We start from the raw sequence: 144,179 nt of genomic DNA, 5'->3' as shown, positions 1-144,179 counted from the left end.
TCTGCCAGAGCAGCTAATGCTAGCCATTCAGCCAGCACAGCACAGAGCCTAATCCAGGAGCTATTCATTTACACCCAGCATGGAATACAACTACTACTGTGTTACTACAGTGTTTAGACAGCTCCCAACACGGCTAATGGACTCATCAGGATGATATGATGGTTATGATGGTTTTCATCTGACCAAGTTTCAGATCCAACATGTGTTTCTAACTTCAAGCTTTTGGTGGAACTGCAGAGAAAGTGTCTGCTTGGCCAGAGCAGATCTGGTCTCTGTAAAAGGAGTAACTGTAACTACACACCGTGTCAGTCTAGCAGCAGTGTTTCATGGGGAATCTCTCCCAGGAGTCGTTAAGTAGCTGGTTGCTGCTAGTCTCCTCATGTCTTCAGCTGTTCTCTGGACTTTGACAGGTTTATTTCTGTGTTGGACTCCTCAGAAGGAGTGGAGAGAGACAGAGACCAAGTGGTGGAGGGTTTTGTGTGAGATGGAGGAGCCATTTGTTTAGGGCTGAAGGAGGGATGGAGGGAGGGAGGGATGGACGAAGGGATGGAGGGAGGGATGTCTTGGGGACGAGGAGTAGGGGATAAGAAGCTCCCTCTGGAGACAGTCTCAGTCAGGGTCTGAGAGGGGGTCCTCCCTGGAGGTTACAGCGGATGAGGGTTTATCACTGAATGCAATCCCTCTTTCTCTTTTTCTCACCCTCCCTTCATCTCCCTCTCCCCATTTCTGTCTTTCATTCAATCCCTCCCCCTCCCTCCCTCCCTCCCTCCCTCCCTCCCTCCCTCCCTCCCTCCCTCCCTCCCTCCCTCCCTCCCTCCCTCCCTCCCTCCCCTCTCTCTCCCCTCTCTCCCTCACTCACTCCCTCCCTTCCTCTCCCCTCCCCTCTCCCTCCCTCCCTCCCTCCCTCCCTCCCTCCCTCCCTCCCTCCCTCCCTCCCTCCCTCCCTCCCTCCCTCCCTCCCTCTCTCTCTCGCCCTCCCTCTCCCCTCTCCCCTCCCTCCCAATCTCCCCTTTCATACTTCTCTCTCTCCAGACCAAGGCTATAAACAGGAAGCAGCCCCTGCTCTACCAGATGGACAGCTATGAGCAGCCAGCACGCAGACCACTGCGACCCAACGAGACTGAGGACGTGGCTGTCAAGGTCAGGGGTCAAAGTTCAACACCTCAACAAGCTCATTGGCCCTTCTTCTCAGGACCTGTGACACACACAGCACCGCACACACTCGCTGACTGCATGCACGGACACAGGAACAGACACGTAGTCTATCAACTCACAGACAAGCTGTAGCTCACGTACATGTGCAGCCACGTGCACGCACGTAGACACATACACACGCAGAGGCTTCTGAGCTAGAGTCTGACAGTTGTCATCAAACCTTTAAACTGGCCTTTTTGTCACATCCACCCAGGTCATTCACTCTAGGAACACGTGACACCACAGATCTTACCACTGTCTATCTCTCACAGCAGATGTTTCATCTCTTGGCCTGTCCATTGTGTGAAACACACCCTGAGGAGAAGTCAACATTTACCGACAGTTTAAACTCTCAGGACCCACATCATGAGTCAGAGGCAGGGGATTCTCATGAGAACGGAGAACCCTGTGCCCTGTGTCATTAACTGACATGTTCTCAGCCCCTGTTCTGGTCTCTTTGGGGTCCACATCCTGTTGCTATCCCTGTGGACCCACAGCATTATTGTAGGCAGTCTGTTAATGAGCTTGGGGGCAGCAGGAGGGTCCGAGGGTCGAATGAATGGGCTGCTGCTGTGTGTGAACCAGACAAATCTTCTTTCTCTGTTTCCTCTCTCATCTCACCCGCTTTATCTCTGCCTCTCTCTACCTTCCTCTCTGTTTCCAATCACCTCTTCTCTCTTCCTCTCTGTTTCCCATCACCCCTTCTCTCTGCCTCTCTCTACCTTCCTCTCTGTTTCCCATCACCCCTTCTCTCTGCCTCTCTCTACCTTCCTCTCTGTTTCCAATCACCTCTTCTCTCTTCCTCTCTGTTTCCCATCACCCCTTCTCTCTGCCTCTCTCTACCTTCCTCTCTGTTTCCCATCACCCCTTCTCTCTTCCTCTCTGTTTCCCATCACCCCTTCTCTCTGCCTCTCTCTACCTTCCTCTCTGTTTCCCATCACCCCTTCTCTCTGCCTCTCTCTACATTCCTCTCTGTTTCCCATCACCCCTTCTCTCTGCCTCTCTCTACCTTCCTCTCTGTCTCCCATCACCCCTTCTCTCTCCCTCTTTATTCCTCCCTCTCGCTTCTCTTCCATCTTATCCCCCCATCTCTGCCTCCCAGCTCACCCCTATCTTCCTCCACTCCCCCTCTACCTCTCTCTACCCCTATCCCTGCCTCCCTTTCAAGACTCCCCATCCCCTCTGGTCCCCACCCCCGTAACAGCTGCTCTGTCTATTTACAAACTTAATTTACCAAGTCTCTTTTCTCAGCGGTAATAAGACGTCTGTCTTTCATTTTTAACTTGTATTTATTAGTTCTGTGTCACTGAATCTCAGATCTTGTGTGGTTTTGCTGTAGGGGATGGAAGGGGGGGGGATTACTGGCTATAATAAACAGTAGAATCGGACAAGACATAAAACACAACATAACTATGTAAACATGCTATTATATTTGCCTTAAAGATCTAAATGGTTCATTATTTCTATGTACACATACATATCTAAACCACCAGCTGGAGACCATAACATGTCCATGTCTAATGCTTTTCTGTCAGCCTGCTAATCCCACTGTTTCCTGTTCAGGTGAACAGTGGATTCTTCACATGGGGAAGCAACTTGTCAACGTTGTCCGACATCAACATCTGCATTCCAACAGGTAACCCGATCCTGCTGGGAACACTATGGCAACACCAGGCTGCGTCCTGTTTAGGAGGTTGTTGACAGTCAGTGTAGAATATCTAACACCAGCTGTGTGTGCGTTTGTGCGTGTGTGTGTGACAGTGTAGTATATCTTTCTGCTATGACCTCATGGCCAGTGGCCCGTCAGATATGACAGCTAGTCTGCTAAGACAAACAGGATAGGCTGGTCCTGGTAGACCACTATTTGCTGCAGCTGAGGGAGTAGAAGCGTTATGTAGGATATGTGGAACAGAGGAGGCTGGTGGGGGGAGCTATAGGAGGACAGGGACATTGTATTGGCTGGAATGTAATAAATGGAACAGTATCAAGCACGTCAAACATATGGAAACCACATGATTGACTCCATTCCATTGATTCCATTCTATCCATTATAATGAGCTCATCCTCCTATAACTCCTCCCACCAGCCTCCACTGATGTGGAAACGTGACTGCTCTAAATTGAGTGTGTAAAGATATCCCAATATCCTATCCTACGTTTAAGCTTTACCCAGGGCTGTAACAGACATTATCAATGTCAGATTGACATAGAACAATCTGTTGTCTCTAATGCTTTATATAGTGTCTTCTTACCTTTATATAGTGTCTTCTTACCTTTTATATAGTGTCTTCTTACCTTTATATAGTGTCTTCTTACCTTTATATAGTGTCTTCTTACCTTTATATAGTGTCTTCTTACCTTTATATAGTGTCTTCTTACCTTTTATATAGTGTCTTCTTACCTTTATATAGTGTCTTCTTACCTTTATATAGTGTCTTCTTACCTTTATATAGTGTCTTCTTACCTTTATATAGTGTCTTCTTATCCTGTGTCTGATCTCCAGGTCAGCTGACCATGATCGTTGGCCAGGTGGGTTGTGGGAAGTCGTCCCTGTTGCTGGCCATGCTGGGAGAGATGCAGACCCTCAGTGGAAAGGTCTACTGGAGCAAGTGAGTGGTACCAACCAGCATAAGCTACATGTTAGAAGGTCTATAATAGGGTGTAAATCTCTGGGGTCCTCATCTTTATTAGGTACTGAACATGCTGAGGTCCACTCAAATACCAAGATGGACAAACATTTCATTTCCTCTTTATCCATCTCAGTCTCGTTTTGGGATAGTTGTGTCTTTCTGGAGTTGACTAGCTGTCAGACTCGTCCATTAAGTCCATTTGAAATGGGTGTTTCACTGTGCTTCTCCACCAATGCTAATCAAAGCCTTCATCTGTGGAATAAGAAGCCATTCCACCCTCCATCTTGTTGGTCCTGTATATTGTCCTTCCTGTGTCCTGGTTGTGTCTGTGTCTGTCTCTGTGGCTGTGGTTGTTATGGAAGGAGAGCTGGCTGCTCCTCTGTCTCTCTGTACATCGCTCACTGTCTGCTTGCTGGTGTCAGCTTTGCCTGAACTTTGACTGTCTAACATCATCTATCTATCTACTTATCTCTATAACACAACCTCACAGTCACCATCACTTTTAAAACTGGACTTTTCCATTTTCAACTCTCTGTCTTCACATATCTCTGTTATTCATATTTTTACAACAAAACAGAAAATCTATGTCCATCTCCTAGGGCCAAATCTTAATTTGAGATCTGCACTCATATTAATGTACGCTAATGTCAAATTAAGATTGGGTCGTCTGTGATGTTGTGGAGATGGATCTCTGATTAGCATTCATAGCATTAGCATTTAGATTGAAACCTGAGCAGAAGAACAGACACATGCTAATTGCTAACGAACTGGGCGTTGCAGTATTTTCTTGCCAACAACATATTGGCTGGGAGTTAGCCTGATTACTTGTCCAGGAAGTGTTCAATTGTATAATTGAATTAGATTTGATTGGGTTAAGTCTTTGTTTGGGTTATTGAATGAATAATACACTTCTGACTGGAAGGTTTTCATTTTGAGCTAGATGATGAATGAAAACAGTGGTATTAGTTTGTAGGTTTAGTAACTGTTGATTTCATTGTTCTCCATTAAGTCGCAGCCTGTTAATAAGCTGTAATATACCCTATCAATCTATTAAACACTTCTCTCCCTTCATACACTGCTATGAAACATGGTCCATATAGTTCTTTAAAGTTCTCTATGATACTGATGGTGTACCACAGTTACCATTAGAACCACTATGTCTCCTCAGTCTGTTTAGAACCATAACAGCTCTTCTTCACAGTAATCCAAAAATGAAATTGACCTGCCAAATAAAGTCCACTCTTATGTGAGCGAACGAAGGTGCCAGTCAGTACCATAGCAGAACAGGTAGTCATCACGGGCCGTAGACACTAACCTCAGCCTTGTCTGTGTTCTGTCTTCTTCTGTCGTGGTTGTTTTCTATCTAAATCAGACTGCCTGTGAGTGAGATGCTGCACGAGGCCAACAGGTATTTTCTCCCCCTGGGGTTCACTCTTCCCATCTCACCCCTGTACACTACATTCTACATTTACAAGTCATTTGGCTATTAGTTGACTTGTTGAATCATTTAGGCGGGCTAGATTTGAATAAACACCAAATATGTGAAAGGACTAGTGGCCCCAAGGACTGGGTTGAGAATGGTTGATTTAGCAGACGCTGTTATCCCCACTGAATCCCACCCACGCTCATGTAGACCTACATCATTCTAGGAGAAGCCATAACACTATTAGAGCAGACAGTGCCCTGGACCTGAGACAATGACAGTATCATGACAGTATCATGACAGTATCATGACAGTATCATGACAGTATGCCTGCACTGTTGAAGGAGGTCATTCTGTAGATAACGCTGGATTAAATTGACTCTTGGCTCTCTGTCAAAATGTCTTCGCCCCGATACACAGTTTTAGGGCTGCCCTACAAAGCAGGGCTTTACTGTAAGGACACTTCTGCTAGGTTTACATTTGAACACACATATGCAACTCTGTACACACACACACACACACACACACACGTGCGCGGTTCAGCTCTTCATGTGTAAAGGAAGGTGAAGTCGAGGTGGTTGTGTCTATCTGGCTGTACGGACTCTAACACATTGAACGTGACTTGCAGTTGTTTTGAGACGGACGGGTCTTTTGAAGAAACCAGGAGGTACCCCTTTTTAAACTTCCTCTGAAGGGACCCTGCCGTCACCCCCTTCCTCCCTTCCCCTGCCATCATTCCCTATATCCCTCCCTCAATCCCTCCCTTCCCCTGCCATCATTCCCTATATCCCTCCCTCAATCCCTCCCTTCCCCTGCCATCATTCCCTATATCCCTCCCTCAATCCCTCCCTTCCCCTGCCATCATTCCCTATATCCCTCCCTCAATCCCTCCCTTCCCCTGCCATCATTCCCTATATCCCTCCCTCAATCCCTCCCTTCCCCTGCCATCATTCCCTATATCCCTCCCTCAATCCCTCCCTTCCCCTGCCATCATTCCCTATATCCCTCCCTCAAGCCCTCCCTTCCCCTGCCATCATTCCCTATATCCCTCCCTCAAGCCCTCCCTTCCCCTGCCATCATTCCCTATATCCCTCCCTCAATCCCTCCATTCCCCTGTCATCATTTCCTATATCCCTCCCTCAATCCCTCCATTCCCCTGCCATCATTCCCTATATCCCTCCCTCAAGCCCTCCATTCCCCTGCCATCATTCCCTATATCCCTCCCTCAAGCCCTCCCTTCCCCTGCCATCATTCCCTATATCCCTCCCTCAATCCCTCCATTCCCCTGCCATCATTCCCTATATCCCTCCCTCAATCCCTCCCTTCCCCTGCCATCATTCCCTATATCCCTCCCTCAAGCCCTCCATTCCCCTGCCATCATTCCCTATATCCCTCCCTCAAGCCCTCCATTCCCCTGTCATCATTCCCTATATCCCTCCCTCAAGCCCTCCATTCCTTAGTCATGGTGATCATTGAGTTGTTACTAGCTGGTCGTGGAGTGAGTCGTGGAGTGAGTCGTGGAGTGTTTGTGTGCTTCCATGCTGGGAGTCTGGGTCTGAAGTAACTGACTGAAAAGGCAGTTATAGGGATAGAGATATATTTTGACACTGTGGATTCGCCTCCACAGTATGTTTTCAACAGGAGACAATAGGAATACTGTACACAAAGAGACCAACATCCTGGTCAGTGTGCATGACCCATAGCTAACGTCTTCATTCTCTCTTTCTCTTATATCGTGCAATTACTCAGCCATTAATAACCAGCTAAGGCTAACATATGGAGGTGGGAACACTGGTACACAATGGTACACAAAGCACTGTGCCTTCAGACACATAATGCTCTTATCCTCAAGCATATCCTTTGGGTCTTTGGGTAGTTCTGCTGCACATCCAACAAGATCAACAAACTGGACTCCCAGCACATTGTTGTTATTTTGGTTCAACTCTTCCAGCTCATCATTAACCTGTGTTAGAAACCTAAACCCACTTCCCCCACTCACCGCTTGATGTGCCTCAGTGTTGACGTCCCAAAGATTACCCGCTCCCCTACCTCCATGTTTGTAGTTTGAGCTCTCTCTCTTCTGCCTCCATTTCCCATAATGCCTCAGTAAGAACAGGTACTCTGTGGGCTACGCTACCCAGAAGTCTTGGCTGCTGAATGCCACCGTGGAGGATAACATCACGTTTGGCAGTCCCTTCAACAAACAGAGGTAAAACACCACTCTCTACTCTAACCTACTCTACTTTATTCTACCCTACTCTACTTTACTCTACTCTACTTTACTCTACTCTCCTTTTACTTTACTCTACTCTAGCCTACTCTACTTAACCCTTCTTTAACCTACTCTACTCTACCCTACTCTACCCTACTCTACTCTACTCTACTCTACTTTACTCCACCCTACTCTACTCTACTCTACTCTACCCTACTTAACCCTACTTTAACCTACTCTACTCTACCCTACCCTACTCTACCCTACTCTACACTACACTACACTACTCTACTCTACTCTACTTAACTCTACTTTAACCTACTCTACTCTACTCTACTTAACTCTACTTTAACCTACTCTACTCTACCCTACTCTACCCTACTCTACTCTACTCTACTTAACTCTACTTTAACCTACTCTACTCTACTCTACCCTACCCTACTCTACTCTACTCTACCGTACTCTACTCTACCCCACCCTACTCTACACTACTCTACTCTACTCTACTTTACTCTACTCTACTTAACTCTACTTTAACCTACTCTACCCTACCCTACTCTACCCTACACTACACTACACTACACTACTCTACTCTACTCTACTCTACTCTACTCTACTCTACTTACCTCTACTTAACTCTACTTTAACCTACTCTACTCTACCCTACCCTACTCTACACTACACTACACAACTCTACTCTACTCTACTCTACTTAACTCTACTTTAACCTACTCTACTCTACTCTACCCTACCCTACTCTACTCTACCCTACCCTACTCTACTCTACACTACTCTACTCTACTCTACCTTACCCTACTCCACTCCACCCTACTTAACTCTACTTTAACCTACTCTACCCTACTCTAACCTACACTAACCTACTCTACTGTACTCTACTCTACTTTACTCTTACCCTACTCTACTTTACTCTACTCTACCCTACTCTACTGTACTCTACTCTACTTTACTCTTACCCTACTCTACTTTACTCTACTCTACTCTACCCTACTCTACTCTACCATACCCTACCCTACTCCACTCAACCCTACTTAACCCTACTTTAACCTACTCCACCCTACTCTACTGTACTGTACGCTACTCTACTGTTCTCTACTCGAACCTACTCTACTATACTCTATTCTACTCTACCCTACTCTACCCTACTCTACTCTACCCTACTCTACTCTACCCTACTCTAACCTACTCTACTCTACCCTACTCTACTCTACTCTACTCTACTCTACTCTACTCTAACCTACTCTACTCTACTCTACTCTACCCTACTCTAACCTACTCTACTCTACTCTACTCTTCCTTACTGTATTCTCTACTGCTCCTCAACACCATTCATCAATGTAATTAAGACTAGATCAATGTTTGTGTTTGGTTAATTCACTTGGTCATGCATCAGCTGAGATGTACTTTTAATGACACTAATTAGATGGTCCATCAGATTGCTATCACTCTTGATGCTTCTTGAGGCTGATGCTGGCTTATATCTCTTCTCTAATGAGGACTGTTTGGCTGTGCTGTTGAATCCCTTAGTATCCAAGGCAGCCATGTTTCTAACTGTGTCTTGATAGAGGGTGTTGTCTGTCTGTCAGTCTGATGCCCTGCTGTGTGTCTCAGATACAAGACTGTGATTGATGCCTGCTCCCTGCAGCCTGATGTAGACCTCCTGCCCTTCGGAGACCAGACGGAGATCGGAGAGAGGGTACTGAAACACTGGCTAAATTATTACGTTATTATAATCACCTCATTATTACTGTGGTTTTTTATCACTGTCTATTCTTATCTTTTTGGGCACAAGCCCCATCTCTTACCTCAGACACATTAACATATTTTACCAAGAACTAGCAGTGAATAGTGATTTGTGTCAGATTCCTTGTGTACCTGGCTACTCTTCTTAACGGTGTGTTTTTCTCCCAGGGGATCAACCTGAGTGGAGGCCAGAGACAGAGGATATGTGTGGCTCGGGCTCTCTACCAGAACACCAACATAGTCTTCCTGGTGAGTCAATGAATGATAAAGTGCTTTATCTATTGACTTCAATAGAAGATCAATTTCCTATTGAGTTCACTGGAAGAGGCTAGAAGCTCTCCCTCAAAGATGCCTTCTCAGAATAGTCAGACAGAGCCAGGGTTCTCTTTGTGTTCTAGGGTGTTCTCTAGGTGTTCTAGGGTGTTCTCTAGGTGTTCTAGGGTGTTCTCTAGGTGTTCTAGGGTGTTATCTATGTGTTCTAGGGTGTTCTCTAGGTGATCTAGGGTGTTCTCTAGGTGTTCTAGGGTGTTCTAGAGTGTTCTCTAGGTGTTCTAGGGTGTTCGCTCTGTGTTCTAGACTGTTATCTAGGTGTTCTAGGGTATTCTCTAGGTGTTCTAGGGTGTTCTCTAGGTGTTCTAGGGTGTTCTAGAGTGTTCTCTAGGTGTTCTAGGGTGTTCGCTCTGTGTTCTAGACTGTGTTATCTAGGTGATCTAGGGTGTTCTCTAGGTATTCCACAGTGTTTTCTGTGTTCTATGGTGTTCTCTGGGTTTTTTAGGGTGTTTTCTCTAGGTGTTTTAGGGTGTTCTCTAGGTATTCTAGGGTGTTCTAGGGTGTTCTCTAGGTGTTATAGGGTGTTCTCTAGGTGTTCTAGGGTGTTCTCTAGGTATTCTAGGGTGTTCTAGGGTGTTCTCTAGGTGTTATAGGGTGTTCTCTAGGTGTTCTAGGGTGTTCTCTATGTGTTCTAGGGTATTCTCTAGGTGTTCTAGGGTGTTCTCTATGTGTTCTAGGGTGTTCTCTATGTGTTTTAGGGTATACTCTAGATGTTCTAGGGTGTTCTCTAGGTGTTCTAGGATGTTCTCTATGTGTTTTAGGGTGTTCTCTAGGTGTTCTAGGGTGTTCTCTTGGTGTTTTAGGGTGTTCTCTATGTGTTCTAGGGTGTTCTCTAGGTGTTCTAGGGTGTTCTCTAGGTGTTCTAGGGTGTTCTCTATGTGTTTAGGGTGTTCTCTAGGTGTTCTAGGGTGTTCTCTATGTGTTCTAGGGTGTTCTCTAGGTGTTCTAGGGTGTTCTCTTGGTGTTCTAGGGTGTTCTCTAGGTGTTCTAGGGTGTTCTCTAGGTGTTCTAGGGTGTTCTCTTGGTGTTCTAGGCTGTTCTCTAGGTGTTCTAGGGTGTTCTCTTGGTGTTCTAGGGTGTTCTCTAGGTGTTCCAGGGAGAGCCAATTAGAGCCAAAGACAGGGACACCATTTTCTATTCCCTAAACAGTACACTGCTTTTGGGACAGTGTGTGCATAAGGATTGAACTATATCAGGAATAGGGTGTGATTTCAGAGGCAGCCAGGGAGATCCAGGGAGGGCCAGCCAGCCTCCCTCTGTATGGGAGCGGGAGGAGCAGCAGGTGGGATGGATCTCTGTCTGCAGGCCTCTCTTGTAACCATACCATACTGCTGACAAGAGTTGTCATGCCGTTTACAGGAATCCCTCTGCTCTGCCATCTGGCCTGGCTAGCCATACACACACACACACACACACACACACACACACACACACACACACACACACACACACACACACACACACACACACACACTTTCCCGTCTCTCGCTGCTACGGACAACTCTATGTCCATCTACATCCCATTTCTTCCTACTCCTGTGTGATGTCATCATGTGTTTGTGTTCCCACATCCTTTCCTGTGGCAGCTGTTAATTAGATGTCGAACCCCGCCCCTGATACAGCATCTCTGTCTGTCATGGGATAGGAACGGGCACGTTTCTCCATACGTAGCTCAGCTCACACTGACAAATGTGCCAAATAAGGAAATACCACTCTAAAGTGCTGTATTAATACACAGTGGGACGGCAGAGTGAACACCCAGCTAGAAGCAACATCTATTAGCTAAGGACGTCTTTATGACGTCTTGCCTCCTAATGAGGTGTCTATCATGCTGTGTCTGATGATCTCAGACCCTCTGCCCTCAGGACTGTTCACGTGTCTCAGTGCTGTACAGTATAAAGACTAGTTCATCCTAGGGTATTGGTGTTTATTCAGGTTCCGGGGTCCTCTGGGAGCTAGGTTTGATTGACTGTATGTTCTGAAGTCATCTGAGACCTGTGAATTAAACGTGCTGTAACTTAATATGAATAAAGGATGATCTGTTAAAAAAACATAATTTAATCCACGTCTTTCACTCCGATACGCTCTGATCTGATTGGATCGTCCATGTTGTCTCTGACCCCTGATCTCTGACCTTTACCCTCAGGATGACCCGTTCTCAGCGCTGGACATCCACCTGAGTGACCACCTGATGCAGGAGGGCATCCTGAAGTTCCTACAGGATGATAAACGCACCGTGGTCCTGGTCACACACAAACTGCAGTACCTCATCCATGCTGACTGGGTGAGCATCTCAACAGTCTTCTGTGGATTCCTCTCTCAATGCACCGGGTCTGTATTCATAAAGCATCTTAGAGTAGGAATGCTGCTGATATAGGATCAGTTTTTCCTTTTAGATCATAATAAAGAGTATTACACGGACGGGGCAGGGGGACCTGATCCTAGATCAGCATTCCTACCCTGAGACGGTTTCTTTATAAGGGTCCTGATTTTACACTGTTCTCTCTGTGTCCCAGATCATAGCCATGAAGGATGGCTCAGTGCTGAGGGAAGGCACACTGAAGGACATTCAGACTCATGATGTAGAGCTGTATGAACACTGGAAGACCCTGATGAACAGACAGGACCAGGAACTAGAGAAGGTCATATTCACTTCTTTCTCTCCTACTGACAGACTGTCTGTAACAGAGGAGGCTGGTGGGTGGAGTTATAGGAGGACGTGTAGGAGCTCATTGTAAAGGCTGGAATGGAATAAATGGAACGGAGCCAACACATGGAAACAACGTGCTTGACCATTCCATTTATTCCAGCCATTACAATGAGCCTGTCCTCCTGTAACTCCTCCCACCAGCCTCCTCTGGTCTGTAATGTGTAGTGTAGCTAATTTACCTGCCAACCAATCAAACAACAGTTGTATCTGTACTGCAGGACACTGAGATTGATAACTGTCAGACTGCTCTGGAGAGGAAGACCCTGAGAAGAGCTTTCTACTCCAGAGAGGCCAAGAACCAGGTCGACGATGACGAAGAAGGTGAAATGCATTGTCAACACTGTCTCTCATGCAAGTTAAGTTCTATTACGACATGTGACAATAATCCCTCATTCTCTCATCCCTGACAGAGGAGGAAGAGGAGGAGGAAGATGACGACAACATGTCGACGACCACCAGTCGGCGCTCTAAGATCCCGTGGAGGGTGTGCTGGCAGTACCTGTCCTCTGGTGGCTTCCTCATGGTCTTCCTCATGGTCTTCTCCAAGCTGCTGAAACACTCCGTCATGGTCGCCATCGACTACTGGCTGGCCGAATGGACTGCTAAAGGCAATGTCCCAGTCAATGGGACTGCTAATGGCAATGTCCTAGTCAATAGGACTGCTTATGGTGATGTCCTAGTCAATAGGACTGCATATGGTGATGTCCTAGTCAATAGGACTGCATATGGCGATGGCCCAGTCAATGGGACTGCTTATGGTTATGCCCCAGACTTTGGAAATGTTACAAGAGACTTTGTAAATGCCTCTGCAGCAGCTGTCTTCTCCAATTGGACAAACTCAGCGGTGAGATATGAACACCTTTCACTACCAGTACTCAGTGTTAGTGGCAGTGAGTAAGGCCTGTTGAAATCCTGTTGTCTGACAGAATGTGTCTTTGTGGTGTATAATGTGGTTACTAGGCTGGTCAGCCTGACTCCTACTATGTGTCTTTGTGGTGTATAATGTGGTTACTAGGCTGGTCAGCCTGACTCCTACTATGTGTCTTTGTGGTGTATAATGTGGTTACTAGGCTGGTCAGCCTGACTCCTACTATGTGTCTTTGTGGTGTATAATGTGGTTACTAGGCTGGTCAGCCTGACTCCTACTATGTGTCTTTGTGGTGTATAATGTGGTTACTAGGCTGGTCTGCCTAACTCCTGCTATGTGTCTTTGTGGTGTATTATGTGGTTACTAGGCTGGTCAGCCTGACTCCTACTATGTGTCTTTGTGGTGTATTATGTGGTTACTAGGCTGGTCTGCCTGACTCCTACTATGTGCCAGTGTTTATCATCCTGTGTGGAGCGGGGATAGCCCTGTGTCTGATCACCTCTCTGACCGTGGAGTTCCTGGGTCTGTCTGCTGCTACCAACCTGCACCACAACCTGCTCAACAAGATCATCCACGCACCCATCAGGTACCCACGACACACCTCACCTATCAGGTACCCACAACACACCTCACCTATCAGGTACCCACGACACACCTCGCCTATCAGGTACCCACGACACATCTCACCTATCAGGTACCAACGACACACCTCACCTATCAGGTACCCACAACACACCTCACCCATCAGGTACCCACGACACACCTCACCTATCAGGTACCCACAACACACCTCTCCTATCAGGTACCCACGACACACCTCACCTATCAGGTACCCACGACACATCTCACCTATCAGGTACCAACGACACACCTCACCTATCAGGTACCCACAACACACCTCACCCATCAGGTACCCACGACACACCTCACCCATCAGGTACCCACGACACACCTCTCCTATCAGGTACCCATGACACACCTCACCTATCAGGTACCCATGACACACCCCACCTATCAGGTACCCACGACACACCCCACCTATCAGGTACCCACCACACACCCCACCTATCAGGTACCCACGACACACCCCACCTATCAGGTACCCACCACACACCCCACCTATCAGGTACCCACGACACACCCCACCTATCAGGTACCCACGACACACCTCATCCACAGATTCTTATACTCTTTATGACATCATCCGTGTTTAAATAGAAGGGAACTGAATATAGTTGAACCAGAAAGAATGTGTTGAATAATTTATTGATTATAAAACAAATCACATTTTATATATTTTTCAGACTAATATTTGAAATAATATATATTTTGAATCTCTTTTCAGATTCTTTGACGTGACCCCCTTGGGCCAGATCCTGAACCGTTTCTCAGCTGACACCAACATCATAGATCAGGTGATTCTGAAAAGGATGTTCACCCTCAGTAGATTGATCTGTTGACTTATTTCAGTCAGGAGTATTAGGGTAAAGTACCCTAGTGGTTAAGAGTGTTGGGACAGTAACCAACTGGTCGCTGGTTCAAATCCACAGCTGACTAGGTGAAAAAACTGTCGATGTGCCCATGATCGAGGCACTAAAACCTAATTTCTCCTGTAAGTCGCTCTGGATAAGAATGACTGCAAAATGCCAAACATTTAAATGTTAAATGAGTACTGTGGGAATCCTCTACTCAGGAAGCTGTCATCTGTCTGATGAAGGATCTGTCTTTGGCCATGGTGTGATTGGACAGACTCCAGTGCTGCTCTCCAGCTGGGCTTGCCCTGAGTGGCCTTAAGATTACAGCTCACACAAATATTAAGAGTTTGTCAGTCATTTGCAGGCGTCAGAATTAGTCTATTGTTGAGATGAGTCCACGTCCCACGTCATTATATTACGTCCCTCAGGTGACCTCAGATCGTTAAAGAGGACGACGTTGAGGTCCAGAGCGTAGGTCAGAAATGTAGCACTGACATGATACTATCTCCTCCCTCTTTCTCTTTCTCTTCCTCTCTCTCTCTATCCGCCCTTTCTCCAGCACATCCCTCCTACCCTGGAGTCTTTGACCCGCTCCACTCTGCTCTGCCTGTCAGCCATCGGGGTCATAGCGTTTGTCACCCCAAGCTTCCTCATCGCTCTGATTCCTCTGGCTGTGTCCTTCTACTTTATACAGAAGTACTTCCGGGTCGCCTCAAAGTGAGTTCACTGGGCAGACCTGGTCCATTTCAGCTCAATGTAGTTTCCTTTACAGTATCAGAAAAAGTATATATTTCAAGTGCTTTTCGTCTCTGTTTCCACATTGTCCAGACTTTTCTTCATTATCTCTCTCAGGGACCTTCAGGACTTAGATGACTCCACCCAGCTTCCTCTGCTCTGCCACTTCTCTGAGACTGCAGAGGGACTAACCACCATCCGAGCATTCAGGTCAGTGTACCATACACACACACACACAGGCACACACACACACACACACACACACACACACACACACACACACACACACACACACACACACACACACACACACACACACACGTGTGACAGAGTGGAAATTTCGCCCAGAGCATCGTTACACAACAGAGCATCGTTACACAACATACTCAAGAAGCACTTATAGGTTTTAGGAAGGCAGTAACTCTGTACTTAGCCATCCGAAACTCGAAACAAAGTGGTGGATTTGTTGACACTGAAGGTTAGTTCCTTTGCTTATATGTAATATTAGTGTGAATTAAACAACTTGAATCCCATCTAGAACTCTACCAACCCATCCAGAACCATTCATTCATGGAGGAAGGAGGATATCACAAACCCAAATCTTTCTCTTGACCCAGAATTACATGAATCCCACTCTAAACAGTTCACGAACGTTCCTCCTTTTCCCCAGAATCGTGGTAATCCAACATTAAACAGCTCTCACGGTTACTACCCCTCAGACAGCCTCTTCCTCCCTGAAGACTTCCTCATCTTGGCAGCACCGTGGCTTCTCTCTCTTTCTCTCGTGGTCCAATGTTAGATGTTAGATGTCACTTAGCTGTGTAGCAGCCATGGTCCAACTCACATCATCAGGTACGATGGTCCAGTCCTGAAACAATCCCAGTTCAGTGTTTGTCTAACGGAGGTGCTTCTATGAACCCTAACCAGGACTGGGACCTGGAGACGTGCGGGCTAACACAGTCTAGACGCCGGGTTCAAACCTGGTCACATTTTCAGATGGGAAAGAGTCTGGTAGGTATAAGCTATATTTATTTTCCATTTGTTCTTCAGACATGAATCTCGATTCAAGCAGAAGATGCTGGAGCTGACAGATACCAACAACACAGCCTACCTGTTCCTCTCTGCTGCCAACCGCTGGTTGGAGGTCAGAACGGTGAGAGAATATTCATGTCCACCATTCAACCATGACATTATTAATACCACATGGGACTATTGTAATACTAATGGTATCCTACTGAATATTCAACACAATACTCCCTGGTTTCTTATCACACTGAGCTGCAGAATTAGAAGAAATTACTTTTTGAGATTAGAGCTACATGCTGTGTTGAATTCACAACTTCAAATTCTCTCTCTCTCTCCCTCTAACTATCTTATCTGTCTCTCTTTCTCTCCCAGGACTACCTGGGTGCTGTCATTGTGCTAACAGCAGCAGTAGCCTCAATATGGAGCTCTGGCAAGAACCTTCCCTCTAGCATGGTGGGGTTAGGCCTGACCTACGCCCTTACAGTGAGTCAACGTCTCCCCAATGTCACCTAAACATGAACATACCCACAGCACAGAAACAACGTACAGGATCAACTTCCTCAGATGAGAATCTTTTTAATAACAGGCCCTTATTCACCTGGATCTGAGTGTAGTTGTAGTGCCCATTCAGACGTTTACAAGATGTCAAGGCAGCAAGTATTTAGACAAGGTATTCAGTAGACCATTTATGGAACTGTACAGAGAAGGACTGCATCAGTCACATTAATGAGAGGAGTATTGTTGCCAGTCCTTTGTAGAGAAGGGATATTTTTAATAGATGGATTGTATTCCTCTCCCACTGCCAGAAGATGTGAAACAATAGAAGCTGTATTGTCCTCAGCATTCATCTTTGTTTTTACTGTAACAAAAACCCACAGTATTTTTTTCTGTAGGCTTATCACTCCTCAGAGAGCATAGCCCATCCACGACTCTTCTCTATAGCACTCTCTTCTGACTGATCAGCCTTTTATGTATTCTTCTCAACCATTAAATACCTTTGGCTAACCTCATATTGTCCAAGGCAATGAAGTAAAAAAGACTCCCACTCAGACATATTAGAATAATAATAATAACAATTATTATAATTAATAGTATTATTAATAGTAGTATTATGTCTATACCTAGTAATGACACTTCATAGAACATGTATGAAATATATATTGTGTTTACCTCTCGTTACCCAGGTGACCAACTACCTGAACTGGGTGGTGAGGAACCTGGCTGACTTAGAGGTCCAGATGGCTGCTGTCAAGAAGGTCAACAGCTTCCTGAGTACAGAGTCTGAGAACTACGAAGGCTCCATGGGTAAACTAAACACACTCCCACACCAAATGCTGCTTCCCAATACCCTGGAGTCTCTTGTGACAGAAGCTGGACAGTGCCCACGCAAGATTTGGTTTAAAATAGTCAGCAGTCAATAGAACAGGGTAATGGAATCCTGCTGAAACACACAGTCAATAGAACAGGGTAATGGAATCCTGCTGAAACACACAGTCAATAGAACAGGGTAATGGAATCCTGCTGAAACACACAGTCAATAGAACAGGCTAATGGAATCCTGCTGAAACACAGTCAATAGAACAGGGTAATGGAATCCTGCTGAAACACACAGTCAATAGAACAGGGTAATGGAATCCTGCTGAAACACACAGTCAATAGAACAGGGTAATGGAATCCTGCTGAAACACACAGTCAATAGAACAGGGTAATGGAATCCTGCTGAAACACACAGTCAATAGAACAGGGTAATGGAATCCTGCTGAAACACACAGTCAATAGAACAGGGTAATGGAATCCTGCTGAAACACAGTCAATAGAACAGGGTAATGGAATCCTGCTGAAACACACAGTCAATAGAACAGGGTAATGGAATCCTGCTGAAACACACAGTCAATATAACAGGGTAATGGAATCCTGCTGAAACACAGTCAATAGAACAGGGTAATGGAATCCTGCTGAAACCCACAGTCAATAGAACAGGGTAATGGAATCCTGCTGAAACACACAGTCAATAGAACAGGGTAATGGAATCCTGCTGAAACACACAGTCAATAGAACAGGGTAATGGAATCCTGCTGAAACACACAGTCAATAGAACAGGGTAATGGAATCCTGCTGAAACACACAGTCAATAGAACAGGGTAATGGAATCCTGCTGAAACACACAGTCAATAGACCAGGGTAATGGAATCCTGCTGAAACACACAGTCAATAGAACAGGGTAATGGAATCCTGCTGAAACACACAGTCAATAGAACAGGGTAATGGAATCCTGCTGAAACACAGTCAATAGAACAGGTATAGGAATCCTGCTGAAACACAGTCAATAGAACAGGGTAATGGAATCCTGCTGAAACACACAGTCAATAGAAAAGGGTAATGGAATCCTGCTGAAACACACAGTCAATAGAACAGGGTAATGGAATCCTGCTGAAACACAGTCAATAGAACAGGGTAATGGAATCCTGCTGAAACACAGTCAATAGAACAGGGTAATGGAATCCTGCTGAAACACAGTCAATAGAACAGGGTAATGGAATCCTGCTGAAACACACAGTCAATAGAACAGGGTAATGGAATCCTGCTGAAACACACAGTCAATAGAACAGGGTAATGGAATCCTGCTGAAACACACAGTCAATAGAACAGGGTAATGGAATCCTGCTGAAACACACAGTCAATAGAACAGGGTAATGGAATCCTGCTGAAACACACAGTCAATAGAACAGGGTAATGGAATCCTGCTGAAACACACAGTCAATAGAACAGGGTAATGGAATCCTGCTGAAACACACAGTCAATAGAACAGGGTAATGGAATCCTGCTGAAACACACAGTCAATAGAACAGGGTAATGGAATCCTGCTGAAACACAGTCAATAGAACAGGGTAATGGAATCCTGCTGAAACACACAGTCAATAGAACAGGGTAATGGAATCCTGCTGAAACACGCAGTCAATAGAACAGGGTAATGGAATCCTGCTGAAACACACAGTCAATAGAACAGGGTAATGGAATCCTGCTGAAACACGCAGTCAATAGAACAGGGTAATGGAATCCTGCTGAAACACACAGTCAATAGAACAGGGTAATGGAATCCTGCTGAAACACACAGTCAATAGAACAGGGTAATGGAATCCTGCTGAAACACACAGTCAATAGAACAGGGTAATGGGATCCTGCTGAAACACAGTCAATAGAACAGGGTAATGGAATCCTGCTGAAACACAGTCAATAGAACAGGGTAATGGAATCCTGCTGAAACACACAGTCAATAGAACAGGGTAATGGAATCCTGCTGAAACACACAGTCAATAGAACAGGGTAATGGAATCCTGCTGAAACACACAGTCAATAGAACAGGGTAATGGAATCCTGCTGAAACACACAGTCAATAGAACAGGGTAATGGGATCCTGCTGAAACACAGTCAATAGAACAGGGTAATGGAATCCTGCTGAAACACAGTCAATAGAACAGGGTAATGGAATCCTGCTGAAACACAGTCAATAGAACAGGGTAATGGAATCCTGCTGAAACACACAGTCAATAGAACAGGGTAATGGAATCCTGCTGAAACACACAGTCAATAGAACAGGCTAATGGAATCCTGCTGAAACACAGTCAATAGAACAGGGTAATGGAATCCTGCTGAAACACACAGTCAATAGAACAGGGTAATGGAATCCTGCTGAAACCCACAGTCAATAGAACAGGGTAATGGAATCCTGCTGAAACACACAGTCAATAGAACAGGGTAATGGAATCCTGCTGAAACACACAGTCAATAGAACAGGGTAATGGAATCCTGCTGAAACACACAGTCAATAGAACAGGGTAATGGAATCCTGCTGAAACACACAGTCAATAGACCAGGGTAATGGAATCCTGCTGAAACACACAGTCAATAGACCAGGGTAATGGAATCCTGCTGAAACACACAGTCAATAGAACAGGGTAATGGAATCCTGCTGAAACACACAGTCAATAGAACAGGGTAATGGAATCCTGCTGAAACACAGTCAATAGAACAGGTATAGGAATCCTGCTGAAACACAGTCAATAGAACAGGGTAATGGAATCCTGCTGAAACACACAGTCAATAGAAAAGGGTAATGGAATCCTGCTGAAACACACAGTCAATAGAACAGGGTAATGGAATCCTGCTGAAACACACAGTCAATAGAACAGGGTAATGGAATCCTGCTGAAACACAGTCAATAGAACAGGTATAGGAATCCTGCTGAAACACAGTCAATAGAACAGGGTAATGGGATCCTGCTGAAACACACAGTCAATAGAACAGGGTAATGGAATCCTGCTGAAACACACAGTCAATAGAACAGGGTAATGGAATCCTGCTGAAACACAGTCAATAGAACAGGGTAATGGAATCCTGCTGAAACACACAGTCAATAGAACAGGGTAATGGAATCCTGCTGAAACACAGTCAATAGAACAGGGTAATGGAATCCTGCTGAAACACAGTCAATAGAACAGGGTACTGGAATCCTGCTGAAACACACAGTCAATAGAACAGGGTAATGGAATCCTGCTGAAACACACAGTCAATAGAACAGGGTAATGGAATCCTGCTGAAACACACAGTCAATAGAACAGGGTAATGGAATCCTGCTGAAACACACAGTCAATAGAACAGGGTAATGGAATCCTGCTGAAACACACAGTCAATAGAACAGGGTAATGGAATCCTGCTGAAACACACAGTCAATAGAACAGGGTAATGGAATCCTGCTGAAACACACAGTCAATAGAACAGGGTAATGGAATCCTGCTGAAACACAGTCAATAGAACAGGGTAATGGAATCCTGCTGAAACACACAGTCAATAGAACAGGGTAATGGAATCCTGCTGAAACACACAGTCAATAGAACAGGGTAATGGAATCCTGCTGAAACACGCAGTCAATAGAACAGGGTAATGGAATCCTGCTGAAACACACAGTCAATAGAACAGGGTAATGGGATCCTGCTGAAACACACAGTCAATAGAACAGGGTAATGGGATCCTGCTGAAACACAGTCAATAGAACAGGGTAATGGAATCCTGCTGAAACACAGTCAATAGAACAGGGTAATGGAATCCTGCTGAAACACAGTCAATAGAACAGGGTAATGGAATCCTGCTGAAACACACAGTCAATAGAACAGGGTAATGGAATCCTGCTGAAACACACAGTCAATAGAACAGGCTAATGGAATCCTGCTGAAACACACAGTCAATAGAACAGGGTAATGGAATCCTGCTGAAACACACAGTCAATAGAACAGGGTAATGGAATCCTGCTGAAACACACAGTCAATAGAACAGGGTAATGGAATCCTGCTGAAACACACAGTCAATAGAACAGGGTAATGGAATCCTGCTGAAACACACAGTCAATAGAACAGGGTAATGGAATCCTGCTGAAACACACAGTTCCAAATATGATCATCATCTCTGCTCACGCTATTTGAAAAGTTCCTCACCAAATGAAATCCATAGATGTTCAACTAAGCACTCTCCCATGACAGACTGTAGCTGGCCAGTGTGCTGCACAATTTGGTTCTGTGTTCCGAGATCAAATAAAATAAAATACAATTGTATTTGTCACATGCGCTGAATACAACAGGTGTAGACTTTACAGTGAAATGTTTACTTACAAGCCCTTAACCAACAATGCAGTTAAGAAAAATACCTACAAAAATAAGAAATAAAAGTAAAAAATTATTAAAGAGCAGCAGTAAAATAACAATAGCGAGGCTATATACAGATTAAGTATATAGTAAAGGGGCAGCAGGTAGCCTTGTGGTTAGAGCGTTGGACTAGTAACCGAAAGGTTGCAAGATCGAATCCCCGAGCTGACAAGGTAAAAATCTGTTGGTCTCCCCCTGAACAAGGCAGTTAACCCACTGTTCCTAGACCGTCATTATAAATAAGAATTTGTTCTTAACTGACTTGCCTAGTTAAATAAAAATACATTTAAAAAAGTAAGCACTGATTGAAGCTTCCATTTATCAAGTGTCTTCTCCAACATGTAACAGTGAGGATGGCTCAACATAGTCTACACATCTATAAGGACTATATTTAAAAATCCATGGCAATAGAACAGTCAACCACACATGGCAACAATCTGACAGCATGGTAATGTCTTCAGATTTGCAGTGTGGGGCAGAACGACTTGACACAGACAGTGTTTCTCCTCCTGAATTCCAACATCATTTCTCTAGTGAGTCTCTGTGGAGTTTACAATAGTCCCGTTACGGGTCTCCTTCCAAAGCAGCATCGAAGTTTAAGTAATGTGCTGTTGCCATGGCGATGTTAAAAAAGAAGAGAAGGGGTCATGTCTCTTGGGGGAGGAAGATAAGAGGGCTAGAACTAAGGGAGGAGGAGGGGGGAGAGAGTTGTTGAGGAACAACTAGGAGGTGAGATTGAAGAGGGAGGAGAGGAGAAGGAGGAGCAGGGGGGGAGAGAGTTCTTGTGGAACAACGAGGAGGTGGGATTGAAGAGAGGGAGGAGAGGAGGAGGAGAGGGAGGAGAGCTTCTAGAGGAGGAAGAGATGGATGAGAGGGAGGAGAGAGTCCCCCATCTCTAGAGCCGTGGCCCTGCTAGAGTCCTGTGGTCAAAGAACCCCTGCCAGAGTGGGCTGTCCTCCTACACTGTGACGTAATGGAAAGTTTTGCTCTGATAGCAATACAACGATAATGAGTGGAGCTTGTCCAAGCAACGAGCTGTCATCTTGCCCTGTTTTATCATCCTTCCCTTTGATTCATTTAGTCCTTTTGTTTCCTCTGTGTCCGTTCGAAGCCCTTAAGTCATGAGGAGAAAACCACCAACCCTTATTTTAAGGACTGCATGCATGGTTTTAGCAGTAAAACACAGACTACTTTTGAAGTAACCAAATGCTGCAGTCTAAACAGACCAGAGCCTGGTCACAGTAGGAAGAGTGGTCCTGAGTAGCACTTAGAGCACCACCTTTGACAAAGAGACCTCTGTTTACTGCATCGTCAGTTGTGTGACTGTCCCCAAATTCACTACTGTATGACTGTCCTGGATGTCCTACTGTATGACTGTCCTGGATGTCCTACTGTATGACTGTCCTGGATGTCCTACTGAATGACTGTCCTGGATGTCCTACTGTATGACTGTCCTGGATGTTCTACTGTATGACTGTCCTGGATGTCCTACTGTATGACTGTCCTGGATGTCCTACTGTATGACTGTCCTGGAAGTCCTACTGTATGACTGTCCTGGATGTCCTACTGTATGACCGTCCTGGATGTCCTACTGTATGACCGTCCTGGATGTCCTACTGTATGACTGTCCTGGATGTACTACTGTATGACTGTCCTGGATGTACTACTGTATGACTGTCCTGGATGTTCTACTGTATGACTGTCCTGGATGTCCTACTGTATGACTGTCCTGGATGTCCTACTGTATGACCGTCCTGGATGTCCTACTGTATGACTGTCCTGGATGTCCTACTGTATGACCGTCCTGGATGTCCTACTGTATGACTGTCCTGGATGTACTACTGTATGACTGTCCTGGATGTCCTACTGTATGACTGTCCTGGATGTCCTACTGTATGACTGTCCTGGATGTCCTACTGTATGACTGTCCTGGATGTACTACTGTATGACTGTCCTGGATGTTCTACTGTATGACTGTCCTGGATGTCCTACTGTATGACTGTCCTGGATGTACTACTGTATGACTGTCCTGGATGTTCTACTGTATGACTGTCCTGGATGTTCTACTGTATGACTGTCCTGGAAGTCCAACTGTATGACTGTCCTGGATGTACTACTGTATGACCGTCCTGGATGTCCTACTGTATGACAATCCTGGAAGTCCTACTGTATGACTGTCCTGGATGTTCTACTGTATGACTGTCCTGGATGTTCTACTGTATGACTGTCCTGGAAGTCCAACTGTATGACTGTCCTGGATGTACTACTGTATGACCGTCCTGGATGTCCTACTGTATGACAATCCTGGAAGTCCTACTGTATGACTGTCCTGGATGTACGACTGTATGACTGTCCTGGATGTACGACTGTATGACTGTCCTGGATGTCCTACTGTATGTATTATTGTGCCGTAGGCTATAACTAGGGCCCAGAGTTTTTCTGTTCCTGCCAAGGAAAAACTGCTAGCCCTAGTTATTGTGTGTGATCACAGTATATAATTACACATCACATTCATGTTTTGTTAATGGTGGACTATATGTGTTCTTTCCAGATACCTCCCAGGTCCCCGAGGACTGGCCCCAGCATGGAGAGATAAAGATCCAGGATCTGTGTGTCCGTTACGACCCCCTTCTGAAGCCTGTCCTCAAACACGTTAATGCCTACATCAACCCTGGACAGAAGGTAAGTAACAGCCCTGTGTCTTAACGCAACTGTGAGACGGCACATTGTTGCTGTAGCTTCAATAAAGATCACATTTAGGGAGCTAAGCAACCCTGGACAGAAGTCACACCCGCTCACAGAGCCCTCCGTTAACGCAACTGTGACTTCACACGTTGTTCCTGACTATATCGCTGAATAATGATCACATTTGAACGCAATGAAAGCAGTGAAAAGCAAGTGGACGTTTACTTTCTGTTTGAATCACAGCCCTGTGCCTAAACTCAACTGTGAGTTGACACATAGTGAAGAAACGTACTAGTTGGTCGCGGCGACTCCGTATGGCATGCGTCTTCCAGCTTTCGGCACACACATGTCCGTTCTCTCAGGGCAGTGTTACTGTACCTCAGCAGACTCCTGCTATCTGACCTGACTGATGAGGCTGCTTCACTTCTGCTGTGAGGAGCCTGAATGCAGATACACAGGTAGAGAGAGATACCCAGTCCAGAGCAGAGAATCAGAGATATAGAGCTACTAGAACTCCTTCTCAGACCGTGTTCTTCAGTCCTGGTCCTAGAGAGACACGGGTTGTGCAGGCTTTTGATCCAGCCCAGTACCAACACACCACAGGAGGTTGGTGGCACCTTAATTGAGGAGAACGGGCTGTTGGTAATGGCTGGAGTGGAACAGGTAGAATGGTATCAAATACATCAAACACATGGTTTGATGCTATTCCATTGACTCCATTCCAGACATTATTATGAGCCGTCCTCCCCTCAGCAGCCTCCACTGCAACACACATTATTCAACTGATTGAGTAGTTGAATCAGGTGTGTTAGTTGATGCTGGGCTGGAACAATAGCCAGGACTGAAGTAGGTGTTCTAGTATCTCTCTTTGACTCCGTGCTCTGTAAGCAGGGCTGGATATTAGGTATCTCTCTATATGTGTATGTGTGAGTGCTCTGTAAGCAGGGCTGGATATTAGGTATCTCTCTATCTGTGTATCTGTGAGTGCTCTGTAAGCAGGGCTGGATATTAGGTATCTCTCTATCTGTGTGAGTGCTCTGTAAGCAGGGCTGGATATTAGGTATCTCTCTATCTGTGTATGTGTGAGTGCTCTGTAAGCAGGGCTGGATATTAGGTATCTCTCTATCTGTGTATCTGTGAGTGCTCTGTAAGTAGGGCTGGATATTAGGTATCTCTCTATCTGTGTATCTGTGAGTGCTCTGTAAGCAGGGCTGGATATTAGGTATGTCTCTATTTGTGTATCTGTGAGTGCTCTGTAAGCAGGGCTGGGTATTAGGTATGTCTCTATCTGTGTATGCGTGAGTGCTCTGTAAGCAGGGCTGGATATTAGGTATGTCTCTATCTGTGTATCTGTGAGTGCTCTGTAAGCAGGGCTGGATATTAGGTATCTCTCTATCTGTGTATCTGTGAGTGCTCTGTAAGCAGGGCTGGATATTAGGTATCTCTCTATCTGTGTATCTGTGAGTGCTCTGTAAGCAGGGCTGGATATTAGGTATCTCTCTATCTGTGTATCTGTGAGTGCTCTGTAAGCAGGGCTGGATATTAGGTATCTATCTGTGTATCTGTGAGTGCTCTGTAAGCAGGGCTGGATATTATGTATCTCTCTATCTGTGTATCTGTGAGTGCTCTGTAAGCAGGGCTGGATATTAGGTATCTCTCTATCTGTGTATCTGTGAGTACTCTGTAAGCAGGGCTGGATATTAGGTATCTCTCTATCTGTGTATCTGTGAGTGCTCTGTAAGCAGGGCTGGATATTAGGTATCTCTCTATCTGTGTATCTGTGAGTGCTCTGTAAGCAGGGCTGGATATTAGGTATCTCTCTATCTGTGTATCTGTGAGTGCTCTGTAAGCAGGGCTGGATATTATGTATCTCTCTATCTGTGTATCTGTGAGTGCTCTGTAAGCAGGGCTGGATATTAGGTATCTCTCTATCTGTGTATCTGTGAGTGCTCTGTAAGCAGGGCTGGATATTAGGTATCTCTCTATCTGTGTATCTGTGAGTGCTCTGTAAGCAGAGCTGGATATTAGGTATCACTCTATATGTGTATCTGTGAGTGCTCTGTAAGCAGGGCTGGATATTAGGTATCTCTCTATCTGTGTATCTGTGAGTGCTCTGTAAGCAGGGCTGGATATTAGGTATCTCTCTATCTGTGTATCTGTGAGTGCTCTGTAAGCAGGGCTGGATATTAGGTATCTCTCTAGATGTATCTTTGAGTGTTTTATAAGCAGGGCTGGATATTAGGTATCTCTCTATCTGTATCGGTGAGTGTTTTATAAGCAGGGCTGGATATTAGGTATCTCTCTATCTGTGTATCTGTGAGTGTTTTGTAAGCAGGGCTGGATATTAGGTATCTCTCTATCTGTATCTGTGAGTGCTCTGTAAGCAGGGCTGGATATTAGGTATCTCTCTATCTGTGTATCTGTGAGTGTTTTATAAGCAAGGCTGTTTATTAGGTATCTCTCTATCTGTGTATCTGTGAGTGTTTTATAAGCAGGGCTGGTTAATATGTATCTCTATATCTGTGTATCAGTAACTGTGTCTTATAACCATTCCAGGGCTGGATATTATGTCTGGAAGAGCATGATGAGTTTAGTGTCTCCTGCTGAGCCTCAATTTCTACAACCACCCTGTATTCCCCTTTTAATCTGACTCAGTTTAGGTATCCCATTAATCCTCATATACTCAAACATGTTAAATCTGGGGATATAACCCTTAGTAGAGAGGCCTGGCTGTGTGTGTGGCTGTGTGTGTGTGGTGTCTTTGACCCAATGAGAGAAAACGTGAGTGTGGAACTGTGTAATTCGGTCCAGATCTAAGAATAGTAATGTACTGTGGTTGAGTGTGAGGCTGACCGCGTGTTTATGGGTAGCTCCATTTTATACAGTAAGTACACTGTAAAAAATACAGTCCTGTTGTTTTTAAGGTCATTTACGTGTTAGTTACTGAAAAAAAGGGACACTATGTTACTGTAAACTTTACAGTAATGTACTGTTAAACTAAAGTTTCTGTAGGACTCTGAGTTTTACCTTGTGAGGAAAAACTCCTAGTCCTGTTCATGAGAGTAGAGGGCCAAGCTGACAGATTGTGTCTCCCACTGGCGTGTAATGACTGTTTAATAACTAATCAATCCCCTCTTTCTCCCTCTCCTCTCTCTAGGTGGGCATCTGTGGACGCACAGGAAGTGGAAAGTCCTCCCTCTCTCTGGCCTTCTTCAATATGGTGGACGTGTTTGAAGGTTAGTCTGTCTCTCCTGTGATTCAGGTGTAGAAGGCCTCTGAAGCTGTGGACAGGAGCCTTGATGCTCAGACCTGGCACTCGTTACACAGCTCCCTCAAAGTGACTGTCTGGTTTTACTTTACAGTAGATTGAAAGAAGTGGTTGTACAAAACCCTCTCACAGTCCTCCTCACAGCCCTCCTTACAGTCCTCCTCACATGCCCTCCTCACAGTCCTCCTCATAGTCCTCCTCATAGTCCTCCTCACAGTCCTCCTCACAGTCCTCCTCACAGGCCCTCCTCACAGTCCTCCTCACAGTCCTCCTCACAGCCCTCCTTACAGTCCTCCTCACAGGCCCTCCTCACAGTCCTCCTCACAGTCCTCCTCACAGGCCCTCCTCACAGTCCTCCTCACAGGCCCTCCTCACAGTCCTCCTCACAGTCCTCCTCATAGTCCTCCTCACAGTCCTCCTCACAGGCCCTCCTCACAGTCCTCCTCATAGTCCTCCTCACAGTCCTCCTCACAGTCCTCCTCACAGCCCTCCTCACAGTCCTCCTCACAGTCCTCCTCACAGCCCTCCTTACAGTCCTCCTCACAGGCCCTCCTCACAGTCCTCCTCACAGTCCTCCTCATAGTCCTCCTCACAGTCCTCCTCACAGTCCTCCTCACAGGCCCTCCTCACAGTCCTCCTCACAGTCCTCCTCACAGTCCTCCTCACAGTCCTCCTCATAGTCCTCCTCATAGTCCTCATCACAGGCCCTCCGACTCTTTTTCAGTAGGGAAGTGCTAGTGGACATAACATAACTATGGTGACTGCAACCAAACGCTGACACCAAAGGTCAAACTATTTCCTTGACCTTCCTGTCCCAAAGTGCCCTTTCAAAAGTCAGAGGGAGGCTGATGTTATAATATGGTCGTTAGTTTGAGTGGAGCTGTGTTTATTCTCATCTGATAAAGGGAAATAGGTCCTCTGCTGAAATCCATAGCCTCCTTTTAGTTTCCTCTGTTTACACATTACGGCCCTGTGGTCACTGTCATCCTGACATCCTATGATGATGTCATATTTAGTTGTCCTTTGTACACAACTTTCTGCAGGGGGCCTGTTATTGTTAGTATGCATATCTCCAGCCTCTGGTCAAATGTCATAAATAGAATAATCAAAACATAATGTTCTGGATTCATTTTCCTACGTTGAAGATCAGTTTGTCAGAATCCACTGATAAACAATCATAGGATAATATTCAGGTTTTACTCTGTCTGAATAATCTTTGTATTTACACCGCTCCTACTCAGCCAAGTCAGACAAACCTATCTTTCACCAAACCCAACAATACATGCTCTCTTTCCACACGAGCACTGCTGCCGCAGACAAATGTATTTTACTTAACAATGAATTAAGACACATATTTGTTCCCAGTGTCCCCTTATAAAGGCAGAGGGAGCGAGCTTGAACACTACGATGTTGACTGTAGTCGTACTAATAGACTCACCAGTGGACATTCTTGGGAAGATAATGTCCCCAGAAATAGACTAAATAAATAGAGTAGAAACATGAAATATGTTCAGTGAGTAATGATAATAAATGTGATGTTCAGTTTACTTGTGTATTCTCCTACAATATACAGAACAGAATGGCATCAACAACCAGACCATATATGCTTTGATGCTCTCTCTCTCTTTCTGTATCTCTCGCTCTCTCTCTGTCTGTATCGCTCTCTTTCGCTTGCTCTTTATCTCTCTGTCTGTATCTCTCTGTCTGTATCTCTCTGTCTGTATCTCTCTGTCTGTATCTCTCTGTCTGTATCTCTCTGTCTGTATCTCTCTCTCTCTCTCTCTCTGTCTGTCTGTCTGTCTGTCTGTCTGTCTGTCTGTCTGTCTGTCTGTCTGTCTGTCTGTCTGTCTGTCTGTCTGTCTGTCTGTCTGTCTGTCTGTCTGTCTGTCTGTCTGTCTGTCTGTCTGTCTGTCTGTCTGTCTGTCTGTCTGTCTGTCTGTCTCCTCTCAGGGCAGATCATCATTGATGGTATAGACATCTGTAAGTTGCCCCTTCAGACCCTGAGGTCTCGTCTGTCCATCATCCTCCAGGACCCGGTGCTGTTCAGCGGATCCATCCGGTACGTCGGCTACGTGTAGAACCTTAGAATGTTAGAACACTTACCAGGACACTGTACGTGCAGTGAAGAACCAGGTGTGTGTGTGTCTGTGTGAGAGCCAGCCAGTGTGTGTGTGAGCCAGTGTGTACGTGCAGTGAAGAACCAGGTGTGTGTGTGTGTCTGTGTGAAAGCCAGTCAGTGTGTGTGTGAGCCAGTGTGTACATGCAGTGAAGAACCAGGTGTGTGTGTGTCTGTGTGAGAACCAGTCAGTGTGTGTGTGAGCCAGTGTGTACGTGCAGAACGTTAGAACCAAGATACTGGGTCAGCACCACGTGCTCTGGCCGCTGACAATCACAGACATGCACACAAGAACTCGCCCGGAAGCTGACATAGGAGACATATTATTGCGAGCACACACACACACACACACACACACACACACACACACACACACACACACAGAGGCAGTGAAGGATCCAGTGTAACACAAGCAGACAAGGCCAATAAACAGTAACTTCCTCATGTCTCTCAGTGGAGAAATAGATGAGTAGATTATAATCAATGGATAATCAATGGATAATCAATGTATAATCAATGTATAATCAATGTATAATCAATGCCACCTTTGTTTACACACAGCGACTGCCATGAGGACTACAGTGTTGTGGTTTAGGAAGTTGAACAGATAACCGTCTGCCTACACACGGGTAGAAAACAACTTTAGTGTTCTATGATATATTGTTCAGAAGACAATAACAGAACAGTAACAGTGGGCCTAATTCAGTTTAATTTATGAAGTAAAAATGAAGCTATACAAATGTTTGTTTGGTTAAAATATGAAACTCCTCAGCAGATGTCATGAAAGTTCATCCCGCTCCCAGGACATTGGATAGTCTCTCTCTGCTCTCTCTCTCTCTGCTCTCTCTCTGCTCTCTCTCTCTCTCTGCTCTCTCTCTGCTCTCTCTCTCTCTCTCTCTCTCTCTGCTCTCCTCTCTCTCTCTCTCTCTCTCGCTCTCTCTCTCTCTCTCTCTCTCTCTCTCTCTCTCTCTCTCTCTCTCTAGTGCCACAGCTTGAAGATGTTTGGAGTATTAGCAGATAACTGAGCTGCTGTGTTTGTTATAAAACACAAAGAGCCTGTGGTGTTTATTTAGAAAGACGTTCTCGTCCCGATAAGAAATAACAACCCATCCAATGTGGCAGTAAGTGAGAGGACCGTGCGCTGAGCCAGCCCGTTGCCATGGCGATGTTTCCATGAACAGAGGCCTTGGGTGATTGGTCCTACAATAACACAGTGTCGATGGCAGTTAGAGAGAGACAGCCAGAGCTACTATAGATGCCTCACCATGGTTAACGATTGCCACATCATTAGACCCAGTGGAACAGTTGTAGTACGAGATAGTGTGGCAGTGAGTGAGGATTCCCTCTGGCTGTGTGCTGCGGGAGTTTTAGCTAAGAGGATGGGCCCCAGTCCAAACACTGGGCCATTGCCTGTTATGGTCATCCACAGACAGCAGTGGGTTCTCTCTCTCCTGCCTGGTCTCTCCCTGTCTGTTTGTCTCTCTCTTCCTCTCTTTCTCTCTGTCCCTCTCTGACTCTCTCTCTGTCCCTCTCTCTGTCCCTCTCTCTGTCTCTCTCCGTCTCTCTCTCCGTCTCTCTCTCCGTCTCTCTCTCCCTCTCTCTCTGTCTCTCTCTCTGTCTCTCTCTCTGTCTCTGTCTCTCTCTCTGTCTCTCTCTCTGTCTCTCTCTCTGTCTCTCTCTCTGTCTCTCTCTCTGTCTCTCTCTCTCTCCGTCTCTCTCTCCGTCTCTCTCTGTCTCTCTCTGTCTCTCTCTGTCTCTCTCTGTATTTCAGAGAGTAGCTGTACTGATGTAATGTCTCCCTGGCAGGTTTAACCTGGACCCAGATAGTACCTGTACTGATGTAATGTCTCCCTGGCAGGTTTAACCTGGACCCAGATAGTACCTGTACTGATGTAATGTCTCCCTGGCAGGTTTAACCTGGACCCAGATAGTACCTGTACTGATGTAATGTCTCCCTGGCAGGTTTAACCTGGACCCAGATAGTACCTGTACTGATGTAATGTCTCCCTGGCAGGTTTAACCTGGACCCAGATAGTACCTGTACTGATGTAATGTCTCCCTGGCAGGTTTAACCTGGACCCAGATAGTACCTGTACTGATGTAATGTCTCCCTGGCAGGTTGAACCTGGACCCAGAGCGTACCTGTACTGATGTAATGTCTCCCTGGCAGGTTTAACCTGGACCCAGATAGTACCTGTACTGATGTAATGTCTCCCTGGCAGGTTTAACCTGGACCCAGAGCGTACCTGTACTGATGTAATGTCTCCCTGGCAGGTTTAACCTGGACCCAGAGCGTACCTGTACTGATGTAATGTCTCCCTGGCAGGTTTAACCTGGACCCAGAGCGTACCTGTACTGATGACAGACTGTGGGAGGCGCTAGAAATCGCCCAGCTGAAGAACATGGTCAAAGCCCTTTCTGGGGGACTGGGTATGTATGTGTCTGCCTACCTGCCTGCCTGCCTGCCTGCCTGCCTGCCTGCCTGCCTGCCTGCCTGCCTGCCTGCCTGCCTGCCTGTCTGTCTGTCTGTCTGTCTGTCTGTCTGTCTGTCTGTCTGTCTGTCTGTCATATCTAGGGCTGTAATACTGGGAATCCAACAACTGGGATTTGGGGAAAGTGTTTGGAATTTGGCAACCTGCAACCACACAATCTGGCAACCTGCAACGACACAATCTGGCCACCTACAACCACACAATCTGGAAACCTGCAACAACACAATCTGGCCACCTGCAACCTCACAATCTGGCAACCTACAACCTCACAATCTGGCCTCCTGCAACCTCACAATCTGGCAGCCTGCAACCACACAATCAGGCAGCCTGCAACCACACAATCACGCAACCTCAAACCACACAATCTGGCCACCACAATCTGGCAACCTGCAACTACACAATCTGGCAGCCTGCAACCGCACAATCTGGCAGCCTCCAACCACACAATCTGGCCACCTCCAACCACACAATCTGGCCACCTCCAACCACACAATCTGGCCACCTGCAACCACACAATCTGGCCACCTCCAACCACACAATCTGGCCACCTCCAACCACACAATCTGGCCACCTCCAACCACACAATCTGGCCACTTCCAACCACACAATCTGGCCACTTCCAACCACACAATCTGGCCACCTCCAACCACACAATCTTTGGGAAAGCATATTGGAGGGAAAAACTAATCAGAGAGTATGCTGCTAAAATGTGAGATTTCAGGAAGACGATTGCCTTAATAACAAGTGTGTGTGTGTGTGTGTGTTCCAGACGCGGTGGTGACAGAGGGAGGGGAGAACTTCAGTGTGGGTCAGAGGCAGTTGTTCTGTCTGGCCAGAGCCTTCGTCAGGAAGAGCTCCATCCTCATTATGGACGAAGCCACTGCATCCATCGACATGGCAACGGTGAGCTCACACACCCTAACAGCCATGTACCCTTCATCACTAGCTCTTTAGTGACATTATGATCAGATGTTTCATTTTCTGCTCTTTTTTTACAGACAGATCTATGACATTACTTTCACCTCATATGGGTACAAACATAAAGCACAAGTATAATGTCAGATACATTATAAAAACACAAACCAGACATCTTTATATTTGTCCTCCTATTACGTGTTTATTATTTGAGTTGCCAGGGTTACATATGACATTCATTATTGAGCCCTGTACATAGAGGTTTGGTCAATAGCAGAACACATGTCCATGTATTTCAACCAGCCACATACTCTTCATTAGGCCACCAGTTTGGAAATGAAGCACTGATTTCCATTAAAGCCTGAATCCTTAGTTGCTACATCCATTTTTGGACTTATAAATGATATGTAGCCATTGATTCTTAAAGAACATAACTGATAAATGCCTCATGAGCTCAGTTCAACTGTCGTCCCCCATCAGAACCCAAAATATAACCTTGTTTTACTCCAATGTTTGTAAACGATGTAAATGTAAACAAACACTGTATAGCCTCAAAACATGTTTACAACTATAATGTTGATATCATGGATGGTCAGTCCTTGCGTCCACAGCTCTGTCTATGTATTTGAGAGGGATTCCATTCTCCAGCCCCATCCTGAGGCTGGGAGAACACGTTGTTATTGTTTCAATTAAGGATTCTATCTTTAGGGGCAGTTTTGTTGCGATTGTTGTGCAACAGTGAGGGCCGTCACTCTCCTCCAGCCTCTCAGGTTTCAGTCCGGAGGCATGCATAGTTCATAGCTCCAATCCCTGGCAGTTTATATATAAATTACTGGCAGTTTAAATATAGAGTGTGCGACTCTCTTTATTAGTTTTTGTTATAGGGACAAGCAGGCCAACATCAATCTGAGGTCATTACGGTCACAGCCGTAGCATTAACCTTTGACCCTGACAGGTACACTCTATCAAACTACCATCACACTGATGCAGACAGCGAAGAGGGGACAGCACTCACAGTGTAGTGACATTGCTGTGGAGTGTATATGGCTGTATCTAAGACTGTGCTCCAGATGACACACTATTCCCTATAAAGTGCACTAAGAGCCATAGGGCTCTTGTCAAAAGTAGTGCACTATGCAAGGAATAGGGTGCCATTTGGTCCACGACCAAAAGAGCTGACCTACATGTCATTTCTCACCCCTATAGGAGAATGTCTTACAGAAGGTGGTGATGACAGCCTTCGCCGACCGAACAGTCGTCACTATTGCAGTAAGTCTGTAACAGCCTGTAGGTCATTAGGTAGAAAGGTCAGATCTAGAAGTTATTCTCTGTATAGATGTGGAGACTCCTCTCGCTCTGCTCTCTCTCTCTATGGATCAATCATTGGAGAAAGCATAGAGACTAGGACTAGCTGATTTCTCCTAGCTTTTAGATTTCCTCCTCTCCTTCATCCTATCTTTCCAATGTCTCCTGTTTCATCATACTGTACCTCTGCTTCTCATATCTCCAAATGCTCCTCATATCTCCAAATGCTTCTCACGCCTCCAAATGCATTTACGGACCGATTCAGAGTTGAGATAAGGCGCAACTCGAACATTCCTGTAAATAATTGATCGATGACAGTGGGAGACTGATGAAAATTCAAGTTAAGAGTGCTGCAGATCTCAACTCTGAATCGACACGTTAGCCTCTCGAGACTCAAACAGCTTGTCTGTTGTCCTTCCTTCACCTGTCTTCTTTTCCTTGTTTTCCCTGTCTGTCTGTCCTTGCTCCTCTCCTTCTGTCTTCCCATCTATCCTTTGTTCCTTCTCTCCGTTCTGGCACCCAGCACCTGGTGTCCTCCATCTTGGAGGCTGAACAGGTGCTGGTGTTCTCCGCGGGGCAGCTAGTGGAGTGTGACTCTGCAGTCAACCTGCTAGCACAGCAGGACAGCCTCTTCAGTGTCTTAGTGAGGACTCACAAGTAGGCCCTGTCCCAGCCTGCCTTCCAGGCCTCTACAGCCTCCCGGGTTGGTACTGCATGCTGTCTGAGACCACTGTCAGGGGGTTAAAGAGAGATACTACATCTAATCTGTCTGGGGGTTAAAGAGGGGTACTACATCTAATCTGTCTGGGGGTTAAAGAGGGGTACTACATCTAATCTGTCTGGGGGTAAAGAGATACTACATCTAATCTGTCTGGGGGTTAAAGAGAGGGATACTACATCTAATCTGTCTGGGGGTTAAAGACGGTTACTACATCTAATCTGTCTGGGGGTTAAAGAGGGGTACTACATCTAATCTGTCTGGGGGTAAAGAGATACTACATCTAATCTGTCTGGCGGTTAAAGAGAGGGATACTACATCTAATCTGTTTGAGGGTTAAAGACGGTTACTACATCTAATCTGTCTGGGGGTTAAAGAGATACTACATCTAATCTGTCTGGGGTTTAAAGAGGGGTACTACATCTAATCTGTCTGGGGTTTAAGAGATACTACATCTAATCTGTCTGGGGGTTTAAGAGATACTACATCTAATCTGTCTGCTGGTTAAAGAGAGATACTACACCTAATCTGTCTGGGGGTTAAAGAGAGATACTACATCTAATCTGTCTGGGGGTTAAGGAGGGGTACTACATCTAATCTGTCTGGGGGTTAAAGAGAGATACTACATCTAATCTGTCTGGGGGTTAAGGAGGGGTACTACATCTAATCTGTCTGGGGTTTAAGAGATACTACATCTAATCTGTCTGCTGGTTAAAGAGAGATACTACATCTAATCTGTCTGGGGGTTTAAGAGATACTACATCTAATCTGTCTGCTGGTTAAAGAGAGATACTACATCTAATCTGTCTGGGGGTTAAAGAGAGATACTACATCTAATCTGTCTGGGGGTTAAGGAGGGGTACTACATCTAATCTGTCAGGGGGTTAAAGAGAGATACTACATCTAATCTGTCAGGGGGTTAAAGAGAGATACTACATCTAATCTGTCAGGGGGTTAAAGAGGGATACTACATCTAATATGTCTGAGGGTTAAAGAGGGATACTACATCTAATCTGTCTGGGGGTAAAGAGAGATACTACATCTAATCTGTCTGGGGGTAAAGAGAGATACTACATCTAATCTGTCTGGGGGTTAAAGAGATACTACATCTAATCTGTCTGGGGTTAAGGAGAGATACTACATCTAATCTGTCAGGGGGTTAAAGAGGGGTACTACATCTAATATGTCTGAGGGTTAAAGAGGGATGCTGCATCTAATCTGTCTGGGGGTAAAGAGAGATACTACATCTAATCTGTCTGGGGGTAAAGAGAGATACTACATCTAATCTGTCTGGGGGTTGAAGAGAGATACTACATCTAATCTGTCTGGGGGTTTAAGAGATACTACATCTAATCTGTCTGGGGGTAAAGAGAGGGGTACTACATCTAATCTGTCTGCGGGTTAAAGAGAGATACTACATCTAATCTGTCTGGGGGTTTAAGAGAGATACTACATCTAATCTGTCTGGGGGTTTAAGAGATACTACATCTAATCTGTCTGCTGGTTAAAGAGAGATACTACACCTAATCTGTCTGGGGGTTAAAGAGATACTACATCTAATCTGTTTGAGGGTTAAAGACGGTTACTACATCTAATCTGTCTGGGGGTTAAAGAGATACTACATCTAATCTGTCTGGGGTTTAAAGAGGGGTACTACATCTAATCTGTCTGGGGTTTAAGAGATACTACATCTAATCTGTCTGGGGGTTTAAGAGATACTACATCTAATCTGTCTGCTGGTTAAAGAGAGATACTACACCTAATCTGTCTGGGGGTTAAAGAGAGATACTACATCTAATCTGTCTGGGGGTTAAGGAGGGGTACTACATCTAATCTGTCTGGGGGTTAAAGAGAGATACTACATCTAATCTGTCTGGGGGTTAAGGAGGGGTACTACATCTAATCTGTCTGGGGTTTAAGAGATACTACATCTAATCTGTCTGCTGGTTAAAGAGAGATACTACATCTAATCTGTCTGGGGGTTTAAGAGATACTACATCTAATCTGTCTGCTGGTTAAAGAGAGATACTACATCTAATCTGTCTGGGGGTTAAAGAGAGATACTACATCTAATCTGTCTGGGGGTTAAGGAGGGGTACTACATCTAATCTGTCAGGGGGTTAAAGAGAGATACTACATCTAATCTGTCAGGGGGTTAAAGAGAGATACTACATCTAATCTGTCAGGGGGTTAAAGAGGGATACTACATCTAATATGTCTGAGGGTTAAAGAGGGATACTACATCTAATCTGTCTGGGGGTAAAGAGAGATACTACATCTAATCTGTCTGGGGGTAAAGAGAGATACTACATCTAATCTGTCTGGGGGTTAAAGAGATACTACATCTAATCTGTCTGGGGTTAAGGAGAGATACTACATCTAATCTGTCAGGGGGTTAAAGAGGGGTACTACATCTAATATGTCTGAGGGTTAAAGAGGGATGCTGCATCTAATCTGTCTGGGGGTAAAGAGAGATACTACATCTAATCTGTCTGGGGGTAAAGAGAGATACTACATCTAATCTGTCTGGGGGTTGAAGAGAGATACTACATCTAATCTGTCTGGGGGTTTAAGAGATACTACATCTAATCTGTCTGGGGGTAAAGAGAGGGGTACTACATCTAATCTGTCTGCGGGTTAAAGAGAGATACTACATCTAATCTGTCTGGGGGTTTAAGAGAGATACTACATCTAATCTGTCTGGGGGTTTAAGAGATACTACATCTAATCTGTCTGCTGGTTAAAGAGAGATACTACACCTAATCTGTCTGGGGGTTAAAGAGATACTACATCTAATCTGTCTGCGGGTTTAAGAGAGATACTACATCTAATCTGTCAGGGGGTTAAAGAGAGATACTACATCTAATCTGTCTGCTGGTTAAAGAGAGATACTACATCTAATCTGTCTGGGGGTTAAGGAGGGGTACTACATCTAATCTGTCAGGGGGTTAAAGAGAGATACTACATCTAATCTGTCAGGGGGTTAAAGAGAGATACTACATCTAATCTGTCAGGGGGTTAAAGAGGGATACTACATCTAATATGTCTGAGGGTTAAAGAGGGATACTACATCTAATCTGTCTGGGGGTAAAGAGAGATACTACATCTAATCTGTCTGGGGGTTAAGGAGGGGTACTACAGCTAATCTGTCAGGGGGTTAAAGAGGAGTACTACATCTAATCTGTCTGAGGGTTAAAGAGGGATACTACATCTAATCTGTCTGGGGGTAAAGAGAGATACTACATCTAATCTGTCTGGGGGTAAAGAGAGATACTACATCTAATCTGTCTGGGGTTAAAGAGGGGTACTACATCTAATATGTCTGAGGGTTAAAGAGGGATAGTACATCTAATCTGTCTGGGGTTGAAGAGAGATACAACATCTAATCTGTCTGCGGGTTTAAGAGAGATACTACATCTAATCTGTCAGGGGGTTAAAGAGAGATACTACATCTAATCTGTCTGGGGGTTAAAGAGAGATACTACATCTAATCTGTCTGGGGGTTAAAGAGAGATACTACATCTAATCTGTCTGGGGGTTAAAGAGAGATACTACATCTAATCTGTCTGGGGGTTTAAGAGATACTACATCTAATCTGTCTGGGGGTTTAAGATATACTACATCTAATCTGTCTGGGGGTAAAGAGAGGGGTACTACATCTAATCTGTCTGGGGTTAAAGAGATACTACATCTAATCTGTCTGGGGGTAAAGAGAGGGGTACTACATCTAATCTGTCAGGGGGTTAAAGAGATACTACATGCAATCTGTCTGGGGGTAAAGAGAGGGGTACTACATCTAATCTGTCTGGGGGTTTAAGAGATACTACATGTAATCTGTCTGGGGGTAAAGAGAGATACTACATCTAATCTGTCTGGGGGTTAAGGAGGGGTACTACATCTAATCTGTCAGGGGGTTAAAGAGAGATACTACATCTAATCTGTCAGGGGGTTAAAGAGAGATACTACATCTAATCTGTCAGGGGGTTAAAGAGGGATACTACATCTAATATGTCTGAGGGTTAAAGAGGGATACTACATCTAATCTGTCTGGGGGTAAAGAGAGATACTACATCTAATCTGTCTGGGGGTTAAGGAGGGGTACTACAGCTAATCTGTCAGGGGGTTAAAGAGGAGTACTACATCTAATATGTCTGAGGGTTAAAGAGGGATACTACATCTAATCTGTCTGGGGGTAAAGAGAGATACTACATCTAATCTGTCTGGGGGTAAAGAGAGATACTACATCTAATCTGTCTGGGGTTAAAGAGGGGTACTACATCTAATATGTCTGAGGGTTAAAGAGGGATAGTACATCTAATCTGTCTGGGGTTGAAGAGAGATACAACATCTAATCTGTCTGCGGGTTTAAGAGAGATACTACATCTAATCTGTCAGGGGGTTAAAGAGAGATACTACATCTAATCTGTCTGGGGGTTAAAGAGAGATACTACATCTAATCTGTCTGGGGGTTAAAGAGAGATACTACATCTAATCTGTCTGGGGGTTAAAGAGAGATACTACATCTAATCTGTCTGGGGGTTTAAGAGATACTACATCTAATCTGTCTGGGGGTTTAAGATATACTACATCTAATCTGTCTGGGGTAAAGAGAGGGGTACTACATCTAATCTGTCTGGGGTTAAAGAGATACTACATCTAATCTGTCTGGGGGTAAAGAGAGGGGTACTACATCTAATCTGTCAGGGGGTTAAAGAGATACTACATGCAATCTGTCTGGGGGTAAAGAGAGGGGTACTACATCTAATCTGTCTGGGGGTTTAAGAGATACTACATCTAATCTGTCTGGGGGTTAAAGAGATACTACATCTAATCTGTCTGGGGGTTAAAGAGAGATACTATATCGAATCTCTGGGCGTTAAAGAGAGATACTACATCTAATCTGTCAGGGGGTTAAAGAGGGTTACTACATCTAATATGTCTGGGGGTAAAGAGAGGGGTACTACATCTAATCTGTCTGAGGTTAATGAGGGATACTACATCTAGTCTGTCTGGGGGTAAAGAGAGGGGTACTACATCTAATCTGTCAGGGGGTTAAGGAGGGGTACTACATCTAATCTGGCTGGGGTTAAGGAGGGGTACTACATCTAATTTGTCTGGGGGTTAAGGAGGGGTACTACATCTAATCTGTCTGGGGGTTAAGGAGGGGTGCTACATCTAATCTGGCTGGGGTTAAGGAGGGGTACTACATCTAATCTGTCTGGGGGTTCAAGAGGGATACTACATCTCGTCTGTCTGGGGGTTAAAGAGATACTACATCTAATCTGTCTGGGGGTTTAAGAGATACTACATCTAATCTGTCTGGGGGTTAAAGAGGGGTACTACATCTAGTCTGTCTGGGGGTTAAGGAGGGGTACTACATCTAGTCTGTCTGAGGGTTAAAGAGGGGTACTACATCTAATCTGTCTGGGGGTTAAAGAGGGGTACTACATCTAATCTGTCTGCTGGTTAAAGAGGGGTACTACATCTAATCTGTCTGGGGGTTAAAGAGGGGTACTACATGTAATCTGTCTGGGGTTAAGGAGGGGTACTACATCTAATCTGTCTGGGGGTTAAGGAGGGGTACTACATCTAATCTGTCTGGGGTTAAGGAGGGGTACTACATCTAATCTGTCTGGGGTTAAGGAGGGGTACTACATCTAATCTGTCTGGGGGTTAAGGAGGGGTACTACATCTAATCTGTCTGGGGGTTAAGGAGGGGTACTACATCTAATCTGTCTGGGGTTAAAGAGGGGTACTACATCTAATCTGTCTGGGGTTAAAGAGGGGTACTACATCTAATCTGTCTGGGGGTTAAGGAGGGGTACTACATCTAATCTGTCTGGGGGTTAAGGAGGGGTGCTACATCTAATCTGGCTGGGGTTAAGGAGGGGTACTACATCTAATCTGTCTGGGGGTTCAAGAGGGATACTACATCTCGTCTGTCTGGGGGTTAAAGAGATACTACATCTAATCTGTCTGGGGGTTAAAGAGGGGTACTACATCTAGTCTGTCTGGGGGTTAAGGAGGGGTACTACATCTAATCTGTCTGAGGGTTAAAGAGGGGTACTACATCTAATCTGTCTGGGGGTTAAAGAGGGGTACTACATCTAATCTGTCTGCTGGTTAAAGAGGGGTACTACATCTAATCTGTCTGGGGGTTAAAGAGGGGTACTACATGTAATCTGTCTGGGGTTAAGGAGGGGTACTACATCTAATCTGTCTGGGGGTTAAGGAGGGGTACTACATCTAATCTGTCTGGGGTTAAGGAGGGGTACTACATCTAATCTGTCTGAGGGTTAAAGAGGGGTACTACATCTAATCTGTCTGGGGGTTAAAGAGGGGTACTACATCTAATCTGTCTGCTGGTTAAAGAGGGGTACTACATCTAATCTGTCTGGGGGTTAAAGAGGGGTACTACATGTAATCTGTCTGGGGTTAAGGAGGGGTACTACATCTAATCTGTCTGGGGGTTAAGGAGGGGTACTACATCTAATCTGTCTGGGGTTAAGGAGGGGTACTACATCTAATCTGTCTGGGGTTAAGGAGGGGTACTACATCTAATCTGTCTGGGGTTAAGGAGGGGTACTACATCTAATCTGTCTGGGGGTTAAGGAGGGGTACTACATCTAATCTGTCTGGGGTTAAAGAGGGGTACTACATCTAATCTGTCTGGGGTTAAAGAGGGGTACTACATCTAATCTGTCTGGGGGTTAAAGAGGGGTACTACATCTAATCTGTCTGGGGGTTAAAGAGGGGTACTACATCTAATCTGCCTGAGGGTTAAAGAGGGGTACTACATCTAATCTTTCTGGGGGTTAAAGAGGGGTACTACATCTAATCTGTCTGGGGGTTAAGGAGGGGTACTACATCTAATCTGTCTGGGGGTTAAAGAAAGATACTACATCTAATCTGTCTGGGGGTTAAGGAGGCCTACTACAGCTAATCTTAGCAGTTGACTCTTGTGGCTGTGAGATAAGACTAAATGAAAATACATTCAGGTATCTGTTATTTGTTCTCAGCACAGTTTCTCTCTCTCTGTCTGGCTACATTACAAATCAAAGCTGCATTGCATCCCTTCCTCTTTTTTTGTGTAATTAAACAATCAATCGAATGTAATGTAATGTAATGTGTGTGTGTGTGTGCGCGCGCGCGCGTGTGCGCGCGTGTGTACATGCGTCTGTGTGTGCGTGCGTCTGTGTGTGCGTGCGTCTGTGTGTGCGTGCGTCTGTGTGTGCGTGCGTCTGTGTGTGCGTGCATCTGTGTGTGCGTGCGTCTGTGTGTGTGTGTGCGTCTGTGTGTGTGTTCTTCATGCAGCATCGTGTCCACACCATCCTGGAAGCTGACCTGGTGATCGTGATGAAGCGAGGGAACATCTTAGAGATCGACAAACCAGAGACCCTTCTGGAGAACGAGGACGGCATGTTTGCTTCCTTCGTCAGGGCTGACATGTAGGCTCACACACTGTCAGCCAGCACACCATCAGTCAGTCTATCTATCAATTAATCAGCCTCCTCAGTGTTTCCCACAATGCTTAGGTGGGGCGCAGAGTTCCAGATATTATTACCATTATTGACTGAAGCTCATACTGTAGGTTTTAGACGGGGGAAATGGAGCCAGGCCGGTTGACCACCTCCACTTGGTAATGGTAGGGGAAACACTGCTTCCCAAAGCACCACTGATGGCCTTCTTCTGTTGATTATTGGTAATGTATTAGTTATTGAGTGATTGATTGATTGATTGAATGAGTGACCTATTAACTTGGTTGTGTAAGGATCACAATCGGTCGTATAATATGATTACAATTTTACAAAGCTTTACTTAAATGTTTTACGTTTAAATGATATCTTTTGTTACACTTATTACTAGATGATGTATGTGTATATATATATATATATATATATATGTATATATTTTACACCATTATTCATAGGTAAGCAATAAGCAGGTATAATGTAGTATTACTACATTGGTACGAACACTGTAGGGTATATCGCTGGAGCATTTTTAGCCCGGTGACCCTTTGTCTGTCTGATTAGATGCGATGCTGACTGAACCATGGGACTGTGGACATTTAGTGGTCACTGACTCCTCTTTGAAAAAGGACAGCTTTCACCGAATGGGTGTTCTCTAAAGGACTGAATCTTAATGTGCACGCCTAACTTCAACTTATACAGAACTGGTGTACTGTAAACCATACATTCATGTCAAGATGTATGTGAAAACTTGGAGTTATGCATGTTGGTGTTAAGTTAAGATCCAGACCTAAATGATAAGGGAAGATTCCGCTTTCTTCTGCCTACCATAAGCCAGGCCAGCGTTAGTTTCTACCATACATGGTGCTGGCTGGTGTAATTGGTAAGGAAAGTGGTTTATATTTTCAGTATTAAACCTGGTTTCTGGGGAGCTGTGCCACTGTCCCACTGTAGTACCTGAATATTTATAGTTATTTTGCATATCGAACAATGAGAATTTTATATTGACTTCTTTGTATTGTATTATAGCCTGAATGCCAAACTGATTGTTGTAAGGTACACTTTGAAGAATTTCAGTATCTGTTTTTACCACCATACTGCTGTGTTGTTTTGTTTGTCAGTGTAAAGCGGTTTCTCATCTCAAGAAATTCATTTTTAATTAATTCTTCATTCTTATTCAATCCCAAACTCATGACCCAGAATTCCTGCACTACTTTCCTTACACACGTGTGGGATGTTTTCCCACTCATGTTTTCAACTCAAGACGCCCTCTCTATAATCTATGAATGGGTAGGCGTCTTCTAGCCTGGTTGAACAAGCCTGAACCATTGTTTCGTTTAGCTTGGATTCCAGGCTAGGTGTCTCCCCTCAACCTCCCTACTCTCCATTGTATACATTATAAGTGAGTAGCAGCTAAGTATATTTAATGTAGCTTCTGCTGTGGCGGGGGTCCATGTAAAGGCCAAAGGTCAACAACATGGCCCCTATAGTGTGGCTGCTATCCTTCACCAGAGTTGTCTTTTTATGGGCAAGCAGCACTTTGGAGTCAGTCAGTCTGTCAGAAAGTGTGGAGACACAACACTCACCCCTCTCTAGAACGATGACATCATAAGAGCAGAATACCTATAGATATAGAGCACTGTTAAACAGTTGAAGTCGGAAATTTACATACACCTTAGCCAAATACATTTAAACTCAGTTTTCACAATTCCTGACATTTAATCCAGGTAAAAATTCCCTGTTTTAGGTCAGTTAGGATCACCACTTTATTTTAAGAATGTGAAATGTCAGAATAATAGTAGAGAGAATTATTTATTTCAGCTTTTATTTCTTTCATCACATTCCTAGTGGGTCAGAAGTTTACATACACTCAATTAGTATTTGGTAGCATTGCCTTTAAATTGTTTAACTTGGGTCAAACGTTTCAGATAGCCTTCCACAAGCTTCCCACAATAAGTTGGGTGAATTTTGGCCCATTCCTCCTGACAGAGCTGGTGTAACTGAGTCAGGTTTGTACGCCTCCTTGCTCGCACACGCTTTTTCAGTTCTGCCCACAAATGTTCTATGGGATTGAGGTCAGGGCTTTGTGATGGCCACTCCAATACCTTGACTTTGTTGTCCTTAAGCCATTTTGACAGAACTTTGGAAGTATGCTTGGGGTCATTGTCCATTTGGAAGACCCATTTGCGACCAAGCTTTAACTTCCTGACTGATGTCTTGAGATGTTGCTTCAATATATCCACATCATTTTCCATCCTCATGATGCCATCTATTTTGTGACGTGCACCAGTCCCTTCTGCAGCAAAGCACCCCACAACATGATGTTGCCACCCCCGTGCTTCACAGTTGGGATGGTGTTCTTCGGGTTGCAAGCCTCCCCCTTTTTCCTCCAAACATAACGATGGTCATTATGGCCAAACAGTTCTATTTTTGTTTCATCAGACCAGAGGACATTTCTCCAAAAAGTACAATCTTTGTCCCCATGTACAGTTGCAAACCGTTGTCTGGCTTTTTTATGGCTGTTTGGAGCAGTGGCCTTTTCTTTTCTGAGCGGCCTTTCAGGTTATGTCGATACAGGACTCGTTTTACTGTGGATATAGATACTTTTGTACCTGTTTCCTCCAGCATCTTCACAAGGTCCTTTGCTGTTGTTCTGGGATTGATTTGCACTTTTCGCACCAAATTACGTTCATCTCTAGGAGACCGAATACGTCTCCTTCCTGAGCGGTATGACGGCAGCGTGGTCCCATGGTGTTTATACTTGCATACTATTGTTTGTACAGATGAACGTGGTACCTTCAGGCATTTGGAAATTGCTCCCAAGGATGAACCAGACTTGTGTAGGTCTACAATTATTTTTCTGAGGTCTTGGCTGATTTCTTTTGATTTTCCCATGATGTCAAGCAAAGAGGCACTGAGTTTGAAGGTAGGCCTTGAAATACTTCCACAGGTACACCTCCAATTGATTCAAATGATGTCAATTAGCCTTTCAGAAGCTTCTAAAGCCATGACATAATTTTCTGGAATTTTCCAAGTTGTTTAAAGGCACAGTCAACTTAGTGTATGTAAACTTCTGACCCACTGGAAATGTGATACAGTGAATTGTAAGTGAAATAATCTGTCTGTAAACAATTGTTGAAAAAATTACTTTTATCATGCATGAAGTAGATGTCCTAACCGACTTACCAAAACTATAGTTTGTTAACAAGAAATGTGTGGAGTGGTTGAAAAACGAGTTTTAATGACTCCAACCTAAGTGTATGTAAACTTCTGACTTCAACTGTATAGTCTAGGAGAATGACATTGGAGATGAGTGGTAAGCTATTGTCCCTGTGATGAATTTGAAGGCAAGGCTGTGGTGTGTAAGGCTATCTGACTGTCTGTTAATCCTACACTTCTAAAAAAACGGTTCCAGAAGGGTTCTTTGGCTGTTCCCATAGGAGAACCCTTTTGGTTCCAGGTAGAACCCTTTTGGATTTCATGTAGAAGCCTCTGTGGAAAGGGTTCTACATGGAACCCAAAACTGTTCTACCTGGAACCAAATAGGTTCTACCTGGAACCAAAAATGGTTCTTGAAAGGGTTCTTCGGGGGCCGATTTTGTCTTGAGCGGATGGTCGGGGGGCCGGAACATAATTACTAATAATTTGTAGACTGCAAATTGACCGCTAGAAGCCCAAACATATAATGTTTAACTAAAACATAATAATTTTCAACCTTGCTTACATTTGTATACGATCACATTATGTCTCTATTACGGTATGTGTAATAGAGGGGAGTAGATGGGAATAGATTTCTTAAATTAAAATCACTTGGAGCTGATTTCCTGTTGGAGCTGATTTCCTGGGGGGGGGGGAATCCTGTTCTATGGGGACAGCCGAAAAAAACTTTTTAGGTTCTAGATATAAACACACAGCAGCGTTGCAGTTCTTGATACACTCAAACTGGTGCGCCTGGCACCTACTATCATACCCCGTTCAAAGGCACTTAAATATTCTGTCTTGTCCATTCACCCTCTGAATGGCACACACACACACACACAATCCATGTCAATTGTCTCAAGGCTTACAAATCCTTATTTTACCGGGTCTCCTCCCCTTCATCTACACTGATTGACGTGGATTTAACAAGTGACATAAATAAGCAATTATAGCTTTCACCTGGATTCACCTGGTCAGTCTATGTCATGGAAAGAGCAGGTGTTCTTAATGTTTTGTACACTCTACTTATAGATCTATAGTAATTCAGACTGCAGATATCCTTGATCCATATCACAGAGATTATATCATCTTCTCTGCTTTTACTATTTATATTTTCAATGTGCACAGATATATATGTTCAAATATTATCAATAATAATCAATATAATTCCGAGACTGCAGGTTGTCTTTTTCCATTTTATTGTGGGCTTGTGTCTGTCTTATATGTACATTGTGTATAATTAACAGATGTTTTAAATATAGACACATTTGATCGTTACACTGTGTGCCTACCTTTTTTACACTTCAACTGATAATAAAAATGTGCTTTGAGTTGAAAGTGCTTTTTGAGTTTAAAACGCTCACACACACACACACACACACACACACACTACACCTCCTCGCTTACTAAATGGCGCCATCTCTTGGTCATCAATGGGAAGCGGACCTATCCTAATAATTAATCCCTATAATAATGTAATAACACAGCAATAATTAGCTAACTGTTGGAAAACAAGTCATTTTTCTATCACACTTGCCTGGTTTAAAAATAAAACATCAATGATATTTTAATTTGGACCCAGTAATGGGATGGTTTTAACCATTACCTCAAATACCGGTGTTGATGAATTAACTAAACATAATTTCCAACGGGTACACATATATTGTTTTGCTTTTAAATCAATAAAACAAAAACACAATACAGAAGTAATTACTGGGGTTTCCTCTTTGTTGAACAAAGCCAGCAGTGCATTGCATCCCGCCCATAGAGTGGAGCAGCTACGTCAAGAGAATTTGGGATGCGCCCTGGGTCTGTGACTGCCTGGAAACTCACCCGTCAGTACAACTTTTTGGAAGTGGCGCTGGAGCTCCTCGAACAGCTACCAACCTTTATGTGATAGAAGTTAATTGAAATCAAGTCGATGAAAAACTTAGTAAAATAATCCGAATTTATACAACTTTAAATCATGTTTTACGCAAGCTGACAGGAGAATTACGCACGACTAAAAAAACACTTCGGTTTACTGAAACCATCCGACTCTTTTCCTCTATTGCAAATGCAGTAAGGATGTTGGCGAGAAAAAGCATCATCCCGGAGGAGTTCTCCCTACCTGGGCTTGCTTCGAGGATCCACCGCAAACCAGTGTTCAGGGACCGGGTGAACAAAGCCCGCTTCATCGCCAAGAGCGGATCCTGCAACTTGGCGCACAAGAACATCCGAGAACAGGGAAGATTCTTGCAAGACGTCTTCACCACTCTGGTGGACCTGAAATGGCGCTTCACCCTGGTCATCTTCACCATGACTTTTCTGTGCAGTTGGCTCCTCTTCGCCATGTGCTGGTGGCTCGTGGCCTTTGCCCATGGAGACCTTGTACCCAACCGCACGTCTGGCATTGAGCAGTGCGTCACCAACGTCAAGTGAGTAGTATAGTATAGGCTCTATACATATTTTGAACTGTTGATGTTTGGAGATTTAACTTGTATATATTTCTGTATTTCTGCATTTTGTGTGTAAACTTGTGTATTTTAAGGGCGGTTATAAATGATATGGATTTATTGGGGACTTTTAGTGAAATGATTACATATACTCAGTTCTATAATAACTTTGCTATTTTTTGTGATTACACTGTTACAGTTATATGATAGAGCTCCTTGCCATAGAAAAAAGGATTTCCCTTCAAATTATAAGGAACTTAAAGGGATACTTTGGGATTTTGGCAATGAAGCCCTTTATCTACTTCCCCAGAGTCAGATGAACTCATGGAAACCATGTTTATGTCTCTGCATCCAGTATGAAAGAAGTTGGAGGTACTGTAGTTTCGTGAGCAAATGCTAACTATCATTAGTGCAATGACTGGAAGTCTGTGGTATTATTGTTTTATTCCTATGTTTGTAAACAAAGTCAATGTAAACAAACACTATAAAGCCTCAAAACGTGGAAGTAAAGTATGTAGCCTTACATGAGCGTTGGCATGTGTGAGCAGGAAGTGTGAGGCAGCTTGATGTACAAGTACAGGATGCTAGTCTATCACAAGGCCTTACCCCCAATCTCCCTAATGCTGAGTTCTAAGCAGAGACACATCAGGTCCCATTTTTACAGTATTTGGTATCGAGCTCCCAACCTTCCAATCTCAGGGTGGACACTCTAACCACAAGGTCACTGAGACACGGTTTAAACTACAATTTTGATATCATGGATGGCCAGTCCTTGCCTCCATAGCTCTGTCTATGAATTTGAGAGTGGTTATATTTCTGAGGCCCCATACCTCAGCTTTTTACCCAAACAGGGGAGTGTAGCATGCTTTGTTATTGTTTCAACTGCTGATTGGCCATTTACATACATATTGCTCTCATTATTTAGTCCTCTGAGATCAGTCGTTGTAGGGGGACGCAGATGAGGACAGGAAGCCATAGGAAACCACACTGCCTGTCCAGTAGCTTCCTGCTCCTCTGACCCCTGTGACCTCTCTACCCTCACCACAGATGTAAGATCAGGTCTCTATCCTCACCGCAGATGTAGGATCAGGTCTCTAAACTGCTATTACAGATGTAGGATCAGGTCTCTACACCGCTATTACAGATGTAGGATCAGGTCTCTAAACTGCTATTACAGATGTAGGATCAGGTCTCTACACCGCTATTACAGATGTAAGATCAGGTCTCTAAACCGCTATTACAGATGTAGGATCAGGTCTCTACACCGCTATTACAGATGTAGGATCAGGTCTCTACACCGCTATTACAGATGTAGGATCAGGTCTCTACCCTCACCACAGATGTAGGATCAGGTCTCTACACCGCTATTACAGATGTAGGATCAGGTCTCTACACCGCTATTACAGATGTAGGATCAGGTCTCTACACCGCTATTACAGATGTAGGATCAGGTCTCTACCCTCACCACAGATGTAGGATCAGGTCTCTACATTGCTATTACAGATGTGGGATCAGGTCTCTACACCGCTATTACAGATGTAGGATCAGGTCTCTACACCGCTATTACAGATGTAGGATCAGGTCTCTACACCGCTATTACAGATGTAGGATCAGGTCTCTACATCGCTATTACAGATGTAGGATCAGGTCTCTACATCGCTATTACAGATGTAGGATCAGATGTCTACAACAAACATCTGACCCTTGACCAATATTTACGTCCAACGTCTCCCTCCTCTTTAACTCTCATGTCCTCTGACCCCTGACCTTTGACCCTCTCTCTCTCTGCCCTGCAGGTCATTCACCTCAGCCTTCCTGTTCTCCATCGAGGTCCAGGTGACCATCGGCTTTGGCCACCGTATGATCACAGAGCAGTGCCCCACGGCCATCGCCGTCCTCATCTTCCAGAACATCGCTGGCCTCATCATCAACGCCATTATGCTGGGGTGCATCTTCATGAAGACAGCCCAGTCGCACCGCCGCGCCGAGACGCTCATCTTCAGGTAGGATGGTAGCCTACAGGTCAGATTAGGTTGGAGAGGTGGGCCAGCAACAGTGTAGGCTGAAGGTGCCCCTAGATGCTGATCTTGGGTCAGTTTAGCATTTACCCCACTAATGGTAAAGGTTAGGATTGGGGGAGCAGAAGCTGATCCTAGATCTGTACCTAGGGAAAACTTCACCCTGGAGAGGTAGAGGATAAAGAGAGGCGGGCCAGCATCTGAAGGGTTGCCGCTTCGAATCCGAAGGCCCAACTGGAAATACTGGTGCATGGTAGGGCTGCACAATTAATCGAATTCACATCGAAATCGCAATATCCATATCGCAAGAGAGCCGTATTTCATGCAATATATGAGATGCCACTAAACCGTGTGTAAAGTCCGTTTTTATAGTTTACTTTGTTTGTAGTCTCTCCCTCTCCTCTTGTGGCTGTTTCCCACACACACTTAGCCCCACCCCTTGTCAATCACGCAGAGCAGTTCCTCCTCCACGCTGTTTGATTCTCTATAAGGTTGCATGCTAGATTAGATTGTTAGATTATTTGCTCATATCATGCAGCCCTAGTATATCCATATCATACAGCCCTAGTATATCCATATCATGCAGCCCTAGTATATCCATATCATGCAGCCCTAGTATATCCATATCATACAGCCCTAGTATATCCATATCATACAGCCCTAGTATATCCATATCATACAGCCCTAGTATATCCATATCATACAGCCCTAGTATATCCATATCATGCAGCCATAGTATATCCATAGCATGCAGCCCTAGTATATCCATATCATACAGCCCTAGTATATCCATATCAAACAGCCATAGTATATCCATATCATGCAGCCATAGTATATCCATATCATGCAGCCCTAGTATATCCATATCATACAGCCCTAGTATATCCATATCATGCAGCCCTAGTATATCCATATCATGCAGCCCTAGTATATCCATATCATGCAGCCCTAGTATATCCATATCATGCAGCCATAGAATAGCCATATCATACATATCATACAACCCTAGTATATCCATATCATACAGCCCTAGTATATCCATATCATGCAGCCCTAGTATATCCATATCATGCAGCCCTAGTATATCCATATCATGCAGCCCTAGTATATCCATATCATACAGCCCTAGTATATCCATATCATACAGCCCTAGTATATCCATATCATGCAGCCCTAGTATATCCATATCATGCAGCCATAGTATATCCATATCATGCAGCCATAGTATATCCATATCAAACAGCCCTAGTATAGCCATATCATGCAGCCATAGTATAGCCATATCAAACAGCCCTAGTATATCCATATCATGCAGCCATAGTATAGCCATATCATACAGCCAGTGTATATCCATATCATGCAGCCCTAGTATATCCATATCATGCAGCCCTAGTATATCCATATCATACAGCCCTAGTATATCCATATCATACAGCCCTAGTATATCCATATCATACAGCCCTAGTATATCCATATCATGCAGCCATAGTAAATCCATATCAAACAGACCTAGTATATCCATATCATACAGCCCTAGTATATCCATATCATACAGCCCTAGTATAGCCATATCATGCAGCCCTAGTATATCCATATCATGCAGCCCTAGTATATCCATATCATGCAGCCATGGTATATCCATATCATACAGCCCTAGTATATCCATATCATTCCACCCTAGTATATCCATATCATGCAGCCCTAGTATATCCATATCATTATCCTAGATACTGAAAAAGAGTTGTAAAGTTTGTGTCTCTATGCCCCAGATCCAGAGAGCGGATTTTGAATGGTCAAAGTTTGAGGGTTTTGTACACATGCCATCTCCTGCTGTTGTGCCCTTGAGCAAGCCCTCAAATCTGATCCAGGGGGTACACTCTGGCTGATAAATCTGTAAAGAAAATGTGATCGGTAAAGAAAATGGAAAATAAAGTTATATTTTCTTGTCATATCTTATTTTCAGCCGCAACGCTGTCATCGCCGTGCGCAACAATCGCCTCTGCTTCATGACCCGTGTGGGCGACCTCCGCAAGTCCATGATCATTGGCGCTGCTGTCCGCCTCCAAGTGGTACGCAAGACCACCACCCCCGAAGGAGAGGTCATCCCTATCCACCAGATCGACGTGCAGACGGAGAGCGCCGCGGCGAGTAACTCCATCTTCCTCTTGGCGCCACTCATTATCTGCCATACCATCAATAAGGAGAGTCCGCTGTACGACCTGTCGGCCATGGAGCTGCAGTGCAGCGACCTGGAGGTGATTGTGATCTTGGAGGGCGTGGTGGAGACCACGGGCATCACCACCCAGGCCCGGACCTCCTACGTCACCGAGGAGATCCAGTGGGGTCACCGCTTCGTGCCCATCGTGACCGAGGAGGATGGGGTGTACTCGGTGGACTACTCCAAGTTCGGGAACACGGTCAAGGTGGCGACGCCGAGGTGTTCGGCCCGCGAGCTGGACGAGAAGCCCTCCATACTCATCCAGACGCTGCAGAAGAGCGAGCTGAGCCACCAGAACTCACTGAGGAAGAGGAACTCAATGAGGCGGAACAACTCCATGAGGAACGGCGGCGGGAGCTCCGGCACCATGCGGAGGAATAACTCGGCCCTCACCGTGCCCAAAGTGCAGTTCCTCACCCCTGAGGCGGTGGGCCAGAACCTGGCCGTCACATGACACGAGGCCTGGCTCCCATTGGCTGTCCTGCTCTTCCTGGGTGGGACCTCCCATGTTTATCCTCTGGCTCAGTTAGAGCTGACTCTGGTCCTGTTCCCCACACTCTGCCACATATACAGTAGTCAATGCTATACCTGACACACACAATGCCCTGTTATAATTACTATTGTGAGGATGGATTTAACCTGTTTTAGTTACTGATTAGTGTCTCATTTTCAGTCTGGTTCTTTCCAAGTGCCTTTGCCTTTGTCTGGTTCTAAGCTGTAATAGGCATCCACAAGTTGTACTTTATGATGTAAATGCCTTTACACATGTAATAACTCTTTATATTGCTTTGTACTGAATTCTGTACTCATCACTAAATCCATGTGATTATTTAATTTGCTCTTTAATCTTACCGTGACCAAAGAACATATTATTACAGATGATAATGACCAACTCTTGCCTAATAGTAGAAGAAAAGTATGTTTTGATATCAGCTGCAACATGTATTACACACCAACCTTGTGCCTCATTCTTATCAAAACCTTTAATAAAGCATTTGCGTCAGTACTGTATGAACATTGTACTGTTTCTGGAAACTGTCACAGTAAATAGAGCCCCTATAAAACTGATTGTTTTGGCTTCGATTGGAACATTTTCCCCTCAAATTGCATCTAAATTATTCGACAAATGTGTATTTTCACTGTGATGATTCAATAGCACTTAGAAATCAAAGTGTGGGAAATCTGTATACATGTATTCTGTTCACAAGCAATTGGCCTCTTGATGAAATATAAAAAAAGTGACAATCAAGTTATCAAAGAATAATTTGTTTCACAGGTTAAATATTTTAAAAAAGATACGTGTAGCTGTTTTTTTGGTTGCGTCATCGCATTATCAATCGAGCGGTCGTCAATTGTTACCACAGCCATAAAGTCATAAACCCTGCCTTTCTACAATTTCGCTTCTTAAATGCTGATTTTATAACTAACCTTATGCCTTGCCTTAAATTAGGTTCATTAAATTAAGCTCATTTTTGCTTTAAGGAATTTTTACGATATAGCCAATTTTGACTTTGTGACTGTGGTAACTAGTGGAAACACAATCGGTCGAGCACGTACAACAAAGTTGTGACTTGTTGCAGACAGGTTTAGAAACTGATGTACAGAACTCCATGCTTGTTGTGGGTGGAGACAAAGATGCTGGAGCAGAAATAATTAGGGAGTAGGATATCTCGCTTTCTTTACTGTCTATGGGGGACATTCTACAACAACACTTGACTTTGCAGTGATTGGAGTGATGCATGCTAAATATGCAATGTTTGGTATACATATAAAACCTGCAATATATCATAATTTAAAACGTGAATTGAGAAGCCCCATCCGATTCCAGGTGAGTATTGCGCAAATATATATAAAAAATGCTTTATTCAGTTTCGTAACATCAGCTAGCTAGTGTTAGCTAGCCAGACAGCGACTAGAAGAGTGCGCGCCAAAATGAAGTAGGCCGAAGCCTAGAGAAAAATCTGGAAACCCGACATTGAATTCTGGGTCTGGCAGAAATGTAAGACGTAGAGGTAACTTTTCTGATTCAAACACTAATTTCTGGTTTCCAGGCAAGCCCTAAGGCAATAAAGGCTACACCTGAGGGCTGCAAGAATAATGTGTAACGTGTTCAACGGAATTACTTTATTTTAAAGATGCACTATGTAAGCTGAACAAAAATATAAATGCAACATGCAACAATATCAAAGATTTTACTGAGTTACAGTTCATCTAAGGAAATCAGTCAATGAAAATAAATTCATTCGGCCCTATTCTATGGATTTCATATGACTGGGAATACAGATATGCATCTGTTGGGATGTAGGGATGTGGATCAGTCAGTATCTGGTGTGACCACTATTTGCTCATGCAGCGCAACACATCTCCTTCGCATAGAGTTGATCAGGCTGTTGATTGTGGTCTGTGGAATGTTGTCCCGCCGTGTGAAGTTGCTTGATATTGACGGGAACTGTAATCGATGTGTGCGCTGTCGTACACATCGACCCAGAGCATTCCAAACATGCTCAATGGGTGACATGTCTGGTGAGTATGCAGGCCATGGAAGAACTGGGACATTTTCAGCTTCCAGGAATTGTGTACAGATCCTTGCGACATGGGGCCGTGCATTATCAGGCTGAAACTTGAGGTGATGGCGGCGGATAAATGGTACGGCAATGGGCCGCAGGATCTCATCACGGTGTCTGTGTATTTAAATTGCCATCAATAAAATGCAGTTTCTCGACCGTGTAAATTGGGGCCATGTCTTTGCAGATGTAAGTTGTAACGGCACCTGTTATCTCCTTCCATCTTCGTGATTCTTTGCCATATGGTGTGGCGCGGACAAAAGCCACTTGCAACGTCTGAGTCGGGGGTTTGTTTTGAGCACTCGACTGTACTTTTTGGGGTCTGATCCGTAGACTCTCTCCGTACTGTTTCACATGACTGTTGCGTAGGTGGTAAAATAGGTTAGTGGTGTTTGAGCCTGTTGTTGGGACCGGCCTGCGGCATATTTTGCAGAGGACGGTTTTCTGGTCCGTGTCAGACTTTTCATACCCAAACCACATCCATGTGACAGAAGTAGCCCCTCTTTTAGGTACGAGCTCCTTGTCTCCGTGCTCTGGGTCACGTTCACTCTCCTCCATGTTTGTTTGTGTTGCAAATTTCGCAAAGCGTTGTCCAATTGACAAAATATTGGCGTAAAGAGTGATTTGCGACACAACGAAATAAACGATAGAGCATAACATGAAACGATAGACGTTTTTCTATCGTCACACAATATATATATCGTCATATCGCCCAGCCCTATTTGCAACTACAGTTGAAGTGTTTTCTATTTACCTTTTTAGATTTTATACATTAATATTTTATATTTTGTTACATGCTTAATTGAACATTTGCACAAAGGTTCTAAACAAAAGGAGAAATAATCAAATATGAGTCAGTACATTTTATTTGTTGAGTATAATTTAAAATGTAATAAGAAATAGGCCTTTACATGTGGTCATTTTATATAAACTATTTATTAACTGAATTTACAGAAAATGTGCTATATCGGGATATGTATCGTTATCTGGATATGAAATTACCTATATCGGGATATGAGATTTTGGCCAACTTTACATGTTGCGTTCATATTTTTGTTCAGTATAGAAATTGCTCTGCCATTTCCTGGTTGCCAAAATTCTACTAGTTTGCCTAATTTCAGTTTATGTGACAAAACAAGCAAGTATAGTGTAGAAAATCATTTTACCATCTAAACCGCTGTGAAATATATTTTCCATAACCCAAAATATTGTATTTTCAGCTGTTTGAAGCTGCTGTACAAAACAAAGTAAAAGACGGCAAACGAAACGTAGGCACGCGTAGCATAGAAATAGTGCACATAGAACAGATCTACCCCTTCTTAGACTTGCTTTCAATGATATATCTATAACTCACATTTCTATCTGAATTTGGTTGGGTCACCCAAAAAGTTACATATTGCAGCTTTAATGCATTTATCTTTATTAACTAACATGTTTTCTTACCTATGCTGCTAAATAGCTAGCTAGCTAGGTTTGTATGCCAATTTGAGGTTTAAGTTAGCCTAGCTAGCTAACTAGTAAAGATGGGACCCTGAAGACTATTCCCAAGTTATCTCAACAAAATAATAGGCAGAGAAAACCCTTGGTAGCTATTAGTACTACACTTTACATGGTTCTTAATGAATTATCTTCATATACAACAGTGTCCTTGTGTCTTTACCACCAAATGCCAACTGTATTAGACTGTAGTTATTTCTCTCAACCAGCTCACAGTCTCACTGTCAGAATTAGACGTCCATGTTTCTACAACGTCACATTTCTAAGTTGTTCCAAACGTCACATTTCAAAGTGTTTAAGGTTAAGTTTAGGCATTAACTCCAAATTCTTAAGCTTAGACATGAACTCTGAATGGTTAAAGTTTGGAATAGGCTTAAAACAAAAATATAAAAAAAACAATTTACAACCTTTGGAATCAGAGAAAGATGCTTAAGCCCCTCTGCCATCCCCGCCCACAACGCCCTAGCAACGCCCTAGCAAAACTAAAACCCACGTGAAGGTAACAGTGCTCACTGTTGCCCCTAGTGGCCAGGTACCACGTCATCTCCCGACAACAGACATGGATGGACGGTTGAACTGGCAGATTTTACAACAGTGGGCCTACTGCCTAATGAACATTCAAGGCAAATGCCTCCATCTGGTGGTGCAAAGTGAAACATCTCCCTGGTCCATACAGTTCCCCGGTCCAGATATTGGTAAGTGTAGTAAGACTGTGTAGAAATGTAAAATATTCCAATGGAATAATAGCACCAATCTCTGACTGCAAATATTCAAAAGTTGGAATATTGCCATCGTACTGTTGCCATCGTACTGATATCTGATATTGCCATCGTACAATTCTCTACGACTGTTCTAAACATGTCCACACCTTGTTAGGATCCGTCCGGACGGGAAACTGCCTGCAGATCAGATCAGTGCAATCCAACATTTACATAACAATTGGTTAGTTCTATCCGCAATCCTTGGGACGTCCCTACCTTAAACGTCTAACCCTAACATTAACCCCATTCGCTTACCGTAACCCGTTTAAATTTCAACTTTAATGGGGCAGGGACGTTCTAAGGATCTGAAAAGCACGACCCCATGAGAATGGTTTGTTTCACATCCCATCATGCCTTGCGGTGTGATATAGCTACATTTTTATTTTTAAAATACAAACTATGCACACCTCGGTTTATCGAAACGTTTTGAACACATTTCAATCATAATATATTACTATAGCACACAAATTAGCACCACAATGTACCGTGACGTTATTATGAACCGTCTCCGTGAATTGTATCTTCTGTGGTAGCTACCTTGCCTTTTTCAAGTTTTGAATCAGCTTTGCGCAGTGGCAGTATCGTAGCCTATGAGGTCTATCCGAGGCGCGATTATTGCTAGTTGAAAACTTTACCCAATACCCCGCCGTGACGACTTGAAATATAGTCGGCATTGGCAATTTTTGACGGTCTCTAAGGAGACTGATTTGCCTGTTCAAATTAAGGAAGTTATGCAGTAGCGGTCATCTCTCGAGTTTATTGAATGTGCCGTCATTTGCAGATGTACTAATAAGTGTGTATTTGTAATATGAGATTTGTGTTATCTTTGCACCATGAAAATACGAATTGAACGTTTGAATTACATGCAGCGTCTAGGTCTAGCTTCCCAGTTATGCTACATACATCAGAGTGATTTGTATCTAGTGGGCGTGCGAGTTTGTAGACAGTTTGTCCATTATCGAACTCTGTCTCCGACTTTGGAACTAGTTCAAACTGGTCTGGTTTCCCATTGATCATATTGTCTGTTTTTATTCCCGCTGTTTACCGGCAGTTGGTTTTATGTTTATACTACTGAGTGAAAGCAGGAAAAAGAAAAGTACCCAATTGTCATACTTGAGTATAAGTAAAGATACCCCAATAGAAAAAGACTCAAGTAAAATGAAAGTCGCCCACTAAAATACAACTTCAGTAAAAGTATTTGGTTTTAAAAAAAATAATGTAATTTGCTAAAATATACTTTATCAAAAGTACAACTACAAATCATTTCAAATTACTTACATTAAGCAAACCAGATAGCGCCATTTTTTTTATTTACGGAAAGCCAGGTGCACACTCCCAACGCTCAGACATATTTTACAAATGAAGCATGTGTGTTTAGGGAGTCCGCAGGGATTTTCTCTTGATAAGCACGTGAATTTGACCATTTTCCTGTCCTGCTAATGTAGCGTGGTTCGTTCTGCGTTGTGTACTTTTATTTAGGACACTGCCACAACTGGAATTCTGATGGTTGAATCATTTTTATTCGACCTGCACACGAAGAGACAACACACAATATGTTAGCCCTCGGTGCAGTCACAGCTCTCGGGCACCTTGCTAGTTGAAGGTCCGGCAAAAGAGAACAATAGAAGGGTACGTAAGTACGGATAACCCGCGATGGACCAAACCAAAATATACAAACTTTTACAATTAGGTGTATTTACAATATAGATATCAAAAAATTTTGTACACCGAAAAATAACATTAACTATGCTGCTGTAATTAAATAAAGAAACACATTGAATTATTATTATTGTTATTAACTTATTAACATCCCCTCTTGACCTGGTCTACTTGAACTGTCCTTGTGTGTAACTTGGTGCATAATCTAGGGGAACAACATCACTCTACTACATTAAGCGTTCAAAATGTAAGTACTTTTGGGTGTCAAGGAATATATATGGAGTAAAAGTAAAATATTTTCTTATGGAATGTAGTAAAGTAAAAGTAGCCAAAAATATAAATAGTAAAGTACAGACCCCCCAAAACTACTTAAGTAGTACTTGAAAGTTTTTTGAATGTATTCTACAGTGGTAGATTAAAACACTGTAGAATAATGAACCAGATATTTCACCGGATGTATAAAATGTAATGTGAAGCGTTTGGCGTTTCCACTCACCATCAAATATGGTGATGTGAGGAAGCCCAGTGCCCTGCAGTGGGTGTAGATGGATTTTTGCCGAAATTCTGCACATTTACTAATCAATGAAGCTAGTGATGGGGAAACGAAGCTTCCTGAAGCATTGAGCATTTCCATACAATTGTGTCGAAAATAGGTTAATTACACGAGGTCAACAGTGTACACTAGTGGCACCTGCTGGTCAAAATAAGCCTTTTCCTATTCTACCGAAACGAATACCAAACCAATCAGGTGGTTACTAGACAAAACACATATTTGGAGGTCATTGATAACGTGTTTCCGATAAAGCGATACAATATCGGCACACTGCTTAACGATTTCGATGCATGACTCCGAGCTCCCGGTATCAGAAGTATCATCTTATCGCCATACATTTTTATGTGTCCAAAACTATAAATCAGTAAAGTAGTAGACTTTTACCCTTTGCAAACGTTTCTAAAAATGGTGTTGTTTATGAGGGCAAGGGGGAACTGAGTTATTGCACACGCGCACTGCACAGTTGTCGTTCCATCTAGAAGTAGTAAATGTTTTACCGTAAGTACTACTGTTTGGTTGGCTAGCGCAATTAAATTGTCTATGATGAGTACATTTACATTATTTTGTGCAATATTGAAACCTGGGGTTCTATGATTGAGAAGATAGACATTGGACATGCTTCTACCATTTTGCACCTTAGGTATTGTCGTGTCGATAATATTGATAGCCATCATAGTTTTTTACGCATTGACCTCGATCATTACGGTACAATTCTATTTTGGCGTTCTTTCTGATTTCGTAGCTACAATGAAATATCATAATACGCCACTTTTTCTGTGTATAAATGTAATATTTGTAGGATTAATAGGCCGTCCTTCACACAGTGTAATCAGTAGTATATATTGTAACCTAAATACCTAGCTAGCTACAGTGAGTTGGAATACAAGAAGTAGCTAGCTAGATTCATCAGCCGACTGCTACACATAGCTACCGTTAACGCTACTAGTTAGTTAGCTAGCTAAGTTACAGTGATACCGCCACGTCTTCTTATCCTCCCACTCGGCTACTGAGTGACCCTTTACAATGGCTGCTGCTAAAAAACGTACGCGATCGAGCATCGAAGATGTGAGAGACAGAAAAGCAAAGGTTATCAAACACAGCGGTGAGAAGAGACACATCGCAGCCCTGATCCTCGCGAGGGGAGGCAGTAAGGGGATCCCCCTGAAGAATATCAAAATGTTAGCCGGTGTCCCCCTCATTGGATGGGTTCTGAGAGCTGCAGTGGACTCCAAACAGTTTGACAGGTAATTCAGTTCAATCTAATAGTCAAATGTCTTTTAATCGAACTACTGTTATACGGAGTTGCTTTGATAGAAGCTTGGTAGGCTAGCTACATACAACCCACATAAAAAAATACTAGTATACTATGATATTAATACCATAGTATTCACTGTAGTGTATTATTTACAGTTAACTATAGTATATATTGTAGTAAAATAACTAGTATATACTATAGTAATTCATGTAGTGTTTTTGCAGTCTGTAGTATTTACTATAGTGTTTCTGTTTTAAAATCTTTGACATAGAAGTGGTGGCTTTCTCTCCTTACTAGAGAAATACTAAAATACTTAATTTTCCATAACCTGTAGGTAGATAGGACTGGGGTGTGAACGGATAGGTCAGCACTTCTGCCCTTTTCTAACTGTAGGGAACACAGAACATGGGCTATACTTAGCATGTAGGTTTCTCACTTATGGGTGACACAAATTGGGATATGGAAGAGGTGAATGGGCAGGGTAAATGCAAATTGCTGTAGTATTTACTATAGTTAAAAAGGGTAGTGTTTTGCAGACATTACCGTTGCATTTACTAGTGTTTTTTTCTCTCCAGGTACTACTGTAGTATTTACTATAGTATTAAACGGTATACTACAGCATTCTCTACTAAGTACTACACATGATCAAGGGATACTACAATGTATAGTATACTACAGTTTATTACAGAATTCTATAGTAAGTACTGTAGTATTCTATAGTAAACTGTAATATTTTTAATTGTGGGAAAGCATGTTGACATTCTTGTTTTGGGTGCATGGATAATATTGTTATTTGAAAGTTAGTGTACTGTCTCTGAATGAACCCCCTGTTTTGGGCTTGGCCACACAAGACTGGATTGCACTGATGTAGCCTACTTGTTACAAAGCCTGAGGAATCAACTTCTTCCGTTCTTTCTCCCAGTGTGTGGGTATCAACTGACCATGATGACATTGAGAAGGTAGCGAAGGCATGGGGAGCTCAGGTTCACCGCAGGAGCCCAGAGGTGTCCAAAGACTCCTCCAGCTCTCTCGACACCATCCAGGAATTCGTCCGATTAAACCCAGGTAGGGGGTGAACGTCAAGTGTATTTCCTTGATTCCTCATGTCCTCTCTCCTTGCCTCCTCAAAATACATTAGAGGAGGAGATCTGAGTGGAGGAAGCTCAGATCTTCTGCTCCAATGTGCTGTTAGGAGACAAGGAGGGAGGCGTGAGGAAGATTCTCTGTGGCAACAGTGTCAATGTTGGTTATAATTTATTGTGACGGAACCCTGTCTTTGTAATGACTGTTTGGCAGCGCTTTGTTATAGATGTCAGCCATTAATGTATATGTACAGACCTCGTTTAGCCACTAGCTTGACTAAGGCTCTGGGACAGTATGTATCAAGCATCTCAGAGTAGGAATGCTGATCTGGGATCAGGTCCCCCCCTGTCCATGTAGTCTTATTCATTGTGATCTATGAGGCAACATTTGGGATTATCCCAATAAAGTGGGACCACTCCATAGCTTCAATTGACAACAGTGGCAGCATATACAAGACTATTCAAATCTCCTACTGTTTCTCATACTCTTCTGGTATCTCATAGTCTGCTGTGTGTTGTCCTCCTCCAGAGGTGGATGTGATCTGTCACATCCAGGCCACGTCTCCCTGCCTGCACCCCTTCCACCTGAAGGAGGCCCTGGAGACGATCACCAAGCAGGGCTTCACGTCCGTCTTCTCTGTGGTCCGACGACACCACTTCCGCTGGCAGGAGGTGAAGAAAGGAGGTACAGGATAGCCATGTGTTATGTTTAGGACCTTACACTTAGGCACGGTTTCCCGGATACAGATTAACCCTAATGCTGGATTAAAAAGCAAGGTCAATGGAGAATCTCCATAGAAAATGATTTGTAGTTCAGGATTAGGCTTAATCTCTGTGGGGGAAAAACACCCCTAGGCTACTTTATAATTCCATCCCTTTAGAGTTGTGTGTATTAGGTAGTTTTTGTGGAATTGTTAGATTACTTGTTAGATATTACTGCACTGTCGGAACTAGAGGCACAAGCATTTCACTACACTAACATTAACATCTGCTCACCGTGTGTATGTGACCAATAACATTTGATTTGAAGTAGGGTCAGGAGTTTTTCCTGACCACGTGACTGTATCACAATAGAGAGGTGGGGGTGTGATTAAACAAGTGAGTTTTTCTCCTGACCAGGTTATATTAGAAACCAGACTATTTCCTATCAACTCATAATGATTATGTTCTCTCTCCTCTCCAGGTAGTGTAGCCACCCAGCCTCTCAACCTGGATCCATCCAACAGGCCCCGGAGACAGGACTGGGATGGAGAGCTGTGTGAGAACGGGTCATTCTATTTCTCCACCAGAGCCCTTATAGAGGAAGGTGTTCTGCAGGTAACTGTCACCATGCCCATAAAGGGAACCATATTCACAAAGCGTCTCAGGAAGGACTGCTGGTCTAGGATCAGTTTTCCCTTTTCGATTGAAAGAATAGTGAGGAGACCATCTGAACTTCACTTCAACTTCTTTAGTACCATGATGTACGCAGGACAATACACACGGGGATGATAATGAGAGAATTATAAACCTGTTAATTGAATATAATAACATATGTTGTTTAGCAGATATGCCATTTTTATCCAAAGCGACTTAAGTCATGTGTGCATACATTATACGTATGGGTGGTCCCAGGAGTAGAACCCACTACCCTGCCGTACAGCGCCATGCTCTACCAGCTGAGCTACAGAGGACCACAGGAGTAGAACCTACTACCCTGCCGTACAGCACCATGCTCTACCAACTGAGCTACAGAGGACCACAGGAGTAGAACCCACTACCCTGCCGTACAGCGCCATGCTCTACCAACTGCGCTACAGAGGACCACAGGAGTAGAACCCACTACCCTGCCGTACAGCACCATGCTCTACCAACTGAGCTACAGAGGACCACAGGAGTAGAACCCACTACCCTGCCGTACAGCACCATGCTCTACCAACTGAGCTACAGAGGACCACAGGAGTAGAACCCACTACCCTGCCGTACAGCGCCATGCTCTACCAACTGAGCTACAGAGGACCACAGGAGTAGAACCCACTACCCTGCCGTACAGCGCCATGCTCTACCAACTGAGCTACAGAGGACCACAGGAGTAGAACCCACTACCCTGCCGTACAGCGCCATGCTCTACCAACTGAGCTACAGAGGACCACAGGAGTAGAACCCACTACCCTGCCGTACAGCACCGTGCTCTACCAACTGAGCTACAGAGGACCACAGGAGTAGAACCCACTACCCTGCCGTACAGCACCGTGCTCTACCAACTGAGCTACAGAGGACCACAGGAGTAGAACCCACTAGTCCCTGCCGTACAGCACCGTGCTCTACCAACTGAGCTACAGAGGACCACAGGAGTAGAACCCACTACCCTGCTGTACAGCACCATGCTCTACCAACTGAGCTACAGAGGACCACAGGAGTAGAACCCACTACCCTGCCGTACAGCGCCATGCTCTACCAACTGAGCTACAGAGGACCACAGGAGTAGAACCCACTACCCTGCCGTACAGCGCCATGCTCTACCAACTGAGCTACAGAGGACCACAGGAGTAGAACCCACTACCCTGCCGTACAGCGCCATGCTCTACCAACTGAGCTACAGAGGACCACAGGAGTAGAACCCACTACCCTGCCGTACAGCGCCATGCTCTACCAGCTGAGCTACAGAGGACCACAGGAGTAGAACCCACTACCCTGCCGTACAGCGCCATGCTCTACCAACTGAGCTACAGAGGACCACAGGAGTAGAACCCACTACCCTGCCGTACAGCGCCGTGCTCTACCAACTGAGCTACAGAGGACCACAGGAGTAGAACCCACTACCCTGCCGTACAGCACCGTGCTCTACCAACTGAGCTACAGAGGACCACAGGAGTAGAACCCACTACCCTGCCGTACAGCGCCATGCTCTACCAACTGAGCTACAGAGGACCACAGGAGTAGAACCCACTACCCTGCCGTACAGCACCATGTTCTACCAGCTGAGCTACAGAGGACCACAGGAGTAGAACCCACTACCCTGCCGTACAGCACCATGCTCTACCAGCTGAGCTACAGAGGACCACAGGGGTAGAACCCACTACCCTGCCGTACAGCGCCATGCTCTACCAGCTGAGCTACAGAGGACCACAGGAGTAGAACCCACTACCCTGCCGTACAGCGCCATGCTCTACCAGCTGAGCTACAGAGGACCACAGGAGTAGAACCCACTACCCTGCCGTACAGCGCCATGCTCTACCAACTGAGCTACAGAGGACCACAGGAGTAGAACCCACTACCCTGCCGTACAGCACCATGCTCTACCAACTGAGCTACAGAGGACCACAGGAGTAGAACCCACTACCCTGCCGTACAGCACCATGCTCTACCAACTGAGCTACAGAGGACCACAGGAGTAGAACCCACTACCCTGCCGTACAGCGCCATGCTCTACCAGCTGAGCTACAGAGGACCACAGGAGTAGAACCCACTACCCTGCCGTACAGCGCCATGCTCTACCAACTGAGCTACAGAGGACCACAGGAGTAGAACCCACTACCCTGCCGTACAGCGCCATGCTCTACCAGCTGAGCTACAGAGGACCACAGGAGTAGAACCCACTACCCTGCCGTACAGCGCCATGCTCTACCAACTGAGCTACAGAGGACCACAGGAGCCTTCCTCCTTTAACCTCTTGGGGCTAGGTGGGACGCTAGCGTGCCACCCGTGGTGCACTCCATCAACAGCAGGTGCATTTCAAGAGCGGCAAATTTGAATCCAAATAAATGTCAAAATTCAAATTTTTCAAAAATACAACTATTTTACACCATTTGAAAGATAAACATCTCCTTAATCTAACCACGTTTTACGATTTCAAAAAGGTTTTACGGCGAAAGCATACATTTAGAGTATGTTAGGACAGTACATTTACAAGAGTTGTGTGTAATGTTTTGTCAAGTCAAAGACAGGGTCACCAAAACCATAAAACCAGCTAAAATGATGCACTAACCTTTTACAATCTCCATCAGATGACACTCCTAGGACATTATGTTAGACAATGCATGCATTTTTAGTTCTATCAAGTTCATATTTATATCCAAAAACAGCGTTTTACTATGGCATTGATGTTGAGGAAATCGTTTCCCTCCAATAACCGGCAGTCAAGTCAGCGTCACAAATTAAATAATTAAAATTAGAAAACATTGGTAAAATATTATATTGTCATTTAAAGAATTATAGATTTACATCTCTTGAACTCAATCAACTTGCCAGATTTAAAAATACCCTTACTGGGAAATCACACTTTGCAATAATCTGAGCACTGCGCCCAGAAAAATACGCGTTGCGATACAGACTAGACGTCATGTTGGGGAGATCTAAAATACTATGTAAATAATCCATTACCTTTGATTCTCTTCATCAGATGTCACTTCCAGGTATCACAGGTCCATAACGAATGTAGTTTTGTTCAAAAAAGCTCATCATTTATGTCCAAAAATCTCCGTCTCGTTAGCACATGATGTAAGCCAGCCGGACTTCTCGTCATGAACGAGGGGAAAAAATATATTTCCGTTCGTTCAAACATGTCAAACGTTGTATAGCATAAATCATTAGGGCCTTTTTTAACCAGAACATGAATAATATTCAAGGTGGACGAATGCATACTCTTTTATAACGTATTGGAACGAGGGTACCCAACATGAACTCGCGCGCCAGGTGTCTAATGGGACATCATCGTTCCATGGCTCTTGTTCGGTCAGATCTCCCTCCAGAAGACTCAAAACACTTTGTAAAGGCTGGTGACATCTAGTGGAAGCAATAGGAAGTGCCAAAATATTCCTAAACCCCTGTGTTTTTCAATGGGATAGGTTTAAAGTCAATACAACACATCAGGTATCCACTTCCTGTCAGAAAATGTCTCAGGGTTTTGCCTGCCAAATGAGTTCTGTTATACTCACAGACACCATTCAAACAGTTTTAGAAACTTTAGAGTGTTTTCTATCCATATATAATAAGTATATGCATATTCTAGTTACTGGGTAGGATTAGTAACCAGATTAAATCGGGTACATTTTTTTTATCCAGACGTGCAAATGCTGCCCCCTAGACCCAACAGGTTAATTGTCTCACAAGACTGCCACTTGATTGGTTAATATACACTGTGGGTAGGCTGCATGCAAAATATAAGTGACGTTTGTACATACAGGAGAAGATGAATCATATCTAGAAAATTATACAATTGTATTATTATAGAAACGGGTCTGATAGTAGGCAGGGTAAACCATGGGGTTTGTGGAATAAGACCCAAACTACTTTGCAGCTGCTTGATGAGGAACAATAGAGCATTCTGAATGATCTTCAACACCAGTCTGTAGGCTCTGGAAGTATATGTGAAGGGATACATTCTCTGTAAGCGAATTGCATTTCAGTCATTGGTCATCACGTTTATATTGCAGTCTGCCCATTTCAGCCAATTAGCTGTTCTGTCTCGGTGAACATGTTGCTTTTGCCACTGTGTTTTCAGTATTCTGCTGTTATTAAAGTTTAAACAAGGATCGGTTCTTAAGGCCTCATCAGCCTGGTTTTTAGTTGGTCACAGGTCACAGTCAATAGTTACTCCATTTATTTTTGCATGTTCAGCATAGGAGAGCCTGTAGTGTGTGTGTGTGTGTGTGTCTAGTCCATCCAAACTTCATCCTCTTGGATATGTGTGTGTGAGAAAGAGAAATTCCTCTTCATTAGTTTATTAGTAACATTCCCCAACAATATCACTCTGTATGCAGTAGTGACTATGATATGAACAAATATCCACTTCTAACACGATCACAATGACTAAGATGATATGGACAGGGAGGACCTGATCCTAGATACAGGCCCAGATGTTTACTCTGCTTCTGGTGGTGACGAAGCTTATTGCCCTCAGGGGATCAATAACGTTTATTCATTCAGTGGATCTGAGCCTGACTAGAAACAACATACACACTGAGAGATGGACTGATCTGTGATACTACTAGATATTCTATTGTCAACTGGTGTTGTTTTAAATGCTAATAGAAATGCCCTTTGTGTTGTTGTCTTTCTCAGGGGGGGAAGTGGGCTTATTATGAGATGCTGCCAGAGTACAGTGTGGATATTGATGTGGATATCGACTGGCCCGTGGCAGAACAGAGAGTACTGAGGTAGTCTGAAATTACTGACCTGGAGTTTCAATCTCTCTCTCTGTCTGTCTGTCTCTGTCTGTCTCTGTCTGTCTGTCTGTCTCTGTCTGTCTGTTTATTTGCATGCACTTGAAATATAATTAGATTTTGTGGTAAAGCAACACAATGAACAATGCTGTAACACAGAGGAGTGGATGTCCAAATGTATTTCCCTGTGTGTTGTTTCTCTCCAGGTTTGGTTACTTTGGTCTGGACAAGCCTGAGGTGTATTTCCCTGTGTGTGTTGTTTCTCTCCAGGTTTGGTTACTTTGGTCTGGACAAGCCTGAGGTGTATTTCCCTGTGTGTGTTGTACCTCTCCAGGTTTGGTTACTTTGGTCTGGACAAGCCTGAGATGTATTTCCCTGTGTGTGTTGTTTCTCTCCAGGTTTGGTTACTTTGGTCTGGACAAGCCTGAGATGTATTTCCCTGTGTGTGTTGTTTCTCTCCAGGTTTGGTTACTTTGGTCTGGACAAGCCTGAGATGTATTTCCCTGTGTGTGTTGTACCTCTCCAGGTTTGGTTACTTTGGTCTGGACAAGCCTGAGATGTATTTCCCTGTGTGTGTTGTTTCTCTCCAGGTTTGGTTACTTTGGTCTGGACAAGCCTGAGATGTATTTCCCTGTGTGTGTTGTACCTCTCCAGGTTTGGTTACTTTGGTCTGGACAAGCCTGAGGTGTATTTCCCTGTGTGTGTTGTTTCTCTCCAGGTTTGGTTACTTTGGTCTGGACAAGCCTGAGGTGGTGCGTCTGCTGCTGTGTAAAGTCTCAGGCTGTCTGACTGACGGCCGCGTCCTCATCTCTGTCTCTGGAGAGGAGATGGTCTCAGTCAACACCAGAGATACTATGGGTATCCGCATGCTGCAGAGAGAGGGAGTGGAGGTACAGATACTGTACATACAGAACAAACACACTGCAGAGAGAGGGAGTGGAGGTACAGATACTGTACATACAGAACAAACACACTGCAGAGAGAGGGAGTGGAGGTACAGATACTGTACATACAGAACAAACACACTGCAGAGAGAGGGAGTAGAGATACAAAGATAATGTGATGAATACTGGTGATTCATTCATTGTATTTTTTAAAAGATCACATATGATCACACAACATTTGAATGGTTTATTTCATAAATTCGACATTACAAAATATCAATGGCAACCGATGCTGAATTGTTTGACACATTTCACATAAATGCACTATGCACAATGAAAAAACAACAACTTTAAAATGCATATATTTTGTAAAACTGTCAGTTCTAAGGGTAAGAGAGGTGGTAGTCCCTAGCTCACTGGTTGAGCAGCCTAGTCATGTATGATACTGGTTGAGCAGCCTAGTCATGTATGATACCGGTTGAGCAGCCTAGTCATGTATGATACCGGTTGAGCAGCCTAGTCATGTATGATACCGGTTGAGCAGCCTAGTCATGTATGATACCGGTTGAGCAGCCTAGTCATGTATGATTCTGGTTGAGCAGCCTAGTCATGTATGATGCTGGTTGAGCAGCCTAGTCATGTATGATGCTGGTTGAGCAGCCTAGTCATGTATGATGCTGGTTGAGCAGCCTAGTCATGTATGATGCTGGTTGAGCAGCCTAGTCATGTATGATGCTGGTTGAGCAGCCTAGTCATGTATGATGCTGGTTGAGCAGCCTAGTCTTGTATGATGCTGGTTGAGCAGCCTAGTCATGTACAGTGCCTTGCGAAAGTATTCGGCCCCCTTGAACTTTGACCTTTTGCCACATTTCAGGCTTCAAACAAAGATATAAAACTGTAATTTTTTGTGAAGAATCAACAACAAGTGGGACACAATCATGAAGTGGAACGAAATGTATTGGATATTTCAAACTTTTTTTAACAAATAAAAAACTGAAAAATTGGGTGTGCAAAATTATTCAGCCCCTTTACTTTCAGTGCAGCAAACTCTCTCCAGAAGTTCAGTGAGGATCTCTGAATGATCCAATGTTGACCTAAATGACTAATGATGATAAATAGAATCCACCTGTGTGTAATCAAGTCTCCGTATAAATGCACCTGCTCTGTGATAGTCTCAGAGGTCCGTTTAAAGCGCAGAGAGCATCATGAAGAACAAGGAACACACCAGGCAGGTCCGAGATACTGTTGTGGAGAAGTTTAAAGCCGGATTTGGATACAAAAAGATTTCCCAAGCTTTAAACATCCCAACGAGCACTGTGCAAGCGATAATATTGAAATGGAAGGAGTATCAGACCACTGCAAATCTACGAAGACCCGGCCGTCCCTCTAAACTTTCAGCTCATACAAGGAGAAGACTGATCAGAGATGCAACCAAGAGGCCCATGATCACTCTGGATGAACTGCAGAGATCTACAGCTGAGGTGGGAGACTCTGTCCATAGGACAACAATCAGTCGTATACTGCACAAATCTGGCCTTTATGGAAGAGTGGCAAGAAGAAAACCATTTCTTAAAGATATCCATAAAAAGTGTCGTTTAAAGTTTGCCACTGGCCACCTGGGAGACACACCAAACATGTGGAAGAAGGTGCTCTGGTCAGATGAAACCAAAATCTAACTTTTTGGCAACAATGCAACAATGCAACAATGCAAAGCAACACAACACCCTGTCGTTCTCCACCAACATCAAGGCGGTGACCCGATCCTGTAGGTTCATGCTCTACAACATTCGCAGAGTACGACCCTGCCTCACACAGGAAGCGGCGCAGGTCCTAATCCAGGCACTTGTCATCTCCCGTCTGGATTACTGCAACTCGCTGTTGGCTGGGCTCCCTGCCTGTGCCATTAAACCCCTACAACTCATCCAGAACGCCGCAGCCCGTCTGGTGTTCAACCTTCCCAAGTTCTCTCACGTCACCCCGCTCCTCCGCTCTCTCCACTGGCTTCCAGTCGAAGCTCGCATCCGCTACAAGACCATGGTGCTTGCCTACGGAGCTGTGAGGGGAACGGCACCTCCGTACCTTCAGGCTCTGATCAGGCCCTACACCCAAACAAGGGCACTCCGTTCATCCACCTCTGGCCTGCTCGCCTCCCTACCTCTGAGGAAGCACAGTTCCCGCTCAGCCCAGTCAAAACTGTTCGCTGCTCTGGCACCCCAATGGTGGAACAAGCTCCCTCACGACGCCAGGACAGCGGAGTCAATCACCACCTTCCGGAGACACCTGAAACCCCACCTCTTCAAGGAATACCTGGGATAGGATAAAGTAATCCTTCTAACCCCCCCTTAAAAGATTTAGATGCACTATTGTAAAGTGGCTGTTCCACTGGATATCATAAGGTGAATGCACCAATTTGTAAGTCGCTCTGGATAAGAGCGTCTGCTAAATGACTAAAATGTAAATGTAATCACCCTGAACACACCATCCCCACTGTCAAACATGGTGGTGGCAGCATCATGGTTTGGGCCTGCTTTTCTTCAGCAGGGGCAGGGTAGATGGTTAAAATTGATGGGAAGATGGAGCCAAATACAAGACCATTCTGGAAGAAAACCTGATGGAGTCTGCAAAAGACCTGAGACTGGGACGGAGATTTGTCTTCCAACAAGACAATGATCCAAAACATAAAGCAAAATCTACAATGGAATGGTTCACAAATAAACATATCCAGGTGTTACAATGGCCAAGTCAAAGTCCAGACCTGAATCCAATCGAGAATCTGTGGAAAGAACTGAAAACTGCTGTTCACAAACGCTCTCCATCTGAGCTCGAGCTGTTTTGCAAGGAGGAATGGGCAAAAATTTCAGTCTCTCGATGTGCAAAACTGATAGACATACCCCAAGCGACTTACAGCTGTAATCGCAGCAAAAGGTGGCGCTACAAAGTGTTAACGTAAGGGGGCTGAATAATTTTGCACGGCCAATTTTTCAGTTTTTTATTTGTTAAAAAAGTTTGAAATATCCAATAAATTTCGTTCCACTTCATAATTGTGTCCCACTTGCTGTTGATTCTTCACAAAAAATTACAGTTTTAAATCTTTATGTTTGAAGCCTGAAATGTGGCAAAAGGTCAAAGTTCAAGGGGGCCGAATACTTTCGCAAGGCACTGTATGATGCTGGTTGAGCAGCCTAGTCATGTATGATGCTGGTTGAGCAGCCTAGTCATGTATGATACTGGTTGAGCAGCCTAGTCATGCACAGACTTATTCTAAAATTTACTCAGTACTTTGTTGAAGCACATTTGGCTGCGATTACAGCCTCAAGTCTTCTTGGGTATGACGCTAAAGCGCTCCCATTCTTCTCTGCAGATCCTCTCAAGCTCTGTCAGGTTAGATGGGGAGCGTTGCTGCACAGCTATTTTCAGGTCTCTCCAGAGATGTTAGATCGGGTTCAAATCCGGGCTCTGGCTGGGCCACTCAAGGACATTCAGAGACTTGTCCCGAAGCCACTCCTGCATTGTCTTGGCTGTGTGCTTAGGGCTGTTGTCCTGTTGGAAAGTGAACCTTTGCCCCAGTCTGAGTTCCTGAGCGCTCCGGAGCAGGTTTTCATCAAGGATCTCTGTACGTTTCTCCGTTCATCTTTCTCTCGATCCTGACTAGTCTTCCTGTCGCTGAGAAACATCCCCCATGGCATGATACTGCTACCACCATGCTTCACCGTAGGGATGCTAGGCTACCCGGTGTCCCAGGTCTGGCTTTGTGGCAGTATTAAAGATGCATGAAGTTAGGTAAAACCTTGTCTGGCTTTGTGGCAGTATTAAAGATACATGAAGTTAGGTAAAACCAGTTAGGCTTGCTTTGCTAAGCTCTTAACAGAACAGGATGTTTCTCACCGTCTGCTCCTAGATTTAGGCCATAGTTTATCACTGAAACCACCACCCATTAAACACACACAGGATACTATTTACTCCGTCATGTGACTTTATTAGTTTGAGTTTCATCAGACCCTCTAAGAACACATCTCAAATGACATCCTTATACACATTATTCACCTGAACCGTGCTGTGCTGGCTCGGCTGTTTTCTTCTCTCACTGTCCTTTCCAACACGGTTCCAGAAACTATGGTGGATGTGTAACCAGGCCATCCCAAACTATGGTGGATGTGTAACCAGGCCATCCCAGAACAGCTTGTCTCAGTATGAAAAATGTATTTATTGTCTTTCCTCCAGGTGATCCTGATCTCATCCAGTGAGGACCCTGTGACCAAGGCCCTGGCTGACAAGCTGTCCCAGAGGACAGGCTGCGAGGTCAGGCAGCTGGGCAAGGACATCCAGGGTGAGGTCAAAGCCATGATGGACGACAAGGATCTGGACTGGAAGGAGGTCGCCTATATGGGTAAACTCACTGTTCTTTTCAATTAACAATTTACTACTGCTACTACTACTACGACTACTATTACTGCTGCTACTACTACTACTACTACTACTTCTACTACTACTACTACTAGTTAGTTGTATAGCACAGTTTGAAATATAGTGGAATCTCAAGGTTCTTAACATTCTATTTTGAGTAATACTTGTGCATTCATGTCAATCAAAACGTATGAAGATTTTTATTTGGAGCCCTTCTGAGATGGAAAGGTAGAATAGGCTCGATATCTCCCAGGAATGTGACCGTAGCAGCGGTGTTTGATAACCACGTATCAATGAAACTATCAGAGAGTAAATGTCAACAGTGAAGTTTGAACCTGCACGTTGAACCTGATTGTGATTGGCATGGTGACCATACTATATATACCCTGTTATGGAACAGTACCTCCTCATTCTGTGTTTCACTCCTCCTTATCTCTCTCTCCATCTTCTCAACCCTTCATCTTTCTCCTCTCATCCCTCTGTTCTCTCTTGCCAGGAAGTGATTGTAAGTTCTTCACTCATAAATAACTTGTCTGATTAAATAGCTCCTCTATTAGTAAGGAGAGACAGGGAGAAACTGTCTGATTAAATAGAGTATCTATTAGTAAGGGGAGACAGGGAGAAACTGTCTGATTATATAGAGTATCTATTAGTAAGGAGAGACAGGGGGAAACTGTCTGATTAAATAGAGTATCTATTAGTAAGGAGAGACAGAGAGAAACTGTCTGATTATATAGAGTATCTATTAGTAAGGAGAGACAGGGAGAAACTGTCTGATTAAATAGAGTATCTATTAGTAAGGAGAGACAGGGGGAAACTGTCTGATTAAATAGCTCCTCTATTAGTAAGGGGAGACAGGGGGAAACTGTCTGATTAAATAGAGTGTCTATTAGTAAGGAGAGACAGGGGGAAACTGTCTGATTAAATAGCTCCTCTATTAGTAAGGAGAGACAGGGGGAAACTGTCTGATTAAATAGCTCCTCTATTAGTAAGGAGAGACAGGGGGAAAATGTCTGATTAAATAGAGTATCTATTAGTAAGGAGAGACAGGGGGAAACTGTCTGATTAAATAGAGTATCTATTAGTAAGGAGAGACAGGGAGAAACTGTCTGATTAAATAGAGTATCTATTAGTAAGGAGAGACAGGGAGAAACTGTCTGATTAAATAGCTCCTCTAATAGTAAGGAGAGACAGGGAGAAACTGTCTGATTTAAATAGCTCCTCTATTAGTAAGGAGAGACAGGGGGAAACTGTGATTAAATAGCTCCTCTATTAGTTTCCCCCTGTCTCTCCTTACTAATAGAGGAGCTATTTAATCAGACAGTTTCCCCCTGTCTCTCCTTACTGTCTGATTAAATAGAGTATCTATTAGTAAGGAGAGACAGGGGGAAACTGTCTGATTAAATAGAGTATCTATTAGTAAGGAGAGACAGGGGGAAACTGTCTGATTAAATAGCTCCTCTATTAGTAAGGAGAGACAGGGAGAAACTGTCTGATTAAATAGAGTATCTATTAGTAAGGAGAGACAGGGGGAAACTGTCTGATTAAATAGAGTATCTATTAGTAAGGAGAGACAGGGGGAAACTGTCTGATTAAATAGAGTATCTATTAGTAAGGAGCGACGGGGGGAAACTGTCTGATTAAATAGCTCCTCTATTAGTAAGGAGAGACAGGGAGAAACTGTCTGATTAAATAGAGTATCTATTAGTAAGGAGAGACAGGGGGAAACTGTCTGATTAAATAGAGTATCTATTAGTAAGGAGCGACGGGGGGAAACTGTCTGATTAAATAGCTCCTCTATTACTATTACTAAGGGGGAACGGGGGGGAAACTATTTTGTATATTTTATTCAGAGTCCAGTTTTGGTTAAGTGATCATTTGTATTTCCCCTCTGCGTCTATACTAGACTACCACTGCAGAAAACTACTGACATTGTTCGGAGTTAATATGCATGCCACTGCCAGTTACTGAATATTTATGGTTAAGGTGAGAAAGTAGGTGCCAGCAGTCAAACCTGGAGAACTTGGGATTCAATTTCAATTGAATAAAATGTTGTTGATTTCTGTAATTCAAATTCTATGATTTCCCTAAGCCCAAAATCAGAAAGTATATAAAAATAAATATTATTATTATTTTTGCATGTTGCATATTTTTGCATGTTTTTGTTATGTTTTTGCAACATACTAATTAATCATCCTAAGAATACTTCAAGAACCACCTTATGGACACTTTAATAGAAAAATGTCATCCTTCCATCTCTCCCTCCTACAGGTAATGATGCACCAGATGTTGACTGTCTGAACCTGGCTGGGCTGAGTGCAGTACCCCGGGACGCCCCAGTGGTGGCGATCAACGCTGCTAAATACTCCTGCCACAGTGCTGCAGGCCTGGGGGCTGTGAGGGAGTTTTCTGAACACATCCTGCTGCTCAAGAAGAAGGCCAAGTCTCAGATGGAACAGGACCGCATCCACAGAAATACATTCTAAATGCTAGAATGTGTTCTAAAGTCACAGAGATCCATTCTAAACTCTAGAATGTGTTCTAAAGTCACAGAGATCCATTCTAAACTCTAGAATGTGTTCTAAAGTAGGGATGGGCATTAGAAATAATATCATGACATTTTTTCGGATATCCAGATAGTTTTAAACGTGGACACTTGTTTGCTACGCAGCCTGCATGACTCGGGAGATACTGTGGGGACAAGGACCAGGGGTGTGTGACAAAGGAGGGAGAGAAAAAGTAGCCACTGACTCACGCTAGTTAGACACTTGTAAATGCTATAGGTTATCTATCATCCAATATGGCAGTGCATGTCTTTACTGCATCAAATCAATGCCAAGATGCTAGCTAAGACAGCCAAATGTTAGCTAGCTAGTTGAGGCTATTTTGCTGCGCTGCCTGTCCTGATCTACAACAACCCTGTTCAGATTAAACAGCCTATACTGAAGGTTGTCATTGTAGCCTATTCCTCATTTAGTTTACTTAATTCTGTCATTTTAATTCAACTTTTAATTCATTGATTAGAGATCTCCCACTTCATGTTGCTACACATGGAGCCTCTGACTGTAGTGTCAACAACAGCAAGTTAAGTGAAACCTGTGTAGGCTAATACTGTTGTGTTTTTTAAACTATATTCACATTTATGTGACGTTTTATTAAATTAAAAATTCCAAATATCATGAGTGTAGAAATGTCACATAGATAATTTTATTCAATAAGATGAAGCCTTGTCATTGTTAAAATAGGCCTGTGATTTATTTGAATTAATACTCTAACAAGTATTTGAATACTAATGTCTGTTTGAATAACTGCCCATTGCTAGTTTTTCAGGTTGTCAGATCAAGGTAGTTTGGGTTTTATCGCTACAGGTTGTGTTGACAAAAATCTATGTCTTTACTTTAAATGAAGTAGAATACAGGAGGCCTTTAATTTACTTGAGATTGATTGTTTTTCTCTCCACTTTTTAATGTTCTGTCTGCATTTTGGGGGGAAAGTATTAGGACATTGACTTGGAGTTGCACTGAGATTCTTGTTGGTTTGGGTGTTTACTTTTGTATTTTGCCTGCAATTTGTTTGTCAAATTATATATGATCATAAACGTAAGAAACACTTTCTTATTCCCCTGCTTTAATCTGAACTATTCTAGAAATGACTTTAGCCTTACACCTTCAAGATTGTGGTATGGAGTTATAGCTGATGGGGGGTTCACATACATCTTGCCACCAGATGACAGTCTAGCGCCTCATCAAACCTCAGTTGGAGGAAAGAACGAGATGACAACATTAACCTCGTACAACCATCAAGAAGTCTCACATGCATTCCTGTTCAGGCGTTCACTCAGTTGTAGCAAGATCCAACCAAATACTGGTAAAACAACACACGTGATCATACAGTATAAGATATCTTCATTTATAGCATTGTGTGGCGATTTCCATCTATCCATGTTGCAGAGATCAGGACAGCCAGCAAATGTGTGGCGAGCTGGCATTTGTCCCAGAACTATTGATTTGGTTACATACATTAGTGAGAAAAGTGACAAGGCTACTCAGTGCTTGGAGAGGAAACATCCAAGTGGATGAGAGGGCATATGAAACATGGCTTCAGTTCATCAGAAGAGTTGACACTGGTGGTGGAGTGGTCATCCCCTCTTAATCAGGGAACAGGAGGGGACTTGGCTGTAAATACAAATAGCAGATACATTCCATTACAGCAGCTCCATCATAGGTTTGGGAAACAAGTTTCTCCATGAAGTTAAACTCGGACATCTCAGAATTCACAACGTGAAACACGGGCTGCGCGTCTCGCCCACTTGACGCATCAAAGTAGGCCAAGAAACATTCCTGAATAAAGTCCTGATCATCGACATACCTGACGATATCTAACAACTGCGAGTGACAGTTTGTGGTTTCAGCCATTTTCCATGCAAAACAATGTGGAGTATTAACCTATTTTAATGGTTGATGCGATGGAAGCGTATCAAATTATTCTGAAATGATATTGACATCCCAGAGGAGACAGAAACGTCCATATGGCTCAGCAAGTAAAGCATCGTACAGTGCAATTACCTCTGCTAGCTCAATGAAGCTCACTGGATGTATAAATATAAAGCTTGGCGTTTAAACTCACTACCAAATATGGTAGTGAGAGGAAACCCACTGGTGGGCAGTGGGAGAAGATGGAACGAGGTGGATTTTGGCCTACATTCTGAAAAATGTCTCATCGATTAAACATTTTCTTAATACAGTTTTATGTTCCCAAAACTAGAATCTGTTACGAACAGAATGGACTAGGTTTTGTAGACTTTAGCCTTTGCCAAAGTTTTTAAAAATCGCTTTGTTTAGAAGAAGAGCAAAGTCGAATTGTGTTATTGCACACGCGCATTTCACAGAGTAGGCGGTCCCTAACGGAAATATGCAGATGTGGTTAGGACGGGCCAATAGGAACTCGCTAGCTCATGCTTGGCTCTGCCCACCTCCTTGCCTGTTCTGCCCACTATGACTAATCTGTTCCCATTGGAAACGACAGGCTGTGGTTTATCTTAGTTTAGTTATGAAGAATATTTGCTGGTATTATAGGTAGCTAGCTAGCTACTTGCTTCTAAAGTAAACAGGGCAAATTTCAATAAATGGCACTAACTCAACGGAAAAATAATTTTATAAAACCAAGTAAACAATATATAATCGACCTCTGTGTCCTGTAGTTTGAAAAAACACATTTGAATTGAATAATATGCGCTATCACTATTCACAATCTATCCAACAATGTCACCAACGCACCAGGCTTCTACGTTTTTATTTTATTTTTATTTCACTTTTATTTAACCAGGTAGGCAAGTTGAGAACAAGTTCTCATTTACAACTGCGACCTGGCCAAGATAAAGCAAAGCAGTTCGACACATACAACAACACAGAGTTACACATGGAATAAACAAACATGCAGTCAATAATACAGTAGAAAAAGTCTATATACAGTGTGTGCAAATGAGGTAGGATAAGGGAGGTAAGGCAAAGGCCATGGTGGCAAAATAATTACAATATAGCAATTAAACACGAATGGTAGATGTGCAGAAGATGAATGTGCAGGTAGAGATACTGGGGTGCAAAGGAGCAGGATAAATAAATAAATACAGTATGGGGATGAGGTAGTTGGATGGGCTATTTACAGGAGCAGTGATCTGTGAGCTGCTCTGACAGCTGGTGCTTAAAGCTAGTGAGGGAGATATGAGTCTCCAGCTTCAGTGATTTTGCAGTTCGTTCCAGTCATTGGCAGCAGAGAACTGCAAGAAAAGGCGGCCAAAGGAAGAATTGGTTTTGGGGGTGACCAGTGAGATATACCTGCTGGAGCGCGTGCTACGGGTGGGTGCTGCTATGGTGACCAGTGAGCTGAGATAAGGCGGGGCTTTATTTAGCAGAGACTTGTAGATGACAAGTGAATCATGCATAGTAGTAGGTTCATTCTCTAATCTTTTGATTGGATGGACAACATGTCAGTATGCTGCAAAAGCTTTGATTGGTTGGAGGACATCCTCTGGAAGTTGTCATAATTACCATGTAGATCTATGGAAGGGGTGAGGAGCACGAGCCTACTAGATTTTGTATTGAAGTCAATGTAGCCAGAGGAGGACGCAAAATAACTGTCTCCTGGCTACACCGTGGTGCTATCCTAGTGGGTTCTGTTGAGACTAATGTAGACCTTAATTGCAAAACACTGCGTTTTAATCAGGTATTTGGTGACATTTGAATACATTTAAGTACAGTTTTATCTAAAAATGCTAACTTTTTTGTTTGATTTTTATTATTTATCTGAAATTCACTGAGTAGGATGGTCCTCCCCTTCCTCATCTGAAAATCATCCACTTCTTATGAAGGGGAATATCAACTCAGAGTTTTTAGTTGTGATGGTTGTTTAGCAACAAAACCAATGTGTGTGCAATTATGGAGCAAAACAGACAGGTACATTTAGATTGTTGACAACATGTAAACTATATTTAGTCTCGAATGTTTATTGAAAACATAAATACATTTGCAAAACGAGGACTTGTCTCTCAAATTACAGTTGTTGGTTGGTTAGCTAGCTAGTGAATTTGAGCCATATTAGCATGTTTTTTTTTTTTGGAAAAGTTTTTATTATTGGATTTCCTTTAAAAACAGCTCATATATATTTTTGTACATCATGTTGTAACGGTTGTCGTCAGGAATAGAGGACCAAAACGCAGCAGGAATGTGGATGCTCATCTTGTATTTATTTTAAATTAAGAGAACGCACAAACAACAAAACAGTCTTGTCACACTCACACAGGCAAAACAAGAAACAGGCTCCCACAAACCCTTAACCAAACACATACCCATATATAGGACTCTCAATCAGAGGCAACTAGAAAACACCTGCCTCCAATTGAGAGTCCAACCCCAATAAACTAGACAAAGAAATACAAAAGACTAGAGACCACATAGAAATACAAACCTAGAACATAACCCCAAAACCCCGGAAATAATAAATCAAACACCCTACTACATAAAACACCACCCCGAACCACGTAAACAAAATACCCTCTGCCACGTCCTGACCAAACTACAATAACAAATAACCCTTATACTGGTCAGGACGTGACACATGTTATAAACACAAGAACGGTATAAAAGCATAAAACACAGCATTTGAATATTACATTTAAATTAGTTAAAAACGACATATTGTTAAAAACAATAGAAAGAACCATGAATAAAAGTACTTTTTCATGTAAAACATCCAATCTGTAAAAGCCATTTAAAATGTGTACAAATGATTTAACAAAAGTAAAACATTTCTAAGACATGAAAACATGTTCAAAAAGTCACTTTGTTAAAAAGCTGTCTTCGGTCCTTTGTACAGGAACGGGGTGAGTCCTTATCAAACTCGCCTCCTCCTGCTCTTCCGAATCAATAACCATCCTGTCTTTCGGGGCCCAGAGGAGATCCCTCCCCTAGGTACATCGCCCAAGGCGCCGCAGCGCTGTCAAGCCGTGGCCGCCGGGACCTTGGGTGTTGTGGGGGACCCTTCGCCTGGGGTCGAGGCCCCCTTTCTTCTGTACCACCCCAGGGCTTCCGTGGCTACCTTGGCCACTGCCTGAGGGGTTGCCTCTACTCGTTTTGCTACCAGCAGGTTGCGGGAGGACCACAGTGCATCCTTCAGACATGTGAGGGTGGGCCAGAACTTGGTGAAGGCCTTTGGTGGAATAGGCCTCCGGCCCACCCCATACAGCACGAGTTGGGGCGTTAAGTCCTCCCCTGCTGGCAGACATGGGGGGGGATCAGGAGGCCTGCTTCCTTCCACAGGTCCCTGGCGGCTCTGCACTCCCAGAGCAAGTGCCTCACTGACTCATCTTGGCCGCAGCCTGGTCGGGGGCACGCGGGTGTCTTTGCCATGCCCTGGGAGTGCATAACGGCCCTGACTGGGAGGATCTCGCGGGCAACCATCCAGGACCACCACCGCCATATTAGCATAATGTGACATCAGTCAAAACACCTCAAAAGAAGACATGGTATCAAGAACAAGATAAAACGAGCCACCTACGATTCCCCACATGACAGTTTCTTGTCATGGTTGTGAACTATCTGGTCATCCTGAATCACAACAACACCTGGCCTTCTGCCCCATTGAGGGAGTTCTATTAACTTGAGCCGCGGTGCACCGTTCTATGGCCCGTGGCCGTGAAGGGCAAAAGCGGTGTGGGAGGAGCGTGCTTCTCAAACCCAACAGTAATAGATCTGCTCCAGTCGGTCATGTTTCCTGAATCACAAATCACACCCTTCACCTCGGCCCTCCATTTGCGCTTTCACTATATGCATAAGTGTCCCAAAGCTGAGGGAGTGAAATTATGGAGGGTGTAGGGGCTAATTAGACCACATTCAGAACAATGAGCCAGATATTTCACTGGATGTATAAACGTTTGATCCCAATATAGTTTCCTGTTCCCAAAACAAACATATGTTATGAACAGAGTGGACTAAGTTTTGTAGATTTTACCCTTTGCCAAAGTTTTACAACATTGGGTTGTTTAGAAATAGTGCATGGGTGAATTGAGTTATTGCACACCTCACAGAGTATTTGTTCTCTAAAGGAAATATGCAAATGTTTGCTAGAATGCGCCAATAGGCTCTCGCTAGCTCGTGCTTGACTCAGCCCCCCTCCTTACCTGTTTTGCCCACTATGACTCATGTGTTCCCATTAAGAAAGGACAGGCTGTGGTCTATCTTGGGTTAGTTATACAAATCTTTGATTAGACCCTCCGATCACCACTTCCACCGATCCAGCAATGCTGCCAGCTTCAAAGCGAAGTGGAATCCAATGTGTTATTTTTTTTAGTGTGCACAATTTCACACAAAAGAATGGAGAGGTGTGCCTAATAAAATGTCCCGTGGATTTGTTTGTCGGATTCCGAGACTTGACACATGTAAAAGATGAGGATTATATCTTGTAAAACGACAGGGGGGATTTGTTCATTTGAATTTCATGCTTGTTTTATTATTTCAAATTGGAACATGAATTGACTCATTCAAGTAAGGATTGTGTCCCAAAGTTGATGGGTTTATAGAGCCCCACAGTGGGGCGGCAGGTAGCCTAGTGGTTAGAGCGTTGGGCCAGTAACCGAAAGGTTGCTAGATTGAATCCCTGAGCTGACAAGGTAAAAATCTGTAGTTCTGCCCAACAAGGCAGTTAACCCACTGTTCCTAGGCCATCATTGAAAATAAGAATTTGTTCTTAGCTGACTTGCCTAGTTAAATAAAATTCATACACCCATAAAACCTAGTGGTCAAACAGGGACATTTTTCTCATAGAGCATTTTTGAAACACTTAAAATAAGGGCTGTTTCGTGTAGGCTTACCCTGGCGTGAAGTTTTGATAACCATGCAAATCTCTCTCGGTCAAGGAGACTTTTATCAATATATTTGTATCGTTTTACTCTCAGATTCAAAAATGCCAATTAGCATCAAAGTAGACATCATGCAAGACTACAAATCCCTGCAGGCTCCTGCACGTCGTCTCTAGCTGACACCTTTGCTAACATGTATTGTGTCACTTTAAAACTTGCACAAGACAGTTCACTGCAGGACCGTCACCAGAGTTTCATAAAATTCGGGGCTGAGGGGTTTGTGGGTCCGAGAAAAAACTAGCCTTTTCTAAAAATCCTTTCCTGCAATTCTACATGACTGGAGACATTACAATAATATTTCTTTATACCACACAAATGATCGAAATGACAAACTACTCTGACATTTACAGACTGAGATCAACAAAACGAACGACCCATGTCTTAAATGCAACCAATAGCATAGGCCATTGAAAAGAGTAGATAGACAGATTTTACACATACAATGAGTAGAAAATTATTGTCCACCAACTTTCCAGTGGCACTCACCTATTCAAACAGATTTTTCCCGCAATTGTAATTTGAAATATTGTGAAATACCTTCTAGCTGCTGCATGTTGTTCATTGACAGCCACAACTCAACAATCATCTGTTTTATATTTGCTGTGCGAGATGCCCAATTGCAGGATTCCTGACTGTAGACTCGGCCTATGTGCTCATAATGTGACAAACAAAACACAATCTAAAGCAAAAAGCTTTTGATCCTCTGTGGCTAAATTATGCTGGTGTAGTATTTGCAATTATTTAATTTATTTATAGAGGAGTAATTATTTAATTTGGCAAATGTATTTAAATGTATCTCCAGCACTTCCAGCATCCCTTCCTGCAGCGATATGTTTTCTTCCAAGGCCAAATAAATAAAACACTTATTATTATTCATTCAACCGATTGTGGTCAGTAACCCCATATGAGGTTATTGTGTAGTTAGACCTACTGTTAAAATAATATTTAAAATAATAATCTATCAACAAGTAGCCTACAATTACGAGAATAAATTCAGTAAATCAATGAAGCCAATAGTGGTTTCAGCTATATTGTTATTGAAACGATGTAGGCCGTATGAGCTTTTAAAACAATAAAAACATATGTCAAATGACTTGAATAGCCTATGGTAAAAGTGTACAAATGTGTATTCGCATCAGTAGCCTAAGTGACTGAAATGCATCAGAAAAGTATTGGAAAGTTCAGGAAAACATCAGGGAAGCTTATCAGGTAGGCTATAGGCCTAATGTGTGTGTAGAGAAGATCTGCATTGCTTTAAATTGCGAGACTAATGATCATGAGCACTCACATCAACTTAGCTAACATTTCCAAGCCTAATTATAACCACATATCCAAAAGGAGATTCAGTGAAAACTAAAATCTGACATTGATTGATTTATCAAGATGAGTTTCCATGCTTGTCTCAAAGCAGCGAAATGACTGACCCAATCAAAATGGTGCTGGAGTTACCAGTTGACCACAGGCTTGACGTGTATTATAACCAGTGGTGTAGTGGTATTCTGTTAGGAGCCCTATTAAGCCATCCTTTCTGAATGAAAGTTTGTACCGGCATGAAGCCTATTGGTTAATTAGAATATACATACAATGCATCATCCAAATTGCATGATTGCCTATGCCTACACATACTGTAAGTGGCGAAAGGAACATTTTATATATTTTTTAATCCTAAAACACCAAATTAGGCCATTAGGCCTTATCATAAATTAGGCCATCATCAGTGTCAATCGTGAATGATAATTATTCACGTTTTACAGGTTAAATGTCCATGCTGCATGCAGCCAACCATTTAATCCCAATCAGTTTCATGGGGATATGCATTTTGATCTTCTTGAATGATGTAAGGGTGGCTAACTGGGCTAACTAATTGAATTTTAGAGCAGATGGAGTTAAACACAACCACAGCATGAGAAAAAAAACCATTTCAGCACAATCATCCTAGATTGTCATAAGGAATGACATGGTATTTTTTTATAACAGTAGCCTGACATTATCATGCTATTATATTCGGTTTGTTATGTAAAATACTAATTAATCTTTAAGTGATCTTGTGAGACATAGCACTGCACCAGCACCCCTGATTATAACGATTGGATGATATTGGAAGCTTCACCTAATCAAAGCTCGATGAACTAAGTGGTACAATTTCTTTTACACAATTGCAGCAGCAGAGCAAAAGATTTGGGACTGACCCAAAATCATTCTGGGCGTCCTGGTGATGTCCATGGTTCACAGAATTGTCGATTCGGCAGTCTCGTCCAGATCATCATGGCATTTGTAGTTCTTTATGATAGCCACATTACCAGCTAGCGTTAGCATTTCATTTTTGGGAGGTAAATACAGGCGACAATATTGATCAAAGTCACATTGTCCTAGAGAGATTTACACGGTTATTAAAATGTCATGCCAGGGTAAGCCTACATGAAACACAGCCCTTATTTTAAGTGTTTCTAAAATCCACTATGGGAAAGATGAACGGGGAAAATGATTGGAACCGTTTCCTTGTTTAACCGCTAGGTTTTATGACATCTTTACAGTTTAGTAATTTAGCAGACGCTCTTATCCAGAGCGACTTACAGTAGTGAATACATACATTTCATATTTTTTTTCTCGAACCCACAACCCTGGCGTTCCAAACACCATGCTCTACCAACTGAGCCACACGGGACATGACTCATACTGTGGTACTCTATTGATACCCTAGTTTCTCTCTGGGAGTTTAGTCAGCAACACGTGACAGTGGAGTGCCCTCAGAGTTTGTAGGGGTGAGGGCATGGTTTGGGATTTAACAGTATGTCAACAAGGCAGCATGGTGTATCGTGCAGAAACATACATCTCTTTTCCATAAAATATATGTTCGAATTCCCGAACCAATTTTCATTGGGAAGGCGGATTAAGCGTTTTTTTTTTTTTTTTAATCAAAAAGCAATGACTTTTGCATGTGAAAACATAATCCTTCTCATTCCCCCACGTGCTTTATCTAGTCTAGGCTACGTCACTCGTTTTGAGCGGATTTTGCCGCGTTCATATACTAATCGGAACTAGTTAACTCTGACAATTCCGATTTGCTACCTGGTTGTAGTTATACACCTGTCACGTTCAACCGTTTAACAAATCGGACATTTCAGAGTTTCCTTGTTCCGACTGGCACATGAACATGGCATTTGAACCTGGCTCACGCCCGGGAGGCAGCCCGGTTCCAAAATGAATGCAATCACGTTTTACTCAAGTAAACTCCTCCGACCTGGGAAACCCGGGTCAGATTATCGAATCCCCTCATTGAAGCGCGATCATCGTTTTCTTGACATTGTCACTTAAGCCGTTGCCAGAGTAAATTCAGTAAATAGTTCAATTGAAATGGTTACTATGGCAACAAAAGGAAGCGTTATTGAAATTACCTCAGAGTAAATATAGCAGGTCTACGCCTCTTTTTTTAACTATGTACATGTAACATTTGTAGGATTTCCTTCACACAGTGTAAGCCGTAGTAGGTCATGTAAACTAAGTACGTAGCTAGCTAGTTAAAGTGAGTTAGAACGCAAGAAGTTGCTAGATACTTCAAACGACTGCTATCCATCGCTACCGCTATTAGCTACATTGAGACTACCGCCACGTCTTGACAAGACTCTTGTCTGCCTACTGATCCTTTCAATGGCTGCTGCTAAAAAACGTACTATATCGGGCATCGAAGATGTGAGAGACAGAAAAGCAAAGGTTATCAAAGACAGCGGTGAGAAGAGACACATCGCAGCCCTGATCCTCGCGAGGGGAGGCAGTAAGGGGATCCCCCTGAAGAATATCAAAGTTCTCGCCGGTGTCCCCCTCATTGGATGGGTTCTGAGAGCTGCAGTGGACTCCAAACAGTTTGACAGGTAATTCAGTTCAATCTTTGGTCAAATGTATTTCTAATCTAGCTACGGTATATGGACTTGCTCTGACGCTTTTGTTAATAGTAACGTTAGTTAGCTGCACCAAATGCATGTTACAATCTTGTTTTGGGTACACTGATATTTTTGTGATAGTGATAGTCAACGTTGCATATGATGATGCATCTGTCATAACCAGGGGAGAAAGTACAGTAAGACTTGCCAAACGTCAATACACTTGTTGGTGTTTTGTGTAACAGATGTCTCTCTTTCCATTCACCACTGTTTGGAGGTTGGAAATATGTTGCGTGTGGATGGGATTGTAAAGGACCCCTTTGCATATGATTGTTTGACAATCAGATGCAAACATCATGGCTGGTTGTGTTTATGCCACAATAAAAGGTGATACATTTTAAAAGTCAAATGACAAATCTTTATGACTAGGCCCACAGAGATGCTATTGAATGAATAGAGATTCTAAATATAATTATATGATTAGGACCCACGGCCGGCACATCTAGAGCGGAAGTTTGACTAGGGCGGCATTTCCCGAGCTAAACTGACCAAGACGCACCCACAACAACACATAACACCTCACATTATTCTGCCCCAAAACAATGGTACTTTGCTATTCTATCACATTTAATTGAGCTTTTCACTTTCTGAAAAGAGAATATGATTAAACTCAGCCAGCTTTTAGGGAAGCAATTATGTTGTTGAGTTAAGCAACGGATGAGTTGCCGGCTGTTAAAGCTAACATTTTTCTTCTTCGTCGAGCCTCTGTCTGGATGGAAAGGTAACTTTTGAAACTGCCATGCTTAGATTCACAAGGCGTCTAATATTTAATGATTTGCAAACATTAACCGTTTCGTTGCAAACAAGACACTCTGGTTTGATATTGAAGAAATTTGGTAAGAATACCTATTCCTCTGTCCATTCTTCCTGGAAACTTCTATTTGCATTTCCACCTTTCTTTTGAAACTTTTTCAGTGACATTTTGTCTTGATTGCAAGGTGTTTTACCCCAATCAACGCACAAAGAAAAATAACAAAATAATTTAATAGAGACATTAGTGATTTTATCAGTGTAATCAGATTGAAAATATTAGGATATGTTATTGACATTATATAGCCTAGTAACCAGATGTGTTAAAATGAGTTTAATTTGTAGTGTAATAATGAATGGGGCCACTATTATGTTCTGTTCTACCGACTATTAGCTGAGAAAAAAACTGGCCTAAGGCCAAACCTATTGCCAACCCCTCCATTACACTATTCTAGTTTAGGGGGAAAGGAGGGGGACGGCAATTTTTTGTCTTGCCTAGGGCAGCAGAACGTCCAGAGCCGGTCCTGTTAGGCCCATACATTGTTTTAGTACACGCATGTTCACACATAGGAGGTTCCAAACGGGGAAGAAATGACATCTACTTTAACTCCTGGTCATAACTATACATTATTAACTGTTTGTTGTGTAAATATGTATACCCATGTCAGATTCTCATTGAGAGAGTTTGTCTGAAAGTTAGTGTACTGTCTCTGAATGAACCCCTGGTTTGGGCTTGGCCACACAAGACTGGATTGCACTGATGTAGCCTACTTGTTACAAAGCCTGAGGAATCAACTTCTTCCGTTCTTTCTCCCAGTGTGTGGGTATCAACTGACCATGATGACATTGAGAAGGTAGCGAAGGCATGGGGAGCTCAGGTTCACCGCAGGAGCCCAGAGGTGTCCAAAGACTCCTCCAGCTCTCTCGACACCATCCAGGAATTCGTCCGATTAAACCCAGGTAGGGGGTGAACGTCAAGTGTATTTCCTTGATTCCTCATGTCCTCTCTCCTTGCCTCCTTCTCAAAATGCATTAGAGGAGGAGATCTGAGTGGAGGAACCTTTGAGAAGGAGCCGAGGAGGGAGGCGTGAGGAATCAAGCTAGCTTGGCTAAGGCTCTGGGACAGTATGTATCAAGCATCTCAGAGTAGGAATACTGATCTGGGATCAGGTCCCCCCTGTCCATGTAGTCTTATTTGTTGTGATCTATGAGCTAAATCAGCACTCCAACTCCGAGACACGTGAACCATACGACCTCCAGGGCCGCAGAGCATGCTGCTGTTTTTCCTTCCTCCTTTTTAATCAGAACCTGAGGACACCAGTCTGGGAAACCAGGTGTGTGGTCTGACTCACCACTCTCCAGCCAATCAGTGACAGTTATTGTGCCCCCTGCACAGTTGTGCACCACTGATCTTGCTCACATGATAATTCTCACATGCTATTTTCTTTTAACCTCTATGGGCTAGCGTCCCACCTACTCAACAGCCAGTGTAATCCCGTGGCGCGATATTCAAATACCTCAAAAATGCAAAAAATTCAATTTTTCAAACATATGACTATTTTACACCATTTTAAAGACAAGACTCTCGTTAATCTAACCACACTGTCCGATTTCAAAAAGGCTTTACAACGAAAGCAAAACATTAGATTATGTCAGCAGAGTACCCAGCCAGAAATAATCAGACACCCATTTTTCAAGCTAGCATATAATGTCACATAAACCCAAACCACAGCTAAATGCAGCACTAACCTTTGATGATATTCATCAGATGACAACCCTAGGACATTATGTTATACAATACATGCATGTTTTGTTCAATCAAGTTCATATTTATATCAAAAACCAGCTTTTTACATTAGCATGTGACTAGCATGTGACTAGCATTCCCACCGAACACTGCCGGTGTATTGACTAAATTACTCACGATAAACGTTCACAAAAAACATAACAATTATTTTAAGAATTATAGATACAGAACTCCTTTATGCACTCGATATGTCCGATTTTAAAATAGCTTTTCGGTGAAAGCACATTTTGCAATATTCTAAGTAGATAGCCCGGCATCACAGGGCTAGCTATTTAGACACCCATCAAGTTTAGCACTCACCAAAGTCAGATTTACTATAAGAAAAATGTTATTACCTTTGCTGTTCTTCGTCAGAATGCACTCCCAGGACTTCTACTTCAATAACAAATGTTGGTTTGGTCCAAAATAATCCATTGTTATATCCAAATAGCGGCGTTTTGTTCGTGCGTTCAAGACACTATCCGAAAGGGTAAATAAGGGTGACGAGCATGGCGCATTTCGTGACAAAAAAATTCGAAGGATCTCAACCGCTGTTTAAAATCAATTTTTATGCCATTTTTCTCGTAAAAAAGCGATAATATTCCGACCGGGAAAGCGTGTATACGTACAAAGAGAGAGAAAATAAAAACATCTCGTGCCCTCGTGCACGAGCCTGAGTCTCAGAGTACTCTGACCGGCCACTATCCAAACGCGATAATGTGTTTCAGCCTGGGGCTGCCTCGATATCATTCAGCTTTTTCCCGGGCTCTGAGAGCCTATGGGAGCCGTAGGAAGTGTCACGTTACAGCAAAGATCCTCAGTCTTCAATAAAAAGAGCCAAGATGAACAACAACAGGCCACTTCCTGTTCAGAATCTTCTCAGGTTTTTGCCTGCCATATGAGTTCTATTATACTCACAGACACCATTCAAACAGTTTTAGAAACTTTAGGGTGTTTTCTATCCAAAGCCAATAATTATATGCATATTCTAGTTACTGGGCAGGAGTAGTAACCAGATTAAATCGGGTACGTTTTTTATCCGGCCGTGTCAATACTGCCCCCTAGCCCTAACAGGTTAATTCAATTTCTAATACCATAACCCTAATCCCAACCCTAGGAAAGTGTTGCATATCAATCAGTCAATCACATTTCTTTATAAAGCCCCTTTTTACGTCAGCAGAAGACACAAAGTGCTTATCCAGAAACCCAGGCTAAAACCCAAAAGAGTAAGCAATGCAGATGTAGAAGCACGTCTGGTATTAACAGAGTTTCAGGTGGTAGATTGATAGAGTGAGAGCGGCTATAGACAATCCATGAATAGGGGGCTATCCAAATGAAGTGGGACCTACTCCATAAATACAGATGTCAACAGTAACCATGTAGATTTATTCATGTCATATTATATGTGGCTACCTGATTAAATAATGGATAAATCAAATATATTTTGTGTTGTCCTCCTCCAGAGGTGGATGTGATCTGTCACATCCAGGCCACGTCTCCCTGCCTGCACCCCTTCCACCTGAAGGAGGCCCTGGAGATGATCACCAAGCAGGGCTTCACGTCCGTCTTCTCTGTGGTCCGACAACACCACTTCCGCTGGCAGGAGGTGAAGAAAGGAGGTACGGTATAGCCATGTGTTATGTTTAGGACCGTACACTTATTATCAGTTAGTTAACTGGAGAGGTTCCAACAAACTTAATGTACAGGTCTGTCAGGAGATCTGAAGGGTCAGTCCCTTCACTTGTCCTTTAAACTGCTGCACAAGTTTCCTAAGCATGACTAAGCAGACACAGATACAAGGAATTAGTATCAGGGTGGGAGAGTGTATCTAGTTCCTCTTCTGCTTGACCCGCACCCTGTGAACAAACCATAAGCACATCGCAACTTAATAACACAAAACAACAATTCTCATTGTCAGACAGTTTACAGAACATGCCAACCTTGAGAAAGAACACAATGTGTACAGCATATAACATTTTCCACTACACTGCCTGAGGAAAAACTGTCCCTCACTTTATAAGTAGGGTCAGGAGTTTGGCCTGACCATGTGACCAGAGGCAGGAAAACTCTAGTGCCCTAGATGTTTTGTGTTTGAAATCACCTACCCATCATATCTTGATGTAAGATGCTAATGTTCAATGATAAAGGATTGTGTTTATAAGAGCGTCTGCTAAATGACTAACATGTACAGTTGAAGTAGGAAGTTTACATACACTTACGTTGGAGTCATTAAAACAAATTTTTCAACCACTCCACAAATTTCTTGTTAACAAACTATAGTTTTGGCAAGTCGGTTAGGACATCTACTTTGTGCATGACACAAGTAATTTTTCCAACAATTGTTTACAGACAGATTATTTCACTTATAATTCACAATTCCAGTGAGTCAGAAGTTTACATACACTAAGTTGACTGCCTTTAAACAGCTTGGAAAATTCCAGAAAATTATGTCATGGCTTTAGAAACTTCTGATAGGCTAATGGACATAATTTGAGTCAATTGGAGGTGTACCTGTGGATGTATTTCAAGGCCTACCTTCAAACTCAGTGCCTCTTTGCTTGACGTCATGGGAAAATCAAAAGAAATCAGCCAAGACCTCAGAAAAAAAATGGTAGACCTCCACAAGTCTGGTTCATCCTTGGGAGGAATTTCCAAATGCCTGAAGGTACCACGTTCATCTGTACAAACTATAGTACGCAAGTATAAACACCATCGGACCATGCAGCCGTCATACCGCTCAGGAAGGAGACGCGTTCTGTCTCCTAGAGATGAACGTACTTTGGTGCGAAAAGTGCAAATAAATCCCAGAACAACAGCAAAGGACCTTGTGAAGATGCTGGAGGAAACAGGTACAAAAGTATCTATATTCACAGTAAAACGAGTCCTATATCGACATAACCTGAAAGGCCGCTCAGCAAGGAAGAAGTCACTGCTCCAAAACTGCCATAAAAAAGACAAACTATGGTTTGCAACTGCACATGGGGACAAAGATTGTACTTTTTGGAGAAATGTCTTCTGGTCTGATGAAACAAAAATAGAACTGTTTGGCCATAATGACCATCGTTATGTTTGGAGGAAAAAGGGGGAGGCTTGCAAGCCGAAGAATACCATCCCAACCGTGAAGCACAGGGGTGGCAGTATCAAGTTGTGGGGGTGCTTTGCTGCAGAAGGGACTGGTGCACTTCACAAAATAGATGGTATCACGAGGCAGGAAAATTATGTGGATATATTGAAGCAACACCTCAAGACATCAGTCAGGAAGTTAAAGCTTGGTCGTAAAGGGGTCTTCCAAATGGACAATGACCCCAAGCATACTTCCAAAGTTGTGTCAAAATGGCTTAAGGACAACAAAGTCAAGGTATTGGAGTGGCCATCACAAAGCCCTGATCTCAATCCCATAGAAAATTTGTAGGCAGAACTGAAAAGGCGTGTGCAAGCAAGGAGGCCTATAAACCTGACTCAGTTACACCAGTTCTGTCAGGAGGAATAGGCCGAAATTCACCCAACTTGTGGAAGGCTACCTGAAACGTTTGACCCAAGTTAAACAATTTAAAGGCAATGCTACCAGATACTAATTGAGTGTATGTAAACTTCTGACCCACTGGGAATGTGATGAAAGAAATAAAAGCTGAAATAAATCATTCTCTCTACTATTATTCTGACATTTCACATTCTTAAAATAAAGTGGTGATCCTAACTGAGCTAAAACATGGAATTTTTACCTGGATTAAATGTCAGGAATTGTGAAAAACTGAGTTTAAATGTATTTGGCTAAGGTGTATGTAAACTTCTGACTTCAACTGTAAATATAGTACCTTTCACAAGCACATTACATGGAAGTAACTCCATCCACCTCTAATCACTGTGTATCACAATAGAGAGATGAGGGGTGAGTTTTTCTCCTGACCAGGAAGTAGTCTGGTTTCTAGTTATGACCTATAACATTGATTATGTGTTCTCTCTCCTGTTCAGGTAGTGTAGCCACCCAGCCTCTGAACTTAGACCCGTCTAACAGGCCCCGGAGACAGGACTGGGATGGAGAGCTGTGTGAGAACGGATCTTTCTACATTTATACCAGAGCGACGACAGAGAGAGGCCTGCAGGTAACTGGCACAATACCCCATCAGGGCCCATAGTCACAAAGCGTTTCAGGATAGGAGTACTGGTCTAGGATCAGTTTTCCCTTTTCAATGAGCACTCAACACGCTGCGCCTTGGTCCCCTTTATACGACGCTGTTACAGAACTACTCATCAAGACTGGACTAAACAGTGTGGATCAGAGGACTGGACCTGGGAAGAGATCCTTGATGGGGCAGGACCTTGGACAAGGCCGGGGGAGTATCGCCGCCCGCAGGAGGAGATAGAGGCAGCGAGGGCGGAACGGCGATACTGGGAGGAACGGGCAAGAAAGCAACAGGAGCCCGAGAGGCAGCGGCAAAACATTCTTTGGGGGGGCACACGGGTAGATTGGCTAAGGCGGGTTTAAGACCTGAGCCAACTCCCAGTGCTTGCCGTGGGGAGCGAGTGACTGAACAAGCACCGTGTTATGCGGTGATGCGCACTCACAGCCCGGTGCGCTCGGTGCAAGCTCCTCACCGTTGTCGTGCTAAGGTTGGCACTCAGCCAGCAAGGAATATGCCTGCTCAGCATTCCTGCCCTCCAGTGCGCCTCCATAGCCTGTGCTTGCTCCACGTCCTGTGCTTGCTCCTCGCACTCTCCCTCCAGTGCGCCTCCATAGCCCAGTACGTCCTGTGCCTTCTCGCACTCTCCCTCCAGTGCGCCTCCATAGCCCAGTACGGCCGGTGCCTGCTCTGAGCACCCGGTCCTCAGTGCGTCTCTCCAGTCCGGTGAGACCTGTTCCAGCTCCATGAGTAAAGCCTCCAGTGATAATCTATGGTCCGAAGCCTGTAGAGATGATCCATGGCACGAAGCCTCCAGTGATAATCTATGGTCCGAAGCCTGTAGAGATGATCCATGGCACGAAGCCTCCAGAGGTAATCCATGGCCCGGAGCCTGTAGGGATAATCCATGGCAGGAAGCCTGTAGGGATTATCCATGGTCCGGAGCCTGTAGGGATAATCCATGGTAAGAAGCCTGTAGGGATAATCCATGGCCCGGAGCCTGTAGAGATGATCCATGGTACGAAGCCTCCAGTGATGATCCATGGCACGGAACCTGTATTGATGATCCATGGCATGGAGCCTGCAGCAACGGTCCCTAGTCCGGAACCTACAACGACGCTCTCCAGTCCGGAGCCTCCTGCGACGCTTCTCAGTCCGGAGCCTCCAGCGACGCTCCTCAGTCCGGAGCCTCCAGCGACTCTCCCCAGTCCGGAGCCTTCAGCGACGCTCCCCAGGTCCGGAGCCTCCAGCGACGCTCCCCAGGTCCGGAGCCTCCAGCGACGCTCCCCAGGTCCGGAGCCTCCAGCGACGCTCCCCAGGTCCGGAGCCTCCAGCGACGATCCCCAGGTCCGGAGCCTGGAGTCTTCAGCGGCGGTCCGCAGCCCGGAGTCTTCAGCGGCGGTCCGCAGCCCGGAGTCTTCAGCGACGATTCAGTTGGCGTTCCAAAGCCTCCGGCGATGATCCACGGTCTGGTTCCTCCGGACACACAGAAGCGGGGGGATAAGCGGGCGGTGGGGGTGCTACGCCCTGAACCGGAGCCGCCGCTAATTATAGATGCCCACCCGGGCCCTCCCCTATAGGTTCAGGTTTGCGGCCGGGAGTCCGCACCTTTGAGGAGGGGGTACTGTCACGCTCTGACCTAGGAGAGCTGTGTTTTCTCTGTTTAGTTAGGTCAGGGTGTGATAGGTGGGTGGGCATTCTATGTTTTGTTTTTCTATGTTTTGGCCAGGTATGGTTTCTAATCAGAGGCAGCTGTCTATCGTTTTCTCTGATTGGAAGTCATACTTAGGCAGCCTGTTTTTCCCTTTGTTTTCGTGGGTAGTTGTTTTCTGTTTTGTTTAAGGACCTGACAGAACTGTTGGCTGTTGTTTTGTTTTCTTTGTTTAAGTGTTTTCATTAAAAGTAAAGATGAGCACTCAACCCGCTGCGCCTTGGTCCCCTTTATACGACGCCCGTTACATGTGTATGTCTGTTGCTGGTGGTGAACCCTATTCCCCTCGGGATCAATAAAGTGTATTCATTCAGTGGATCTGAGCCTGACTAGAAACAACATACACACTGAGAGATGGAGTGATCTGTGATACTACTAGATATTCTATTGTCAACTGGTGTTGTTTTAAATGCTAATAGAAATGCCCTTTGTGTTGTTGTCTTTCTCAGGGGGGGAAGTGGGCTTACTATGAGATGCTGCCAGAGTACAGTGTGGATATTGATGTGGATATCGACTGGCCCGTGGCAGAACAGAGAGTACTGAGGTAGTCTGAAATCACTGACCTGGAGTTTCAATCTCTCTCTGTCTGTCTCTCTCTCTCTCTCTCTCTCGCTCTCTCTCTCTCTCTCTCTCTCTCTCTCTCTCTCTCTCTCGTAAAGTGTTTATTTGCATGCACTTGAAATATAATTAGATTTTGTGGTAAAGCAACACAATGAACAATGCTGTAACACAGAGGAGTGGTTGTCCAAATGTATTTCCCTGTGTGTTGTTTCTCTCCAGGTTTGGTTACTTTGGTCTGGACAAGCCTGAGGTGTATTTCCCTGTGTGTGTTGTTTCTCTCCAGGTTTGGTTACTTTGGTCTGGACAAGCCTGAGATGTATTTCCCTGTGTGTGTTGTTTCTCTCCAGGTTTGGTTACTTTGGTCTGGACAAGCCTGAGATGTATTTCCCTGTGTGTGTTGTTTCTCTCCAGGTTTGGTTACTTTGGTCTGGACAAGCCTGAGATGTATTTCCCTGTGTGTGTTGTTTCTCTCCAGGTTTGGTTACTTTGGTCTGGACAAGCCTGAGATGTATTTCCCTGTGTGTGTTGTACCTCTCCAGGTTTGGTTACTTTGGTCTGGACAAGCCTGAGGTGGTGCGTCTGCTGCTGTGTAAAGTCTCAGGCTGTCTGACTGACGGCCGCGTCCTCATCTCTGTCTCTGGAGAGGAGATGGTCTCAGTCAACACCAGAGATACTATGGGTATCCGCATGCTGCAGAGAGAGGGAGTGGAGGTACAGATACTGTACATACAGAACAAACACACTGCAGAGAGAGGGGGTGGAGGTACAGATACTGTACATACAGAACAAACACACTGCAGAGAGAGGGAGTGGAGGTACAGATACTGTACATACAGAACAAACACACTGCAGAGAGAGGGAGTGGAGGTACAGATACTGTACATACAGAACAAACACACTGCAGAGAGAGGGAGTGGAGGTACAGATACTGTACATACAGAACAAACACACTGCAGAGAGAGGGAGTGGAGGTACAGATACTGTACATACAGAACAAACACACTGCAGAGAGAGGGAGTGGAGGTACAGATACTGTACATACAGAATGTATAGAACAAACACACTGCAGAGAGAGGGAGTAGAGATACAAAGATAATGTGATGAATACTGGTGATTCATTCATTGTATTTTAAAAGATCACATTGGGAGCGGAAAACAGTGACAGACAGGTGTTACTTAATTTTTTTACGACTGCTACCACAAATTAATGTATTGTCTGTGTTGTAATGTCTATGTTGTATCGTTTATGTTGTATGGTCTATGTTGTAATGTCTATGTTGTAATAGGAATTTCCAGGTGAACAAAAAGGAGAGCAGTCATTGGTAAAGTCAATCAAAAATCATTCTGGTTTATTAAAGTTGCAACAGGGAGACAGACACCTCAAGCCCATAAGCAGAGAAAATGTATCTTGGGAGACAGACCCTTTCTATCCTAATCAGACAGCACCACATGTTCTGTAAACACCAGCCCAGAGGCTTGTGGGAAGACAAAACAAAAGGCAGTGACTTGTCCAGCTGCTACAGAATCAACCGAGTTCACACAATGTCAATACAATACAACAGTGAATAATCAGTGTCCTCAGACCTGGTACCTCCAGTCTGGTGTTAATCACTATCAACAGATAAGACAATAATCCATAACATTCACTATCAAGTCTAGTGACCATCAACCTGCACCTTGAATGTTACAAACAGAACACTGGGAATGATTTGTATTACAGAACTCTAAATACTGTATGTTAAACATTGTGTTAATCCCTCTGAACTGAATATGAACTTATATTTCCCCATTACACTCAGTCTGTACAATACATAGAAAATACACTACAAAACAGAGCTCACATAGAAAACAGAGCTCCCATACAAAACAGAGCTCCCATACAAAACACAGAGCATAAACATTTGTTTTATTCTGTCTCCTCCAGGTGATCTTGATCTCATCCAGTGAGGACCCTGTGACCAAGGCCCTGGCTGACAAGCTGTCCCAGAGGACAGGCTGCGAGGTCAGGCAGCTGGGCAAGGACATCCAGTGTGAGTTCAAAGCCATGATGGACGACAAGGATCTGGACTGGAAGGAGGTCGCCTATATGGGTAAACTCACTGTTCTTTTCAATAAACAATTTACTACTACTACTACTATTACTGCTACGACTACTACTGCTACTACTACTGCTACTACTGCTACTACTACTGCTACTACGACTACTACTACTACTATTACTGCTACGACTACTACTGCTACTACTACAACTACTACTGCTACTACTACTGCTACTACTACTACTACTACTGCTACTACTGCGACTACTGCTACTACTTCTACTACTACTACTAGTTAGTTATATAGCACAGTTTGAAATATAGTGGAATCTCAAGGTTCTTAACCTTCTATTCTGAGTAATACTTGTGCATTCATGTCAATCAAAACGTTTGAAGATCGTTTTATTTGGAGCCCTTCTGAGATGGAAATCAAATAAAATGTTATTTGTCACATGCGCCGAATACAACAGGTGTAACCTCACAGTGTTTACTCACAATGATTACTTACAAGCCCTAACCAACAATGCAGGTTAAAAAAAATTAAAATACCTAATGAATAAGACTACCTTATACACACAAATGTAAAGGGATGAATATGTACATATAAATATATGGATGAGTGGGCGTAACTGGAAAGACTGGTGGTAATCTTTGATGCCCGGATTCTGAACTCGCCACACAGAGATTGAGATGTTCCCGCCATTCCATTCAACACTAATGATGCGGATTGTTGGGCATGTGAAAACATTTGTGTTGATCTATCAAGGTTGAGATCGAAAGCTGCATTCATATCTGCCCCTATGACCAATTCGTACTCTGAAAGTGATATCAATTCTTTGGTAAGCCCAGCGAAAAAGCTGTCCTCAAAAACAGCGGGTGCATAGATAGACACAAATGCTAATTTCTTTCCATATATAGACGTGTAAATGTAAGCTAAGTAGCCTGAAGTATCCTTGCTAGTCTTTTCGATAACTAAAGTTATATTCTTTTTAATCAAAATAACCACGTCTTTGGACTTAGAGGCTCCACTAGTCGAAGCAACAACTTTATACACCTTATCCTGTAAGCGGTGGATGTCCCCTACTCAACAATGCAGTTCAAGAAAGAGTTAAGAAAATATTTACCAAATAAACTAAAGTTTAAAATTAACAAAATAACAATAACGAGGCTATATACAGGGGGTACAGGAGTCAATGTGCAGGGGTACAGGTTAGTCGAAGTAATTTGTACATGTAGGTAGGGGTGAAGTGACTATGCATAGATGATAAACAGCGAGTAACAGCAGTGTACAAAACAAATGGAGGGGGGTGTCAACGTAAATAATCTGGTTGCCATTTTATTAATTGTTCAGCAGTCTTATGGCTTGGAGGTGGAAGCTGTTAAGGATCCTTTTGGTCCTAGATTTGGTGCTCCGGTACCGCTTGCCGTGTGGTAGCAGAGAGAACAGTCTATAACTTGGGTGACTGGAGTCATTGACAATTTTTTGGCCTTTCCTCTTTCCTCTATTATATAGGTCCTGGATGGCAGGAAGCTTGGCTCCAGTGATGTACTGGGCCGTTCGCACTACCCTCTGTAGCACTTTAAGTTCAGATGCCGAGCAGTTGCCATACCAGGCGGTGATGCAACCGGTCATGGTGCTCTCGATGGTGCAGCTGTAGAACTTTTTGAGGATCTGGGGACCCATGCCAAATCTTTTCAGTCTGCTGAGGGGGTAAAGGTGTTGTCGTGCCCTCTTCACGACTGTCTTGGTGTGTTTGGACCATGATAGTTAGTTGGTGATGTGGACACCAAGGAACTTGATACTCTCGACCCGCTCTATTACAGCCCCGTCGATGTTAATGGGGGCCTGTTTGGCCGCCTTTTCCTGTAGTCCACGAGCAGCTCATTCTTAGAATACTTCCATAACCACCTTATGGACACTTAAATAGATTTAAAATAAAATTAAAACATATCTCACACCTCCATTTCATCCCTCCATCTCTCCTTCCTACAGGTAATGATGCACCAGATGTTGACTGTCTGAACCTGGCTGGGCTGAGTGCAGTACCCCGGGACGCCCCAGTGGTGGCGATCAACGCTGCTAAATACTCCTGCCACAGTGCTGCAGGCCTGGGGGCTGTGAGGGAGTTTTCTGAACACATCCTGCTGCTCAAGAAGAAGGCCAAGTCTCAGATGGAACAGGACCGCATCCACAGAAATACATTCTAAATGCTAGAATGTGTTCTAAAGTCACAGAGATCCATTCTAAACTCTAGAATGTGTTCTAAAGTCACAGAGATCCATTCTAAACTCTAGAATGTGTTCTAAAGTCACAGAAATACTTTCTAAACTCTAGAATGTGATATAAAGCGGTCATGGGCAAACTTTTTTGGCTTGAGGGCCAAACAGATTTTTTGGGGACCGATTTGTTTGTCGAAATCAATTTCTGGGCCAGAAAAGGGGCAGTTATTTTAAAATATATAGGTCCATTATAATTTCTAGATACTTTCTATCTCGTTTTAGACCTTCATGACGAGAAGTGTTTTTTTTACCCAGAATAATAATTTCCCGGCAAAAAAACATTCTTATTCTAAACTTCACATGTAAACTGGAAGAGTTGCATTCTCAATTGCATACTCCTCGCACCCACTCTCCCTGTCTCCTTCTCTTCCCTCTGACATTCTCCAATGATTTTTGAGAAGGAGATGAGGAGAGAGGACTCGGGGAAAATGCAATTGAGAACATCCCCTTGTCATTCATTGTCATGTAAAAAAGGAGTTGACAAGAAAGCAGTAACAGGCTAACACTCAGGATATTGTATTCTAAACTACATTCTATCAATCAGACAAAGTGACAAAGCTTATTGTCATCTCTCTACTTTCTCTGGAGTTCTAGAAATAAGTATATTTACTCACTTTCATGTTCTTAGCTCAGGCTGATATGTTTTTTCCAGGTTGTCAGGTCAGTGTAGTTTGGGTTTTATAATCACTACATGTTGTGTTGACAAATACAGTATGTACTTTAATTGTCTTTGTTTTAATGAAATGAAGCATATACACTGAGTGTATAAAACATTATGAACACCTGCTCTCTTTTTGACAGACTGACCAGGTGAAAGCTATGATCCCTTATTGATGTCACTTGATAAATCCATCAGTGTAGATGAAGGGGAGGAAACAGGTAAAAACGTTTTTAAGCCTTGAGACATGGATTGTGTGTGTGTGCCTTTCAGAGGGTGAATGGGTAAGATAAAATATTTAAGTGCCCTTGAACAGGCTCTGGTAGTAGGTGCCAGGAGGACCGGTTTGTACTGAGAACTGCAACGCTGCTGGGTTTTTCACACTGAACCGTTTCCTGTGTGTATCTTGAATGGTCCATGAACACAACTGTGGGAAGCATTGGAGTCAAAATGGGCCAGAATCCCTGTAGAACGCCTTTGACTCCGTGTAGAGTCCATGTCCTGATGAATTGGGGGTGGGGGGTGGTAATATCTCTATATTAGGAAGGTGTTGTTAATGTTTTATACACTCAGTGAATGTGTATATATATATATGAGGCCTTTAATCAGATTGATTGTTTTTTAATGTATGTTCTTTATATGTGTTAGAATGTAGTAGGACATTGGTTTGAGTTGCTTTGACATTCTTGTTTTATGGTTTACTATTGTACTGTATTTTCCTGCAGTTTATTTGTTAAATGTTATATGATGTTCTCATAAATGAAAACAAAACTAGATAAATATATTGTGTCATGGAGTCATTATCTGATGGGACAGTTGACATACACCTTTTCACCATCAGAGGGTAGCCTAAAGCCTCAGTTGAAGGAAACCCATTGGACAGCCTAATGTCTCAGTTGAAGGAAACCCATTGGACAGCCTAACGTCTCAGTTGAAGGAAACCCATTGGACAGCCTAACGTCTCAGTTGAAGGAAACCCATTGGACAGCCTAACGTCTCAGTTGAAGGAAACCCATTGGACAGCCTAACGTCTCAGTTGAAGGAAACCCATTGGACAGCCTAATGTCTCAGTTGAAGGAAACCCATTGGACAGCCTAATGTCTCAGTTGAAGGAAACCCATTGGACAGCCTAATGTCTCAGTTGAAGGAAACCCATTGGACAGCCTAATGTCTCAGTTGAAGGAAACCCATTGGACAGCCTAATGTCTCAGTTGAAGGAAACCCATTGGACAGCCTAATGTCTCAGTTGAAGGAAACCATTGGACAGCCTAACGCCTCAGTTGAAGGAAACCCATTGGACAGCCTAACGTCTCAGTTGAAGGAAACCCATTGGACAGCCTAATGTCTCAGTTGAAGGAAACCATTGGACAGCCTAACTTCTCAGTTGAAGGAAACCCATTGGACAGCCTAATGTCTCAGTTGAAGGAAACCCATTGGACAGCCTAACTTCTCAGTTGAAGGAAACCCATTGGACAGCCTAATGTCTCAGTTGAAGGAAACCCATTGGACAGCCTAACGCCTCAGTTGAAGGAAACCCATTGGACAGCCTAACGCCTCAGTTGAAGGAAACCCATTGGACAGCCTAATGTCTCAGTTGAAGGAAACCCATTGGACAGCCTAACGCCTCAGTTGAAGGAAACCCATTGGACAGCCTAACGCCTCAGTTGAAGGAAACCATTGGACAGCCTAATGTCTCAGTTGAAGGATACCCATTGGACAGCCTAACGCCTCAGTTGAAGGAAACCCATTGGACAGCCTAATGTCTCAGTTGAAGGAAACCCATTGGACAGCCTAACGCCTCAGTTGAAGGAAACCCATTGGACAGCCTAATGTCTCAGTTGAAGGAAACCCATTGGACAGCCTAACACCTCAGTTGAAGGACAGACAGGGATTTCAATTGCATACTCCTCGCTTCCTCTCTTCTTGCCAAAACCCATTGGATGAGAAAGACAGAAGTTCCACCCCCTCTAACCTTCTCCTCCAATGGGTTTTGAGAAGGAGTATGCAGTTGAGATCTTCCCAGGGATGACGCCCCTGGTCATTAGTGAGTTTAAGTCAGAACTGTTATAATTAAATATCCACAGTATGGGCCCATGGGGCTATGGATAAAAGTAGCTGCGACACCCTCAGCACCCTATTATGTCTATAGATATAAATTGCACAAAAATTATTGTATATGTATATACATGTATGTTTTGATGCATTCTTCTCTCTTTAGTTAACCCATCCGCCCTTCATCTACACCGCATTTATTGACTCTAAACCCGAATGCCCCGTGGATATAACCGCAGTGACTGCAGAATATGAGTCAACCTGCACATCACTAATATTCATGTATTTCAGTCTACATGCATTTTTTGACAATAGCCTATATGTCAGTGATGATTGGTTACTCAAAACAAAATCCTTAAACAAGGTATGTTTACCCTGAATATAACATGTGCACACCACATTACGATACAATACAACAAACTACTAGCTGTAGATGTTGCACTGATAAGCCATATAGGGGTTTTAAATAAGTGCTGCCAGTTCACGATGGGGTCCATCAACCACACCATCATAGCAAAGCACTGTGTGTGAAACGTTTATGACATGTTTTGTTGAAGGAATGTTATTGTAGAATCAGTTGTAACAGCATATAATTATCTCGTAAACAGATTTCAAATAGCATATATTCCAGAAATCCTTCTCCCAAAGATCCTTTCTATGGATTTTATTTCAGGAAAACCCTCTCCAAAAAATACACCTATATAATAATTTGAAGGCCAAATTCACCAGGAATCCCCCTGAAGTCGCTTTATATTTGATGTTCTATGAAGACCATCTCAAGCTAATATTACATACTAATATTAATACCCATAATATGTTTTATTCATTACTCCCTTTGTTTACAAAGCCATACTACACAAGGTTCCAACTTACTTACATTTTTTGCAAACGTATAAAATAAATGAGATACCAAACCCGTTCTTCAAATTCCTCAGTTCTGAACGGAATTAGATAATTACGCTTTTAGTTATCAAGCTCCACATTTTTGGAATCGCTTACAAAATTCATTACATTTGGATTTCCTGGTGCCACTAGGGCATTTTAAAACCCTGATGATGAATGAGTTCACTGAGGTGTGCAATTGTTTTGATTGACTTTAATAACTTGTTTATGATGGCTGTGATGTTCTAATGTAATGTACCTGTTATTGTATCTTGTAGTTTTATTTGGTATTTCATGTCCTCAGGGCACCATTGGAAATGAGGTCCTGGTCTCAATTGGGCTCCCCTGATTAAATCAAAGTTAATAAAATAAACATCAGAGAAAGGAACAGGGGTAGATAAACAATTTGTCATGCCTAAAGAAAAATTGTGTTAATTTGTACAAGACCTTACTTAACTTACTAACAGTCATACTTCAAGTTCATAGTAGAATATATATTTTATGCATGTACAGTATGTCACAGTTTAGTGTGAACCCCCTTTTACTCCACCCAACCCCGAATTTAATATTCACCAGCACACAACCCCAACACAGAAGACCAGGAATGATAAGTATGCTTTGGGCTGTTAGGGTGACCGTATTACCGCCACACAGTCATGACTGCAGTCAAATGAAAGGTTCTCAATTTTTTGACTTGTAAAATAGGGACATAATTGGAAAATGCCATGGATACCCCCACTCTCAACTTAAACTGGTGACTGAACTAAGTGAATAGTATATTTTTCCGCTGTCCCTGTTTCGATACAGGTGTATGATAATGGTTCCATTCTAAATCACACATATTATTTAGCATATGTATCACATCCACTCCCCGCTCCAGCGCTCGATGTCACCGGTCTACTAACCACCGGTCCTGCCCACCCATCTTTACCCACACCTGCCAATCATCATTACGCACACCTGTGTCTCATCTTCAGTCACACCTGGACTTCATTATTCCCTTGATTACCTACCCTTTATATACCACTGTTTTGTTGTCAGTTGTCAGGTAGTCGTTTATGTTTCCATGTCAGAAGCTGCTCTTGTTTTGTATCGGGCCATGTTCGATGTCATTAAACTCACTACCTGCATCCTGACTCCCTACGTTACAATATGTAAAGACAAGATTAAATCAAGAATAGTGTGATGGGTATTAGAATATCACTTGTGAATGATATATTATCACTTGCAGTGGTGTAAGGTATTTAAGTAAAAATACTTTAAAGTACTACCTAAGTCATTTTTTGGAGTATCTGTATTTACATTACTATTTATATTTAACTTTTACTTCACTACATTCCTAAAGAAAATAATGTACATTTTACTCCATACATTTTTGTCACGACTTCCGCCGAAGTTGGTGCCTCTCCTTGTTCGGGCGGCGTTCGGAGGTCGACATCACCGGCTTTCTAGCCACCACCGATCTGTTTCATTGTCCATTTGTTTTGTCTTGATTGTACACACCTGGTTTCTATTACATTATTATTTATTCCCTATTTAACCCGCTGGTTCCCACATGGTTTTGTGCGTGTTTGTTCGTTGTTAAGTGTTCGCTATTTTCTGTGAGCTGGAGTATTTTCCCTGCGTGGAGTTATTTTGTGATTGATTCGAGGAAAGTACGTTTTTATTCAGTTCTGTGTCCTGCGCCTGACTCCGTCCTATCCGCTGCACACTGACACATGACAATTTTCACTGACACCCAAAAGTACTTGATACATTTTGAATGCTTAACAGGACAGTTAAATGGTTCAATTCACGCACTTATCAAGAGAACATCCCTGGTCATCCCTACTGCCTCTGATCTGGTGGACACACTAAACACACATGTTTTGTTTGTTGGAGTGTGCCCCTGGCTGAAAAACAAGAAAATGGTGCAGTTTGGTTTGCTTTATGTAAGAAATTTGATATAGGTATATTTTAGCAATTACATTTACTTTTGATACTTAAGTAAATTTAAAACCAAATACTTTTAGACTTTTACTCTAGTAGTATTTTACTGTATGACTTTCACTTTTACTTGAGTAATTTTCTATTAAGGTATATTTCATTTTACTCAAGTATGATAATTGGGTACTTTATCCACCACTGATCACTTGGGATTGATGCCCAGCTTCAGGCAAACAGCGCATGCTTTTCTTGTGACCATTTCAAGTCACATGTAGCCTAGCCCATAGGCCTATATGTTTTGATAAGGTTTGTATCACAACTAAAGTGGCCAAATAACTTGACACATTAATCCAGTTTACAACGGGTGTAGAGCTTAACTGGCATTCATACGCAGCGCATGACTTTCAAGTTTGGGGAAGATAATTTTCACCATAAAAATGCACCTTTATAATAAAAGCATTACATGCATAATCGCATTTGTGGTCACTTTTGATAATGGTGTTTTCCTGCTAATGGAACATTCGCGCTTATAGCCAACTGACGTGTGTGCATTACTGCGCTTATAATGAAGAAATAGCCTAATAGTTAACAATTTAAGCTAAACGTTCTCCTCTGTTGTGTCAGGCTCATTGCTTAAAACAGTTTTTTTGTATGCTAATGGTTGTAATAATTTGGGATCTATCACATCCTACAACTGTCCTGGACTATGTTTAAATATTTATTTCTCGCACAGAATAGGTCAATTTTTGTACAATGGGGGATAGTAGATTGACATAGGCTAGTGCTTTTGCGTTAGACCTCCCGGCTGTGTGCTGAGGCACACAGCCGGGAGGAGGGAATTATAATTATTATATTCAGCCCAAGGGCACAATTGCCACTGGCCGCAAAAGGCATGGATTTATTTGGATTTATTATTGGCTTTACGGCCACACAAAGGGGATGAAGCCGGGAAATTTGAGGCATTATCAAGTGCATATCAAATTGTGAATGAGAGACTGATAAAGTGTGTACAGCCTGCCCAAAAAACAAAGCAGAGCTCATGCCTTTCAAGCGACTTTTTTCAAATCATCATTAGAGTCATTAGAGTCAAATCATGAAGCTTAGGATGTATTAAAAATCAAAACATATTAGGCCAACATTTGTATCACAACTAAAGTTACATAACTGTAAGCATATGAGGACCTGTTTTTTTGTTAACCGCTCAACAATGAATAGCCGCATGTGCGCATTCCCCCCTTTCTATTTTTTTCCGCTATGTTCAATTGTATTCTTCATATTATAAAGTAATACCATGGAATTCTAAGATAATCTCAAATCAAATGTAATGTGTCACGTGACGATTTAAACAGGTGTAGACCTTACCGTGAAATGCTTACCTACAAGCCCTTAACCAACAGTGCAGTTCAAGAAATGGAGTTAAGAAAATATTTACTAAATAAAATAAAGTAAAAATTAAAAAGTAGAATTACATAACAATAACGATGCTATATACAGGGGGCCAGGTACCGAGTAAATGTGCGGGGGTACAGGTTAGTCGAGGTAATTTGTACATGTAGGTAGGGGTAAAGTGACTATGCATAGATGATAAACAGTGAGTTTCAGCAGTGTAAAAACAAAGGGGGGGGGGGGGTCAATGTAAACAGTCTAGGTGTCCATTTGATTAATTGTTCAGCAGGCTTATGGCTTGGGGGTAGAAGCTGTTAAGGAGCCTTTTGGACCTAGACTTGGAGCTCCGGTACCGCTTGTCATGCGGTAGCAGAGAGAACAGTCTATGACTTGGGTGGCTGGAGTCCTTGACAAATTTTTGGGCCTTTCTCTGACATCGCCTGGAATATAAACTCAGCAAAAAAAGAAACGTCCCTTTTTCAGGACCCTGTCTTTCAAAGATAATTTGTAAAAATCCAAATAACTTCACAGAGCTTCATTGTAAAGGGTTGTTTCCAATGCTTGTTCAATGAACCATAAACAATTAATGAACATGCTCCCGTGGAACAGTCGTTAACAGCTTACAGACGGTAGGCAATTTAAGTCACAGTTATGAAAACTTAGGACACTAAAGAGGTGCAATGTCCGTACTGTGAGATGCCTAAGACAGTGCCACAGGGAGACAGGACGGACAGCTGATCGTCCTCGCAGTGGCAGACCACGTGTAACAACACCTGCACAGGATCGGTACATCTGAACATCACACCTGTGGGACAGGTACAGGGTGGCAACAACAACTGCCCGAGTTACACCAGGAACGCACAATCCCTCCATCAGTGCTCAGACTGTCCGCAATAGGCTGAGAGAGGCTGGACTGAGGGCTTGTAGGCCTGTTGTAAGGCAGGTCCTCACCAGTCATCACCGGCAACAACGTCGCCTATGGGCACAAACCCACCGTCGCTGGACCAGCCAGGACTGGCAAAAAGTGCTCTTCACTGATGAGTCACGGTTTTGTCTCACCAGGGGTGATGGTCGGATTCGCGTTTATCGTCGAAGGAATGAGCATTAAACCGAGGCCTGTACTCTGGAGCGGGATTGATTTGGCGGTGGAAGGGCCGGCCTGGTCTGGGGTGGTGTGTCACAGCATCATCGCACTGAGCTTGTTGTCATTGCAGGCAATCTCAACGCTGTGCGTTACAGGGAAGACATCCTCCTCCCTCGTGTGGTACCCTTCCTGCAGGCTCATCCTGACATGACCCTCCAGCATGACAATGCCACCAGCCATACTGCTTGTTCTGTGCATGATTTCCTGCAAGACAGGAATGTCAGTGTTCTGCCATGGCCAGCGAAGAGCCCGGATCTCAATCCCATTGAGCACGTCTGGGACCTGTTGGATCTGAGGGTGAGGGCTACGGCCATTCCCCACAGAAATGTCCGGGAACTTGCAGGTGCCTTGGTGGAAGAGTGGGGTAACATCTCACAGCAAGAACTGGCAAATCTGGTGCAGTCCATGAGGAGGAGATGCACTGCAGTACTTAATGCAGCTGGTGGCCACACCAGATACTGACTGTTACTTTTGATTTTGACCCCCCATTTGTTCAGGGACACATTATTCAATTTCTGTTAGTCACATGTCTGTGGAACTTGTTCAGTTTATGTCTCAGTTGTAGAATCTTATGTTAATACAAATATTTACACGTTAAATTTGCTTTAAATAAACAGAGTTTACATTTTTCTTTGCTGAGTTTACATTCTTCATGTTTGCTTTCCCTGCCCTGTAAAGTTACCAATGTGCACTTCATTTTCATAGTGGAAATATTGCCTATTAGCTTTATTTGATGCTGCTATACATTCTCATGTCATAAATCGTCAGGACATCCATTTCAAAAGTATTTTTTAAACAACATTTTATTTGTATCAATGTTCAATATTGAAACAAAGACTCCACTGACTGAATACATTGCTATCAAAGACTTTAATATGATCAAGTGTCATGCACATTATTTGCATGTCTGCTTCACACCCCTTAATGTAAAAAATACATGAAGTAAAAAAATAAAACATGTTTTCATGTGATCTTGTTTGAAGTTAATTTGATAACATGTAACAACATGTAAAGCAACATGTGATAACATGAAACTACCCATGTGAAAACATGATCACGTGAAGTGTTCCAAAAATTGTTGGAAAAAAAGTTAAATTATGTTTTTTATTTAAGGGACATAAGAGATTTCTGGACAGTGTCACTGCTTCCTCAGGCTCACTACCATTAAACTCCATATTTACCATGAACGTTAGCATCCAAAAGCACAAGTTTTATGAAAGAAGATAAATCAATTTACAATCATTTTACACAATAAATCAATTTATAACATTTTAGATTGATTGTTCATACAATCTTTTTAGGATAATAATCCAGTAACCTAAAACATTCATTACTGGCACTTTCATATTTTTCCTCAAACTTAAGTGAGTGCGCACTGTCATGGAGCTTTTAAATCAGGGAATATTTGATCAATGCCCGGCAATTTGGAGATCTTCTCCATCAGTTTCACAACCTGCTGATGGCCTTTTTCTCTGTTTCTGAGATCTTCTCCATCAGCCCCATCACCTGATGACGGTCTGGGTCAGTGTTTCTGAACACATGGTACCTGTTCCCACAAAGCTCAACTATCTCTTTAAGGTGACGGTCTGACTGGATAAACATCTCTATGTTCATGTTTTTCAGGTCCTCTCCATGAGTAAAGAGGACAATAGTTTTATTGTTGCCTTTAATCTTAAAGGCTTCTTCCAATTCATTGAATATTCCTCTCTTGCCCTCTGTGAATCGGCCAATTTTAATCACCAACAAGTACACACAAATCCCAGTCTCACAGTAATTACTGCGACACGTAAGCTGTTCATCTTTTTGAACATTTTCATCAAAGAAGTCAGGGGTATCAATGACCCGAACCTCTGTTCTTGAAAACTGCATTCTTTCTTCCTGGAACTCTTTGGTGATTGGTATAGAGCTTCGAATTGATTTAAACGTGTCTTTCCCCAGGATTGTGTTGCCACTAGCGCTCTTTCCAGTGCCTGCCTGTCCAAGTAAGACAATGTTCAAAATGTTGCCGGGCTGCTTTTACAGTTCTCTGGTCCTGGTTCTCCTACTGCTCCAATACCTGGCACCTCACTATCCTGTTGACTTTGACCTGAGAAAACAGTAAGAGGTTCAATGCACTTGGATAGAAATGGGCATTTGAAGACAGTACTTAGTAACTTTATGTGATATCTGTAAAAGGCATTAACCTGCCATGTATTTTTTTTAGATAAATATGGAAATAAACTGAGATTACATTGTATAGGGTTTAATCATACAAAAAGTTATACTTGCATTGTGACATGTTCCTCCTCTTCGTTCACCTTTGCAGAAAGCCTGTAAATAAGAAAGGGCTGACTGAGGTTTCAGTTAGCAGTGCTTCTACGCCTGCATTGCTTGCTGTTTGGGGTTTTAGGCTGGGTTTCTGTACAGCACTTTGAGATATCAGCTGATGTAAGAAGGGCTATATAAATACATTTGATTAGATTTTTATTTTAAACATGTAACTACAAGTAGTCTGGCTTTTTCCCTTGGTAGTTTTATTAATAACGGTGTCTGTTCATTGAAAGTTTCAGCACTTTTTCTTTAGTCTTACATCCAGCACATCCATTTCCTACGACGCTTGCCAGGATTTCAAACAATCATGGTGATCCACAGGAAGGTCTCCAACATATGGTCTGTGCAAATCTGAAAGGAACCGTTTTGCATCTTCCTTATATATACTCTATTGTAGAGAAAAGAAGCAAGTGGGAGGTTCTAAGAGAGCTGAATAAATAGTAAGACAGCACTGTTTCTCCACATTTACTTTTTAACATTATCAAGACAATATGGGTAATTCTATGCCTGCAGGTGAGAGTTGACTGATTTCTGTTACTTATAAGTTGAGGATGTTTTTCAAAACTGAAAATGTGTTTACTGGTTTTGAGTGATTTGATCATTAACAATGTACTATTTTTTGCAGTCCGTGACATTAGAATTGTGTTGATTGGAGTGAAAAAAAAGTGCCACTGGAAACGCCATTCTGGGAAAAAAATGTTTACATCTATGGAAGACACTAAATCGGTGACTGAGAGTTGTGTTAAAGAAAGAGTTCATGATAACAGATGGATATATGTGGTGGACACACCAGGACTGTTAGACACTGGGAAGACTCCAGAACATATCGAAAGCAAGATAGTGAGGTGTCTTCAAGACTCAGCCCCTGGTCCTCATGTCTTCGTGCTGGTGGTGGAGGCAACGATATGTAGAGAGGAGGATCAGAATACTGTGGACGATCTGGAGAGGCTCTTTGGACCAGAGGTCTTCAAGTTCATGATTGTGCTCTTTACCCATGGTGGTAAACTTGGGAGTCAAACCTTAAGCACCTTCATATCTGATGGCCATGAGTGTGTTCGAGCAATTATAAAACGCTGTTCTGGCAGATTCCATTTTTTCGACAATACAAGTGGAAGTAGAGGTCAAGTTGTTGAGCTGGTCAAGAAGATTGATGAAATGGTGGCAGTAGCTGGAGGAGGGTACTTCACACAGTAGCTACAGGAGGGTCCCCTCCCCCAAAAGGAAAATAAAATAAGTTTGAAGACATCCTCCAGGAATTGTATTCACAAAAGACAAACATTATAGGCTGACAGACTGATTGAGCTCCTAGGTTGCAGTAACACACAAATTAAGTTAGGAATAAAAATATAGAATTGGAGCATAATATCACTCTAAAATATTATAATATTTTCATGATATTATTGTTAATATTATAATATTTTGAAATTAATGAACATGCTATATATACTGTGAACAAAACATTGATTTGTAAATTCAGAAAGAAAAATGAAGTTTGCTATTCACAACTATGGTTTGTCAATTCATATATAGGCTACACCTTATCTGAATGACACAAACAGTGAATCTGACAAACATGGCTTTAAAGTTTATTTTGCTGTCCAGTAGATGAATGATAATGCACTGATGTTTTATGTTATTATGATGTAATGTTTTATGCATATCAACTATGACCACCGATTTGACCTATGACCCCTAAAATGCTGATACTTTGTATGACCTTGAACTATATGGGTAATGCAAAAGCAAAGCACAGTATCTATAATCTAAATGTTGATCCAACTTTCTTGTTTGTGTTTGAGGGAAACAGTTGTAGAGTTCAAACTACATTCCAACTGTATTTAATGGTTTTACATAGTTATGTTTTCATGTTTTGAATGTTGTATTGTCGTAACCCTCAAGCATTTGTTCACCATAAGGTAAGATCTATTTCATAATGGAGAATGTTTATACTTTTATTGCATTTATTGATTGTGCCATGTTTATGTTGGTGATAACTGTATCATTGGCTGTCTCATGGTGTGTGTGTGAGGGTGTGTGTCATGATCAGGATGGTCTGAACTCAGAGCCCGATAGAATTCCAGGGAAAACCTCAGTAACTGCAGTCAAAACACGGTGGAACAAAGCCAGAGCGCAGTACCTTCAATTAGTAACTTCACATACTGCTGTTTGCTTTGGTTTTACTTTGATTTTGTAGTTATCTAAAAAAAATGGACATTATATTTTTACTGAAACAGAAGATATTTGAACCTGGACACTTCGTCACAATATAAAATGGATACTAAAGACCCTAATTTTAGTTTTAACTCAATTTTGACCAAATGTGTTTTTACTACAGTCTGCAATTGTATGGCAGAATAGCTGTGCACATAATCCTAATACCTCTTCATGGACTACATTACACCTCCACTACACTATTTTGATACACAACAGAATAGAATAAGAAGTGAGTATAGGCAATGCCCACTGAAGAAAAAGTGTGTATAGGGCGTATACCTGCGAATAGCCTCCACTACAGCACTGGCCCTTTGTGTTTTACAAAAGTGCACTCTCCAACATGAGTGCGCCGATATTACGGTTGCTGTCCTTTCATCATCACGAGCCTGTCACACACTGAAGGTCCAATAGGGTTGTCACTGCGCAAACATGTCTATAATAGATAGACTTTTACAATTTCCCCGTCTCAGTGAACACGGCAACTTTCCAACCATTTACCCAACTCTTCCCTACAAGCGAGTCAAGGAAATTCTGACAAAGTTTGAGGATATTCTTCAATGAAAGTAAAGGACAGTAATGTTACAAGTAAAGTAGGAATCCCAGGTTTCAATCGGTAATAAGATATGTTTCAAGAAAGGAATGCATTCGGAAAGTATTCAGACCCTTTGACTTTTTCCACATTTTGTCACATTACAGCCTTGTTCTAAAATTAATAAAATATTACAAAATTCTCATCAATCTACATACAAAACCTCAAAATGCCAAAGAAAAAACAGGTTTTGTGATTTTTTTTAAACAAATGTATTAAAACTAAAAACAGAACCTTATTTACATAAGTATTCAGAGCCTTAGCTATGAGACTCGAAATTGAGCTCAGGTGAATCCTGTTTTCACTACATTGTGCATCCTGTTTCTACAACTTGATTGGAGTCCACCTGTGGTAAATTCTGGCATCTCCGGGCAGACGGGCCACTCTGGCAGCTCCTGACTAGCGGGCGGCTCTGGCGACTCCTGACTGGCGGGCCGCTCTGGCGACTCCTGACTGGCGGGCGGCTCGCTCTGGCGACTCCTGACTGGCGGGCAGCTCTTGATTTTAGATGGTTCCAAGATGGCGCTAACATGTATCGCCTAGCCTATTTTTCTGAGCATACCACCTCGTTTATTGCAAAGTGTGATTTCCCAGTGAAGTTATTTTTAAATCTGGCAATGCGGTTGCATTCACGAGATGTTAATCTATAATTCTTTGAATGACAATATTAAATTTTAACAATGTTTTCGAATAGTAATTTTGTAAATTGTAGCGCTGATTCACCGGAAGCATTTGAGGGAAAATATTTTCTGAACGTCACGCGCCGATGTAAAATGCTGTTGTTATATATAAATATGAACTTTATCGAACAAAAAATGCATGTATTGTGTAACATGATGTCCTAGGAGTGTCATCTGATGAAGATTGTCAAAGGTTAGTGCTGCATTTAGCTGTGTTTTGGGTATTTGTGATGCATGCTAGTTGCTTTGAAAATGGCATTGTGATTATTTTTGGCAGGGTACTCTCCTAACATAATCTAATGTTTTGCTTTTGCTGTAAAGCCTTTTTGAAATCGGACAATGTGGTTCGATTCAGGAGAGGTGTATCTATAAAATGGTGTAAAATAGTCATATGTTTGAGAAATTGAAGTTATAGCATTTATGAGGTATTTGTATTTCGCGCGACGCGATTCCACTGGCTGTTGACTAGGGTGGGACGCAAGTGTCCCAGGTTCCCAGAGAGGTTAACAGGTTATAGTCTACATGTGCACTATCAAATTAGAACAGTAGGCGAAATGAAGAGGTTAAAATAGACCAAATTATTAGGGTGAGACACATTGAATGCCATTTGGGTCTTAAAAATAGACAAAATTATTTGGGTGAGGCACATGGGCTGTTAACATCTTACAACACAACATACACCTAGTATTACTTTCTTAGCTACAGTATACAGGTGAAGTTGGAAGTTTACATACACCTTAGCAAAATACATTTAAACTCAGTTTTTCCACAATTCCTGACTCTTAATCCTAGTAAAAATTCGGTGTCTTAGGTCAGTTAGGATCACCCCTTTATTTTAAGAATGTGAAATGTCACAACAATAGTAGAGAGTGATTACTTCAGCTTTTATTTCTTTCATCACATTCCCAGTGGGTCAGAAGTTTACATACATTCAATTAGTATTTGGTAGCATTGCCTTTAAATTGTTTAAGTTGGGTCAAACGTTTCGGGTAGCCTTCCACAAGCTTCCCACAATAAGTTGGGTGAATTTTGGCCCATTCCTCCTGACAAAGCTGGTTTGTAGGCCTCCTTGCTCACACGCTTTTTCAGTTCTGCCAACAAATCTTCCATGGAATTATGGTCAGGGCTTTGTGATGGTCACTCCAATACCTTGACTTTGTTGTCCTTAAGCCATTTTTGCCACAACTTTGGAAGTATGCTTGGGGTCATTGTCCATTTGGAAGACCCATTTGCGACCAAGCTTTAACTTCCTGACTGATGTCTTGAGATGTTGCTTCAATATATCCACATCATTTTCCTGCCTCATGATGCCATCTATTTTGTGAAGTGCACCAGTCCCTCCTGCAGCAAAGCACCCCCACAACATGATGCTGCCACCCCCGTGCTTCACGGTTGGGATGGTGTTCTTCAGCTTGCAAGCTTCTCCCTTTTTGCACTAAACATAACGATGGTCATTATGGCCAAACGGTTCTATTTTTGATTCATCAGACCAGAGGATATTTCTTCAAAAAGTACCATCTTTGTCCTCATGTGCAGTTGCAAAGCGTAGTCTGGCTTCTTTATGGCAGTTTTGGAGCAGTGGCTTCTTCCTTGCTTTGTGGCCTTTCAGGTTATGTCGATATAGGACTCGTTTTACTGTGGATATAGATACTTTTGTACCTGTTTCCTCCAGCATCTTCACAAGGTCCTTTGCTGTTGTTCTGGGATTGATTTGCACTTTTCACACCAAAGTACGTTCATCTCTAGGAGACAGAATGCGTCTCCTTCCTGAGTGGTGTCGTCTTTGGCCATCATTAAACTGAAGACATGTTTATCAAATAACTCTCTGTAATTATTATTACGCGATTAAACTGATTAATCGTGTAACTGTAATTAACCAGAAGGTCGGGGCACCAAGGAAAATATTCAGATTACAAAGTTATAATTTTCCTAATATAACTTTCCAGATATCATAATATCTGACCTATGAGTCTTCTGATTTAATGACTTATTTTTACCTTGTGTCAATCTCATTCCAAACGTCGTAAATTGTTGTTATCTGCACGAATCCAGTATTCACTAAGTCATCCATACATCAATTGTCTTAAAATAATTTATTTACTAAACTAAGTAATTCACAGAAAGCATACAAAACAGTAGGTATCGTTACAAAGCAATGGTAGAGGAATGTGCCCTAGTGGGCTAAACCGGCATGGCGGCTTGTTAAACAAACAAGGGGGGTGGGGGCAGCGGAGAAGACACTACAGAGTTGATAAATATTAACAATTGATATGCTAATGCTTTGCACATGAACGCTCACTCATTTGGAAACAATTGCAATCAATATATATATTTACGCTCAGTGTGTCGTCGTGATCTTTGTTGGAGAGTGTGGGTGTCTGATTATTTCTGGCTGGGTACTCTGCTGACATAATCTAATGTTTTGCTTTCGTTGTAAAGCCTTTTTGAAATCATCAGTGTGGTTAGATAAAGGAGAGTCTTGTCTTCAAAATGGTGTAAAATAGTCATATGTTTGAAAAATTGAAGTTTTCGGATTTTTGAGGGGTTTGTAATTCGCGCCACGCTCTACCATTGGATATTGGCGAGGCGTTCTGCTAGCGGAACATCTAGATGTAAGAGGTTAACATCAGTACCATTGAATGAACACAGTAACGTTGATAAATGATACAGTACTGAAACAAAGAAATACAAATGGCGCCCTTGAAAGTCCCTTTGCTGTCTTTCTTAGCCTCTGCCAGCAACAATTATGACTCAGACTAAGATCTGCTTAAGTTAGATTGCACACAGTCAATTAACCTCTCTAGGAAATCGTCCCACCTACTCAACAGCCAGTTGAATCCCGTGGCGCGTTATTCAAATACCTTAGAAATGCTATTACTTCAATTTCTCAAACATATGACTATTTTACACCATTTTAAAGACAAGACTCTCGTTAATCTAACCACACTGTCCGATTTCAAAAAGGCTTTACAACGAAAGCAAAACATTAGATTATGTCAGCAGAGTACCCAGCCAGAAATAATCTGACACCCATTTTTCAAGATAACATATAATGTCACATAAACCCAAACCACAGCTAAATGCAGCACTAACCTTTGATGATCTTCATCAGATGACAATCCTAGGACATTATGTTATACAATACATGCATGTTTTGTTCAATCAAGTTCATATTTATATCAAAAACCAGCTTTTTATATTAGTATGTGACGTTCAGAACTAGCATACCCACCGAAAACTTCCGTTGAATTTACTAAATTACTCACGATAAACGTTCACAAAAAACATAACAATTATTTTAAGAATTATAGATACAGAACTCCTTTATGCAATCGCTATGTCCGATTTTAAAATAGCTTTTCGGTGAAAGCACATTTTGCAATATTCTGAGTAGATAGCCCAGCCATCACGGGCTAGCTATTTAGACACCCACCAAGTTTAGCCCTCACCAAAGTCAGATTTACTATAAGAAAAATTGGATTACCTTTGTTGTTCTTCGTCAGAATGCACTCCCAGGACTTCTACTTCAATAACAAATGTTGGTTTGGTTCAAAATAATCCATAGTTATGTTCAAATATCCTCTATTTTGTTCGTGTGTTCAAGACACTATCCGAATGGTAAAGAAGGGTGACGCGCACGACGCGTTTCGTGACAAAAAAATTCTAAATATTCCATTACCGTACTTCGAAGCATGTCAACCGCTGTTTAAAATCGATTTTTATGCCATTTTTCTCGTAAAAAAGCGATAATATTCCGACCGGGAAAGCGTGTTTACGTTCAAAGAGAGAGAAAATAAAAACATGGGGTCGCCTCGTGCATGCGCCTCAGTCTCATTGTCCTCTGATAGACCACTTACCAAAGGCGCTAATGTTTTTCAGCCAGCGGCTGGAATTACATCATTCAGCTTTTTCCCGCCTTCTGAGAGCCTATGGGAGCCGTAGGAAGTGTCACGTTACAGCAAAGATCCTTAGTTTTCAATAAAGAGAGTCAAGAAGAACAAGAACTTGTCAGACAGGCCACTTCCTGTAAGGAATCTTCTCAGGTTTTTGCCTGCCATATGAGTTCTGTTATACTCACAGACACCATTCAAACAGTTTTAGAAACTTTAGGGTGTTTTCTATCCAAAGCCAATAATTATATGCATATTCTAGTTTCTGGGCAGTAGTAATAACCAGATTAAATCGGGTACGTTTTTTATCCGGCCGTGTAAGTACTGCCCCCTAGCCCTAACAGGTTAACAAATTCCGTAGCAGTAACACAACAGAGAACGTTAGTTCCGGGATGGAACATAAAAACACAAACAATGGCCTAACGTTAATTTACCTGTTACATCACATTTAAATTCTTATCTATACATCAATAAATCATTTATTTATTTACTACATCAAATAAACCTTGAATTATGTATTAATCATGCATTGTGAACACAGCATCTATGTAACAACACTTACACTCCCACCAAATCACTCATTAACTTGGAATGTGGGATTTTCTTTTAAACAAAATTATGAAAATAATGAATAAAATGTTTTAAGTCTGAATGAACGTATGTGATTTAGTTAGCCTCTAGTAAGGTAACTAACTACCTTGTGAATAGGCCTTTCAAGGTGGACTGATCTAGTGTGTGGTTTTCCTTTACCAAGTGTAGTGTCACTGACTAGTAGCTTCAGCTTTCGCACCATGCCGTCTGCACTAGGATGAGCTTCTACAACCCTGGCAAGCTTCCACTCGTTTCTTGAGCTGTCATCTTGTAGAATCACAATATCATCTACTTGTGAGTTTTGTGATTTTCTTTGCCATTTCTGTCGTTGTTGGAGGTTTAGCAGGTATTCTCGTTTCCATCTTCGCCAGAATTCGTTGGCTAGGAACTGCACTCTTCTCCACCTTTTGCACAGATAGAGATCTTCTTTGCAGAATTGTCCAGGAGGGGGCAGAATAATTGAAGATTTCATAGTTAGTATGTGGTTAGGAGTGAGAGGTTCTGGACCGGTGGGATCAGGAAGATGTTCAACACTTAGTGGCCTGCTGTTGATTATAGACATTGTTTCGTAAAGGAATGTTCTCAAAGTTGTGGTGTCGAGTCTGCTTGCGGACTATTCGAGCATGGTAGTCAGAATGCTCCGAATCGTTCGAATTTGGCGCTCCCAGACTCCACTCATGTGACTTGCTGATGGGACGTTTATAACGAATTCACATCCGATTGCTCGTTGACGTTCTTGATCCATTCCCTTGAGCGACTCAAAAAACACTCTTTTAGCGCCCATGAAATTTGTTCCCCGATCGCATCTCAATTGGCGCACAGGTCCTCTGATAGCTACAAACATTCGAAGTGCATTCATGAATGCGTCTGTTGTTAAGTCGTCTAGTGTTTCAATATGCACTGCTCTGGAGCATAGGCAGGTAAACAACAATCCATATCGTTTTAATTCCTTTCTTCCTTCCTTTACGATGAAGGGGCCAAAACAATCAAGACCGCAGTAAGTAAAGGGAGGGGATGTCTCTGTTCTCTCACCCGGCAGATCTGCCATTTGTTGAACTTCTGTAGTTCTTCTGTATCTCCTACATTGTACGCACTTGTAAATGTGTGAGGAGACAATATTTCCGCATCCCAAGATCCATATTCCGTTTGCACGCAACTCATTCATAGTCATGCCTCTTCCTTGGTGGTGTACACGCACATGATGATGTTTGACGAGCAGGGCTGACACATGGGATTTCTTCGGAAGTATTGCGAGATGTTTTACGTCATGGTGCAATGCTGATTGGGATAGCCGTCCTCCCACCCTGAGGACATTGTTCTTGTCCAAGAAGGCATTCAACTGGTGTAACTTGTTTCGCTTGTTCATGGTGTGTTCTTTCTGGAGCTTGATTTTATGGATGTCTTCAGCGAAGGCTTCTTCTTGCACCAGCTTGATAATGAAGATTTCCGCTTTTCTTCTTTCTTCAAGGCTAGTTGCTTCATTTGTTCTTGGTTGTAGTCCTTTGAATTCCCTGACAAATTTCTGGAGCCTGGCGATGGCTCTCACTGCTCTGGACCAGTCAGAAAACTTAATGAAGCGATTCGCTATTGATCACTTCTTTCGTCTTGACTGCGTGGACATGGGTCTTGCGAAGCTCAGGGTCGGTTGTTTCTACTTCTCCCACCATTTCCTCTTCACGTGAAAGACTCCGCTGCCAAAGAAAGTCGGGTCCTTTCAGCCAGTTAGACTCTTTCAGCTGAACTGCACTTAGCCCTCTTGAGGCGTGGTCGGCTGGGTTATTTTCAGAGCTGACATATCGCCGTTGTTCAGGAAACCTTCGGCTGCACAAGTTCGTGTCCAATGACAAAGAAGTGATTTCCGCTATACCACTTGCAGAACGTGCCCAAACCAAGGATCTAGACATGGCCCTAGGATAACTTCACATCGAGCGAGCACTTGGAGTTCAGTGGTGCGTCGAAACAGATGAATTCCAATTCAGGGTCGTAGTTAAGGAAAATCCACTGACAAGGAGAGGTGTTCTCTCAACCGTCACTTCCGTCTATGATCCGCTGGGGTTTGTGGCTCCCTTCATACTTGTTGGCAAACAGATCCTTCAGACGCTATGCAGAGACAAAGTAAGCTGGGACGAAGATCTCCCCGAGCACATTCTGCCACAATGGGAGTTTGTGCTTGATCTTATGCGTTGGATCCGGTTTGCTACAAACGTGTGAAACCTTTTGGCGTCGTTGTTCACGTAGCCAAGGACCACCTTTGAGTCCGTCCAGTAACACTCTTGCAGGTTTTCAATCTCGAGCTCTCTTTTGGCGACATCACCATTACGGACTGAAGTCACAGCTGACGACAATTCAAGTCTTGGGATAGTCGTTAGTTTGGTAGGGGCTACTCTTGTCTTCCCCATGACAAGTGAGCAACTGATGTGTCCTGTTTCACTTATAGCTCGGAGATACGAACATGCACCATATCCATTGAGGCTTGCATCTGAAAAGTTGTGAAGCTCATATCGCTTGACCTCGCCAAAGCTTGATGAAAGGTAGCTTCTTGGGATCTTCAGGGCTGCAAGGTGAGGCAAATCTTTAAGCCATGACTCCCATTGTGGCAGAATGTGCTCGGGGAGATCTTCGTCCCAGCTTACTTTGTCTCTGCATAGCGTCTGAAGGATCTGTTTGCCAACAAGTATGAAGGGAGCCACAAACCCCAGCGGATCATAGACGGAAGTGACGGTTGAGAGAACACCTCTCCTTGTCAGTGGATTTTCCTTAACTACGACCCTGAATTGGAATTCATCTGTTTCGACGCACCACTGAACTCCAAGTGCTCGCTCGATGTGAAGTTATCCTAGGGCCATGTCTAGATCCTTGGTTTGGGCACGTTCTGCAAGTGGTATAGCGGAAATCACTTCTTTGTCATTGGACACGAACTTGTGCAGCCGAAGGTTTCCTGTTTTGCACAAGGTTCTTGACTCTTCCACCAAATGTATGGCTTCAGCAGGTGACTTTACGCTTATTAAGCCATCGTCGACGTAAAAGCTTCTCTGGATGAACTTGATGGACTCTTCACTGAACCTTCCATGACCCTGCGATGCCAGATGCTTGAGTCCAAAGTTGGAGCAGCCAGGGGATGAAGCTGCCCCAAACAAGTGCACCTTCATTCTGTACACAGAGGGTTTGGAGTCTAGATCGCCTTTGTCCCACCAGAGGAACCTTAGGTAGTCTTGGTGTTCCTTTGCAACGTGAAACTGATGAAACATCTTTTCAACATCACACATAATGGCGACTGGACCTTTTCTAAATCGACATAGCACTCCAACTAATGTGTTAGTCAGGTCTGGCCCGGTCAAGAGATGATTGTTTAGGGAGGTTTCTTGACAGCGTGCCGAACAGTCGAAAACCACACGGATCTTCCCAGGTTTGTGGGGGTGGTAGACTCCGTGGTGCGGAATGTACCATGCTGGTTGGTTATCGAGTTCAGGCTGTGGAACCTTCTCAGCATCTCCTCGGGTTATTATGTCATTCATGAAATGGACATAATCCTCATAATACTGCTTATTTCTCCTCAGTCGTCGCTCTAACGAGGTGAGCCTATGAACTGCACATCGTTTATTGTCTGGGAGATTAGGTTTGTCCGTCTTGAAAGGAAGTGGGAGTTCATAGTGGCCGTCTTCCTTCTGCCTTATACTTTCTTTCACTTTAAACAAGAAGAAAGGGTCTTCCTGAGAAACTGGGTTGTCATCTGCAGTGTGATCTGCGAAATCAGATTCGAGGACCTTGATTATGTCTGTTGGATTGATCTCTTTGACTTGAGTTTTGCACACAAAGTGTACTTCTCTCTTCAGCTCAACTGATGGCTGCACGGCAGGTGTCACTTGTCGCACTATGATTCTGTGACTGGTTCCTATTGCATCACCGTAGTCACTTGCTTGAGTCGAGCAGCCAACAATGCTCCAGCCGAGATCAGTTCGCTGTGCATATGGATGATTTTCTTCACCGGACAGGATCTCCCTTGGAAGAAGGGCTTGTTGACAGTTATAGCCGATCAGAAGGCCTACTTCGCAATCCAGTGGTGGTGGAATCTTGTCTGCCAATTGTTCCAGATGAGGCCATTTTAGAGCTGTTTCAGCAGTTGGAATGTGCGACCTGTCTGCTGGAATGAATTCTCGTGTGAAAAGTGGTGGTAATGGGATCCTTTTCTTTAAGTTGTACCCTCTCACTTGTAGACTTGTCAGTTTCTGGCAGGGTATGACTGTTGACATTGTGGACAGCCGCAAACTGACATTCTCTTTGTTTGTGTTGAGGTCTTGGGCAACTTCATCTAGGATGAAAGTCGTATCGCTTTGCGTGTCTAAGAGAGCGTAGACGAGAACTTCTTGATCTGGCTGTTTTGTGGACGAGACCCAGACTGGTATGATTGAGGATGTTTGTGTGCTTAGGCCTTCTTGTATGACTATGTTGGTAATTGCTGCTGCAGCTATTTCCTTGGTGTCTGCCCTGTGCTTTGAGTAGTCGTCTACCTTTGGAGGTGTCGACCTTTGATGTTCCTTGAATTTGTCATCATGCAAACATGTCGGGTGTCTCATCTGACATCTTTCACACGTACTCTTGTTATCACACGTTCTTGAGTGATGACCGGTCTTCAAACATCCAAAGCAAAGCTTTTCTGCTTGCACAAACTTGACACAATCTTGAACTGTCCACTGAACTTTCTGCACTTGACGAGGACATGTCCTGTTCTTTTGCAAAAAATGCATGATGGGATGTTGCTCTGTGTTGTGTTTGTGGACAGTGTCTTTGCTTGAATGGTTTGACTTCGTGGATGCTTTGGTTTTTCGCTTTCCACACTCTTGAACGCTTGTATTGAGGATATAGGATTGCAAGCGAGATCTGCTTCCTTTGATAGAAAGTCTACAAACACCTTGAATGGTGGGTACCCAGCGTTTGCTTGTCTGACTTACATCGTTTTGCGGTTCCAACTGGATACCAGCCAATCTGGCAACTTCAGCAGAATCTTTTGACTCTCATTGCAGTCATTGAGAACTTCCAATGTCTTAATGTGGGGCATTGCAGCCTCGCAGCTCTTGAGGAAGTCTGCAAAGTCTCTTAGTTCACAACCATCCTTAGAGCTTATCTTTAGCCATCCATGCAGCTTGTCTCTGAAGGACTTCCCAATTATGAATGGGTCTCCGAAACGTTTTTGCAACAGCTGCCAGGCTGAGTCGTATGCTGATTCAGTGCTTAGTAGGAAAAATCATTCAACAGCTTTCTTTGCGGCACCACCTAAGTACTTTCTTAGGTAATACAGTTTTTCATTCTTTGGAATGTTTTTCCTGTCTATTAATGTTTCGAAAGATAGCTGCCAGTCTTTGAATTTCAAAGGATCTCCAGTGAATAATGCAGGCTCTGGTGTTGGGAGACGATTGGCACTTATAGCTTCTGCTAGCATGTTGACCAGATCAGAGCTGTTCTGCACTTGATGCATGGACACTGAAGTTGGTGGAGCTTGAGGTACCAAAAGTGGAATTTGGGAACTAAGAGCTTGACTTGTAACTGGTAGAGGTTGAGGAATAAATGAGGGACTTGAGGCATATAGGGCTTGTGTTGTGACTGGTAGAGATTGAGGGCGGTCTGGAGGAACTGTGAGGTTAAGAACTTGAAGTTCTCCTGCTGGTTCAACATCATGCAGAAAGTCAGTGGTCTCAAAATTGTCTTCAACTTGATCGTAGACCTTTATTCGAGCTCTTGCAGCGTTCAACTTCTTCACTTCCTCTAGACATTCAAGCTTTCTACGCTTGTCTTGCATTGCCTGTTGTCTGGCTAGGTTCTCAGATTCAAATTGTGTCAGCCGCTGTTTTCCTTCAGCCTCTAGCCTTTGAAGTTCTATCGCTTCCCTTTCTTGTTCATCCAACACTGCCAAAATCTCCTTGGATGCGGCAGCTTCAGCTGCAGCCTCATTTCTTTTAACTGAGTGGATGCTAGAGTGGATAGAAACACATTTTGATCGATGAGACGGTGGCCTTGATAGAGAACCTGTTGAGTCTAGGATCGAGCCAACATCGGGCCAAGGTTCTTCCTCCTAATCTGATGTATGCCCTTTAAATTGCCTTTCTGCCTTTTGAATGATAAATCCTGAAAGCGAAATGCACGTGTCAACTCTGCGTCGCAGGTTTGGTTCAGGAGTTGGCATTCTACGTAACTCTTCATAAATGACCTGTACATCAGAACAGGTGCTTTTCATGTTCTCAATCAGCTCATTTAATTCGTCCTCGGAGGCCGAATCAGTCAATATTTCCTTGCCTATTCTTGCATGATACTTCCACTTCTCATCGATGATCCTGTACCGACGTTGTACACTCTTCAGCCTTTCTTCTTGAAGTTCTTTTCCTTTCTCTGTTAGGGATCGGGTTCTTTCACTCCTTCGTAGCCTTTCCACTTCCTCTGCAGACTCTGTGTCTGTCGCGTCGGGTTGAGCAGGTGATTTGGTAATTTCACGGCATGTCTCAGTGTTTGTGTCTGACATTTTGAGATGGATGTGCTATATGTGTCTCAACTATTGAGCTTGAATTGGATTTATATTAGGCTATGGGTGAATGTAGGCTACAGTAGGCCTAAATGTGATTAGCCAGGAAGGTTAATAACTGTATGAATTCCTTAACTGTGTGAAGACTAGGTGGGTAGCCTAACTTCTAAATATAAACTTCAGTATTGCATCAAGATAACTATCAGCATTTAAACTTCGCTAGACTTCAAGTTGACTTCAATTTCAAAATAAGATTGAAAATGACTTTGGTACAAATAAACTTAGTATAAACCTTAATCACAGAATGAATATGCATATAATGCATTAAATCACATATCACTTCACATAATAAAATAATTTCACGTCAGTGGAGGTACCTTTTAAACTTTGCTTAAATTGCCCTTTAAGCTTGGCTAACACCACTTTTCATAAAACACTCATCTTAATTTCAATGTATGATTATCTTTTATCTTTACTCAAAACGTGTTCACTTGCTTATGGAGTTAAGTTTCCCTTTAAATCTCGTAACACGTAACAACCACAAACACCAGCACATTCGATTTATCCCCAAAACATGTAGGCTAAGCACAGTATGTACGATTCATAGAGCTGAGTCCTTAGTTGCAATTTCCAAGTAGAACCACTTCTCATCCCACCTTAACTTGAATGTTGTGGTAGAGTGCTTTTGGCCTGAAAGTTGCGCTTTCAACACAGTCCAATCACCGTTGCTTGCTGTCGCTAAGCCGACAATGTAATGGGCTTTGCTTATCTGATCTGCTGGATCTTCGTTGCGTCGTTACCCGCGGCGATCTTGTTGTCTCTCCTACCCGTGTTGAGCAGGCGAGTTCTCACTGTAGCTCTCTTCACGACAACAGACACAGGTTGGTTCCTTGAAACGGGCGTTTATTGCCTTGCACGTCTTTTTCTCCGATGCATCCATGTCACGCCGTGAGAACTATATGTTTGAATGAACACAGTAACGTTGATAAATTATACAGTACTGAAACAAAGAAATACAAATGGCGCTCGGAGCAACAATACAAATGGCGCTTGGCGCGACTATAAACAAAGTTCTATAGGTTGAACAAAATACCTCGTTGGCTGCTTGTCCTGAAAAGAGGTTCTTGAATCCTTAAAGTCCCTTGAAAGTCCCTTTACTGTCTTTCTTAGCCTCTGCCAGCAACAATTATGACTCAGACTAAGATCTGCTTAAGTTAGATTGCACACAGTCAATTAACAAATTCCGTAGCAGTAACACAACAGAGAACGTTAGTTCCGGGATGGAACATAAAAACACAAACAATGGCCTAACGTTAATTTACCTGTTACATCACATTTAAATTCTTCTCTATACATCAATAAATCATTTATTTATTTACTACATCAAATAAACCTTCAATTATGTATTAATCATGCATCATGAACACAGCATCTATGTAACAACACTTACAAGATGTAAGTCCCATAGCTGAGGCTATTATATAAACATTATTATGGTAATATGGCAATATTGTCTCTCATGAGTTTCATAAAATTGTACCAAACGGACCAGTTCGTAGCTGGATTCTTCACCGATCTTTTATACCTTCTCCAGAACATAAATGTCGTTCAGTTCTCCAATTCTGTGAGGTGGAAGAATCCTTTGTTCTCTCCATGAAAACACTCTGTATCTTTATACTGTGGCCATGAGGCAGGACATTCTCCTTTGGAATTTTATGACCCCTCTCACAGGGCCTGGGTAGGGGGAGGTAGGTAGGGGGATGGTGCATAGAAAACCCAGAGGGCAACGTCCCCCCTGGTGGTTTGGATCTTGTTTATCCTGCAAGTTACAAATCAACATAAAATCATGACCACGTGATGTCCCGTTTGTAGATCATCGTTGCAGTCCCCTCTGGTGGTTGAACTTGGTAGGCTCTCTGAAAGCGGAGCAATCCACCCCAAGGATGGGCAGTTGATGTCCGGTTGGTGATCGCCGTTGCGGTCTCTTCTAGTGGTTTACCTTGGTAGGTTCCCTGGAAGCTGCAAAGTACCCCAGGAAGGGCCAGGGGATGTCCTGGTTGGTGATCGCCGTTGCGGTCCCCCCCTCTGGTGGTTTACCTTGGTAGGCTCTCTGACAGCGGGCATGCCGCCACAAGGATAGGCTGTGGGTGTCCGGATTTGGGGTCTGGCGTTCCGGACCCTTCGTCCAGACTGGAAGATCTGGGCAGTAACTTAGGCAGATGTTAACAACGCACAAACACTCATGAAATATACACTGCTCAAAAAAATAAAGGGAACACTAAAATAACACATCCTAGATCTGAATGAATGAAATAATCTTATTAAATACTTTTTTCTTTACGTAGTTGAATGTGCTGACAACAAAATCACACAAAAATAATCAATGGAAATCCAATTTATCAACCCATGGAGGTCTGGATTTGGAGTCACACTCAAAATTAAAGTGGAAAACCACACTACAGGCTGATCCAACTCTGAACAAAACAAAACAAGTCAAAATGAGGCTCAGTAGTGTGTGTGGCCTCCACGTGCCTGTATGACCTCCCTACAACGCCTGGGCATGCTCCTGATGAGGTGGCGGATGGTCTCCTGAGGGATCTCCTCCCAGACCTGGACTAAAGCATCCTCCAACTCCTGGACAGTCTGTGGTGCAACGTGGCGTTGGTGGATGGAGCGAGACATGATGTCCCAGATGTGCTCAATTGGATTCAGGTCTGGTGAATGGGCGGGCCAGTCCATAGCATCAATGCCTTCCTCTTGCAGGAACTGCTGACACACTCCAGCCACATGAGGTCTAGCATTGTCTTGCATTAGGAAGAACCCAGGGCCAACCGCACCAGCATATGGTCTCACAAGGGGTCTGAGGATCTTATCTCGGTACCTAATGGCAGTCAGGCTACCTCTGGCGAGCACATGGAGGGTTGTGCGGCCCCCCAAAGAAATGCCACCCCACACCATGACTGACCCATCGCCAAACTGGTCATGCTGGAGGATGTTGCAGGCAGCAGAACGTTCTCCACGGCGTCTCCAGACTCTGTCAAGTCTGTCACATGTGCTCAGTGTGAACCTGCTTTCATCTGTGAAGAGCACAGGGCGCCAGTGGCGAATTTGCCAATCTTGGTGTTCTCTGGCAAATGCCAAACGTCCTGCACGGTGTTGGGCTGTAAGCACAACCCCCACCTGTGGACGTTGGGCCCTCATACCACCCTCATGGAGGCTGTTTCTGACCGTTTGAGCAGACACATGCACATTTGTGGCCTGCTGGAGGTCATTTTGCAGGGCTCTGGCAGTGCTCCTCCTGCTCCTCCTTGCACAAAGGCGGAGGTAGCGGTCCTGCTGCTGGGTTGTTGCCCTCCTACGGCCTCCTCCACGTCTCCTGATGTACTGGCCTGTCTCCTGGTAGCGCCTCCATGCTCTGGACACTACGCTGACAGACACAGCAAACCTTCTTGCCACAGCTCGCATTGATGTGCCATCCTGGATGAGCTGCACTACCTGAGCCACTTGTGTGGGTTGTAGACTCCGTCTCATGCTACCACTAGAGTGAAAGCACCGCCAGCATTCAAAAGAGACCAAAACATCAGCCAGGAAGCATAGGAACTGAGAAGTGGTCTGTGGTCACCACCTGCAGAACCACTCCTTTATTGGGGGTGTCTTGCTAATTGCCTATAATTTCCACCTGTTGTCTATTCCATTTGCGCAACAGCATGTGAAATTTATTGTCAATCAGTGTTGCTTCCTAAGTGGACAGTTTGATTTCACAGAAGTGTGATTGACTTGGAGTTACATTGTGTTGTTTAAGAGTTCCCTTTATTTTTTTGAGCAGTGTATATAATTACATTAATTCTCCAATGAGCGGCGTTGTGGCACTAAGGGATGGTTGTATGGGGACTTTGTTTATGGATCTATCACTTCCTAAGTGTCAAAGGAACTGAACCGAAGAGGAATGACAGCATAAACAAAAGATATACAAAATATAGTTCTCACACAAAAATCATCTAATTGGACTGTATTCTATATACGTCCAATGTTTTGGCAAAATGATTATCATGGCATTGTCTCTAATGCCATATCTAGGGTTTTTCCTACTTGGTGTGTTGCTTAGGCATTATCATAAGTTGATAACTATATGATACGTCTACAGCTGTAGTGCACTAGTTTTGGGCAGTCTACAGGGATGACCTATGGACTTCTGGGAAGAAAACTGGTGAGTGCTGTAGAGTCAAAGGCCTAGAAGTAAATGTTCAACTTTACTAAGGCTGATATATTGCTTGGGCTCTTAAGTGGTCCTAGCATAAATCCTAATTGGATGTTCTGTTGTGCATGTGCGTTTATGCTTACACAATCGCGTATGTCAAGGGAAGAAAACCAAGTATCCTGGTAGATTACAACTTGTTCAGAATGAGTCTGACGTAGTCAGGTAATTTTCAGGTCAATGCCTGTAGGTCAGTCAGAATTGGTGTCAAGGGAGCCTGTAGTAGTTTTTCTGCAAGTCACTGTGTCTTCCACTCTTGTAGTGGCGATAGGTATGAAGTCTATTTCATAGCTATGTTATCCACGGAGGAGCTAATCTCACGACGGACGTACTCTTTAAGTATTGGACCAGTCGTACGTGGTGTGATCATGGTTAACGTCCCTGGGCTAGCATCCCACCTAGTCAACAGCCAGTGGAATCACATGGCGCGAAATACAAATACCTCAAGAATGCTATAACTTAAATTTCTCAATCATATGACTATTTTACACCATTTTAAAGACAAGACTCTCGTAAATCTAACCACATTGTCCGATTTCAAAAAGGTTTTACAGCGAAAGCAAAACATTAGATTATGCCAGGAGAGTACCCTGCCAAAAATCGTCACAGAGCCATTTTCAAAGCAAGCATATATGTCACAAAAACCAAAACCACAGCTTAATGCAGCACTAACCTTTGATGATCTTCATCAGATGACACGCCTAGGACATTATGTTATACAATACATGCATGTTTTGTTCAATCAAGTTCATATTTATATCAAAAAACAGCTTTTTACATTAGCATGTGACGTTCAGAACTAGCATACCCACCGAAAACTTCCGGGGAATTTACTAAATTACTCACGATAAACGTTCACAAAAAACATATCAATTATTTTAAGAATTATAGATACAGAACTCCTTTATGCAATCGCGGTGTCCGATTTTAAAATAGCTTTTCGGTGAAAGCACATTTTGCAATATTCTGAGTAGATAGCCCGGCCATCATGGCTAGCTATTTTGACACCCACCAAGTTTGGCACTCACCAAACTCAGATTTACTATAAGAAAAATTGGATTACCTTTGCTGTTCTTCGTCAGAATGCACTCCCAGGACTTCTACTTCAACACCCAATGTTGTTTTGGTTCCAAATAATCCATAGTTATATCCAAATAGCGGCGTTTTGTTCTTGCGTTCAAGACACTATCCGAAGGGTGACGCGCCGGCGCATATCGTGACAAAAAATGTCAAAATATTCCATTACCGTACTTCGAAGCATGTCAAACTCTGTTTAAAATAAATGTTTATGCGATTTTTCTCGTAAAATAGCGATAATATTCCGACCGGGAGACCTTGTTTTCGTTCAAAGACTGAAAATGGAAAATGGAGTCTTCACATGCACGCGGGCGCCCGTGTCATTGTTCTCAGATCGACTACTTTCCAAAACCCCTACTGTTTTTCGCCCAGGGACTGCAGAGTCATCATTCCCCGTTCTGGCACCTTCTGAGAGCCTATGGGAGCCTTAGAAAATGTCACGTTACAGCAGAGATCCTCTATTTTCCATAAAGAGGCTATAGAAGGACAAGAAATGGTCAGAAAGGGCACTTCCTGTATGGAATCTTCTCAGGTTTTGGCCTGCCATATGAGTTCTGTTATACTCACAGACACCATTCAAACAGTTTTAGAAACTTTAGGGTGTTTTCTATCCACATCTACTAATTATATGCATATTCTAGTTTCTGGGCAGGAGTAATAACCAGATTAAATCGGGTACATTTTTTATCCGGCCGTGAAAATACTGCACCCTATCCTAAACAGGTTAACGTTCACAAAATACATAACAATTATTTTAAGAATTATAGATACAGAACTCCTTTATGCAATCGCGGTGTCCGATTTCAAAATAGCTTTTCGGCGAAAGCACATTTTGCAATATTTTGAGTACATAGCCCAGCCATCACGGCTAGCTAATTTGACACCCACCAAGTTTGGCCCTCACCAAACTCAGATTTACTATAAGAAAAATTGGATTACCTTTGCTGTTCTTCGTCAGAATGCACTCCCAGGACTTCTACTTCAACAACAAATGTTGTTTTGGTTCCAAATAATCCATAGTTATATCCAAATAGATCCGTTTTATTTGTGCGTTCAAGTCACTATCCGAAGGGTGACGCGCGAGCGCATTTCGTGACAAAAAAATTCAAAATATTCCATTACCGTACTTAGAAGCATGTCAAACGCTGTTTAAAATACATTTTTATGCTATTTTTCTCGTAAAATAGCGATAATATTCCAACCGGGCGACGTTGTATTCATTCAAAGGCTGAAAGAAAAAAAGTTGAGAATTCTCATGAATGTGCATCTCCAGTGTCACTGTTCCCAGCCTGACCACTCACAAAATCCCCTGCTGTTCTTCGCCCAGAGACAGGAGACACGTCATTCCACTTTCTGGTGCCTTTTGAGAGCCAATGGAAGCCTTAGAAAATGTCACGTTACAGCAGAGATGCTGTATTTTCGATAGAGATGCAACAGAAGGATAACACATTTTCAGACAGGGCACTTCCTGTATGGAATCTTCTCAGGTTTTGGCCTGCCATATGAGTTCTGTTATACTCACAGACACCATTCAAACAGTTTTAGAAACTTTAGAGTATTTTCTATCCAAATCTGCATATTCTCATTTCTGGGCAAGAGTAGTAACCAGTTTAAATCGGGTATGTTTTTTATCCGGCCGTGCAAATACTGCCCCCCAACCCCAACAGGTTTTATTGGCTTCCAATAATTTTCCTCCTGGATGGAGGGCCCTATTTATTAGTGACATGTGTGTTAACCATTGGAAGAGTGCACTGGAGATTCCCCTCCACGTGTTGCACTCTGAGTGACTCCTATGTCGCTGTTGTCAATGGTAATTTGATTGGTTAGGTCTCTAACCTTCTTACTGATTGTAGCTGGACTGACTGTTGCTAGTATTGGTACTGGTACTCAAGGAGACCAGTTATCCTACCGATTTATTCTGAAATATTATCTACCGGAACACATGATTGGAGCATTTTACTAGTTGTATTGTAGTTGAACCTACACATGGCAAGGAATGATTATTGTTGCCATTTGTTTTGGAGGTGGACAAGTCCACTGGACTTCCTTTACGACCAGTGTGGTACACCTCAGTACTATCTTAGATGTCTTCTAAGATAACCCCCGTCTAGGGGCCTGTCTGCTCCTCACTGTTCTCATAGGGGAGTTTACAACTAGATTTGATTTATGCTCTGGCGGCCTCGTACGGTGTTGTCCGTAGTCTCGACCCCCCCACCGGCCTCGATGAGGCTCATCATGGGTCTGGGCTACTATTCCCCCCCTTTGAGTCTCGGGACCCCCCCACCAGCGGGTGGTGTTGGTGTCCGATGCGCAAACGAAAAGGTCAGACCCTATGTACGAGTTGTCAGCGTTGTTATGAGAATGGCTGTAACCTTTCAACCAAATCTCCTGGTGTTTGTGCTTCCAGTCAAGACCTTGAACCGGAAAAGGAGAGGAGAGCGGGTAGATAATAATATTGAGAGAGGAGGCAAGGGTCTGATCCATAATGTTCCCCGTGACGCCGGAATCCACTAAAGCTGTAGACACAGGGCATGAGGGACAGTCAGCCAGAGTGATGGGTACTACAAAGAGTCTAACAGGAAGAGCAGTAGATTGGATACTCACTCCTGGTCAAGGGGATGTATCTTGATGGTTGATGGTTGTACAGTCGTCTCAAATAAAACTGTGAAGGACCTCGGCGTTACTCTGGACCCTGATCTCTCTTTTGACAAACATATCAAGATTATTTCAAGGACAGCTTTTTTCCATCTGCGTAATATTGCAAAGATCAGAGATTTTCTGTCCAAAATTGATGCAGAAAAATTAATCCATGCTTTTGTTACTTCTAGGTTAGACTACTGCAAGAACCAAAAAATGTGATCATATTACTCCAGTGCTAGCCTCCCTACACTGGCTTCCTGGTAAGGCAAGGGCTGATTTAAAGGTTTTACTACTAACCTACAAAGCATTACATGGGCTTGCTCCTACCTATCTTTCCGATTTGGTCCTGCCGTTGCCGTGACGTTGTATTAGTTAATGTGACGATTGTTGCTCATCGAATGATTAACTGTTTATAATTTCGTGCTTAAATGAATCAAGCAATGAATTAAGCAATTATTAACTCATTAACCTGGGGCACCATGGGAAAATTCGTTTTATTGAGTTTCTATTTCCCAAATTAACTCAAAGAATATCAGAATATCGATTTTACAACAGTCGCTAAATTAATCAACCTCTAGTCTCATGTCTGAACGTCGCATAATCCGGGAATCTGCACGAACCCGGGCTCCACCAATGAGTTTACCACAACAATCTTAGTTGATTATTTATTTACTAGCAAGCTAAAATGATGATAAAAATACACATACACAAAACACAGTCTAGGCTATTGATTAGGACTTAGTATAATGGGCCAACACACTATGGCGTGTGTTACCCAAAATGGGGATTTAAAAGAGAGAGAAACAAAGAAAGTACACGAGAGAAATATACATTTGGGTTCATTTGTCAGCTATGCTTATTTAAACCTAGCCTTGTCCCGAACTGCCGCTCTTATGGTTCAGAATATAATGATGTAATTACGTGTTGAAGATCTCAGAGGGGGCATCCCGTGTGGCTCGTTTAGGCTTCTCAAGGGCGCACTGCTCCGACGCAACTCTCTGATTGTCCTCACGATGTCAGTGTCCTTCTTGGCTTGGTGGTCTGATTTTTTCCCTTTTCTCTGTGGTGTCGTCTGAGGACAGACAGCTCTGTAGCTCAGAGCTCACAGCGAATGAATGAAATAGCGTAGATGCCACGATTCGATGAAGAGTGGAGGCTAGGTGGTTCGACTTGAATTCACCCGCTTAGACACAGCTACTCATCCGTAGCTTGGATAGAAAAAGATTTCTTTGTCTTCAAACTTTGTGTTGCGTTTTGGGGTTCGTTGACCATTTAGACCTTCGCTGCAGCTTGGGGTCTCTTTTAGTCTAATGTTAATTCTCCAGTCTTCTGTCTTCCTCGGGTCAGAAGTGGGAGTAACCGCCTTTAGGGCAGTTCTCTGGGCGTACCAAGTTAAGAGACAAGGCCTAGATTTTACTCAAATCCAATTTTAGACACTAACTTCACATTTCATCTTTACCAAAACATTCTCTTTGATTTGGATATTTTCCACACAACGTACAATGTATAAACATCTGGCATATACTGAGAAAACTCGTAAAGGTACAATGTTTTCATAATAACGTCATCTGTTAACCTTTAATAATAAAACAAAAATTACATACATTTTCATATTCCATCTCTCGTCATGACCACCATTGTGGCTGACGGAAACCATTGTTCCAAAGTCCCTTTATTGCATGTTTAATGTTCTGAGGCCAGTTCTCCATAGTGAGGACACAGGAATTTCTCTGTGTCCTAGGATTTATCATGGGCGTGAGGGGTCATAAAACCCCCACATCCTCATACCCCTACATCTCTCCTCCTCTGTTGGGGGCTGAGAGAGACCCTGTAGGATTGTGGTCTCCTGTAACCTGACCTGATCAGGACAGTCATGACACCGTACGTACCTACACGTACGCTACGGTCACAAGACGCAGGCCTCCTTACTGTCCCAAGAATTTCTAAGCAATCAGCTGGAGGCAGGGCTTTCTCCTATAGAGCTCCATTTTTATGGAATGGTCTGCCTACCCATGTGAGAGACGCAGACTAGGTCTCAACCTTTAAGTCTTTATTGAAGACTCATTTCTTCAGTAGGTCCTATGATTGAGTGTATTCTGGCCCAGGAGTGTGAAGGTGAACGTAAAGGCACTGGAGCAACGAACTGGCCTTGCTGTCTCTGCCTAGCCGGTTCCCCTCTCTCCACTGGGATTCTCTGCCTCTAAACCTATTACAGGGGCCGAGTCACTGGCTTACTGGTGCTCTTCCATGCCGTCCCTAGGAGGGGTGCGTCACTTGAGTGGGTTGAGTCACTGACGTGGTCTTCCTGTCTGGGGTGGCTCCCCCCTTGGGTTGTGCCGTGGCGGAGATGTTTGTGGGCTATATGCGGCCTCAGGATGGTAAGTTGGTGGTTGAAGGTATCCCTCTAGTGGTGTGGGGGCTGTGCTTTGGCAAAGTGGGTGGGGTTATATCCTGCCTGTTTGGCCCTGTCTGGGGGTATCATCGGATGGGGCCACAGTGTCTCCTGACCCTTCCTGTCTCAGCCTCCAGTATTTATGCTGCAGTAGTTTATGTGTCGGGGGGCTAGGGTCAGTCTGTTATATCTGGAGTATTTCTCCAGGGTCCTGTGTGAATTTAAGAATGCTCTCTCTCTTTCTATCTTTCTTTCTTTCTCTCTCTCGGGGGACCTGAGCCCTAGGACCATGCCTCAGGACTACCTGGCATGATGACTCCTTGCTGTCCCCAGTCCACCTGGCCATGCTGCTGCTCTAGTTTCAACTGTTCTGCCTGCGGCTATGGAACCCTGACTACCTGTCCCAGACCTGCTGCAGGCCATGCTGCTGCTCCAGTTTCAACTGTTCTGCCTGCGGCTATGGAACCCTGCTACCTGTCCCAAACCTGCTGTTTTCAACTCTCTAGAGACAGCAGGAGCGGTAGAGATACTCTCAATGATCGGCTCTGAAAAGCCAACTGACATTTACTCCTGAGGTACTGACCTGGTGCACCCTCGACAACTACTGTGATTATCATTATTTGACCATACTGGTCATTTATGAACATTTGAATATCTTGGCCATGTTCTGTTATAATCTCCACCTGGTACAGCCAGAAGAGGACTGGCCACCCCTCATAGCCTGGTTCCTCTCTAGGTTTCTTCCTAGGTTTTGGCCTTTCTAGGGAGTTTTCCTAGCCACTGTGCTTCTACACCGGCATTGCTTGCTGTTTGAGGTTTTAGGCTGGGTTTCTGTACAGCACTTTGAGATATCAGCTGATATAAGAAGAGCTATATAAATACATTAGATTTGATGTAACATCACCTTACCGTCCCTCTGCTCTAGTGGATCTTGGATTCTGAAGTAATGGACACCGCTGGAGCTTGTGCCCTCCCTGGTCACAGTACAGACAGAGCCCCAGCTGTATCCATCTGTGTCGTTCTGCCACGGGAAGGCGTGTGACCCCTACCTCCATGGGTTCAGGATCAGATCCCGAACACTCGCTGAAGGAGGGAGAGAAGAAATGAAGATGCCGACGCTCCCAGAGGAAGTTATCCAAACAGATTGCCATCGCAATGAGTGTGTCCAGGGTGAGGTTTCATCTTGGCAGGCCAGTTCCGTCTGGACCTCCTTGTGCAGACCTCTTCTAAATAATGTGCTGTGCGTCGGCTCATTCCATCCACAGGAAGCTTCTACTGTCCGGAAGGTAAGCGCATACCCCGCAGCTGTCAGATTCCCCTGCTGGAGCTGAAGCAGACGCTCACCTCCCACTCTGCCCTCCGCGGGATGATCGAAAATACATTTAAACAGAGCCATGAACCCCTCATAAGACTCGAGCTCCTCCTCTCCTTTCTCCTAGACAGCCGTAGCCCATTCCAATGCCCACCCAGTCAGCAGAGAAATAACCGTGGCAACCTTAGACCTCTCGGTGGTGGGGGCTCCCATCTGATGTGCAAAATAGAGGGAGCACTGAAGGAGGAAGCCACGGCATTTGGATGGTGTCCCATCATATTTCTCCTGGAGGGATAGACGGGCGTTGCTGACCTGAGCAGGTTGTTGAATGGGCTGGTGTGCTGACTCGCTGGGTAGACTGGCTCTAGAATATCCTCCGCTGTTGAGAAGTTGTAGACTGCAGAGAACATCTTCCATGCCCCTCCCCAGTTGAGCCAGCTGATCATGGTGTTGACCAAGAAGGTAACCTTGTTTCATGGATCGTCTGGGAGATGTTCGGTTGTCCTGCTGCTTTCATATTTTGAGTTGGTATTCTGTAATCGTGGGGCGGAAGCAGGTGAAACATTTTAATAAAACAACAAAATCAAGAACACGACACTAAGATAAGGCAGAATGCCGATACACAAGAACAACACCAACTGGTGAGTGCACATGGGAGAGTGACATATAAAGGGGAGGAAATTATGAAGGTAATGGAGTCCAGGTGTGAATGATAATGATGAATCCCAGGACCAGTGGTTAGTACTCTGGCGACGTCGTACGCCGGAGGGGAGGAGCAGACGTGACACGTGTTGTGTTCATATTTTTGTTCAGTGTGTATAGTACAGTGGTTTTCCACTGGATGGTCAGATTTCATTAAAACAGTTATTTTAACAATGCTGGTTATGCATCTTGTTCACTGTCATCCAAGGACCCGTTGACTTGCATTACACACCCTCACTGCAGAAACATTTTCTTCAAGTTAAATACAATTTTTCCAGTAAACGTGGCTTGCTACATTTACTACAGTGGTTTACCACTAACATGACACAGCACTTTCCACCAACCCTTTCCATCTAATCAAGGAAATGGTCTTCTGTTAATGATGACCCAGGAGTTTTGACTGTCTACTCCGCTGTTGGTTCCACTTCCTCTTGTCTTCTAGCTGTTTAGGCCATGGAGCATCTCTGTGGTCTCCGGTCACAGGTTGTCTAACAGACAGTTCCACCAAAACCACACACACCCTAGTAAACAATACCCCCTCTCTCTACTTCACAATAACTCTACAATACAGAAACATCCCTGAGACTTAAGACCTCATTCTACTTCTTCTTAATCACACAACCAGAAAATATTCACAATCTAACAGTCTCTTATATAGCATATGAATATCACAGATATTAACAATCTAACAGTCTCTTACATAGCATATGAATATCACAAATATTAACAATCTAACAGTCTCTTACATAGCATATGAATTTCACAAATATTAACAATCTTATATAAATAATGATATATCGATAAAATGAGTTGTATCATGCTGCAATTTTAGATGTTCATTCCTAACTTCATTTTAGTATTACTGCAACCTGGGAGCAACCTCAATCAGATTGCCATTTGTTCTTATGCGATAACCCTTACACTTTTCTATTGATATTGTAGTCACAATATTTAACATGTTAGTAGATACAGCATTTGGAATTGATTTAATCATAAAAAAACATGTTTATCAGAGACTGAGACTGATTTCATTATTCTACAAGTTCTTTAATTATTTCCGAGCCTGGAAATAAAACAAACCTACATGTATGTATTCTTTATATATATATATAATCTGTAAGTACTGTAGATCATTAAAGTTTTCTGCATCGTACTGGCCGCCACTTGGTTTTTGATCACAAGCCATTTAGGTACCTACCTGCCTTAATCTGACCTATTATTTCACTACCTACAATTACCAAATGTGTACCTCATGGAAAGGCCATAGTCACAGTTATGGTTAGGCCAATAGCGTAAGGCCAATAGTATTCATAACCAACCAAAAAGTCCTTATTTAAATATTCCAATGCTTTGCTTCAGAAAATCAAGGAATGAGAACTTGTAATTTGATTTATCTTCCCTTTCCCCAGGAAAGTTTTCCTGATTCATTTCCCTCTGAATCTCTCTATCTACCTCTTCATATTTTGTTAGTGTATGATTCTCCTCCATTTCCAGCGACTACGTCATCAATCTTCTCGATCAGCTCAACGCCTTGACTTATTTTCTTCTCTCTGTTGTTGAAAGCATAGAATCTGCTACCACAGTGTTGAATCAGTTCACAAAGCTTCAGATGACCGTTGACTTTATAGTCTTGTACTGCTTCACATCATCAAATCAAATTGTATTTGTCACATGCGCAGGTGTACAACAGGTGTAGACCTTACAGTGAAATGCTTACTTACAAGCCCTTAACAAACAATGCAGTAAAAAAAAGACATAAAAAAGAATAAGAAATAAAAGTAACAAATATTAAAGAGCAGCAGTAAAATAACAATAGCTAGGCTATATACAGGGGGTACCAGTACAGAGTCAATGTGCGGGGGCACCGGTTAGTCGAGGTAATTGAGGTAATAAATACAGTTGAAGTCAGAAGTTTACATACACTCAGGTAGGAGTCATTAAAACACATTTTTCAACCACTCCACAAATATCTTGCTAACAAACTAAAGTTTTGGCAAGTCGGTTAGGACATCTACTCTGTGCATGAGACAAGTCATTTTTCTAACAATTATTTACAGACAGATTATTTCACTTATAATTCACTGTATCACAATTCCAGTGGGTCAGAAGTTTACATACACAGTTGACTGTGCTTTTAGAAAGTTTAGAAAATTCCAGAAAATTATGTAATGGCTTTAGAAGCTTCTGAAAGGCTAATGGACATCATTTCAGTCAACTGGAGATGTACCTGTGGATGTATTTCAAGGCCTACCTTCTTTGCTCAAGGCCTGCCTCCTTTGCTTCAAGGCCTGCCTCTTTGCTTGACATCATGGGAAAATCAAAATAAATCTGCCAAGACCTTAGAAAACAAATTGTAGACCTCCACAAGTCTGGTTCATCCTTGGGAGCAATTTCCAAATGCCTGAAGTTACCACGTTCATCTGTACAAACAATAGTACGCAAGTATAAACACCATGGGACCACACAGCCGTCATACCGCTCAGAAAAGAGACGCATTCTGTGTCCTAGAGATGAACCTACTTTGGTGTGAAAAGGGCAAATCAATCCCAGAACAACAGCAAAGGACCTTGTGAAGATGCTGGAGGAAACAGGTACAAAAGTATCTATATCCACAGTAAAACGAGTCCTATGTCGCATAACCTGAAAGGCCGCTCAGCAAGGAAGAAGCCACTGCTCCAAAACCGGCAGAAAAAAGTCAGACTGCGGTTTGCAACTGCACATGGGGACAAAGATTGCACTTTTTGAAGAAATGTCCTCTGGTCTGATGAAACAAAAATAGAACTGTTTGGCCATAATGACCATCATTATGTTTGGAGGAAAAAGGGGGAGGCTTGCGAGCCGAAGAACACCATCCCAACCGTGAAGCACGGGGGTGGCAGCATCATGTTGTGGGGGTGCTTTGCTGCAGGAGGGACTGGTGTACTTCACAAAATAGATGGCATCATGAGGCTGGAACATTATGTGGATATATTGAAGCAACATCTCAAGACATCAGTCAGGAAGCTAACGCTCGGTCGCAAATGGGTCTTCCAAATGGACAATGGACAATGACCCCAAGCATACTTCCAAAGTTGTGGCAAAATGGCTTAAGGACATCAAAGTCAAGGTATTGGAGTGGCCATCACAAAGCCCTGACCTCAATCCTATAGAACATTTGTGGGCAGAACTGAAAAAGCATGTACGAGCAAGGAGGCCTACAAACCTGACTCAGTTACACCAGCTCTGTCAGGAGGAATGGGCCAAAATTCACCCAACTTATTGCGGGAAGCTTGTGGAAGGCTACCTGAAACATTTGACCCAAGTTAAACAATTGAAAGGCAATGCTACCAAATACTAATTGAGTGTATGTAAACTTCTGACCCACTGGGATTGTGATGAAAGAAATACAAGCTGGAATAAATCATTCTCTCTACTATTATTCTGACATTTCACATTCTTAAAATAAAGTGGTGATCCTAACTGACCTAAGACAGGGAATTTTTACTCTGATTGAATGTCAGGAATTGTGAAAAACTGAGTTTAAATGTATTTGCCTAAGGTGTATGTAAACTTCCGACTTCAACTGTACATGTAGGTAGAGTTATTAAAGTGACTTATGCATAGATAATAACAGAGTAGCAGCAGCATAATAGAGGGGCGTGGGGCAATGCAAATGGTCTGGGTGGCCATTTGATTAGATGTTTAGGAGTCTTATTGCTTGGGGATAGAAGCTGTTTAGAAGCCTCTTGGATCGAGACTTGGTGCTCTGGTACAGCTTGCCATTCGGTAGCAGAGAGAACAGTCTATGACTGACGCTGCCTGGTATAGAGGTCCTGGATGACAGGAATTTTGGCCCTAGTGATGTACTGGGCCATACGCACTACCCTCTGTAGTGCCTTGCAGTCGGAGGCTGAGCAGTTGCCATACCAGGCAGTGATGCAACCAGTCAGGATGCTCTCGATGGTGCAGCTGTAGAACCTTTTCAGGATCTGAGGACGCATGACAAATCTTTTCAGTCTCCAGAGAGGGAATAGGTATTGTCGTGCCCTCTTCACGACTGTCTTGGTGTGTTTGGACCATGTTAGTTTGTCAGTGATGTGGACACCAAGGAACTTGAAGATTTCAACCTGCTCCACTACAGCCCTGTCGATGAGAATGGGGGCATGCTCGGTCCTCCTTTTCCTGTAGTCCACAATCATTTCCTTTGTCTTGATCACGTTGAGGGAGGTCTCTGACCTCCTCCCGATAGGCTGTCTCGTCGTTATTGGCAACTTAATGCTGGTGTTGGAGTCATGCCTGGCCATGCAGTCATGAGTGAACAGGGAGTACAGGAGGGGACTGAGCACGCACCCCTGAGGGGCCCCAGTATTGAGGATCAGCATGGCAGATGTGTTGTTACCTACCCTCACCACCTGGGGGTGGCCCGTCAGGACGTCCAGGATCCAGCTGCAGAGGGAGGTGTTTAGTCCCAGGGTCCTTAGCTTAGTGATGAGCTTTGAGGGCACTATGGTGTTGAACGCTGAGTTGTAGTCAATGAATAGCATTCTCACATAGGTGTTCCTTTTGTCCAGGTGGGAAAGGGCAGTGTGGAGTGCAATAGAGATTGCATCCTTTGTGGATCTGTTGGGGCGGTTTGCAAATTGAGTGGGTCTATGGTTTCTGGGATAATGGTGTTGATGTGAGCCATGACTAGCCTTTCAAGGCACTTTATGGTTACAGACGTGAGTGCTATGGGTCGGTAGTCATTTAGGCAGGTTACCTTAGTGTTCTTGGGCACGGGGACTATGGTGGTCTGCTTGAAACATGTAGGTATTACAGACTCGGTCAGGGAGAGGTTGAAAATGTCAGTGAAGACACTTGACAGTTGGTCCGCGCATGCTTTGAGTCCACACCCTGGTAATCCGTCTGGCCCTGCGGCCTTGTGAATGTTGACCTGTTTAAAGGTCTTACTCACATTGGCTGCGGAGAGCATGACCACACAGTCGTCCTGAACAGCTGATGCTCTCATGCATGTTTCAGTATTACTTGTCTCGAAAAGAGCATAGAAGTAATTTAGCTTGTCTGTTAGGCTCGTGTCACTGGGCACCTCTCGGCTGTGCTTCTCTTTGTAGTCTGTAATAGTTTGCAAGCCCTGCCACATCCGATGAGCGTCGGAGCCGGTGTAGTATGATTCGATCTTAGTCCTGTATTGATGCTTTGCCTCGGAGGGCATAGCGGGAGTTCTTATAAGCTTCCGGGTTAGAGTCCCGCTCCTTGAAAGCGGCATCTCGCCCCTTTATCTCAGTGCGGATGATGCCTGTAATCCATGGCTTTCGGTTGGGGTATGTACGTACAGTCACTGTGGGGACGACGCCATCAATGCACTTATTGATGAAGCCAGTGACTGAGATGGTGTACTCCTCAATTCCATCGGAAGAATCCCGGAACATATTCCAGTCTGTTACTGTTGGTAGTTTAATCTTGCTCGTAGGTCATCGATTTTTTATTTTCCAGTCATTGCACGTTGGCTATTAGAACGGATGGAGGTGGGTGTTTTCTCGTTCGCCTACGAATTCTTTGAAGGCAGCCCGACTTCCGCCACCTTTTTCTCCATCGTCTCTTCACGCAAATGACGGGGATTTGGGCCTGTTCCCAGGAAAGCAGTAAATCCTTCACGTCAGACTCGTCGGACTCGTTAAAGGAAAAAGCTTCTTCCAGTTCGTGGTGAGTAATCGCTGTTCTGATGTTGTCACAGCTGTCTTCAGAAAAGGACCAAAATGCAGCAGAGTTAGTGTTCGTCATCTTGAATTTAATAGAAAGAACACTCTACAAAAACAAAAACAAGGAAACTGACAGCCAACAGTCCTGTCAGGTGCAACCACACTAAACAAGAAACAATTACCCACAACCCCAAAGAAAAACACACACTCCTATATAGGACTCCAAATCAAAGGCAACTCAACACACCTGCCTTCAATTGGGAATCCTAATCACCAACACAACCATTCACACACACAAAAACCCTGCCACATCCTGACCAAAACTAATCCAATTGCTCCCTCTGCTGGTCAGGATGTGACAGATGTCCAGAAGTTTGTTTCGGTCATAAGAGACGGTAGCACCAACATTATTTTTAAAATAAGTTAAAAACAAAAGTTACAAACAACGCAAAAAAACTAACAAAATAACACAGTTGGTTAGGAGCACGTAAAAAGTCAGCCATCCTCTCCGGAGCATTTCTACATTCATGGTCATCACCACGAGTGAACACAATCATGAACTTGGAAGACTTGTTGTCCATAGATTTTCTCCAGGGATACTATAGAATTGTCCTCCTCTGTGGTGAATCTGCCCACCTGGATCACCAGCAGGAAGACATGACGACCAGAGGAGGAGATCTGAATACGTCTAACTAGTTCCTTTGTTATATGCTCTGAGCTTTCTCTGTATGTAACATTCCTGGAGTTTCCACTACATGTATCCATAGATTTTCCTTAATTCTCTCTAACTGAATCGGAACATTCTAATCTTTAAGGACATAAACTAGCGGAACAGGTTGAATCAAAGTATAGTGCCATTGTTTTCAGGAAGGTGTGCCCATGTTGATATGAGGGACAGGAGGCAGACTAAGGGGAAAGGGCAGGGCAGCCACCTGAACTACCCTACAAACAAAAAAGCAGTCTATGCAAACAGTGAATCTTATTGTGCCGT

At 43.3% G+C, this 144,179-nt stretch overlaps 4 protein-coding genes, 1 long non-coding RNA gene and 1 other non-coding gene across 16 annotated transcripts in view; 5 read left to right on the top strand and 1 right to left on the bottom strand.

Moving 5' to 3' along the window:
* The window catches only part of abcc9 (ATP-binding cassette, sub-family C (CFTR/MRP), member 9), a 76,650-nt gene extending 32,523 nt beyond the window's left edge, over positions 1 to 44,127 (top strand). For 4 of the 9 annotated variants that reach the window (XM_045700153.1, XM_045700152.1, XM_045700154.1 and 1 more), the window contains 26 exons: positions 1,033 to 1,140; positions 2,758 to 2,830; positions 3,697 to 3,802; positions 5,196 to 5,231; positions 5,875 to 5,913; positions 7,354 to 7,455; positions 9,088 to 9,172; positions 9,388 to 9,468; positions 11,696 to 11,833; positions 12,066 to 12,191; positions 12,478 to 12,580; positions 12,670 to 13,103; positions 13,550 to 13,713; positions 14,473 to 14,542; positions 15,162 to 15,319; positions 15,455 to 15,547; positions 16,388 to 16,490; positions 16,736 to 16,846; positions 17,548 to 17,668; positions 24,611 to 24,741; positions 27,902 to 27,980; positions 29,963 to 30,071; positions 32,455 to 32,558; positions 33,390 to 33,523; positions 34,742 to 34,804; positions 42,873 to 44,127. In XM_045700153.1, the coding sequence (XP_045556109.1) occupies positions 1,033 to 1,140; positions 2,758 to 2,830; positions 3,697 to 3,802; positions 5,196 to 5,231; positions 5,875 to 5,913; positions 7,354 to 7,455; positions 9,088 to 9,172; positions 9,388 to 9,468; positions 11,696 to 11,833; positions 12,066 to 12,191; positions 12,478 to 12,580; positions 12,670 to 13,103; positions 13,550 to 13,713; positions 14,473 to 14,542; positions 15,162 to 15,319; positions 15,455 to 15,547; positions 16,388 to 16,490; positions 16,736 to 16,846; positions 17,548 to 17,668; positions 24,611 to 24,741; positions 27,902 to 27,980; positions 29,963 to 30,071; positions 32,455 to 32,558; positions 33,390 to 33,523; positions 34,742 to 34,804; positions 42,873 to 43,010 (3,009 nt within the window). In that variant the 3' untranslated portion in view covers positions 43,011 to 44,127. The other 5 variants (XM_045700150.1, XM_045700155.1, XM_045700156.1 and 2 more) reach the window with 5 other exon arrangements.
* Positions 44,128 to 48,008: 3,881 nt separating this feature from the next.
* Positions 48,009 to 53,910, top strand: LOC106576596 (ATP-sensitive inward rectifier potassium channel 8). Its single transcript, XM_014153840.2, has 3 exons — positions 48,009 to 48,645; positions 50,460 to 50,666; positions 52,645 to 53,910. The coding sequence occupies exons 1-3, from the start codon at positions 48,296 to 48,298 to the stop codon at positions 53,351 to 53,353; spliced, it is 1,266 nt and encodes a 421-aa protein (XP_014009315.1). The 5' UTR covers positions 48,009 to 48,295; the 3' UTR covers positions 53,354 to 53,910.
* Positions 53,911 to 58,282: 4,372 nt separating this feature from the next.
* On the top strand, positions 58,283 to 58,423 carry LOC123728333 (U4 spliceosomal RNA). Its single transcript, XR_006760219.1, has one exon. It is a non-coding gene; the product is annotated as a U4 spliceosomal RNA (small nuclear RNA).
* A 591-nt stretch (positions 58,424 to 59,014) lies between these two features.
* Positions 59,015 to 60,010, bottom strand: LOC123728274 (uncharacterized). Its single transcript, XR_006760183.1, has 2 exons — positions 59,877 to 60,010; positions 59,015 to 59,248 (listed from the first exon to the last, which is right to left on the bottom strand). It is a non-coding gene; the product is annotated as an uncharacterized lncRNA (long non-coding RNA).
* A 641-nt stretch (positions 60,011 to 60,651) lies between these two features.
* LOC123728273 (N-acylneuraminate cytidylyltransferase) lies at positions 60,652 to 101,137 on the top strand. Of its 3 annotated transcripts, none has more exons than XR_006760182.1 (9): positions 60,652 to 61,177; positions 62,111 to 62,253; positions 62,800 to 62,955; positions 63,454 to 63,587; positions 68,313 to 68,407; positions 69,132 to 69,303; positions 73,519 to 73,684; positions 75,973 to 76,277; positions 100,238 to 101,137. XR_006760182.1 is itself a non-coding variant. In XM_045700148.1 (9 exons), exons 1-8 carry the CDS (start codon positions 60,957 to 60,959, stop codon positions 76,185 to 76,187), a joined length of 1,302 nt encoding a protein of 433 aa, XP_045556104.1. In that variant the 5' UTR covers positions 60,652 to 60,956; the 3' UTR covers positions 76,188 to 76,190; positions 76,231 to 77,313. The 3 variants fall into 3 exon arrangements, 2 of the variants coding, with proteins under 2 accessions (XP_045556104.1, XP_045556103.1); XM_045700148.1 differs by lacking the exon at positions 100,238 to 101,137 and having other exon boundaries at positions 75,973 to 76,190; positions 76,231 to 77,313; XM_045700147.1 differs by lacking the exon at positions 100,238 to 101,137 and having other exon boundaries at positions 75,973 to 77,313.
* On the top strand, positions 86,471 to 100,298 carry LOC106576595 (N-acylneuraminate cytidylyltransferase). Its single transcript, XM_045700149.1, has 8 exons — positions 86,471 to 86,982; positions 88,619 to 88,761; positions 91,051 to 91,206; positions 93,560 to 93,690; positions 95,869 to 95,963; positions 96,520 to 96,691; positions 97,905 to 98,070; positions 100,013 to 100,298. Exons 1-8 carry the CDS (start codon positions 86,762 to 86,764, stop codon positions 100,225 to 100,227), a joined length of 1,299 nt encoding a protein of 432 aa, XP_045556105.1. The 5' UTR covers positions 86,471 to 86,761; the 3' UTR covers positions 100,228 to 100,298.
* Positions 101,138 to 144,179: the final 43,042 nt, after the last annotated feature.

This window comes from Salmo salar, chromosome ssa17, assembly GCF_905237065.1.
Source record: "Salmo salar chromosome ssa17, Ssal_v3.1, whole genome shotgun sequence".
NCBI classification, from domain to species: domain Eukaryota; kingdom Metazoa; phylum Chordata; class Actinopteri; order Salmoniformes; family Salmonidae; genus Salmo; species Salmo salar.
This window is presented reverse-complemented; position numbering and strand designations above follow the sequence as displayed.

Excerpts from the sequence above, each read along its gene's own strand:
- LOC106576596 (XM_014153840.2), top strand. The coding sequence starts at position 48,296 with ATGTTGGCGAGAAAAAGCATCATCCCGGAGGAGTTCTCCCTACCTGGG. Across the intron at positions 48,646-50,459 it reads CAGTGCGTCACCAACGTCAA|GTCATTCACCTCAGCCTTCC; the intron begins GTGAGTAGTATA and ends TCTGCCCTGCAG. Across the intron at positions 50,667-52,644 it reads GCCGAGACGCTCATCTTCAG|CCGCAACGCTGTCATCGCCG; the intron begins GTAGGATGGTAG and ends TCTTATTTTCAG.
- LOC106576595 (XM_045700149.1), top strand. The coding sequence starts at position 86,762 with ATGGCTGCTGCTAAAAAACGTACTATATCGGGCATCGAAGATGTGAGA. Across the intron at positions 93,691-95,868 it reads CGACAGAGAGAGGCCTGCAG|GGGGGGAAGTGGGCTTACTA; the intron begins GTAACTGGCACA and ends TGTCTTTCTCAG. Across the intron at positions 96,692-97,904 it reads TGCAGAGAGAGGGAGTGGAG|GTGATCTTGATCTCATCCAG; the intron begins GTACAGATACTG and ends TGTCTCCTCCAG.
- LOC123728273 (XM_045700148.1), top strand. The coding sequence starts at position 60,957 with ATGGCTGCTGCTAAAAAACGTACGCGATCGAGCATCGAAGATGTGAGA. Across the intron at positions 62,254-62,799 it reads ATTCGTCCGATTAAACCCAG|AGGTGGATGTGATCTGTCAC; the intron begins GTAGGGGGTGAA and ends GTCCTCCTCCAG. Across the intron at positions 73,685-75,972 it reads GAAGGAGGTCGCCTATATGG|GTAATGATGCACCAGATGTT; the intron begins GTAAACTCACTG and ends TCCCTCCTACAG.